Below are 130,837 nucleotides of genomic sequence, written 5' to 3'. Positions count from 1 at the left end.
TTAGATTCCATTCATAAACATTATGTTAACATGAACAATATTTATATAGCATTCATTCATGTCAGTTAATATTCCAAACTTAAACATTAAAACATTGTTTTATTGTGATTTTTTTCCAAGCACATTTACCAATTCCAAACCATATCAATCTTAATAACTACCATTATTTTTATTTAATCATTTATGAGTGCTATACAATAGTCCAGGAAAGCTGGAAGAGAAAAACAGGTCAAGAAGAACTGACAAAAAGAATTGCAAAATAATTAGGAAATAATGTGAAGATTAATTTTTAGTCAATTCTGCAAGACAGACTTTCAGGAAAGGAGGTGGAATAAAAATGAGCTCCTAAATCTTAATCCCAGATTCTGGAAGATATACTCCTCAAACCATCGAACAAGAGGAGGTGGTGCTGGTCCTTCACGAGTCACTCTAATCAGTTCATAAAGCCTATATATAAAGACTTAATATACAGTATTTCACAATACTTCATGGTATTCTAATTAAATCATTTTTTGGAATCTTAAGTCTCTCAGAGCCTGACAGCGAGTAATTCTGGAGACTCCAGGAAAGTGGCAGTTCTGTAAAATGTTGGCGCTGGAGACTAAATGCTCCCTGATAGTTTCACACCTAATTCACTTAACACACACACACACACACATTACCCACAGTGACAGAGGGACAGAGTGACATCAGATGTATGATAGTTTTTTAATTTTCTATCATCCATATAGTGTTGTATAGTCATGAAACTATTGTCATGAGACCAGTCATTCTGAGGAAATATGCCTCAGAATGAATTGTCTTCTATGTGTACATTTTTTTTTTGAAGTGTTTAGAAGCTGCACTTTAAAAGACATTTACTGGTTCCTTTTTTACTATTATTTCAAAAAATCACCACGACAAAACCATTCAAGCTATCCAAAATTCATTCACACCTGTTCTGTAAGATTAATTCTTTAAACAGTGGTAAAAGAGGATGTGATGCTGAACCTTCAAGAGTCACTCAAAACGTATCTGTCCATAAAGCCTATAAAGAATTATTCTTAATATACAGTTCACAATACTTCAGCTTGTTATTCTAATTAAGTGAGGGTCATTTTATCAGTAAAATTCCTAAAATACATATTATTTTATTTGAAAGATTTCTATAAATGATTTAAATCATACTAGTTTCTACAATAATTATTTAAAAGTAATCCTATAGCTCCCTCTGGCGGCCATTATAGGTACTAAGAATTGCAAGCTTGATTTATAAGTTATGATAGTTTTAATTTTATGCTGGCTCTTGAAAAAAATAAAGCTATGAAACTTACTGTGCTTCCTTCAAATGAGGACTTCTACTTATATAAAAAATTATGAAGAGTTAGAATGAAAATTTGTAAAGATATAGTAAAATAACTATTGTATTTTTTTATGTTACTTTAATACATCTCTATGGCAACACCATTTAAGCTATCCTAAACCCATTCACAATTTAACATCTCAGTATATTGGCATCATGTTGAAAAAGGAGTATGGAGTAGTATGAGGAGGAGTATGAATTCGTTTACAGGCTGATTTTATCATAAATCCACAATAAAATTTCTGAGTTCTGTATCAATCTGTGTTGTTGTTTGTTTATTTTTATCTTTTATTTTTCATAGGAAGATAACTTACCCTCTTTTTTAATAAATGTGCTTATAAACCAAGGACAAGCTATTTATAGCTGTATTTATAAACTGCTTACTACTGACTATTAATATTGGGACAAGGCTTTATAAAGCATGAACTGACTATTTACTAATGAGTGCAGTTATTATAAAGTGTTATCAATGCATTTGCTAATGTTAACAAATTAGACATTATTTTACAGTGTTATCAAATCCTTAAATGACTCATAAGCATTTGTGAAAGTTCTGCTTGCATTACAGCTTAGTATTGATCTGTGAGCTGAACAGATGTACTGTTACATCCATGAGATTTTGTTTTTATTGTAATACACAAACTATGAAATTATACAAAATGTATAAAAAGGTAAATAAATAAATACGTACACACATTAAAAAAAGCAGCCAAGACGAATGAGTTTCATTTTTTATATAGATTAAAATTGAAGACAGAAGCAGCTGGTATATGCGGTCACTTAATATTAAAATCCAGTAGATCCACTTCAGATTTATTTCTCAACAGTTTATGTTCACGTGGCTGTTTTCGTTTATAGTCGCCAAGCTATTATGTGTTTTGAAATAATCTTGTCCGTGATGTGTTCGTTCGTACGACGAAAGGCAGAAACCTGCAGCTCAAGAGATATATGTTATTCTGCCAGTCGCGCTTTCAAATAGTCTTGCACACTTAAACGGGTCACAAACACCTGCATTTAGCTCTTGTTGTGTTACAATGTGTTTATTGTGTGCATTTGTGGCAATATTTTATTTAAAAAAGCTCTTAAACAAGAATAAATTCGTTTGTTTTGAGCTCGACACTGTACGCGCTGATCGGAGGCGGTGATTTCAGATAGGCAGCCACAAATATTTCATTTAAACACAAACAGTTCAAAAACATCTGAATTTAGCTCTTGGTGTGTTCTAATTGGTTGATTGTGTGATATCGCTGTAATAATTTATTTTTAAAAGCTTTAAAACCGGAATAAATTCGTTTTTTCTGAGCTCTTTACTCCAGACGCTCGTGATCACAGCGGTGATTCATCGCTCCTATTTCTCACGTATCTCTGGCCAGAAATAATTTATCCATGAGCCCTGAACCGGTAATAATCAGATATGTTGGTTTAGCTTGTCAGTGTGAATTAAATCTAAGTATTTATTTGTATTTTTAACCGATTTAAAAGTGAAAGTAAAAGTTCGGGAATTGAACCTGTAGGGGCGCAATTTCTCTCAGACAATGGAAGTCTGAAGCACATACACTCAAACAGAGGGACAGAGTGAGATGAGATGTCTGACAGTTTTTTAATTTTCTGTTATCCATACAGTGTTGTAAAGTCGTTAAACTATGCATATTTCCTCAGAATGACTTTTTCATCTGTATGAAAAAATTCTTTGACGTGTTTGGAAGCTGCAATTTAAAAATACAATAATGATTCCCTTTGTAAGGTCATTTAAAAAAATCACCACGGCAAAACCATTCAAGCTATCCAAAATCCATTCACAATTTAAGTTCCTATCAGAAATACTGATGTGTGTTCAGAGTTTTGTGAAATTCTAAGTATGTTATTTGCCTCAAAATCACCTGAGAAGTATTCCAGTTTGACATGTTGCCACGCCAACAATTTTTTAGATATCAGTATCCCCCTTGCAGATTTATATCGGCTGTGTTTTAACATTATTCTGATGAAGTTTGAAGCAAATCGAGTAATAATAAGATGCTGAATTCAAATCATTTTGAAAATGACACACTTCCTTCTGCCAGTTGGTGGCGCTATAACTTTGACTCCTAATAGTCACATATATGCGATCGACATCATACAACGAATAATCTGATGAAGTTTGATTAAAATCAGGAAATGTATGTGGACGGTATTAGACACTTCCTGTTTCTCATTTCTCGCCATAATTTCAACGCCTCGCCACGAGCAAACCGTTCGAGATATCAAAAATCCCCTGGCAATTTTTCATCCCCAGTGTCTTGAGATCATTTTGACCGAGTTTGGCGGCAATCGAGAAAAAAACCTATGACAAGTATTTCAAATTCCAGAGCATGCGCTTTTTACATAACTCTAAATAGCTGACTTCCTGTTGGGTGGAGCCTATGACATGCAATACGAAAGTTGTTCAGCACGATGAGATCTATATGTGTACTGAGTTTCATATGAATATGTGCAAGTATGTGTGAGCTATACATCAACATTTCTGACTGTGTTCCAGGGGGCGCCGTAGAGCCCCTGTGCCACGCCCGGGTCCCAGCCTCTGCAGGCTCCTAAAGGCCACCAATTCCAAAGTGTGCGCAAATTTTCAAGAGTTTTTGAGTATGTTAAGGACCCCAAAAGCCCCACAACTTTGACGAAAAATTTTAATACTAAACCCTAAATAGCCAACTTCCTGTTGGGCGGAGCCTATGATATGCAATACAAAAGTTGTTTGGATTGATGAGATTTATATGTGTACCGAGTTTCATACGTCTACGAGCAAGAATGTATGATATATGGCCCTCCATATTCCAGGGGGCGCTGTAGAGCCCCTGTGCCACGCCCGTGTATCAGTCTCTGCCCGGCCGGCAGGTTCCAATCTGTGTGCCAATTTTCAAGACTTTTTAAGCACGTTAAGGGCCCCAAAAGCCCCCGAGACGTTGAAAAAAAAAAAAAATAATAATAATAATAATAATAATAAAAAATAATCCTAAGGAAAACAATAGGCCTCTCGCCCTTTGGGCTTGAGCCCTAATAATAAAAAATAATCCTAAGGAAAACAATAGGCCTCTCGCCCTTTGGGCTTGAGCCCTAATAATCCTTAGAAGAACAATAGGGCTCTTCGCCCCTTCGGGCTTGAGCCCTAATAAAAGAGGATACAAGAGGGTCCTCGCACCTCTGTGCTCTGGCCCTAATTATCCCAAATGAGACTGTGGAGCTTGTGGCTGTGCTGTGCAGTCAGTGAACCGCTTCCATCGGTGCTCACATCAAACATTTTTATGTGAGTATTATGAGTAGTACTTAATTTGATCCTGTTGGATCCAGTTCCAAAAAAATTTCAATGTAGATTGTACAATGTACAGTGCATTAGATTGTGAAAGTAGCAAGGCGCACATTTGGGTGTTTCCATTTTATTTGGAATTAGAATTTTTCTGTTTATTTGAATTTTGAATGTTAAACTATTATTTATGATGTAAACTAGGCTTGTAGGCTACTTAACACACATTCGCATATAGATGGAAACGATCATCCTTGTTAACAAAGACGAGTGATGAAAAATTGTTGTTAACGAATATTTTTTTCTATGACTAAGATGAAACGTTTGACGAGCTCAAAATAATATCTGATTATAACGTTATTTGAGGACTACCGAACGTTTTTATTTGAGGACTACAGGACTACCGGGTAGGTTAATAAAATGCAAAGTAGCGATCTGAAACAATGGCCTCAGCACCCGAAGGGGTAGTGATAAGGTAACCAGACATCCCGTTTTTCCCGGAAGTCACAAGTATGTGTGTATATATATATATATATATATATATATATATATATATATATATATATATATATATATAAAATCTGGCATTTACAGTGCATTAGATTGTGAAAGTAGCAAGGCGAACGTTTGGGTGTTTCCATTTGTTTGGAATTAGTATTTTATGGCGCATTTGTGTTATTACCATCTGTATAAGTGGCCATCAGCACATCCTTTCTGGACATGGATAGTAGTTCACACAGCTTCACACAGCTTCAATGGAGGGACTGAGAGCTTTCGGTCTAAATCTAAAATATCTTAAACTGTGTTCCGAAGATAAACAGAGTTCTTATGGGTTTGGAACATGAGGGCAAGTTATTAATGACATAATTTTAATATTTGGCTGAACTAACCCTTGAAGAGAACTAAATATATCCTGTTCGTACATTATAACATTATTATGCCAGCCGTTATTATTTCTAAATGTAACAAAATGCAACTTATAAATTAATTATATAATTAAAAAAAAAACATGCAGCAAACGAAAATAGGTGATTAATCCGTTAAAATGCAACCTATACACTGACTCATATATTTTTTCCTCTCACAAACTTAATTTATTTTTTTAGCGTGTTTAAAAAAAAAAAAAATTAAGAAAACATGCAGCAAATGAAAATTGCCAATTAATCCATTCAAATTTGTTACTCTGGGTTAACAGTAATTATAATTATTATATACCTCAGAGCAGAGCCTGCATATGGGCCTAATCTAGGCTATTCAGTTTTTTTTTTTTTTTCATTGCATCTGAAAATGACTGTGCAGCATATTCACTTCATGTGCTCTGGCACAGATCAGCCTCCCGCGATGCTCAACTGTGTTCTAACTAGTTCTAATTATATTGTTAACACAAGATAATTTTAGGCTATTAAACATGCACTGTGACATTTTACCCTTTTTAATTTATAAACTCCTTGAGGTTTTAAAGTTAGTTTAATAGTATTTAAATTAAAGTTTAAAAATAGGTTTATTAATAACTGCTTAAATTTAATAACTGCTTAAATTATTTCTGGATGAATTAGGAACATGTTATCATGTTTATTCTTGTAGAAAATAAGTGTTTATTTTATTTATTTAAGAAAATAAGGGAAAAACTAAGGGACGATCCAAATTTGCTTCACCTATTTATGTAGGCTACAATTATTCATAAATAAATAAATAAATCGGCCTGAGTAAATTTGACCATTATAGAATTGTGACTTTAAAGGTTAGTGATTTAGGAGGTGAAAATACTGTGAAATTACAAATGGAATTGGATTTTAGAGCATAACAACTGACGGTTTATGAAACGTTAGCCAATAAAGCGGTTTTTTTTAAACAATGGAACTTAAAGTTTTGAACTAAAATATCATTTCAACCATACAGCATGTGAATAAATAAAATGCATACTTTTCATAACATTTTATTATTCATAAAATGCATAACGTTTCTGGTGTCTGGATTTGTACTTCGATATAATGAGCTCCAAGTTTAAGAATAGCCCTAGACTAGTTTCTCTCTCTCTCTTTCTCTTTCTCTCTCTCACTCTCACTCACTCACTCACTCACTCACCCACTCTCTCTCTCTCTCTCTCTCTCTCTATTTAACTGCATTAGCTCAATGAATACGTCTTCCTTCAGGCAAAATTAATGTTTCCTGCCTTGCTAAATGTTGCTGTTATGATCAATAAGTTGTATTCGCCTCAATATGATTTAGTAAAGTCAAACCGCAGACGGTGAAGCTGCGTCAGTTAGCGGAGTAGCTGACGGAGGACTCCGCTTCGTCCTCCTTCGGACGCACCTGGAAAAAACGTGCGCGTCGCACCGCGTGCGAAACGCGACCGTGTCGCTTCTCCTATGAGCGCGCATACCGCGCGCCTACATTGGAAATAATGAACTTGAGCGCACAAAAGACGGATATGTGAACGGCCCTGAAGAACTTCGGTCTTCTGCAGTACTTCAAATATGCCGTGGAGAATCACAGAAAGTGACCGAATTCAAGAACATTGTTGCGGCATTTCTCAAGCAATGAATAAACACCACTAAGGTGGAGAATGCAATGAAAACTCCTCTTCTCGCATCTGCCCTAGACCCTCAACACAAACATCTCAGGTTTCTCGGTGAAAACATGAGAGAAGTAAGAAAAAACATTTTGAACATTATCAGAACGATTTCCTTGATGCGAGTGGTGCGTATGCAGCCGCGGTCACCAACGATGAAGAGGATCCAGCAATGCCCACTCGTCGGAAAAGGCTGAGCCAGTTCTTCAACGATGATTACAGAGAGTCCAGCCAAGTCGAGTGGTAACAGTTCTTGCTGGAGCCATGTATTCCACCAGATGAGGATCCCATTCAGTGGTGAAACGAAAACACGAAGCGCTTCACAAAACATATTCGCTTATTTGTGAGTCCCGACAACGTCTGTGCCGTCAGAGCGCGTTTTCTCCACTGCCTTTTAACTGTTAACAGACTAAGGAGCCGACTTTCCCCCCGATCATGAAAAGATTTGATGACAGTTTAAAAGTTTAAAAGTTAAGTGTAGGCTACGTTCTACAATAGCCTAATTGCTGCAGGCTGCTTTTTTTCCTTTGTTCACTTTTTTTTTTTTTTTTTGCTTTTAATGTGTACTTTTGTTTGTTTGCACGCATTGTCAAAGGTTTTCAGCTACAAAACACGATGTGTAATGTTCAAGCTTATTGTGTGTAAGCACAAATTGTGTGTAATGACGGAAACAATAAATGTTGCTGAAAAATCTCATTAAACTTAATTTAAATAAACGAATATTTGAATATTCGTTTCTTGTGAGCTCAAATATTCAAATGTGATATTTGCGGAAAACGCCCATCCCTAGTTTTTACTCACTTCAAGAGCCTCCATCACGAGTACAGTTCATGCCAACAGCCCGTAATTTAACTGCATATTCAGCAAGAATTCATGTTAAACATATTTATGGCTTGATCAGGTTAGTGGGATGTTAAAGGCTAAGGAGTTTGTCTGTTTCTTTTACTGATTATTTTCGGGTTAAAGCATGATTTAAACAGAAAAAGAACATTCACACGCAATCGCTCTAGCAATAATGCATTAAAACACATGTAATTTTACAGTGCTACTACATTATCAGTAGGCTACCTGATTTTGAAATCTTGTTCTTGTTTGAAATTCATCGATCTGTTTAGATAAAATATCTGACAAAAATGTAATGTTATTTTCCTCACAAACAAAATTTGCATAGCAGAAAACAGATATTAAAGGTTTAATGCTTACAATGTTATTAGTTTGGCATGTGATAGGGAAAAAATGCACTTTGAAACTCTCCTGTTATTTTTGTATTTTTATTAAATTTTGGGGGCTTTTGGGGTCCTTAACGTGCTCAAAAACTCTTGAAAATTTGCGCACACCTTGGAATCTGTGGCCTTTAGGAGACCGCAGAGGCTGGGACCCGGGCGTGCCACAGGGGCTCTACAGCGCCCCCTGGAACACAGTCAGAAATGTTGATGTATAGCTCACACATACTTGCACGTATTAATATGAAACTCAGTACACATATAGATCTCATTGTGCCGAACCTTTTGTATTGCATGTCATAGGCTCCGTCCAACAGGAAGTCAGCTATTTAGAGCTATGTAAAAAGTGCATGCTCTGGAATTTGATATACTTGTCATAGGTTTTTTTACCCGATTGCCACCAAACTCGGTCAACATGATCTCAAGACATTGGGGATGAAAAATTGCCAGGGGATTTTTGATATCTCGAACGGTTTGCTCGTGGCGAGGCGTTGAAATTATGGCGAGAAATGAGAAACAGGAAGTGTCTAATACCATCCACATACTTTTCCTGATTTTAATCAAACTTCATCAGATTATTTGTTGTATGATGTCGATTGCATATATGGGACTATTAGGAGTCAAAGTTATAGCGCCACCAACTGGCAGCAGGAAGTGTGTCATTTTCAAAATGCTTTGAATTCAGCATCTTATTTTTACTCAATATGCTTCAAACTTCATCAGAATAATGTTAAAACACAGCCGATATAAATCTGCTGGGGGGATATTGATATATAAAAATATTGTTGCCGTGGCAACATGTCAAACTGGAATACTTCTCAGGTGATTTTGAGGCATATAACAAACTTAGAATTTCACTAAACTCAGAACACTAATCAGTATTTTTGATAGCTAGACACTGCCAAAAGCTTATTAAGGGCGTACAAGAGGCTCTCTATTAGCGCCACCTTTTGACAAAAGTGGGAGGGTTAGTTTTAGCTACAGACACCAAACTTGGTACATATATTGATCTTATCAAAACGGACAACTTTCTAATTCACAGTCACCAGCTGCGACCAACAGGAAGTCAGCTATTTTGAATCTGGATTTTTGTAAAGCTACAGCTGTGAATTAATGCATACTGCTCAGAAGAGAAGTACACTATACACACCAAACTTTGTCTACATGTTGCAAAAACATTGAGGAACAGATTTTGGATAGCTTGAATGTAGGGCTGGGGTAAACGATTATTTTTTAAACGATTAATCTAGCGATTATTTTTTCGACGCATCCATTAATCTAACGATTAATTTTTCAGACCGATTCGATTTCGATTATCTCCCCAATAATTGACTACTAACAATTTATACATGTTGATTTACATATCTGAATGAAAAAAAACACGAATTCCTTAACATTGCAATATATGTTTATTGCTCTTAAAATTACAAAATAAAAGACTGACTAAGAATGCATTACTTTGCACTTGTATAGAGATACCATTCAATAAAACCTTGAAGCCTTGAAAACACATAGCTTACTGAAACAAGCTTACTGAACACATAGGGCCTAGCTTACTGAAAAAAAGTTCTTCTTTCAGATGAAAATAACAACAACTTGATGTCTAGCATTCAATAAAAAAGGTCACCCAAAATACTTGTTTAGAGAGCAATTGAAAGAATACAGTAACCAATGTAAACTTGAGGGCTTTAAGTGTATACAGAGAGTGCTTTTCCAAAAAAAAAAAAAAAAAAAAATTAACAGTGGGAGCCATCAGCCTGTAATGGAGAAAAAAAAATCTCTGAATGCTCCATGTGAAACTTTGGCGTTCCGCCCATTTTCTATCGTGTTTAATGATTTTGATTAATATGCACAAGGGAGAGAGAGAGCAAGAATCGCTCGTGTTGTTTAAGGCTGTGAGTGTGCGCGCGCAGCCGGGGCTCTCTCTCGTACGCGCCCTGTCAGGCGCAGCAGTCAATCTATTCTACGTCACTCACCGATCAAATAAGGCTTTGACAGCCGCCCAAAAAAAAAAAGATAAATGCAGAAAAACCCCTGGATTGGTTATATAATGTTAGACAGAATGTTGATCCGGCCATCGCGTATATTCAACGCACATAAAGTAGAGAAATATTTACTTTTTAATTTGAGAAATAAAAACAGGTCGACGAATTGATGCGCATATTTTGTGTCTACGTATTTTTTGCATCGACGTCAACGATGACCTCGACGAGTTGTCCCAGCCCTACTTGAATGGTTTTTGCCGTGGTGATTATTTGAAATGACCATAAAAAGGGAATCATTAATTGTATTTTTAAATTGCAGCTTCCAAACACGTCAAATAATTTTTTCATACAGATGAAAAAGACATTCCGAGGAAATATGCATAGTTTCATGACTTTCATGACTACCACACTGTAACATTACAGAACATTACAGAACAGAACATTAACATTCATTCAAAGATTTTCAATTGAATCTTTACACAAATTAAATATTACAAATAACAATGATTTTTGTAAAATAATTATTAATTATTAATTAATGATTTGTTATTATCATTATTGTCTTGTGATAATAATAATATGGGCTGCGAGAAAATAATGAATACAAAGATTAGTGCTGCTGAGTGCAGGCATATTTCAGCCCAGTAACACACCATTCAAGAAGGGTCTGGCTGCAGACTTGCACTTGCACTCTTTTAGAGTTGCACTCTAAGACACTTGTGCTTCTGCTGGCGACGTCACTTGCAGTGTTTATTTTATTTTTGTTTGAATCTTTCAACATTTTGCAACAGTAGCCAGGTGGTGAAGACAAGAAAAAAGAAACTAAATTACAATGTCACTTGCAATCGCTACTTGCACTCTCCGCTACCTGTGACGTCTCTTGCAATCAACACAAAAAATAATGCATGTTGCCAATGGAGACAAGACGCTGTGTTGGTGATTAAATGATTAAAACTAAATTAGTAGTCCTCCTGTAGAAAAAACAAACACTTAATATGTATTTAATAATGTATATAATGTATTAGGATAGGTTAAGTTAAATTAAAAGACCAAATTCGATATATAGTTATTATTTAATGTACTGCAAGGCAAGCAAATGGCTATGAACACAATGCGAACGTTTAATGGTCTAATAACAGACTAAGATGATAAAGACAATTCAGTAGGCATAGCCTATATGTCTTGTTGTTGACTCAACATATATAGGGCTTAGGGCTGGGTATTGTTCAAAATCTTTCGATCCGGTGCCAGTTTCGATACCTCAGTTTCGATACCGGTTTCTAACGATACTTTTTTCGATACCATATGTTTTAAAATCCATTTCTACATCAACACAAATACATTAAACACAAAACCTTTATTTCTCACCTTAATGAAAACAAATTCTGGTAACACTTCACGCTCAGGATAACATTATTAATACAACTGGTTGTGCTTTTTGGATAGGGGTGTGCCATTCAGGGGCAGACTGGGACCAAAAAGTGGCCCTGGACTTTCTGGCCCACAGCAGCCCACCACATCATAATGCAAACGCCCCTGTTTTGATGTCATTTATTAATTTAATATTTAAGTAAACAGTTTGGGGATTTTAACCAATAGGGCAACTGAAAAAAAAAGAAGAAAAAAGAACAGCAGCTGTTCATTTAGCGACTCCTAGTGAGCAATACATGCTCATCAAGACACAAACATTCTTCTAGAACTAACACTTTGCATTCAGTTAGCAGATCCATACGAATCATGCATGAAATAGAAGTTTATAAACTCAAACGACAGCTTTATGTGCTTTACATCTCAAGTCACACAACATTTGCAACGTTTCTGAAATGCTGCTCGCACTTGTTTCTAAATATTGCTGATTCAAGCGTTTTAAACAATTTGTGCGCGTTCGGAGCTTTCGCTCACTCATTGAAAGCATGCGCTGCGAGAAGCATTTCAGACAATGCGCGTACAGAGAATGAATTCATCTTTCGCGTATCGTAACTTCTGAATGAACACATACACACACAATTATATCAAAATAATTGTCTCTGCAAGTAGGCTATTCTCGTAAATACTAGTGTTTCTTGTGTTTCAAGATACACAATGGAGTAGACCAAACTAAACAGGGAGGGAGGGCAAAACACTCTTCCAAACAAATGCTTCATTAACACCGGCTTTGGTTGCAATACTCTTATCGCATATGTTGCACTTTGCTGACTCGGCATCCACTTTTATAAAGTGTAGCCACACTTTAGACCTCTTTGTCAATGTAAAACGGAATCGTTTTGAGAAAAAACAACTACAGTTGTGTTGTGTGACTGCGAGTATCTTCAGAAAAGCTCCCCGTCACGTCACGTTGTGGTGGACAGCCAATCACGGTGAATTTTGGTCCTTACATGCACATATGCTTCAAGCTCACACAGACACAACCGCTTGGCAAAAAAAAAAAAAAAATCTGGCCACTTGGCTTTTGGAACCGAACTTTGGCACCGAAAGATAAATAATTTTTCGATTCTCATAGTATCGAAGTTTTTCGTTCGATACCATAAAGGCATCGAAGTTCGGTACCCAGCCCTAATAGGGCTACAGACCAGCAAATATGAACGTGCATTATGAAATGCATTAAGTGATTTTAAAAGGATCAGCTCTGTACAGGCAAGCAGACGAGTACAGAACGCAGTGCGTTAAATTGTAACGTTACATTAAATGTTTTCCTCCTATAGAAAATCATTATAAATAAAACGCATAATATAGCTTAATGGACAAAGACAGTGATATAAACAAGTTGTAGACAGTTTATTCTAGATGGAAAAAATGCTTTACGCGAAGCTTTGCGCGTTGCGTTTATTCACCACCACAGCTTCTTGTCTCCATTGGCAACAAGCACGATTTGTGTCGATTGGAAGTGTCGCAGGTAGCAGAGTGCAAGTAGTGATTGCAAGTGACATTGTAATTTAGTTAATTTTTTCTTGTCTTCGCCACCTGGCTACTGTTATAAAATGTTGGGAAATTCAAACAAAAAGTAAAAAAAAAAAAAAAAATCTATAAAATAAAAAATAAAGACTGCAAGTGATGTCACTAGCAGAAGTTAAAGTGTCTTAGAGTGCAAGTCTGAGAATGCAAGTCTGAGAGTGCAAGTGCAAGTCTGCAGCCAGACCCTCTTGCACTATTCTTCAGAGCCAAAAAAAAACCCAGACCGAATTCAGTTCAGCTGGAGGGGGTTGGGTTTTTGGGGGTAGTTATGAATGACTTGTGGGGGTCGAGATAAAGGTGCTAATTGCTCTTTCATATGGACAGTGTCTTATGAGGCTTTCACTTACTGAACTAGTTTATAAAGGACTGTTGTTTTGGTTATAGACTAAAAAATGGTCTGCCCCCACGTAAGATTTTTCCAGTTTTAGTCATTTGTTTGTTATATTCAACTAATCAGAGGTTTATATAAAATTTACATAATCAAATCTTAGTATATTCCACGCTCAAGCACATGCATTAAGTTTGCAACAAAGCACACGCAGAAGTAGCCTAATAATTTTGAAAAATGAGACATTTTAATTATTTATTAATAAACAAATGTTTTCTTGTCGACTGCAGAATGAAATTTACAGTGCTGGCTCTCTGCTGCGAGAGAAATGCAACATTCACAGATTACACAATTCGTTTTCGTTTAAAAAAAAACATTTCAAGCTTTCTGTAGATATATTTTTTTATGTAAATTCATTATCAGGAAAAAATTAAAGTGATGAGACGGCGCCTCCCTGTCATTAATGCGCATTAATAATTTTTGCACAAACACTTGAATATGAGCGTTGTGGTTTTCACTCACTTCAAGAGCTCTCCATCACGAGTACAATTCGTGCCAACAGCCCATAATATAACTGCATATTCAACAAGAATTCATGTTAAACATATTTAGATATAGCTTGATCAGAAGGTTACAATGAATGCAAGAGTCGAGCGGGATGTTAAGAGTTTGTCTGTTTCTTTTACTGATTATTTTCGGGTTAAAGGATGATTTAAACAGATTCACACGCAATCGCTTTTGCAATAATGCTTTCAAACAAATGTAATCTTACAGTGCTACTACATTATCAGCATGCTATTTGATTTTGAAATCTTGAAGAAGTTAATCTATCTGTTTAGATAAAATAACTGACAAAAATGTACTGTTATTTTCATCACAAACAAAATCTTCACAGCAGAAAGCAGCAATTAAAGATTTAATGCTTACGATGTTATTATTTTGGCATGTGATGTAGGGAAAAAAGTTTACACAAAATAGCTTAAGCCACTTTGAAACTCTCCTGTTATTACTATTTTTTTATTATTATTATTTTATTTGCTACGTTCTAAACATAACATTTCAAACATTGGCCTACTGAAATACTTTATTCACAGAGTGAAGGCGGAGCGAGTTTTTGGTATCAGTGCTCGTGGAGGGGAAGTTGTTACTGCTCACAGACTCTGCTGCGAGTGAGAGAGATGTTTCACCTGACGAAATGAAGGTGACCGTGGCAGCACAAGCACAGCACATCCGCCAAAAATCAACCTGCAGCAATGCTCGTTGATCGACTCGCCAAGCTTTACTTTTGTAGGTCACATAGCAGTAAATAATTCCATAATATGACCATGCAGTCAATACAGATATTTAATAAAAACAATAAAACAAGCAGGGCTGTAATATAAAACAATAAAAAAACGCACGCCAGGTCTACACCGGACACAGTGAACTGATGCTCGTTCTGTTTATTATGAAATGTACTGATACTGGGTTCAGTTGATTTGACACTATAGTGTGATGTCATCAAGTTTAGACACACTTTTCGCTGTGGGGCACAGATGATAACTCTCACGTCCGTTGTAGACACAGACAGTGAATGCTCTATTTACAAATAAGTTCTATGAGAAAAAAAAAAAACGAAATCAGCGGCATAACAAGATGGAAATATAAACTAGAAAATATATTAACAGGTCCTCTGTCCGTGACACTGACTCACTGATGAGCTGCCACTGATGCAACTTAAAAGTCCGAAAAAGTGATTTTGTGCTTCTTTGGGATGGCACAATCAAGCAACGTTCACTTGCAGAACCCAAGCTTCTAGAGGGCACATAATCTGAAGTAACAAATTTAAGTAAATGGGTGCAGAGCCAGTGGTAGTTTTGTAGGCAAACATCAATGCCTTGAATTTTATGCAAGCAGCTATTGGAAGCCAGTGCAAATTGATAAACAGAGGTGTGACGTGTATTCTTTTTGGCTCATATTTCATATTTTCATATAAATCATATTTTTTGATGCAGGCTATATAGACCACAAACAAACTGAAATCTTTGTCAAAAACATGTTTATATCATGAATTTCAGGTTAGAAGAAAAAAAAAAAGAGGTACTGTTTTACTTGCATGTCAATGCAACCTACAAATGAGATACAATTTACTTTGCTTATTTGGGTTGTCACTTGTCAAAAAAATCCTGTTTGATTTGAGTGACAAGTGTTAATTGAATCAGTTGTAAAATTGATTTTGCATGTCTAGATGCATTTTATACAGCAAATAACACCAAATATAGATAAATCCACGGACAACAGGCAGGACGAATGTAAAAATTCAGTATATTGGTAAAGACCTATATTTCTGATGATTTATTGGCGTGAAGTTACGTGCACAATGACAAACAGGAGTGCAACATTCTCGAAAAACAATAAGCAGAGTGGACTGCCATAAAAATGCAAAACATTTACTGCAGGCTTCAACAGGGTTGTGTTTACGAAATGTCAACAACAACAAAAAATTGCATACGTAGGCGATTCTAGCCCGAATCTGTATCTGTATGCATGAGACTGTCTGAATACCAGCAGAATTCACGTTTCTGTTGTAAATAGAGAAACATTGTTCAGAAGTATCATTTGCTGTTATGCGCGTGTGTCCGAAGCTGCAGTTGCTGTGTGACGCGTGTTCCAAAAAAAACATGCAAAGTTTCGTTTTCGAAACTTGTGTTGGTTGGTTCAATCGATTCGTGCAATAGATTTTCGAAGTTTAAGACTAGACGGGAGAAGGGATGGGAAAAGATCTGGGCACAGTTTTTCCAGAAAGTCGTGCCAAGTCAAAGCGGTGTCGAGCTGTTTTAATTAATTTTTTAGATGTATTATGGTGCCCGAACCCGTATGACTTTAAACAGTGACATTTTGTTTACTGCAGCCACAGCCATCAGAACCGTTGACTCTGACAGTGAATGTGAGACGAAGTGATCGCACAGACCATAGTGTGACATCCATGTAAACATAAATGACGTCATGTTTTTTTGTTTTTTTTTTAAGAAAGAACGTAGTCTTCGTTTGTATGTAGGCCTAGGCAATTTATATATTTACAATACTTACTAAAATATTATGAATATTATTTTATTGCTTTTGTATTAGTTGTTTGAAGAGTAAAAAAAAAATAATAATTGGTCGGTCTTAACACAAATGTACAACCGGCAAGTCGGTCGGACTAAAAGCAAAAAAAAATAATAATAATTGAGTCGGTCCTAAATTGACAGGGTCAGTCGGGTTACGGCAAACAAGAATATTTTTGAGGATGGCCTAATATATCATTTTTTATATTCCTAGACTTATTTGTTGCAGTTTTTTATACAGTTATATGGTAAAACTAAAATACCTTTTTTTGTTTGCGGTGTAAGATTTTTGGCTGCATTTGAAGTTCTTTTTCGCTTAAGAAAATAAATATTACTGTCAAATTCATGTCAGATAATAAAAATACTGTTTAAATACAGTAGTTCACCATGTATTTGTTCATGTTTTATTAAGGTATAAGTCTGAAGCACACCATAAAATAATTCTAGCAGTTTACACAGGGCTAGTATTATATACAGCTGTATACAGGTACACACCCAGATATTGGATCAGTACTAGGTATCGGCCAATACCCTGAGCCCAGGTATCGGTATCGGGAAGAGAAAAAGGGTATCGGAACATCTCTAATATCTTGTGTAGTTGTGGTTTTATTCAATCACCAGCATGCACTCTAGTAATGAATTATGTCGCTCTTTGATCTTCAATGCGCGCATAAGAGACAACATGCACAACTAACACTAAATGTTGTGGGTAAATAATATTAAAGAGATAAAATAAATACATAGAAATGTATAAACAAGCAAACAAACTATTAATCCTTTAAACAAAATTAATTTATCCTACAAAGAAATTAGTTAAATTAAAAGGAATCTAGAACAATTGAAAAAAACTAGCCCGATTATTACTGTAAGTGTGGCCTTAGCCATCACAGTTAGTTGCGAAAGAACAACTACTTCTGCTTTGCTCTACTTCCTTAAGGAATTTACCCATTTCGTAATCCCCTAGTTTTGCCTATAAGCCTTTTGTGTTTCTGCTGTTCCAGCAAGTTTTGATTAGTTAAATTATCTGCTTCACATTTTTATAGTTAATGATTTTGAAACTGTTTTACTTCCAAAATTATGCTTTGGAGGTTTTGAAGGTATTATAAAAAACAAATAAAAATAATAATAGTTTTGTGGTCAATCATTGGACTGTTCGCTAATATTAGCAAAGTGTCTAAGAGTTAAAAAAAAAGTCTAATTATGCAGTAAAATGTAAATTAATGTACCTTAGCATTCTTCATACTACTATATATTATATTGTTGGATGAAATGGTTTTAACCACCAATGCAAAGGGCCTCTGAAGGACGGCTGTGCGATATAGACCAAAAAAAAAACTATCACAATTTTTTTTTATCAATTTTGCGATTTCGATTTTAATCATGATTTTGACACACACAGACATGCTTTACAGTCATAAATGCATTCAGTATAAATTTGGAACCTTTTTCCAAAAGAAAGCCAATGAGAGCTTTATCAAAAAGTTGTAACATGTCTCTAGAACAGACATAAGTCAAAATAATCACTAAGTTAAGATGTCAAACAAAATCTAGACATAGTCAAACAAACAAAGTCTAGACATATGGCAAAAAATAATAATAAAAAAATTAAATACAACCCGTGTTCAGGGATTTATTATTATTTTTTTTTTTGCCATGCATTGGTCATAGAGCTCACTGTAGTGCCTCAGGTGTTATATGTTTTGCCCAATATATTTATTGCCCAAGGTTCACACGTACTCCGTCAGAAAGCTATGTACGCGGTTCAGAAACAGCAACGAGAGCACATTATTGTAAGGCAAAAGCACATTAAAATCATGCGTGAGCGTGAATCTATCCGCTCGCATGCAGATTTTCTTTGCTCTTTTAACAAAATCAGTTGCGTGTGTGCAGATTAAAATTTTTTCACACCTTTCTATGTGGGCCGGGGCCACGGAAAATCGTGCTATAAAGCGATTTAGAAATCGCGCACACTCAAATCGTGATTTTATTTTGATTAATTGCACAGCCCTACTCTGAAGCCTGCTTTATTTCCTGTCCTGTTGCATGTTCAGTGTGTGGCCACAGTTTATTTATGGCATTCTTGATGCTTTGCATCAAGTCTTTGAGATTTCTGGTTTTCCTTTTCCTTGCACCAGACACTCATTTTCTTATCTTATTTAATTAAGTAAACTTCAACATGTTTGCTATTAAAAATTTGTATTAAGTTGATCTACAGTATTTTTTGAGTTTACACACACACACACACACACACACACACAAACCCTCCGTGGACTACAAATATCAAATCTTTCTGACTGGTTAAATTGAGCCACAGCCAAAAGTCAGTTTTAAAGGCTCCATGAACCATAATTTGCAAACGACTTTAGCAGAGCCTGGATAATCCTTCAAGATTGGTTAGCAGAAAAATATCATAATACTCCAGGATGCTGGGGAAGTCACCAGAGACTGTATTTTTTTTATAAATGTCATGATGCTGAATAAACTGCTTTTACGAGAACAGCTTATCACTTAGGGCATCCTCACACTAGGCACAGTTGCCTTGTACTGAGTCTGTGCTCATTTTGCCCCACCCATTCTGGGCAAACAACATTCTGGGCCGGAGCCTCACTTTGGAACTTTTTCATTAGAAGAAAACGGAGAGAAAAAGGGTAATAGATTTTTGCTAATAGATTCTCTCAGGGATTATTCACATATAATTTATAAACATAAAACATGATATATAATAATGATAATAATAATAATAATAATAATAATAATAATAATAATGAATACATATAGGTATTGCACTCCCAGAAGAGCTGATAGTTTGTTCTGTCCTTGAATCTTAAAAGAGATTAAGAGGTGACACAAAATGATGACAGAATTTTCATGTCTGCCTTTTACAGATGTGACCAGTGTCATGGAATATAATGAAAGACTTGCTCGTTTTCGTCAGGGTCATGTCAACCCATTTGACAGGAGAGAGATCGACAGCAGCACTGAGGGGAAGGATCCTCCCAAAGATGGTGTGTCAACTTTTATTAAATATATTAATATCTACTCCTCTCCTCAAGGTATAGGAAAATTATCACCCTTAAAAATAAAGGTTATTTATTGACATTGATGGTCCCATGAAGAACCTTTAACATCCATGTAAGCTTTTTATTGTACAAAAAGTTTCTTAAAATGTTTTGCACACTTTTTTTTTTTTTAAAGAACTATTCACTTAATTGTTATTTTGGGAACCTAAAATGGTTCTTCAATGGCATCAATGCAAAAATACCCTTTTAGAAAGTTTACTTTTAAGAGTGAAGTGTCACTATGCAACCACCTAGCCTACACCGAATACCAACTTATAGCAAACTAGATAGCAAAGTTGTGGCAAACAATCAACCATACTACCCTAACATTTTGGCAGTACCTTTTCATGGTTAAGCACCAATCATATTTTAGTGTACAGGGATGTGAGACTGTTAGAGAGAACAATAAACTGGAACTAGATGACAGAAGTGGTGACTGTTGTATCACTTCCTGGACTGAGAAGGAAATATGCACATTCACAAAAAGACACAGACAAAGTCTCCCTCTTCAGTTGGCACATTTGACATTCTTTAAAACAAGTGAATGTTACAACATGCTGTGCTGTGACGTCTATGCAGGTCAGTCCAAAAAGCATCTTATATATGCATAATATAACCATTTTGTTTTTATAATCTTAAATGCTGTGCTAACAAACTGGCAGAATGTACTTTATTTATTTACTTGAAAATAAATAGATGAATCCCATGCTTGGACCTTTTGTAGTGTTTTAATAGTACCCGCTTAATTGGTGTTTCTGCAGACTTTGATTCTTTCAGAGCAATTTCACGAGAGAACATGATATAATTGAAAGCTTTTATTCTGTTATTAAAAGTGTTTCCTGTAATAATTAGCGTTTTCGTTCATATTTTTTTTTTACTTTATTTATTTTTTATTACTTACTTTTTTGAGGTGTTGATGTTTTGAGGCAGATAACAGTTTCTAGTAGACCACACTTTTTAGGCTGATTTTAATCTTGTAGAACAAGCTGAAATTGATTGCGTTGTTTTTTTTTTCAGTTCTTAGTGTGTAATAGGGATGTCATAATTCTCAATATAAAATCAAACCGTTCTGTACAAAATCCATGGTTCAATAAGCACATGTGAATTGTGTTTTTTTGGTTTTGTGTTTAAATGATATCCGTGTGGATATTATTTGGAGATGTGTGAAGTCCCTTCATGCTTCAAACACTCCACCATCATCCCCATCCCAAAGAAATTCAAAATTACAGGATTAAATGACTACAGGCATGTGGCTTTAACGTCTGTGGTCATGAAGTCATTTAAAAAACTGGTGCTGGCCCACCTGAAGGAAATCACTGGACCCTTGCTGGATCCTCTTCAGTTTGCCTACAGAGCAAACAGGTCTGTGGACGATGCAGTAAACACTGAACTGCATTATGTTCTGCAACACCTAGACAGACTGGGGACTTATGTGAGGATCTTGTTTGAGTCAAGTCAAGTCAAGTCACCTTTATTTATATAGTGCTTTAAACAAAATACATTGCGTCAAAGCAACTGAACAACATTCATTAGGAAAACAGTGTGTCAATAAAGCAAAATGATAGTTAAAGGCAGTTCATAATTGAATTCAGTGATGTCATCTCTGTTCAGTTAAATAGTGTCTGTGCATTTATTTGCAATCAAGTCAACGATATTGCTGTAGATGAAGTGACCCCAACTAAGCAAGCCAGAGGTGACAGCGGCAAGGAACCGAAACTCAATCGGTGACAGAATGGAGAAAAAAACCTTGGGAGAAACCAGGCTCAGTTGGGGGGCCAGTTCCCCTCTGACCAGACGTAACCAGTAGTTCAATTCCAGGCTGCAGCAAAGTCAGATTGTACAGAAGAATCATCTGTTTCCTGTGGTCTTGTCCTGGTGCTCCTCTGAGACAAGGTCTTTACAGGGGATCTGTATCTGGGGCTCTTGTTGTCCGGGTCTCCGCTGTCTTTCAGGGCTGTAGAGGTCCTTTCTAGGTGCTGATCCACCATCTGGTCTGGATACGTACTGGATCCGGGTGACTGCAGTGACCCTTTGATCTGGTTACAGACTGGATCTGGTGGCTACGGTGACCTCGGAATAAGAGAGAAACAGACAAATATTAGCGTAGATGCCATTCTTCTAATGATGTAGCAAGTACATAGGGTGTTATGGGAAGTGTTTCCGTTTCCGGTTTACCTAATTAATGCAGCCTAAAAATCCTTTAACGGATTGGAATATTGAAAGCATATTAGTATGTTATGTGTAAGCCAGGTTAAAGAGATGGGTCTTTAATCTAGATTTAAACTGAAAGAGTGTGTCTGCCTCCCGGACAATGTTAGGTAGGTTATTCCAGAGTTTAGGCGCCGAATAGGAAAAGGATCTGCCGCCCGCAGTTGATTTTGATATTCTAGGTATTGTCAAATTACCGGAGTTTTGAGAACGTAGCGGACGTAGAGGATTATAATGTAAAAGGAGCTCATTCAAATACTGAGGTGCTAAACCATTCAGGGCTTTATAAGTGATAAGCAATATTTTAAAATCTATACGATGTTTGATAGGGAGCCAGTGCAGCGTTGACAGGACAGGGCTAATATGGTCATACTTCCTGGTTCTAGTAAGAACTCTTGTCTTGTCTAATCTAACCTTGAGGTCATAAATGCATGGATTAACATTTCTGCATTTGACATTGAGAGCATAGGCCATAATTTAGATATATTTTTGAGATGGAAAAATACAGTTTTACAAATTTTAGAAACGTGGCTTTCTAAGGAAAGAATGCGATCAAATAGCACACCTAGGTTCCTAACTGATGACGAAGAATTGACAGAGCAACCATCAAGTCTTAGACAGTGTTCTAGGTTATTACAAGCGGAGTTTTTAGGTCCCATAATTAACACCTCTGTTTTTTCAGAATTTAGCAGTAAGAAATTACTCGTCATCCAGTTTTTTATATCGACTTTTCAAATTGGTGTGTTCCACCGGGCCGCGAAGAAATATAGAGCTGAGTATCATCAGCATAACAGTGAAAGCTAACACCATGTTTCCTGATGATATCTCCCGAGGGTAACATATAAAGCGTGAAGAGTAGCGGCCCTAGTACTGAGCCTTGAGGTACTCCATACTGCAATTGCAATAGATATGATACATCTTCATTCACTACTACGAACTGATGGCGGTCATATAAGTACGATTTAAACCATGATAATGCACTTCAAACTGATGTCAACAAAGTGTTTAAGTCTATGCAAAAGATTGTTGTGGTCAATTGTGTCAAACGCAGCACTAAAATCCAATAAAACTATAATAGAGAGATACAACCACGGTCAGATGATAAGAGCAGATCATTTGTAACTCTAAGGAGAGCAGTCTCAGTACTATGATACGGTCTAAATCCTGACTGGAAATCCTCACATATACCATTTTTCTCTAAGGACGAATATAATTATGAGGATACCACCTTTTCTAGTATCTTGGACAGAAACGGGAGATTCGAGATTGGTCAATTATTAACTAGTTCTTTGGGGTCAAGTTGTGGTTTTTTGATGAGAGGCTTAATAACAGCCAGTTTGAAAGTTTTGGGGACATATCCTAATGACAATGAGGAATTAATAATAGTCAGAAGAGGATCTATGACTTCTGGAAGAACCTCTTTTAGGAGCTTAGATGGTAAAGGTTCTAACATACATCTTGTTGGTTTAGATGATTTAACAAGTTTCTACAATTCTTCCTCTCCTATAGTAGAGAATGAGTGGAACTGTTCCTCAGGGGGTCTATAGTTCACTGTCTGATGTGATACTGTAGCTGACGGCTGAATGGTTGCGATTTTATCTCTAATAGTATCAATTTTAGAAGTAAAGTAGTTCATAAAGTCATTACTGCTGTGGTGTTGGGAAATGTCAACACTTGTTGAGGCTTTATTTTTCATTAATTTAGACACTGTATTGAATAAATACCTGGGGTTATGTTTGTTTTCTTCTAAAAGAGGAGAAAAGTAATCGGATCTAACAGTTTTTAATGCTTTTCTGTAGGATAGGTTACTTTCCCACCAAGCAATACGAAATACCTCTAGTTTTGTTTTCTTCCAGCTGCTCTCCATTTTTCGGGCTGCTCTCTTTAGGGTGCGAGTATGCTCATTATACCATGGTGTCAAACTGTTTTCCTTAACCTTTCTTAAGTGTAAAGGAGCAACTTTATTTAAAGTGCTAGAAAAGAGAGAGTCCATAGTTTCTGTTACATCATTAAAGGGGGGGTGAAATGCTCGCTTTCACTCAATCTCCTGTTAATCTTGAGTACCTATAGAGTAGTACTGCATCCTTCATATCTCCAAAAAGTCTTTAGTTTTATTATATTTATAAGAGAAAAATAGTCTGTGCCGATTTTTTTCGGAAAAACATTAGCGTCTGGAGGCGTGACATGTGGGCGGAGCTAAAGAATCACGAGCGCGAGTAGGCTTTTGCGCTGAGAGCGTTTGGAAGTTGTGACATTACCATGAGGAAAAAACACATGACATTACCGTGAGTAAAAAAACATCATCCAAAACCAACCATGGCTAACAGTCAGATTCAGATGTATATTTATGATCCAGAATCAGATCCCGAGGCTGAAACTGAACGAGAGCAGCAGCAGCAATGACTACAGCAGGACGTCTCTATGTGGTATGTAATTAAACTGTATATATTTGCTTAGCGGTTTTGGAAAATGACTAAGTTCCACTTTATGTCGTCTTTTTTTTTTTTTAAGGTGAACAAGGTTTACTTGATGTGCTTACGCGCCGATAGCTAAGTTACAACACAGAGATATTTGAAGCAGTTTCACTCACCGCCTGCGGTTCCAACACACGATCGTGACCCTTTTTTGTTGGGATTGCATCAACCTTAAGAAATAAACGATAAGCAAATCCGGCGTCAAACTGGGCCTTGTTGGTAAAACAAGCATCTTCGAAATGCAGGGAACAAACAAAAACACTTGCACAACTCTGTCGATGCTCTGTAAAAATAAACTCGGTCCACTGGTCCCTTAATGTTTTTAGTTTTTTTTGGTAATCTGTGCAGCGTTGTCTTGCCCTTGCAACCAAAAACACACTTCTTATCTGACATTTTGTGACACTCTGATCAGTGAATGCCTCTGCTCTCAGTTATCTGCCCCACGGGAGGGAATCCAACTTTAACAGTATAAAAAACTCAGTATGCATGAAATAGCATTTCACCCCCCCTTTAAGTTGTTCTGAGGTTTTGTATATGCTAAGGAATTTGGATACATCAGGAAGATAACTTAAAAGCAATCTTTTGTGGTAGAAGTGATGGTTCTTCCATACTTGTAACAAGAACTAGAATTTACAATTTTGGTATATGACGTTTGCACAGAACTAAATAATGATTTGAGATATCATCACTTGGCTGAATAATTTCAACACTATCAACATCAATTCCATGTGACAGTATTAAATCTAGAGTATGATTTCGACAATGAGTAGGTCCTGAAACGTGTTGTCTAACACCAATAGAGTTCAGAATGTCTATAAATGCTCCCAATGCATCTTTTTCATTATCAACATGGATATTAAAATCACCAACTATTAAAACTTTATCTGCAGCCAGAACTAACTCGGATGTAAAATCACCAAACTCTTTAATAAAGTCTGTATGGTGCCCTGGTGGCCTGTATACAGTAGCCAGTACAAACATAACAGGGGTTTATCATTAACATTTGTTTCTCTGGATAATGTTAAATGAAGCACCATTACTTCAAACGAGTTATACTTGAATCCTGCCCTCTGAGAAATCCTGAAAACGTTGTTATAAATTGAAGCAACACCTCCACCTTTGTCTTTTAGACGCGGCTCATGTTTATAACAGTAATCTTGGGGGGTGAACTCATTTAAAATAATGTAATCATCAGCTTTTAGCCAGGTTTCTGTCAAACAGAGTGCATCTATATTATGATCAGTGATCATATTATTTACAAAAAGTTTTTTCGTAGAAAGGGATCTGATATTCAATAAGCCAAGCTTTATCATTTGTTTATCCATATTGCTTCTGTTTTTTATTTGTTGACATCAATTAAATTGTTAATCTTAACTTGGTTTGGACGTTTTTTGTATTTTCTAGTTCGGGGAACAGACACAGTCTCTATAGTGTGATATCTAGGTGAAAGAGTCTCTATGTGCTGAGAATTTACTGACCTCTGTGACGGGAGGCAGCTAGCAGACGGTCGGTTTAGCCAGTCTGTCTGCTTCCTGACCTGGGCCCCAGTTAGTCAAGTATAAACACTAAGACTATTTGCCATATTTCTAGAGAGAAGAGTGGCGCCACCCCAGGAGGGATGAAGACCATCTCTTTTCAACCGGTCAGGTCTGCCCCAAAAGCTTGTCCAATTGTCTATGAAACCTATGTTGTTCTGTGGGCACCACTTAGACATCCAGTCATTTAGTGATGACAATCTGCTATGCATCTCGTCACCACGGTAAGCAGGGAGGGGAGGGGAGGACTTTAACATTATCATTCCAAACCTCCTCCTGCCCAAACTAACTCAGCTCTCCATGCCCACCTCCATCTGTCAGTGGATCAACAGCTTCCTGACAGACAGGTAGCAGCTATTGAGGCTGGGAAAATACACATCCAGCACCCATAAAATCAGCACCGGAGCTCCCCAGGTCTGCGTTTTCTCCCCACTGCTCTTCTCCCTGTACACTAACGATTGGACGTCTAAGGACCCCTCTGTCAAGCTCCTGAAGTTTGCAGACAACACCACACTCATCAGCCTCATTCAGGATGGTGATGAGTCAGCTTACAGACAAGAGGTTAAAGAGCTGGCTGTCTGGTGCCCTCTCGACAACCTGGAGCTTAACACGCTCAAAACAGTGGAGATGATTGTGGACTTCAACAGAAACACCCCTGCTCTCCCCCCACTCACCATTATGAACAGCACTGTGACTGCAGTGGAGTCATTAGCCGCATTTCCACTATCGGCCCAGTGCGAGCCAGGGCTTAAAGCGGGCCGGGCGGGGCTCATAGCCCCGGGCCAGTAGCACCGAGGCCAGAATAGCGCAGGGTTTCCACAGTGGAGCTTGAAGCACCGCTGCACGTCACTAAAACACGCCCTTTACACACCTCTTAGAACAATGTCATGCAACCTCAAAATTTCACCAACAAAGAGAAGTTATCAGAAAACAAAAAAATAAGTCACTGGAACATGTGCGATCACAAAACGAACATGATAAAAGCGACCGTTTGTTTGCATGCTTTGTTATATATTCAAATTCAAAAACATGATGTTTTAACTATAGAATAAGTGATACATTGATCATATTGTTTTAATTTATCAGGACTCAAAATTATTCACACATAAATACACTTATTTCTATTTTATTTATTTATTTTTAACGCTCATGAAAATAGCCTGCTTATTCAGCCCAATTTGTTTCTGTTTATTAGCCACAGTAGCCGTCACATTTAGAATGAATGAAATAATCTCCATTTTTGTAAGCTCCCGAACAAAAAACATTATAAGGCTATATTCTTTTATGATAGGCAACATGAGATAAACAATCGAAACCAGGCTTGTGACAGATAATATTAAGTTACTTAATAAATACACGATTGTGATAGAGAATAATAAGCTGACGTCTGATTTCTTCAAGCGGTCATATTTTACCATGTTTACTATAGTAACATGTTTAGCGTGCATATCTTTTTCATCGCTTATAAATATTTCTGCCTTGTTTAGTGATTATAATCCACATCAGATCAAGTTATTTCAAACACTCGCTGCTGACTGAAAGAGTTTTGAGCTCGACTTATTTAAAAAAGTGTTTAATGCTGGTGTTAAAGCTGTTATCTTTCTGAAATGATCCTCAGCGCAGACTCTCTATTTTTATAAAAGCTCCCAAACAAAAATCATTATTATATTTTGATGATATGCAACGTGGAGCTAAACTCACGAAACGAGACGACAGATAAAATGTTACTTAATAAATACACAATTGTGATAGAGAATAAGAAGCTGACGTCCGATTTATCCAAGCGCTCATTTTTACCATGTTTACTATGGTAACGTTAATGTTTAGCGTGCATAGTCTTTTACATCGCTTATAAATATTTATGCCTTGTTTAGTGATTATAATCCACATCGGATCAAGTTATTTCAAACACTTGCTGCAAACTAATAGTGAGTTTTGAGCTCAACTGATTTTAAAAAGTATTTAATGCTGGCGTTAAAGCTGTTATCTTTCTGAAATGATCCGCGCTGACGCTCTCTAGACACGTAGAAACTCCGCCTTTGTTCATAACCCCTCCTCTAGCCCCAGCTGGCCCGCTTTGGCCCAAGGATTTCGTCGGGCCGAAAAACCCTGGCCGTTGGCCCCGAGGAAGCCCCGGCGAGGCACGATCAAGCCCCGGAAGTCAAGTATCCCAGAGTGCAGACTGGACGATGGGGCGGGGCGACACGTTGGGGCGGAGCGACACGTGTCGCCCCGCCCACCTCAGCGGTTATTGGTTTATGATTAATATGAGCTTATTGGTGTACAGATGAGTGACGATTTTACAGCTTATTGGTATAGAGAATTATGACGCTATTAGCAGGATTGGAATGCGGAAGTAGACACTCAGATGAATAAACTTTTAATATAAATTAAAAAGTGAATATAAATGTTGTGTTTTTGCATTTATTGTTGCATTTTCACAACATACCGTATAAATACAAAGAGTTTTGGATAACGACGAACAAAATAGAAATAAATGGTCTACTCCCTCAATGGCATTAGTGTAGACGCTACCTCGGCATTACTCGCTGGTTTGAAAATGACACGGCAATATTATGCAAAGTATGGTTATGTAGATAGTCATGGAGTACCTTGATTTATATATTCAAATTATATATATGTATGTGTGTGTGTGTGTGTAACAAATTGTCACCAGTCTCTGAACGTCACCAATAATATTCTGAATATTCCCTTAGCCCCTACGAAAATTTACCATGGTTCTGCTACAGTAACTATAGTAAAACTATGGTGTTTTTATAATTACAGCTCACAGTTATTAATATGCCAACAAATATTTTTACTACAATACATCCATGGTTACTTTTTGCAAGGAACGAACTATACAGGTTCTAAAGAACTTGCCCAAAAACACTTGTTACTTTCTGTTATTTGTTTTCTGAACTGCACTACTGAAAACCTCATTAATCCTCACAATCATGTCACAACTAAATTAAGAATCCATTATGAGCAATGCATAGCAAATGATGTTATCATCAAATATGAGAAACCTTAAAGAATGATAGACTGATGTAAATGACTGAAACCAGCCTTCTTTAACAGCCTTCTACTACAAAATTCAATTGGAGAATGAGCATTAAACGGGGAAATCTTACTGTCTAGCCAGGCAAACTGTGCCGCTTTCCGAAAAACTTCGGCGCACATCCCTAAACCATCTGCAAACCAGAGAAAGTGTCAAATATGCAGAGTCACCCGCCAACAAAATACCTTCACTGAGGATTTCCAGTGGAAGCTGTTGAATCAAAAACATACATAGGTTTATTTATACATGTATATAAAAGTTATTAAACATTATATAAACCCTGAATACAGACAACCTTGCTTTAAAACTCTCATTAAAAACTCTATAGATTGTTGTCACAACTGCATACTCATTCTTTTATAATAACACTAATAAAATGTTAATATATACAGTACTGTGCAGAAGTATTAGGCATGTTAGTATTTTCACATTGGAAAAAAAAAGACAATTATTTATATATTTTGCTGTTGTGTGTCAGTAGGATATATTAGTTTACATTTCCACACATTCATTTTGCCATTAATTGTAATAATCCAGTGAGATATTTGTATATATTTGTATGCGTGATCCACATGAAGATCTTTTACATTGAATATAAATATTTCTGTCTTATATGGTGAACAAAATCCACATTAGATCGCAAACAGAAGTTATTTAAAAAAACTCACTGAAAATGAATTAAGCTGAAATGTTTTTAAATGTCTTTGATGCTGATGTTAACTGATAGCTATATATTAAATAATCCACAGTGCTAATCCACAGTGCTGACCAATATAGTACTTGTACATAATACCAATTTCACATCTGAACAACTAAAATACCTCTGCATGTACACACATATGTAATTATTAGTTCTTAATGTATGTATGTGCACAAATAACCTGCTTTGCTGGACTCTGCCTGAAGACATGGTGAATGGTGAAGTTCTTCCCCTCAGTGGTTGAGCTCTAAAAGAACAAATGTCAAGAGGTAGGTATATTGCTAGGTATAGTACAGAGTAATGGTTCATGTAGCAACATTCAAACAGCTACATACATTTGCGGAGTAAAGCTGTCCAGGAGAACAGAACACCACCACCTCCTGATCATGTCATCCTGAAAAATAATAATAATAATATTATACACACAAAAATCATGCATGTCTGTTCAAATAACTTGACAAATGTGATGCCATACCTCTGTAAAATCGAACCTATGAACTAAAGCCATGTGCAGAGTGTACCACAAAGAACAATAAAAAGAGCAATTTATAACAGTTATTAACAATAATTATTCAAATTGAACGTACCATGGATAAATAAATGATCGAACATCGCATTTCATATTATAAGATATTTACACAACCACTCACCTCAAGCAATCAACGGAATAGCGTTATTACTCTGCTGCTGTAGTTGCCACCGTTCTGTTTGTTTCAACGCAAACTGCCCCCTGCTGGCTCGGAGCAAAATGTCAAAGGCGGGGAAAACAAATATGGGCGGGGCGACACGTGTCGCTCCGCCTCGAAGTGTCGCCCCGCCCCATCGTCCAGACTGCACTCTGGGGTTACTCCCGGAAGTGACAGTGGAAACGCGACTGGCCCTGGCACGCACTAGCACGCCCGGTCCTAGCTCGATAGTGGAAACAAGGCTATTCAGGTTCCTGGGCACCACTATCTCTCAGGACCTGAAGTGGGACATTTAAATTGACTTCATTGTGAAAAAGGCCCAGCAGAGGTTGTACTTACTTCGCCAGCTGCGGAAGTTTAACCTGCCCCAGGAGCTTCTGAAACAGTTCTACACCACCATCACTGAATCCATTCTCTGCAGTTCAGTAACTGTCTGGTTCAGCTCAGCTTCTAAATCTGACCTCAGAAGACTACAGAGGGTAGTCCGGACTGCTGAGCAAATCATTGGTAGAACCCACCCTTCTATTCCAGAACTGTACTTATCCAGAATTAGCAAAAGGGCCCTCACATCCAGCACACTCCCTCTTTGAACTGTTGTCGTCTGGTCGACGCTGCAGAGCACTGAGCACCAGAATGACCAGACACGGGAACAGTTTATTCCCTCAGGCAATCCATCTAATGAACACTTGATAATAACTGTGGAACACACTACACTATTTATATTTATATTCACATACACTTATTTATCTAACACATACTTAGTGTACACTTACATTTTTGCACACAGTATACCTGTAAATACATAACTGCTTATTGCAATATACCTACCATACAATTGTCAATTTGTATATTGTCATTCCTTACCTACTTGTTTGTATTTTTTATTCTTTTATTTTTTGTTCTGTTGCTGTCATTCTGTTGCACTCTGGAGCTTCTGTCAAGAAAACAAATTCCTCTTATGTGTAAACATACTTGGCAATAAAGCTCATTCTGATTCTGTGTTTTGTTTCTCTCAGAATTGTCTGTCTCTCTCTCTCTCTCTCTCTCTCTCTCTCTATGTGTGTGTGTGTCCGTGAGTTCACGTGCTAAGATGAGGAAAAGCCTCCCCCCTAACAGTTGAAAAAGCGACACACACTGAACATCTTCCTTTGTAATATATGCAATGATAAGCCTGTCTAAACTTGTTGTCAAACAAAAGAGAACATTATCACTTGTTTTTACTTCACAACATCAGTCGAGTGTTTGAAAAAAAAGAAAAAAACGTCCTTTTGTGATCTGATGTAGCTTCTTATTACAGAATGAGGCAGAAAATATATTCTACAACAAAATAAAAGCTATGTGATTAGAAATGGTGTACAAATATACCTGAGATGGCTTGAAGAACACAGATAGACCATATATTGTTGCAGGCAAGTGTTTATTTTCCTTACATTTCATCTTTCAAAATGTTTAATGTTATATCAGCTTTTTATTCAGTTACAACGATAGATGTCTTTATCCATTTTAGGGATTTCCTGGAACATCATCAGTGTTACTTCTATGATGCATATTAGAGTTGCTTTGATAGACTGTTTTGACGGTTTTACTGGTGTGAAGATGCAACACTGGTTTATGGCACTTCCCCACTTGCCAAGACGATGTCAGCAAAGTTTCAAGACATGCAAAAAGTGGCAATTTGAAAGATATCTTGGATTTTGAAAAGCCTGTTAACTTCTGCCATTTACCTTTAGTGATATTGGAAGTAAAAAAAAAAACATTTGTTTCTTATTTATTTCGTTCCACAGTATTTGATGATTTTTATTTATATAAACTGTGTTATATATATATAATAACACAAAAATAACTTGCACAAAGTTCAGGTAAACAAACTGATACCTGAACTTGGTGCAAGTTATTTGTTATTTTATATTAAGTATAAACTTGGTGTATTTTTTCATTAATTTTGGTAATAAAAGTTCTATGTACTACATTGTATTTTGCTGTTGCTTGAATTGACCATATGCACGATCACTTCCTGGTTTAAGATAAGCCAGCCCTGCTCAGTAATTTTGGTCTACTGTAATGTGCCGTTAGGAGAGCGCCCTTTGCTTGGTTTCTCTACATAATACATTCACAATTTGGAGAAAATATTTTTGTTTAAGAGGACCAAAGTCCACATATATCGTTTCAGGAATGACAAACACGAATGTTAAATAATAATAAATGTATAATATGATGTAATAAGTGTATCTGTTGAATCATGTTGCGAGTCATTGCTGACGAGCCGATGTCAAAATAGGGCTGTGCATTAAGGCCCACTCCAAATTCTATTTTATACCCCTTCCCCTACCCCTCCGCCTACCCATTCCCCATGTCCCTTAAAACAGAGTGTCCAGAGGTAGGGGAGAAAATATTCCCCTAACTGTGTGTTCACAATGCCGGCATCAAGAGTGTCCAAAATCGCTCTGTCCGCTCTGCTCATGACGGTGCAGAAAGATTCTCGAGCGCTCAGAAGTTCTGACATAGATCAAATGCTTATGTTGTATTTAAAGTGGCAGCAAAGCAAACAGGCTTGTTGATCATACACTGATCATGCCGGGCATACACTGTGTGATTTTCATCCGATTTCTAGCTGAATTCTGACTCGTGCGACTCTTTTTCGGGTTGGGACAATTTTCAGCATTGTTGTGCGTCATTTGTCGTGTAGTGTACAAGGGGAAACGAGACACGATTAACCTCTCCCGACCGACAACTCAACCATCGGACTGTACAGTGAGCGCATAATAATTGTGAGCTTTGGCTATACATCGCATGCGATCTGATCGTACAGTTGGTACCTTGCCGATATCGCACAGAAATCGCACAGTGTATGCCTGGCCTAACCCAAGGAGGGTAATGTTATAGGTTAACCTCATTAAATATTGTTGTGGACAAAGTATTAAGATCCTTTACCTAATAATGTATAAAGCACTGTAAAAAGTGAAAGTGAAAGTGAAAGTGAAGTGACATTCAGCCAAGTATGGTGACCCATACTCAGAATTTGTGCTCTGCATTTAACCCATCCGAAATGCACACACACACAGAGCAGTGAACACACACACACACACTGTGAGCACACACCCGGAGCAGTGGGCAGCCATTTATGCTGCGGCGCCCGGGGAGCAGTTGGGGGGTTCGATGCCTTGCTCAAGGGCACCTAAGTCATGGTATTGAAGGTGAAGAGAGAACTGTACATGCACTCCCCCCACCCACAATTCCATCCGGCCCGAGACTAGAACCCACAACCCTTCGATTGGGAGTCCAACCCTCTAACCATTAGGCCACAACTTCCCCATACTCTAATGCAAAATACTCTAATCCAAGTAAAAGTCTTGCATTGAAAATGCTACTTAAGAAATTATAATCAAGTATGAACATAACTTAATGTAAGTATAATCAGGGAAATTTGTTTAAAAGTAAACTGGGACTAGAGTGCTATTATTTATTAAATCATCAGATTATTAATCCTATAACGTTACTGCACATCAGCAACTCATTGTCCACGTATCACTTTTAATTAATTTTTTATGTCCCTGTATGCAAACAGGGACACATCATAGATTATTGCAAACCCGAAACAGCAATAATCAACCTGATCTCTATTGTGCCTGGGAACTAATGTGGTCGGAGCTGCATTCTCTGAAATCCTATAAAGACTTCTATGTTCCGATTGTTTGCTGCCCAACCGCGTCTTAGCTCATTACCATAAAGTTGTCTTGATTTCAACTCTCCTCGACGCTCTCAACGGCCAAGTCGTGTTGCCCCTCGCCGCTGCGAGGCCGGCTTACATTGAAAATTAATGACTTCCGCCCAATTTGACGCCGACAGTGTGCATGCACAGTAAGGATTGGGACATCACTACTATGCCGTCACACGTCATATCATTCGTCGTCTAGCTCTTACAATGCACACATATACTGGTGTGCATTAGAGCCTTTAATTATCATTCTGTATTAATCGGCAGCCATATCACCCTGGAGCCCAAGAACCTGTTGCCCACTGAAGCTATGCAGGGGCTGAGCCTGGTCAGTACCTGGATGGGAGACCTCTGAGAAAACTAGGTTGCTGCTGGAAGAGGTGCTAGTGAGGCCAGCAGGGGGTGCTCACCCTGTGGTCTGTGTGGGTCCTAGCACCCCAGTGTAGTGATGGGGACACTATACTGTCAACAAGCACCGTCCTTCGGATGAGACGTTAAACCGAAGTCCTGACTCTCCGTGGTCATTAAAAATCCCAGGATGTCTTTCGAAAAGAGTAGATGTGTGACCTCGGCATCCTGGCTCAATTCGCCCATTGGCCTCTGACCATCATGGCCTCCTAACAATCCCCAAATCTGCTGATTGGCTTCATCACTCTGTCTCCTATCCACCAGTAAGCTGGTGTGTGGTGGGCGTTCTGGCGCACTATGGCTGCCGTCGCATCATCCAGGTGGATGCTGCACACTGGTGGTGGATGAGGAGATACCCCCTCACTATGTAAGCGCTTTGAGTGTCTAGAAAAGCGCTATATAAAGGTAAGGAATTATTATTAATTATTATTAATAATGAGCTGCTTACTGACACACACACACATCGGAAATCGTGAAGCTCACACATCCAGGAGAAAATAAACTTGTCAACGTTGCCCTACGACTTTTATTAACCTGTTAATTGTCACCCGTCCCGTATACGGGACGCCTACGTTTACTATACTATATTACAATCAAATCTAATCTAATCCTGACCAACTATATATCGTTGGAAAGGTCTAAGACTCCCAAATATATATTGTACCAATATTTTTTGTTAAAAATTATGTAGGAAAAGTAATAGAATAATTTATGAGAAGAGTGCACCCTCAGAAATCTACATTACAAAGGAGTTTTGACCTTTGTTTAAAAAAAAAAGACTTCCTCGTTGCCTTTTTCTCTATCACATTTTAGAAATCATCAGAAGTTATATATCACTTGAAAACATAAATTCTCAAAATTCATCCTTTAAAACCCATTTTAAAATCAGACATTGCATTACCATGTAAATGGCACATCAAAATCATGTTACAAAATCATGTTACCGGGTCCTCCCAGTCGGGCACCACAACCACGCTGCTCCTCCTCATCGGCCGGTAGGGCTCACCGTTCCAACACCACAAGCTCCCTTTTAGCATCGGCTCGAGCCCTACCGACCGTGCGCCAACAACCACGTAGTCCACTACCTGCAGCCGGTAGGGCCTACTCTTCCAATGCCTAAGTCGCTCCCACCGGAGTACGCAGGCCCTTCTGGCCTGCCAACGAGACAACTTCTCAGAAAATCAAATCAGCCCCCGCCAGCACTCTATGCTATTCTTGGGGGGACGTTCTTTAAACTGGCAGCTGTCCTCTTGTACATTTGCTTTTTGGGGGGTACCCTAGGTTCGGGCCATTCCAGAGCTCAGTTAGTAAATTCTCTTTATATTTATGTATGTGTGTGTATATATATATATATATATATATATATATATATATATATATTAGTGGTGGGCATAGATTTTTTTTTTTTAATCTAGATTAATCTCACTGTGATCTTGAAATTAATCTAGATTAAAATGGCTCATTCGAATTATGCCGAAGGCATTCAGAATATTTGTGTTACCCAAATAAAATTGAAACAGTAAGTCTTTGAGAAGGGGTTTATCAAGCTAGGTGGTGCATTAGAAAAGGAGCTCATCTCCTTTTTCCAAAATACATCACAAAGTGCTTGAAAAAGCTGTAAACTAATTCCACATTGCACAAGGTGCAAACAACCTTACGCCTATTTCACACCAGTGTTAAAAATTTTTTCAAGTTTGTAGGTGTCAAGGTACAGAAACCAAATAATTAAATGTAAAATAGCACTGGATAGTCTTCAATGTAAAAATGAAATATACAATCAAACCTACATTTATTCAGACACCTTCAACATTTCTCACATTATTACAGTTTTGCTATATATATCAAAAATTATATCTGGTGTCTGAATAATTTTGGTTTGACTGTTAAAACTACAAAGTAAAGAGCAGTGAGTGATTTTCTTTCATTTTCTTGGATTAACATTACAGCAGCCAGTAGCTAAATTATGCGCGGTCACTTAAGGAGACAATGAACACATCCGATATAATACACATCCCATTTTTTTCCTCAACTGTTTACTTTCACTTAAGAAATAACTGACAGTTTTTTCGAGCATAATTTCCAAGGTGGATATTTTTATGGGTCCTCCATTGCCCGTCTGCAACTGGTTCAAAATGCTGCTGCTCGTCTTTTAACTGGCACAAGAAAGTATGAGCACATTTCACCTATTTTAGCTTTACTCCACTGGCTGCCTGTGCATTTTAGGATTCAATTTAAACTACTCTTATTTGCTTTTAAAGCCTTGAATGGCCTTGCCCCACCGTATCTCGCCAAGTTGCTGCACCCCTACATTCCCAGCCGCTCTCGCAGGTCAGCTGACCAGCTGCTCCTGACAGTGCCTAGAACTAGGCTAAAACTCAGAGGAGAAAGAGCTTTTGCTGTTGCAGCTCCAAAACTATGGAATGTATTGCCATTACACATCAGACAAGTCTCCTCACTGTCTCATTTTAAATCACTGCTCAAAACTCATCTCTTTACTCTGGCTTTTAATACCAGGTAATCGTGATTAATGTGATTTAAATGTGTTGTGTGTGCAGTGCATTTTATTTATTTATCTTAATTGATTTTATTTCTATAATTTCATGTTGTTTTTATCTTATTCTATTACTCTTATTTTATTGTGTTTATCTTTTTTATCCTATTGTGTTTTTTATTGTTGTGGTGTACAGCACTTTGGAAACCTTGTGTTATTTAAACTGTGCTATATAAATAAAGCGGATTGGATTGGATATTTTGACATATTTTGTATGTATTTGTCGGCACAAGAGCAAAAATAAGCAAATTCGATGTTCAAGTGTTTTGAGACGCCTTTCTCTTCGCAGAAGAGAGCTCGGTTCAGTGTCGCTGTCCGTGATACGCGGCTCTCTCTCTCTCTCTCTCTCTCTCTCTCTCTCGTGCGCACTGAACACCAGTAACCAGCTACTCCATTTAGCTTTTCCGCGTCTTGTGTTTGGATGCTTTAATGTTAAAATTGACAAGCGGTAAGGCGTAAAAACATGTGAAAAATTTAAGCTTTCGTGACGATGCGCAGCAGTGGCCCGTCAACTGTCCTGAGCATCTTTTTAGGCTGGCCTCAGTCAGTCGGTTATATATAATATCAAGGTGAAAGTCATCATAGCTTGCTTAGTATAGACCCAGCTCCCAACCCAACTTTGAGAATAGATTAACGGCGATATTTTTTTTATCGCACGATAAGAGTCTCGCGTTAACGCAGCACGTTAACGCCGATAACGGCCCACCACTAATATATATATATATATATATATATATATATATATATATATATATATAGAGAGAGAGAGAGAGAGAGAGAGAGAGAGAGAGAGAGAGAGAGAGAGAGAGAGAGAACTTTGTATTGTATTAGTGCATATTAAATAATGACGTTAATTATTACCAAGTTGTTCAACTCAAACACAATTAACCACCGTTTATGCATTCCTTACGTTAAAGGTGCACTTAGCAATATTTAAAAAAAAATTTGTCCACAGTGTCAGACCAAGTCCCAAAACACACTTGTAGCCAATCATCAGTAAGTAGACGTGTCTTGAAATGATAGAGAGCGAAAAGAGCACTCAATTTGAGTGCACAGGACAAATATTAGCAGATCAACTATAAATAGATAGATATGAAAAAAAAAAAGTATCAGAGTAACAAAACATTAAAAAGAAGGGTTATGATAAAGCAAGAGGTAGGACCCACATAAATATCGAAGCAGCTTTCCTGTGGTGGAGAGAACTCAAGTTGTGGTATGGCCTGGAAGCAGATGCCAAGGTTGTGTTGTTTCATCTTGATAGGTAAGTTTTACTTAGCTTAGTTTTACAAAACCTATTTGTGTTGGATTTAGTTTTTTGTTAAGTGGTGTCCGCAGAATAATAGGTTTCATAGACAATTGGACGAGCTTTTGGGGCAGACCTGACCTGTTGATAGAGATGGTCTTCATCCTTCCTAAGGTGGTGCCGCTGTTCTCTCTAGAAATATGGCACACAGTCTTACAGTTTATACTTGACTAACTGAGGCCCAGGTCAGGAAGCAGGCAGACTGGCTAAACCAACCGTCTGCTTGCCGCCTCACGTCACAGAAGACAGTTGATTATCAGACTCTTTCACCTAGATATCACACTATAGAGACTAGAAAATACTAAATACGCCCAAACCAATTTAAGAGTAACAATTTAACCCAGTCAGGAATAAGACCGTGTCATAGTACTGAGATAGCTCTCCTTAGAGTTACAAATGACTTGCTCTTATCATCTCTCTGTTAGTGCTATTGGATCTTAGTGCTGCGTTCGACACTATTGACCACAACATTCTTTTGCATAGACTAGAACACTTTCTTGGTGTTAATGGAAGTTCATTAGCATGGTTTAAATCTTAATTATATGATCACCATCAATTAATAGCAGTGAATGGAGAGGTATCATATCGCTCACAAGTGCAGTATGGAGTACCTCAAGGCTCAGTACTAGGGCCATTACTCTTCACGTTTTACATTTTACCCTTGGGAGATATCATCAGGAAACACGGTGTTAGCTTTCACTGTTATGCTGATGATACTCAGCTCTATATTTCTTTGTGTTCTATTGCAAAACACACCAATTTGAAAAACTAATGGAATGCATAGTCGATAATTTCTTACTGCTAAATTCTGAAGAAAAAAAAAACGGGGGTGTTAATTATAGGACCTAAAACTCTGCATGTAATAACCTAGAACACTGTCTAAGACTTGATGGCTGCTCTGTCAATTCTTTGTCATCAGATAGGAACATGGGTGTGCTATTTGATAGCAATCTTTCCTTAGAAAGCCACATTTCTAGCATTTGTATAACTGCATTTTTTTTTTCATCTCAAAAATATATATAAAATATGGCCTATGATCTCAATGTCAAATGCAGAAATGTTAATCCATCCATTTATGACTTCAAAGTTAGATTATTGTAATGCTTTATTAGGTGGTTATTCTGCACACTTAGTAAACATACTACAGTTAGTCCAAAATGCAGCAGCAAGAGTTCATACTAGAACCAGGAAGTATGAACATAATTAGCCCTGTCCTGTCAACACTGCACTGGCTCCCTATCAAACATCGTATAGATTGTAATATACTGTTTGTTATGTATAAAGCCCTGCATGGTTTAGCACCTCAGTATTTGAATGAGCTTTTGTTAGATTATAATCCTTCACATCTGCTGCATTCTCAAAACTCGGGAAATTTGACAATACCTAGAATACCAAAATCAACTGCGGGGGGCAGATCCTTTTTTCTTATTTGGCACCTAAACACCTACCTAACATTGTTCGGAAGGCAGACACACTCTTGCAGTTTAAATCTAGATTAAAGACCCATCTCTTTAACCTGTTTTACACATAACACACTAATGTGCTTCAATATCCAAATCCATTAAAGGATTGCATTAATTAGGTTAACCGGAACTGGAAATACTTCCCATAACACCTGATGTACTTGCTGCATCATTAGAAGAATGGCATCTACGCTAATATAAGTCTGTTTCTCTATTATTCTGATGTCACCGTAGCCACCAGATCTAGTCTGTATCCAAGTTAGAGGGTCACTGCAGTCACCCGGATCCAGTACGTTTTCAGACCAGATGGTGGATCAGTACCTAGAAAGGACCTCTACAGCCCTAAAAGACAGTGGAGACCAGGACATCTAGAGCCCCCAGATACAGATCCCCTGTAAAGACCTTGTCTTGATTGCAAATGATTGCACAGACTCTATTTAAACTGAACTAAGATGATGACATCACTGGATTCAATGATGAACTGCCTTTAACTGTCATTTTGCATTATTGACACTAAAAAAATGAGTTTTGTTTTATTAGCAAAGTCTCATGTGGTAAGTTGCTGGTTAGGTTTGAAACCCGCCACAGGTTGTCCGGTAAGAGACGTGGTCAAAGATGGATAATATGGGAATAACCCGTTTATTTGTCACCACAACAACAATAAAGGTTTCTGTGGTTTTTCTATAAAACACAAATGAAGAGTAAACATGAATACACATGATGAATATTCAGTGAAATTAACGATTAAACATGTTAATAAATTAAAGAAAACAAACTTGCTATACCATATACATAGAATTAAACAGTAAACAGATTTATCTGTTGCATATCCTATCAGAGGTGCTCTGTCTGGACATGCCCCGTGCTCATGCGCATTAAGTTGTTCACAGCTTTAGAATATCTCAATAATGAGCACTAATAAACAAACTACATCGAAACACAAGTGAAATGTAAATAGATAAAATTAACACAGGCAACTATGAATAAAGGTTATATGTAAATATATAGTGCAACATTGCGCTAAAGACATGTTAACAATATGTAAGCATTAGCATAACAATTACAGCATATCAGACAGCGAAAAGTAATAGACAGCCAAGTCAACCATATCACACACACACACGATTGTTTGAAAGATAAGATATATCACACTTACTTTACATTGACGCACAACCCGTAAAATGAGTGGAGCTATATCTAACATGCAATGTTAAAGTTTTGCATCTGCATCAGCGCTCCGATGGACTCACTCTCAACTTCACACTAAGCGCTGTGGGTGGGATATTTGCCTGCACGTGGATCAGCGAATGCTGATTGGCTGCCTGTGTGTCAATCAGTCTCGGTAAAAGAGAGAGAGAGATAGGATCAGAAGATTCATTATCCTTAACGCTATAATGGCCTTTTTAACAGCCGCCCCCAGATTCTGGGGACAGAATCTGTATAATTATGAAAAGGCCTCTAAGTTACAGAATGGTGTACAGTGTTACATTACTCAGGGATGCTAGGTAATCGTATAATACGTGCCACTGGGCGTGTGTATGTCTTTCTGCCCACCTTAATATTAACTGTCCTCACTCTGCCATCAGCCCCAGGGAATATTTCTGACACTCGTCCCACTGGCCAAAGCGCTCTGGGTAACTGTGGGTCAACGATCATCACTGTGTTGCCAACTTGATTGTCTGATGTGTCATTTTGCCACTTCTGACGAGTCTGAAGTCCAGGAAGGTAAAACTTCAAGAAGTGCTTCCAGAAGTGGTCAGCGAGGACTTGGCTGTGACGCCACCGCCGCCTGCTTATGATTTCTGACTCCGTGTATACCACTGGAGGTAGTGAGGAATCTGGCCGCCCCATCAAAAGGGAGTTTGGAGTGATGGGGTCTGGGTCTGCAATATCAGATGAAGTATAGCCCAAGGGTTTTGAGTTTAGAATTCCCTCAATTTCAACTAACACTGTTTGTAGCACTTCAAAGGTTACTGACTGAGCTCCAATGGTGGCTGTCAGTGCCTGCTTAAGAGAACAAATTTCTCGTTCCCAGCAACCTCCAAAGTGAGGAGCATTTGGGGGGTTGAAACGGAATTTAATCTTTTGTCTGGCTAACTGTGCCTGAAGTTCAGGGGCAAGAGCTGCAAAGGCTTCCCTGAGTTCCCTTTCTCCTCCTTTAAAATTGGTACCTTGATCTGAAATGAGTTGAAAGGGGGTTCCACGTCTGGCAGTGAAACGTCTGAGGGCCATGAGGAAAGAGTCAGCATCAAGGTTGGGTAGGACATCAATATACACTGCTCGAGTGGTTAGGCACTTAAAAATGATACCCCATTTCTTTTCAGTCCTCCTACCGACCTTGACAGCATAAGGACCGAAACAGTCCACACCTGTGGAGTAGAACGCAGGCCGGAATAAACGTAGTCTGGCTGGAGGTAGGTCTGCCATTTTGGGGATATCTGGATTCTTTCTCCATTTTTGGCACTCTACACAGCTTCTTTGAAAATGCTTTACAGCTTCCCTACCGCGGAGAATCCAGTACTTGCGTCGGAGTTCAGCAAACACTCTCTCATACCCTGGGTGGTGGAGTTTCGCATCATAACTTTGTATGATGAGCTGTGTAATTGGATGCTTAGCGTCAAGAACGATGGGATGTACTGTGTCTCGCTCAAGGTTGGCACTGTGACGTAGGCGACCTCCAACTCGAATCAGTTGGGTCTCACTGTCAATTTCAGGTGCTAATGCTTTTAAGCGACTGTTATGAGCGAGAGGTTTACCAGCTCTTAACTGTTCAATGTCTGAAGTGAAAGACTCCTGTTGTGATTGTTGTAGGAGAGTGACTTCAGCATCTTTGTAGGTACTGGCTGTCAGGCTGCCAGTGGCCGCCCCATGGGAAGCTGTGGACTCTATCAGCTCTTGGAATGTTTTATACTGATCAAGGTTAGTGACTGAGGTGCTGATAGTAAAGCATGTAAGTGTGTTTAACCTAGTCTGGCGCAACTCGTCTCCCTCTTCCTTCATTGGAGATGGTGTTTCAGGCCACAGACTCTGAGGGTGTTTTAAGAATGATGGTCCCTGGTACCAGTGGCTACCTGGACCAAGCTCATTCAATGTCTGTCCCCGTGTGATGTCATCAGCTGGGTTACTGGAAGAGGGCACAAATCTCCATGAGTGCTGATCCGTGATATCTTGGATCTCTGCCACCTGGGTGCCGACAAAGACTTTGAATCTACAAGACTCAGATTTGAGCCAGGTAAGTACGGTGGTTGAGTCAGTCCATAAGGTGATGTGATGAAAAGGCAAGGTTAACTCAGTGCTTACAACTTTGGCCAGTTGAGCACCAGTTAACGCCGCACAGAGCTCTAGGCGGGGAATGGACTGCTGCTTCTTTGGTGCCACTTTGGATCTTGCTGTAAGAAACGATACTTCCACATCTCCCTGCTGGTCTTCCGTCCTTAGGCCACTGAACCATATGCTCGTTCAGAGGCATCACAAAAGATGTGTATGTCCCGCTGACTTGTTTCTTTGTTTTTAGCTGGACTGGTATAAGATCTTGGGAAGGCAATGTACGGTAAAGAAGCTAACTCTGCTTCCCACTCTGTCCAAGTTTGTAATAGATCAGGGGGAAGGTTTGGATCATCCCAGTCCCTCTTTTTGTCCCACAAGCGTTGGACTATGAGCTTAGCCCTGGTGGTGTATGGAATCAGGTAACCCAGGGGATCATACTGACTAGCCAATGTTCTGTAGATATTACGCATAGTGATCTCAGCATTTTCTGTGGGACGATATCTGTAGGAAATGGTGTCTGTTTGTTGGTTCCAAATCAGTCCCAGGGCAGATTCTTGTGTGTCTGTTTTGCCGTGAGAGATCCAGAGATCAGCACTGGCTGATTTCAACTCTGTGGGCAGGTGGCTTATAGTTAACGGCTGGTTACTAGACCACTGTCTCAATTCAAAACCACCATCTGCCAATAGGGCCCAGATTCTGTCGACAAAGGTTTTGGCTTCTTCTGTCGAAGTGAAGCTCTGAAGACAGCTGTCGAAGTAAAAGGACTTCATGACAGAATGTCTGACATCTTCTCCAGGTTCACTGTGATCTGAGACATGCCTTTGAAGGGCATACACTGCGCAACAGGGACTGCAGGTGGTCCCAAAAGGAAGGACTTGCCACTCAAAAACTCTGGGTTGTTTTTGTACCTTGAGGTCTCGCCAGAGAAAACGTAACAATGGTCTGTCTTCTGGGAGCAACCGGACCTGGTGGAACATCCCACGTATGTCACTGCTGACTGCAATGGAGTGTTCCCGGAATCGGAGTAAAACGGCGAGTAAAGAAGGCCCCAGAACTGGTCCCGGGAGCAACAGGTCGTTCAGATTTTGGCCCTGATAATGGAAGGAGCAATTAAAAACTACTCTGTTTTTCCCATTGTGGTGGACCATATGGTGTGGGATGTACCATGAATGGGCAGAGTCCTTTTCATCATGCTGATCCAGCTTAACTACATAACCTGCTTGTTCCAGTTTATGAAGCTCTGCTGTGTATGCAGCTGATTGGTTTGGATTTTTAGCCAGTCTCTTTTCAGTAGCTCTCAGCTGTGAAATCACTGCCTCTTTGGGTGCTTTGAGCTGCGGCATTTTACCCATAAAAGAGGAGTGGCATATCTCTTGGTCCCATCTACCTCCACTCTGACTGTCTTGGTGTCAAGGAGCTTTATAGCCTCCTGGTCTTGTTTGGATCTGGTGCTGGTCTTTTCGCTGCGCCAAGGCAGCACATCCATTTCCCACAGTCTTTCAACGTTCTTGTAGAGATCTTTCTCAGAAGATGAAACTGAGGTGAAGAAACAGTGCTGTTCATTCATGTCACACTTGAGGGGTGGCACAGGCCCTTGTAATGTCCAGCCAAGGTGTGTCTTGATGGCAGCAGGCCCCCCTGGTGGTCCAAGACGAACTGGCTCCACTGGAGTAATGGGATGGGGGTAGTCGGAACCGATGAGCAGCACAGGATGGACTGTCTCTAAATGCCGTAGCGGCAGACCTCTCAGGTGTCGATATTTCTCCTTCAGAGCTTTTACTGGATGGGTATGTTCAGCCAGGCTTAGTTGCTGGGCCGTAAAAGCACCTTTAATGTGGAACACCTTCTTGGGCTGTGACAGTGGAGAGATAGAGAATGACACCACTGCCCCACTGAGGACTTGGAGCTCTTGCCTGACTGTGCGGAGCGGTAAGTCTTCCGGTTTACCTTTGAGGCTAAGCTGCTGAGCGGCACTGTGTAAAAGGATGGTTCTTTCTGACCCATCACCCTGGATGGCGTAGGCAGTCATCTGGTGTTCTCCATTCCTGAGTATTACTTTACTTATCTTGAGCAGGACTTTTCGGCTGGCAGGAGGCTTTCGAATGAGTAGAATCTCGTTCATGGTATTTAGTAGACAGGAATTGGTGTCGCAGGTGGAAGCAGCTTTTGGTGGCACAGTCTGTGAGCTCTCAGCACCTTTTACTGTAATGTCATGAAGACTTAGCAGATGTCGATTATTACACTGCTTGCAGCGAATTTTCAGACTGCATTCTGTTGCTTGATGGCTCCTGCCGCAGCGCCAACATCTGTTGTTCTCCCTGATCCACTGTCGCTTCTGCTCTGTAGTGAGTTGCTTGAAATTTGAACAGTTATTCAAGGAGTGCTTAGTGTGATCGCAATAGGGGCAGTAGGGTTTTGGAACAGCTTTCATGGTAGGAGCTGAGGTACGCATTTCAAGAGTTGTCTTCTCAGTGTTCAGCAGAATGTTTGTGTTTTTATTAAGAGGCTTGTGTTCTTTGATTACCTCTCTGGTTCGTGCAGTAGGCCATCTAAGCTGGCTGGTTACAAATCTAGATGTGTCCTCCTGTACTTGAATTTCGTACTCCAACCATTCAGAGAAGTCCAAGAGTGTTGGAATTGGAACACGGTGTGGATGAGCAAACCGGCGAAAACTTGATTTGAGATCATGTGGTAATTTTTCCAGCAGTCTGGAAACATGGGATCCACACTGCAATTCAAAGGTGCCCTTTCTTCCGATTTGCCCCAACATACCAACCAGTGAACGAACTTTGAGTGCAAACAGTCTGAAAGCTTTTATGTCACCGCTGTTGATGTTTGGGCTATCCATAAGTTCTGCTATTCGCTGTAATGCAAGCTGGTGTGGCTGACCGTACTGCAGGTCCAGAGCAGCCATCGTTTTTGTGAAGGGGGTTTGTGAATGGCTGTATGAATCAGCGATGAGTAATACCTCTTCTAGCTTGAGATGGTCTGTAAGAATCTGAAACTTAAACCTCTCTGTGGCATTAGCAGGGAGTATGTTCTCTAAGGCAATCTTCAAACGTGAAAACTCTCTTGGGTTTGGATGTACAAAGTCTGGTATGGTGGGAGTAGGGCCTTTGTACATGGACTCTGGTCCGAATTGAGGCACTTGTCTCGATGAGCTATAGGGCATTTGGTGACGCCAGGCAGAATCATAAGGGGTAGAGTCTGCCTGCTCCTTGTTGTATGGAGGATAATAACCACGTCCTTGGTGGTAGCTTTCTTCCTCCTCTGGGATCCCCTGACTGAATGGCTGAGGACTTGGCATGTTATAGGGAGAGTAAATTTTGTCTCCAGGAACTGCTGCCAAAGCTGAAGATTGTTTCTGACTTGAGAAGCGGTCTCCTCTGGAACGTGGTGCAGGCACAGGCTTAAGACTTCCCTCAGCTGACTGCATGTTTTTTCCTTGGCGCGGTGCAGGAATGTTTTTTTTTTAAGTTGAGGTTGAGCCACAGGTCGTAGTTGACTGGCCTGAATCTGAAGCTGCTGCATCTGCCACTTAAGTTGCGAGAGCTCTTGACCATACTGTTGATTTGTCTGCTTCAATGCATCCCTTTCCATCTGCATCACCTGTACAGTGTGAAGCATGTTCTCATTTGCATAACGTAGATTGCGATTTCGTTGCTTAAGCAAGGCGTTCTCAGACCTGCCTGGGTCATTATCGGACCACTCTTCTGAGCTGTGATACTCATCATCTGGAATCTGAGGAAGCTTAAATGCCATCGCGCCCTCCTCGTCTGACAGCTTGGAGGGTATCTGAGTGTATGGTGACACGGGTTCTGGATGCAACGTTGGTAAGACGAAGCCGGTAAGATCATAATCTCCATATCGGCTGGGAAGGGAAGTCTTCCTTCTGACACGCCCAGTTGGCTCATCATCTGCATGAGTTGACATCTTATAAGTCTGCAGCAAGTCTCATCCGGCTCGATGGACCATAAAAAAATGAGTTTTGTTTTATTAGCAAAGTCTCATGTGGTAAGTTGCTGGTTAGGTTTGAAACCCGCCACAGGGTGTCCGGTAAGAGACGTGGTCAAAGATGGATAATATGGGAATAACCCGTTTATTTGTCACCACAACAACAATAAGGGTTTCTGTGGTTTTTTCTATAAAACACAAATGAAGAGTAAACATGAATACACATGATGAATATTCAGTGAAATAAACGATTAAACATGTTAATAAATTAAAGAAAACAAACTTGCTATACCATATACATAGAATTAAACAGTAAACAGATTTATCTGTTGCATATCCTATCAGAGGTGCTCTGTCTGGACATGCCCCGTGCTCATGCGCATTAAGTTGTTCACAGCTTTAGAATATCTCAATAATGAGCACTAATAAACAAACTACATCGAAACACAAGTGAAATGTAAATAGATAAAATTAACACAGGCAACTATGAATAAAGGTTATATGTAAATATATAGTGCAACATTGCACTAAAGACATGTTAATAATATGTAAGCATTAGCATAACAATTACAGCATATCAGACAGTGAAAAGTAATAGACAGCCAAGTCAGCCATATCACACACACACGATTGTTTGAAAGATAAGATATATCACACTTACTTTACATTGACGCACAACCCGTAAAATGAGTGGAGCTATATCTAACATGCAATGTTAAAGTTTTGCGTCTGCATCAGCGCTCCGATGGACTCACTCTCAACTTCACACTAAGCGCTGTGGGCGGGATATTTGCCTGCACGTGGATCAGCGAATGCTGATTGGCTGCCTGTGTGTCAATCAGTCTCGGTAAAAGAGAGAGAGAGATATGATCAGAAGATTCATTATCCTTAAAGCTATAATGGCCTTTTTAACAGACACACTGTTTTACTAATTAATGTTGTTCAGTTGATTTGATACAATGTATTATGTTTAAAGCGCTGTATAAATAAAGGTGACTTGACTTGATTTATTTGAATATGCTTGTGTGTCATCTTCACTTGTTTCCACGATTGTCATTGCCATGGTAGTGTACATACGTTTTGGACAGATTTAAAAATAAGGGCGAGGTCCTGTTGGGGTATGGACGTGTTGGTTTTGATGCTTCCAAATATCAACACTTTTTGGCAGAAATCGCTTCGTGCACCTTAAATGATTACAAGAGGGCACACCATGTCACACAAATTAAGTAGCTAGTGTTGATGTAATGTTCAGTGAGAAACAAGAGTGCTTGGTCAAGGAAAGATCAGTGTGTGATCTGAATTTAATATTATTTGTCCACAGAGGTAAGGTCGGAGATCTTTTCCTCAGAATCCAAAACTCAAAGTTCAGACCGACCAATGGATCTGGGCTTGGCTGAAGACCATTTCTCTCGACCTGCGGTAAGCACTTAATCTGCAGTTGTACTGAAATGATAATGACAATAATGAATTCTCAGAATGTCTTGAATGATCAGAATGATCTGAGATTGCCTCACATGGCATATTCAGCCCACAACCTTCTGGTTAGATGTTCGCCACTTATCACAGTGTGTCAGTTTGTACTTCAGAAGGATATTTCTCAAAGATCATTGTAAATGTCAAACATTTGTTTTTTGTTTTTTTGTGATTTCTGTGCAGCTCAGTCCAAAGACCATCTGAGCCAATTTTGGACAAAATATGACAACAATTTACCTTTGCACCAGTTCAGCAGGAGAATGTAGATTATTGTACTTGTGTTAAAGGGTTAGTTCATCCAAAAATGAAAATTATGTCATTAATTTCTCACCCTTATGCTGTTCCAAACATGTAAGACCTCCTTTTATATTCGGAACACAGTTTAAGATATTTTAGATTTAGTCTGAGAGCTCTCAGTCCCTCCATTGAAACTGTGTGTACGGTATACTGTCCATGTCCAGAAAGGTAAGAAAAACATCATCAAAGTAGTCCACGTGACATCAGAGGGTCCGTTGGAATTTTTTGAAGCATCGAAAATACATTTTGGTCCAAAAATGGCAAAAACGACAACTTTATTCAGCATTGTCTTCTCTTCCGTGTCTGTTGGGAGAGAGAGTTCAAATCAAAGCAGTCTGGATATCCGGTTTGCAAACGAATCATTCAGTTCACCAAATCTGAAGATGAACACCGAGCCGAGCAAGATAACGAAAAATAGACTGACTCGTTCACGAGTGAAGAACCGGTTGCATCGGTTTTCGGATCACCAGTAGTTCTTTCGGACAGTTCGATTCAATAAACCGGTTGAAGAAAACTGTTCACCGGTTCTTTTGCGCTCGACGTAATGGCGTCATTTGCGACGATTGTCCTTGATTCAAGCCTTCGGTTTACCCGCGCTCATAACACTAGCACAGAATCAGTTCAGAATCAATCACCAAAAGAATCAGTTCAGTTCAGACGCCCTGTGTCGGTCTGCTTCACGCTGAATCACACATGCGCAGTATCATCAGCTCCTCGGTTCACGAATCGGACGCGTCTAACAGAAACGGTTCTTCACTCGTGAACGAGTCAGTCTATTGTTCGTTATCTGGCTCGGCTCAGTGTTCATCTTCAGTTCTCTCTTCACAGCAGTTCAGTCAGTGTACTGTTTGAGTGCATGCATTACTCCTGGATATTGGTTTGTTTGAACTCAGAGGGAGGGAGTGTCAGCCACATTAAAAAAGTGAACAGCTTAAGTCATTTGTGGATTAATGAGTATTAGAGATGCGAATCGTTTAAAACGATTCATTTCGATTTGGTGAACTGAATGATTCGGATATCCAGACTGCTTTGATTTGAACTCTCTCTCCCAACAGACACGGTAGAGAAGACAATGCTGAATAAAGTTGTCGTTTTTGCCATTTTTGGACCAAAATTTATTTTCGATGCTTCAAAAAATTCCAACGGACCCTCTGATGTCACGTGGACTACTTTGATGATGTTTTTCTTACCTTTCTGGACATGGACAGTATACCGTACACACAGTTTCAATGGAGGGACTGAGAGCTCTCAGACTAAATCTAAAATATCTTAAACTGTGTTCCGAATATAAAAGGAGGTCTTACATGTTTGGAACAGCATAAGGGTGAGTTATTAATGACCTAATTTTCATTTTTGGATGAACTAACCCTTTAAGTTGCCACTGTGGGCAGATTTTTCTGTGTTGCATGTGTTGCAGGATAGAATCCATATGATGCTCACTAAGTTTTGGTTGACAGTCTGTGGATGGTAAGTTCTTTCAATACCACTCTAGTGGTGAATGGATTGCAGAAGTTGCCCAGATTTGCCGGGATACTTGTGTGCTTCTTGCTGGGAGTATTTATTATGCTGCCCCAAACTTAAACATTTTTGATTGATGACATTGATTGACCCGCTCCCTTAGGGATTAACCTTATGACATATGTTATGACAGGTGATATGACATCTGTTCATAGGCATAATTTGTGGGTGGGACATGTCCCCACCACTTTTTGGCAGGGTCGATATTGTACCTTTGTGAAAGATCCATCATGAGCCTGAGCAGATCACAACAAAAAAATTAGTCCATCGACACAAAACAGGGAGCAAAGTGGTCTTCAATTGTGATAGGTTTATTAATTCTTGCTTACGCAAGATAAAAAGTGATCAAACCTAATTAGAGAGGAAAAAGACCAAAAAGTTTATTCCATGTGGATTACATCACAGGAGATCCACAAAGGACATAACTGGCCATGATCCTTTCAAACTGACAGAGGACAACATTACACACCACCTTCACCAGGATACAATAAGTAACAACCTCACTAGACAAAACATACACTGTATTTATAGGAGGTGGCCAGCACCATGAAACAAAACAAGGGAAAACTAAACAATACACATTTTCACAACAACAGGAACAACAACAAATTTGGAATGAACAGTACATTTAACTAAATTTTAGAGCCATGGATAAATTTTAGTTAATGAAAAAGGATTCTATTAGGCAAAAATCTAAGTTGGTACAGTCTAATTTCCTTTAGAATTCACATAAAACAGAACAACTTCCTGTTTGAATCTCTTTGTCACTAGGCTGGTCCATTCCCACAACACAACAGGTATTAAACATTTCAAGTCATTTTAATAACAAGAATGAATTTGCTATGTTTATATAAAAATCACATTTTAGCCAAAGACGAATTTTAACTGGTTTTAATGTTTTAACCTTAAACCAAACAACTAACTCAGTACAATGACAAATAAAGATTGTAAAACCAATATTGTAACGTCCTTTTATTTGATCAACTGCAAAGATGAATATATATAAGAATTGTGTGTTTTAAATCCAAACCATCACACATCCCCCCATCTAAGATCTCACACTGGTAAGCGGTACAGTTGTATTACTTTTCCCGGACACATGCTGGATGTTAAACTTATAAGGCTGCACAGAAAGGTACCAGCGGGTAATTCTAGCATTGGTATCCTGCATTCTGTCCATCCACTGCAATGGTTGATGATCAGTTTCAATGGTAAACTCTCTACGAAGAAGGTAGTACATGAAGGTGTCCAAGGCCCACTTTACTGCCAGACACTCCTTTTCAACGGTAGAATACCGTACCTCCCTTGGATACAGCTTTCTACTGACATATGCCACTGGATGTCTACTGTCTGACTCACCCTGAAGGAGCACTGCACCAATGCCATTATAAGAGGCATCAGTCTGCAACACAAATGGCTTTTCAAAATGAGGGCAATAAAGCACTGGCTCTTCACATACCTTTATATCCTGGAAAGCTTCCATTGCTTCTCCTGTCCAGTAAACCCGGTTAGGGCAAATTTTCCGAGTCAAATCAGTAAGGGGTGCCACAGGAGCAGAGAAGTTGGGTACAACTATTCTGTACCAACCCGCCATCCCTAAGAATGATCGGATCTGAGTTTTTGTCTCTGGAAGAGGGCAGTTTTGGATAGTCTCAATCTTTTGAAGCTGGGGTCTAATGACCCCATTACCGACTACATACCCAAGGTACTCTATTTCTTTTTTAGCTAGAGCACACTTGGAAGAGTTAATGGTGAGACCTGCCTCGTGGATGTGATTGAAGACCTCCTTCAGATGTTGGAGATGTTGCTCCCAGGATGAACTATACACAATAATGTCATCCAAGTATGCACCTGCGTAATCGCAAAGGCCAGAAAACACCAGATCCATAAGCCTCTGAAATGTAGCTGGAGCCCTATGTAACCCAAAAAAGCATAACAGAAAAATGGTAGAAACCCCAAGGAGTGTGGAATGCAGTCAGTTATTTTGCCTGGGCAGTCAAGGGGACTTACCAGAAACCTTTACAAAGGTCAATAGTGGTTATCCATTTAGCTTGGCCTAGGCGATCAATCAGTTCATCAATCCTGGGTGTTGGATAGGAATTGAATCTACAGACGGAATTAAGATAACGGAAATCCACACAAAAACGAAGACTTCCATCCTTCTTTGGAACCAACACCACAGAACTACACCAGTCACTTCGAGAGGGTTCAGTGATGTTCATACTCAATATTTGATCCACTTCCTCTTTTAGAGAGATCAAGAGTCTTTCAGGCCCACGATAACTCATTCGTCGAGGTAATGCTCCATCACAAAGTACTATGTAATGCTGTACCAAACTAGTTCCTCCAGGAATCTCTTTAAACACATTTGGGCTACAGAGACCTCGAACGTGTTGATGTAATGACAGATGTTGAAAGTCCAAAGTAAAATTAAAAGGACTGGGCAGATACTGTTCACAAACCTCCTCTTCATCTTCCACCCTGCAAAGCATTAGGACCTCCCTTGCAGTATCTGACCTCTCATGCCAAGCTTTTAACAAGCTGATATGCAGGACCCGTTTAGATCGGCTCTGCCCTGGTAAGGCAATATAATAATAATCGGTAGACCCCAACTTCTGAATCACCTCAAAGGTGCCATGCCATTTAGCCAGTAGCTTACTATTGTCACTAGGACGCATCACCAATACCTTAGCTCCTGTATGAAAACTTCAGGCTCTGACCTTTTTGTCAGGTTTGCTGACGACTTTGAGATTCAATCAAATTCTTGTGAGCAATTTGTGTCATACTCTCAAGCCTTTCCCTCATTTGAAGGACATAGGAAACAACACTCTGGGAGCCAGGGATCCTGTGACCACCCTTCCAGGTTTCCTTCACAAGAGCCAAGGGTCCTCGGTTGCCTGGCCATACAGCAGTTCAAAAGAGCAAAACCCCATGGACCTCTGAGGTACTTCCCTGTATGCAAATAAAAGATAAGGGAGCCACTGGTCCCAATCAAATCCAGTCTCATTAACAAATTTGCGTAACATTTGCTTAAGGGTCTGGTTGAATCTTTCAACCAGCCCATCTGTCTGTGGATGGTAGGGTTTAGTCCTTATGCCCAACAACTGATACATTTGCTTTAATAATTTAGACACGAAGTTGGTCCCCTGATCAGTTAGTATGGCCCTAGGGAAATCCACCCTAGCAAACAGCTGAAAAAGGCAAAGAGCTACATTCCTGGCTGTTACTTTCTTAAGGGGAAAATCCTCCGGATACCTAGTGGCATAATCATTGATGACCAACATGTAACAGATGCTGGTTTTACTACGCTCAAGGGGACCTACCACATCCATTCCCAGCTGTTAAAATGGTATGCTTATAACAGGTAAGGGTTCTAATGGAGATTTAGGATTTAGTGTATTGGCACGCTGGGCAACTTCTACAAAAGCCACCCACATATTTTCTCAGATTGCTGAGCTGTGGTCTTTTGTCTCCCTAAATAACCTGCCAATGGGACTGCATGGCCTAGCTGAAGCACCAACTCTCTTGCCTTTTGGGGCACAACCATCTTTGCCTCTTCACCCTGCCACCTATACAGCACTCCATCTTGTAAAAACAGCTTACTCTCATGGCTTTCTTGACTTTACTGACTAGGGTACCCTTGTGCCTCTCTGTACAATTGCCCAATCTCTATATTATCCTGTTGCAGTTGGCCTATATCTTGCAGGACCACAAAGTGTGATTTAAGCTGTTCAGAGAGGGTTTCTTCAATACTGTTAGCAACAAAGTTAAATTTTTCCTGTCTCTTTTGCCTCTTCGGCTTACAGGATTTCCCTGGTTGAGCATCCAAGTCAGAATCAAAAAAGACAATGCACTGACATACTGGGACTGCATGGCCTAGCTGAAGCACCAACTCTCTTGCCTTTTGGGGCACAACCATCTTTGCCTCTTCACCCTGCCACCTATACAGCACTCCATCTTGTAAAAACAGCTTACTCTCATGGCTTTCTTGACTTTACTGACTAGGGTACCCTTGTGCCTCTCTGTACAATTGCCCAATCTCTATATTATCCTGTTGCAGTTGGCCTATATCTTGCAGGACCACAAAGTGTGATTTAAGCTGTTCAGAGAGGGTTTCTTCAATACTGTTAGCAACAAAGTTAAATTTTTCCTGTCTCTTTTGCCTCTTCGGCTTACAGGATTTCCCTGGTTGAGCATCCAAGTCAGAATCAAAAAAGACAATGCACTGACATACTGGACATCTTCCTCTCTCTTCCTAGCCATAGACTATGTTTCAGCTATATTGCATTCACGCCTACCAGGTAACAAAGTCTTGACCTAAAAGCATTGGGTATGGAAGATCATTGTCCCTGCACTTCTACATGAACATCTGCTGTAGAATAACATTTCTCATCCCCATTAATGCAACTCATAGGTACCTTCGAAACAGAATTTCTGAAATTCTCTGAAACTAAATCTGTTCGAACGAACGACTGCATGCTACCAGTGTCCACTAAAGCCCATACTTCCTGACCATTAAGGACAAAATCTGCATAATGCAAGGGAACATCTCTCTGCTCAGTGGAGACAAGTCATAGCACACAACACAAATAAGCATTCATATAAGGATTGTTGGGACACCTAGGTTTAATATGACCCTCCTGTCCACATTGATGACACACAACAACCTTCCTGCTATTAAACTTCTGTTTAGGGCTTTGATTGACAGGACCACCCGATCACCCACAGACTTACCCTCACTTGTGGTCTTGGTCCCAGCCTGGGACATCTTCCCTTGACTTTTTGGTTCTTTTAATCCCTGCCACTGGTAATAAGTCCATGCTTGATTCTTTGGTTGAGCTGACAAGAAGACATCGGCTAAAGCTGCAGCATTGCAGTATAGCTATTTTGACTTTCTGGTAGTCAAGAGATTCAACAATCTCCATATGTACATAAGCACTCCTTGCTTTACCTGTCAGTAGTGGCACAAGTTTAACTTCCCAGTCGGTTGTCTGCCACCGACAAGCCACTGCTATTCTTTCAAATGTGGTGGGATAGTGCTCTATGTCATCTACCTCTGACAGCTGTTGCAGGTGTGGCTCCCTTTGTAAAGTCGAATGTCCTAGCCCGGAGTAGACATTCTGATGAGGAATTGGTGTTGTTGTTGGCTGTGTGCTACTAGAACTCTGCATGGAATCTTGAGAAGTTGGTTGGATGGAAGGAGAAGCAGGGCCCTGATGAGTACTACCGCTGAGTCCTGGGTTAGGTACAGGTGTAGTACGAACATGCACTTCTTGTTGAAGCTGGCTGAACTGATGGTGCAGGGCCTTCCATCGTCCTTCCTGACGAGTTACTTCTTGCTCCATTCGGCAGTCTCGTGCCTGTTACATGGTAATGTGTGCCTGGAACAGGTCTTTTAGCTCTTGGAGAGAAACATCTTGAGAAAGGTTACCCACCTCAGCACTGTCTTGTCCACCTGTGCCGCCATCAGAGACTTTCTTAGCTTGCCCCACTATAGTTCTCTTTGGCCCCATCTTCAGTTACGGGCCGAAGAAAAAAAAATCCATGTATACAGTCGCAGGACTATAAAGAAAAAAAAAACTCACTACTGCCCGTAGTGGCCTCCCACCGCTGCCACCAATTGTGAAAGATCCGTCATGAGCCTGAGCAGCTCACAACAAAAAAATTATTCCATAGCCACAAACAAGGGGAAACAAAACAATACACATTTTCACAACAACAGGAACAACAACAAATTTGGAATGAAGAATAAATTTAACTAAATTTAGAGCCATGGATAAATTTTAGTTAATGAAAAAGGATTCTATTAGACAAAAATCACACTGATCAAGACATCACATTTTCCTATATCCCTTCTTATACATTAAAGTTGGTATAGTCTAATTTCCTTTAGAATTCACATAAAACAGAACAACTTCATGTTTGAATCTCTTTGTCACTAGGCTGGTCCATTCCCACAACACAACAGGTATTAAACATTTCAAGTCATTTTAATTACAAGAATGAACTTTAACAATTTGTTATGTTTATATAAAAATCACATTTTAGCCAAAGAGGATTTTTAACTGGTTTTAATGTTTTAACATTAAACCAAATAACTAAGCCTGTATACTGATTCAGTACAATGACAAATAAAGACTGTAAACCAGACCAATATAGTAATGTCCTTTTATTTGATAAACTGCAAAGATAAATATATATAAGAATTGTCTGGTTTAAATCCAGGCCATCACACCCTTCCACTTTTTGAAAGTACTCGTATTTCGTGTAGTGTAATAACGATACGATTTTCAATTTTCGTAATGTCAGTATAGCATTTTATTTTAGAAATGGAGCGCTTCCTTGTGCTAAGTAGGCCTGCCCTCTACTAAAGATTTTTCTAGTCACATTATATTAGATTGATAATATAATAATTATACCGTGTTTTATATATATATATATATATATATATGCAGTTTATTTTATTAAGTTGGTGCGTTTATGTGACGGTTGGGTTTGGGAAAACACAAGGAGAGGGTAGGATCCAATTGCAAGTATGGGTATTATTTACAGAAGGGTAAAAATACAAAATAAACAGTCATGAGAGACAAACCAAACAAAAGAGGGAACCGGATGAAACTGATAGGAAACTCGGAGGAACAAGAAGGTAAAGGGAAAACTCGGGAGACGAGCACAACTCACACATAGGGTAAGGACTCCATACAGATGACAGAGAAAGACAGCTATACATAGGGAGACTAATGACAGAGGATTGTCAGCACCTGTGCGATTCTAATTGGAGTGCAATTACTGTGAAGACAGAACCAGACTAGAGGAATTAAAGTGTCTATGGTGAAGTGCCTAAGGAGAAGTGAGCTCACTAGGGAACACCCAGGAAAACAGAGACTGACAGCGTGACATTACCCCCTCCCCTACGGAGCAGCTCCCAGATGCTCCACCTGAAACCCCGGAAAACCCAAAATAAAAAGAGGTAGGAGGGAGGTGAAGCGGCGGCGGACTAGGGGGAGGGACGGAGGGTCAGAAAACAGGGACAGGAGAACCAGATAGAATGGACAGAGACAAACAACCAGGTGGAATGGAGAGACAAAGACAGGACAACCAGGTAAAATGGAAAAAACAGAGACGGAACAACCAGATGGGATGGAAAGGCAGAGACAGGAAAGTGTAACACAAAACAAGGAGTCCAGGAGGGTGGTGGACCGGCGGAGGGAAAAAGGGGAGGGACGGAGGGCCAGGTCCAAAGGAGGAAAATAGACAAACAAATGCAAACAAAAACATGGGTAGTTGAGGACATTAGGTAATGCCCAGCCGGGCGGAACAGAGGGCCATCACACCCATGTGGTCAAGGCAGAAGCCCCCCCAGGGTGGAGTGGAAGACCACCACGTCCTCACGGTCGAGGCCGGAGTCCCCCAGGGCGGAGCGGAAGACCACCACGTCCTCGCGGTCGAGGCCGGAGTCCCCCAGGGCGGAGCGGAAGACCACCACATTCCTGTGGCCGGCCCAATGGGAGGACGAAGATCACCGGTGACTTGCCTCAGTCCTCGAAGATCACCGGTGACTAGCCTTGTCTCTGGAGAGTTCATGGGAACCTGACTCGACTCTGGAAGGTCATCAGTGACTAGCCCTGACTCTGGAAGGTCATCGGTGACTAGCCCTGACTCTGGAAGGTCATCGGTGACTAGCCCTGACTCTGGAAGGTCATCGGTGACTAGCCCTGACTCTGGAGGGTCCACGAACACCTGACTCAACTCTGAACAGTCAATGAGCACCTGATTTGACTTAAGACTGCCTGTGGAGACATGAGACGCCTCTACTTCGGGCACTGCCTCTGGAACGGTCTCGGGCACCGCCTCGGTCACCGCATCGGGAACGGCATCGTGCACCGCCTCGGCCTCTCGAACAGCATCGAGCGCCTCCTCGGGAACAGCATCGGGCACCGCCTCGGGAACTGCATCGGGCACCGCCTCGGGAACTGCATCGGGCACCGCCTCGGGAACTGCATCGGGCACCGCCTCGGGAACAGCATCGGGCACTGCCTTGGGAACAGCATCGGGCACCGCCTCGGGAACTGCATCGGGCACCGCCTCGGTATCTCGAACAGCATCATGCACCGCCTCGGCATCTCGAACAGCATCGGGCACCGCCTCGGGAACGTCCTCCTGGACAGCAGCGGCCCGCTCGGGAACGTCCTCCTGGACGGCAGCGGCCTGCTCGGGAACGTCCTCCTGGACGGCAGCGGCCCGCTCGGGAACGTCCTCCTGGACGGCAGCGGCCCGCTCGGGAACGTTCTCCGGACCTTGAGGAACGGCAGATGCCTGTCTCCTCCTCCGTCCTTTATGATGGCGAGTCGGTGGCAACTTGTCAGGAGACTCAGGCGTTGAATCGGCCATCTTGTGCTGTGGTGCTAGGCTGGCGGCCATCATGGGTTGTGGCGCTGGACTGGCGACCATCTTGTACTGTGGCGCTGGACTGGTGGCCATCTTGTACTGTGGCACTGGACTGGCGGCCATCTTGTACTGTGACGCTGGACTGGCGGCCATCTTGTACTGTGACGCTGGACTGGCGGCCATCTGGTACTGTGGCGCTGGGTTAGCGGCCATCTTGTGCTGTGGCTCTGAGCGGGCGGTCATCTTGTGCTGTGACACTGGGCCGGCGGCCATCTTGTGCTGTGGTGATGGGTTGGCGGCCATTTTGTACTGTGGCACAGGACTGGTGGCCATCTTGTACTGTGGCGCTGGACTGGCGGCCATCTTGTACTGTGGCGCTGGACTGGCGGCCATCTTGTACTGTGGCGCTGGACTGGCGGCCATTTTGTGCAGCAGCACAGGACTGGCGGCCATCTTGTACTGTGGCGCTGGACTGGCGGCCATCTTGTACTGTAGCGCTGGGTTGGCGGCCATCTTGTGCTGTGGTGCTGGGTTGGCGGGCATTTTGTGCCGATGCACAGGACTGGCGGCCATCTGGTTCCACGGCGCTGGCTCGGCCGATCTGCGTTTCCCCTCTCCTCTCGGGACATACTGGGGAACTGGCAGCCCCCAACCGAATCCCGGGTCGACGGGCGCCCACAGTGGAGATCGCTGCCGGACCTCCTCCCGGCTGTTTGTTCCGGAGCGACCTCCCCTGGTTCCCCGGAACACCACTAGGCGAGAGCCCTCGAAGCCACCTTTCTCCCGCTTGCTGGCTGGGGAGAACATGGCAGCAGACATACCGCTGGATTCAATTTTTAATGGAGTCCTTCTGTGACGGTTGGGTTTGGGAAAACACAAGGAGAGGGTAGGATCCAATAGCAAGTATGGGTATTATTTAAAGAAGGGTAAAAATACAAAATAAACAGTCATGAGAGACAAACCAAACAAAAGAGGGAACCGGATGAAACGGATAGGAAACTCGGAGGAACAAGAAGGTAAAGGGAAAACTCGGGAGACGAGCACAACTCACACATATAGGGTAAGGACTCCATACAGATGACAGAGAAAGACAGCTATACATAGGGAGACTAATGACAGAGGATTTGCAGCACCTGTGCGATTCTAATTGGAGTGCAATTACTGTGAAGACAGAACCAGACTAGAGGAATTAAAGTGCCTATGGTGAAGTGCCTAAGGAGAAGTGAGCTCACTAGGGAACACCCAGGAAAACAGAGACTGACAGCGTGACAGTTTAACAGTTTCTGTAACTTATTACACAAAGAGCAAAGCTGTTTAGCTTTGTTAACTAGTTGTTATAGCTGTGCAAAAAACATTGAATGCAATTTTCATGTGCATCTCGTCAGTAAAAACGCTCCTGTGATTATAAGTACATCTCCAGCACGTGTGTTCAGATCAGGATTGCCAGGTTTTCAGAACAAATCTTCCCACTTGCTTCTCAAAACTAGTCCAAAACTAGCCCAATTGTGTTTCCAGGAGGGCAGTGTGCGATAAGCTGGTGTCGATTTACAACACAGGAAACACTGGCACTGGCACAATCAGAACTTGTTACGTATTTCTGAAGGAGGGGCCTTATAGAACAAGGAAGACATCAGCCCATTTTTATGACAGTGAATACAGCGGTATACAGATAGGTGAATTGTGTTGTTTTTTTACACGCGAAACATGAACAAGTTATATTTCACACTGTAAACACAATCAAAGCTTCAAAAAAGCACGAAAAACAGGACCTTTAATGGGTTCTGTGAGTCCAAAACGGAACAAGTCCTTAAAAACACTTCATCATAGAATAGTACCTGATATGACAACTCACAGAACCGGTGAACATACTCAATAGATAGGACTCTTTGACGAAGATATAATAGCTGGTTTACTGGGTCCATGATTAAGCTGGATAGATGAAACGCTGACATAAAGGTAGGAATAGATATCTGTGTAACGAGAGGCTGCTGGATCATGGTATGGCGAAATCTTCTGTTACGAGGAGTCAGAGATATTCGGATCCATTTGCAGAATTTATTATAGAATGGTCAAACAGGCAGTAATCAACCAACAGCGTCAAGTGTGTAAAGGGATATCCAGAATCAATAACAGTACCAGGCAGAGGTCGGGGCAGGCAGCAGAGAATCAAAGACAGTATAGACAATCCAAAATTAGACATGGAAAGAACAAACACTAGGGAAATGCTAGCCGGTGCTAAACAATACTTCACAATCATTGAGAGTCCGAACCCAGTTTATATAGGGGAGTGGTAATGGGGAACACCTGGTGGTGATTAGCCCTAAGCACGGGATTATGGGAAATGGAGTTGGGAATGGAAATGGACACCAAATGCAAATCCTGAGTGGAGTCCCCTCTACTGGAGTTCATGGGCACTCCAGCTGACGATCGTGACAGGGAGAACAATATTTTCTTCTGAACAGACATTCGCTGTGAAATTATTTAAGATTTTTTTCATATATAAATGTAGGCATGAATGACATGGTAGAATTCTGAAGTTTACTTGACTTAAACCGTCTTTTCCTCTCTTCTGAAGAAGCTGAGAAAATATTGTAAAATCGTATATAAATATGACCTAAGTAACTCACTGACGTTATATTAACCCTCTGGAGTCGTTTAACGCATATATGTGTAATGAGTAATTTTCTCATTGATAACCCCCGAAAAGAACTTAAATTACACATTCAGTTTTGATCGTACAGATAAGAGCAATACATCAATCAAATCTGTAAAAGGTCTACTTTTTTGGATACAGACATACTAACAACAAAAATAAAGATAACAAACAAGGTGTGCTGTCTGCAGCCTTTGCTGCGCTGATCCTCATTTAGAGCACCTCTTCCTCTCAGTAAAAGAGGCCTTTAAGACAATTTCTGAGGCTAAATCTACGTCCACGTATTTTTCAATATAAGCTCTTTTCTGAATATTTCCACCTTCTGTGAAATCTAAAAAAAAACTGGACTCAAACAATGAATGATGAATTTACATTTTAATGTTTACTTACCATAAACCGTCTTTCACTCACATTCACTTCCATCTGATGACACCAAGAAAATGGCTGCTTCTTGCACTGGTTTCATCTGACGTTAACATGACCTGCATGTTTTCTTTCATATCTCTTTCCCTTGGTTATAGCTTAAGACCAGTTTTCAACCCAGTGTCCTTACCAAAACAATCCAGCGGTTTTTTAGAGTTTGAGGGCACAAAGATTCACCTGTCTTTCCTGAGGAGGTTGATGTGGCATCAGGGAGCTGGGAAGGGCCACAGATTTGTCATTTAGTGTGGTACACCCTGAGCAGGCTCTGGTGATGGAATAAGAAGTGTTTACCCTCTTATAGAGCACGTCCCTGTGCTCGAGTGGGAGTCCAGCTTTTGCAGCTGATACTTCATTGTTCCCAAGAAGGGTGCATCCCATTATAGAGCTGCGCCAACACAACTGCTCAGTTAAAGATGCTGACGTTAAAATCAAATGCAAATCAGGTCTGAGGATCGGTTCATCGTCATAGATTTAAACTGTTGGGTCTGATGGCAGCAGTGTCAAAGGTGATATCTTTTGGCCTGCTGTACATGAGATCTCTGCAGTGGTGGCTCAGGACCGAAGTTTTTTCTTTGAGGGGCAACACATTTCACATGATCAGTGTCACGCAGTGCTGCCTTTGAATCTTAGCCATGTGAAATAAACCTTCATTCCTGTCTCATGGACCTGTGTTGGGTGCTTCATGTCTTGTGTAACATTGCATTTAGCCCTGCATTTATATTATTCTTTATGTCCTTTTTGGAACTTGAAACCTGGCTTTCTCTGTCTGAATTGAGATTCTTAGGTGAATTATCCCTTCATGCATTGAAACCTCTCATGAAAGTGAGTGATTCAGCAGGAGTTGCTTATCCTGTTGTTTGAAGCACTGAAGTGTGTGGATGTTTGCACAGGGTTCATTTGTGGCATCCGATGTAGAGCAGCTGAAACAGGCCATAGCAGAGTGCAAGAGACTGATCCTGGAACTGCCAGAACATTCAGAGAAACAGAAGGACACAGTCATCAAATTGGTCCACCTTCGGCTCAAACTACAGGAATTAAAGGTTTGCACTACCAGTCAAAATATGCAGACAATTATTGGTTTTAATAATTAACAATGAACAAAGTGAAAATAGTATGGTGGCTGAGAAAAACACACATACACATGCAGATAGTAAAAACACCTGCAAATTAAGAAAACATCATCATCCGTTTGACAATATATGTGCTGCAAATACTCACAACATGACCAAATACAGAATTTTTTTCTTTTTAACTGAACAGAGATGACATCACTGAATTCAATGATGAACTGCCTTTAACTGTCATTTTGCATTATTGACACACTGTTTTCCTAATGAATGTTGTTCAGTTGCTTTGATGCAATGTATTTTGTTAAAAGGGCTATATAAATAAAGGTGACTTGACTTGACTTGACAGAAATATCCTGCAAATACTCGGAACACAACCAAATACAGAAATCTGCTACAAATACTCAAAACACAAACAAACAAGGAAACACGCTGCAATTACAAACAACACAACCAAATTACAGGAATGCTCTGCAAATACACACAGACTACATGAGAAATGTTTAAGGGAGGCACAACTTATCAATGTAGTAGCAAATGTGTCATATTACACATTCATCTGATCTGATATCTGATCTTATGGCTGTTTGAGAGCAATAATAATAATAATAATAATAATTACATTTATATAGCACTTTTCTAAGCACTCAAAGCACTTTACATTGTCAGGGGGTATCTCCTCATCCACCACCAGTGTGCAGCATCCACCTGGTAAGGGTGTAATATTACTACTTATTAGTGGTCTTTGAACGCTTTAAGTAGCATAAGAAAAATGGCAAGATATGAGACTTATAATAAATTATAAATGAGAAATATTATCCATTGTAAAAGTGGATGCAACATGTTCATTGTGTTATATAACATCATATTCTTAAAAGCTATAACCAAAGATAAGTAAATATTATAATATATTAAAACTAGGGCTGCACGATATGGGAAAAAATGACATTGCGATATTTTATTTTTCGGCGATATATATTGCAATATGAAATCTAATCAAATTTTTACTTACAAATAAAAATGGGGTGAGCACACTTACATCAGAGTATTATTTAAATTAGAGTAAATTATTTGTAACTTTAGGAAATGATTTGAATTGTTAACATATTAACTAACATGAACTTACCACGAGCAATACTTTTGTTACTATATTTATTAATCTTTGTTTATCTTAGTTTATAAAACACAGCTGTTCATTGTTTGGTAATGTTACTTCACAGTGCATTAACTATGTTAACAAATACTGTACAACTTTTGATTTCAACAATGAAGGCTATAGCCTAAATGTTGAAATTAACAATGTTGTAGAAGTGCAGTTTAGTAATAGTAAATGTTAAATAATGCCTCGTTTCCACCGAAATTACCCGGAACATTTGTACCAGGAACTTTTTTCCCCAGGAACTTTTTCCCCCCAGACCTGTTGCTTTCTGCGTTTCCACCGCCATGCAAAATATCGGGAAGATTAGGCAAATAGACTGGTGATGTAGGTCTGCGAGCGTTTCTCAATACAACGTACGCTGATTTTGGATGTGCATCCTCGGTAGTTCAGGCTTTGTGCATTCGACTTGGGAGTGTGATGTCTGTGACGACGTAAATCGGGTAAATCTGCAAACATCAGCATATTTTATAACAGCAGTCAGCTCACCTTGGCTACTGCAATTTTCCTCTCTGTACATTTACAATAAAACGACATGGGATATCAAATACCACTGCCTCCTTTCATTTTCATTTAAGCATAATAACAGCTGCAGACATTTAATTAGTTCAGGGATATGTGTATATACAGCCATTACAATGAAAGGAAATATTATACTGTATACATTTGCCTTTTTTTTTTTCATTTTAACATAAAGATAAATTGAATACAAACCAAAGATAACCTGTTAGATTTACCCAAAACAAATTATATTTTATGTTCAACCACTAAAGAGACATCAGAGCCAGTGACACATATCAGAAGGTCTAGCTGAGGTGAGGCTGCTTTTGGCGGATACATGATAACTGAACTCCCACTGATCACATGGAGCTCACCGTCTCAGAGATCGGCGAAACACATTTTTAAATAGGTGCTGTCTTTATAAATTAACCACAGATTTCAGTTTTAAACAACTACATTCTCTCCTGAAATACTTATAAAATTACATTTCATGAAACAAATAACAGTCATATTTTGAAAATGATCAGAATAAATGGTGGTTGAACTCAACCAATGCGGCGTGAACACACCCAATCAGGATGTTTAGCACCCAAGTCCCGCCCCCGAAAGTTCCGGAACTTTGAAAAAGTACTAACTCGGCAGCAGAGACTTTCTGAGGGGCGTTTTTTTACCCGGAACTTTATTTAGTTCCTGGTTCCTGCGGTGGAAACACACCAAATACCAAGCCAAAGTCCCTAGTTCCTGGGTAAAGTTCCTGCGGTGGAAACGCGGCATAATGTAGTTAAATAGTTTAAGAAATATAACATTATTGTAAAGTGTTACATATTTTTTTAAATACACCAATTCAGACGTCTCGTGAGTTCAGTGTTGGACAGTTCAGTTGTTTAAACCATTCATTAAATTGAATCGGTTCAAAGGAATCATTAGTTCGCAAATCAGACGTGTACGGCACGTTGTGTAATTATCTCTGCAGTTTAGGATATCGCACAAGATTTGACAACACAGAAAACATTTCATCACTGGATAGTTTTTAATAATAATAATAATATTATTCGACACCATCATGTCAACTGATTGATTAATGTGTGCGAGGGAGAGAGAGCAAGACAGCGCTCGTGTTGTTTGAAGACTGTGAAGGTGAGCATGCGCGCGCGGCCGGGGCTCTCTCCCTCGCTCTCTCTCTCTCTCTCTCTCTGCTCGTTCTTATATGCGCCCTGTTAAACTGACATGACTTAAAAACATAAACTTTCACTCTATGATGGTAAAGCTGTGCAATTAACATTCGTTGTGGGCCGGGGAGCATCTGGCCCGTACGGTTAATGAATACGACAGCCTACATCACACATCCTGCGATGTGACTATCGTGGATTCGTACATCGCGATATCGATGCTTAAACAGCCCTAATTAAAACTGTTCTCATGAATATTCATGATGATACAACATATTATAAGGTTTTTTATAATGCATTATGCATTCATTATAATGCCTTAAGAATACCCTTATAATGTATTATAAATACAGGCTTCATAGAAAGTGTTACCAAACTATTTTTATTGTAATATCAGTTTGATTATGTTGATGTTACCCTTTCAGCAAAGGATAAATGGATTTGTAGCACAAAAAATCGCTTTCAGTAGCTCTGCTACTAAATTTATTTCAAGATGGCAATCCATATACAGCTATGATCAGCTGTTCCTTCATCTTGGCTGAGCTCTCAACGTTGGTATGGGAAAGGATCCTGTCACATGACCCGCGGTGCGCTTGCGGCAATCTGAAAAGTTGAGATGTTTTTAACTCGATGCATTGCGGACATGCCTGGAAAAAACTTCCATTCTTCCATTATGAGCGCACATACCGCGCGCCTACATTGCGCGCAAAAGACGCGATATGTGAACGGCCCCTATAAGCGTCTTTTGCAAGTACGTCTTGCTTATTCTACCATTCTTGAGCATACTAATACTCTAATGAGAGTTAGTTGACATTTAGTTGCAAAGTTGCTTATAGTCGAATGATTAAGGGGACAATCAAACATTAACATTAGCTCCACAGAAACATTCAAATAACACTCAACATCTAACCACTCACAAGCTGTAGTAAGATACTGTGCAGATCTGAATTAAACAATGTCAAGATATGATACAGTCTATTATACTGTAAATGAAGTAAATTTAACAGTGTTTGAGTGTTATAAATAATAATCATAATCGTAAACTTATAACCACAAATACATATTATGATGTATTATAATTGTTATGATTATTCATGAGCTGATATAGTATACTTTTTTTATTTTTTATAATGCATTATGCATTCATTATAATGCCTTAAATACCCTTAAAATGTATTATAAATACAGGCTTCATAGAAAGTGTGGCCACTTTTTTTGGCGTATAGTCTACCATTTTACAGTTTTACTACAAATATCATGTATAAACTATGGTTAGCGAAAACCATAGTTAATTTGTGGTTGTCACAGTTTAACTATAAGTAACCATGTTATTTTTGTTTTATTTGTATTAAATCCCTGGTACATTTTCATAAAGGTTCTGTTGTGGTGTGTGCCTCTTGCAGTTTGTTTCTGTATTTGGTAGCATTGTGCATATTTGCAGCACGTTTCTGTATTTGATTGTGTTGTTTTGAGTATTTTTTTTGCACGTTTCTGTATTTGGCTGTGTTGTGATTTTTTTTTTTTTTTTTTTTTTTACAGTACATGTGTTGTCAAACTGATGATGATGTTTTTCTAATTTGCTGGTGCTTTTTCTATTTGCATGTGTTTTCTTAAGTTTCAGCACACTGAGCTCTCTCTGTCACTGTAAAATAGGCTTTAAGCAAAAAGTACAATATTTTTAGTAACACATTTGTTGACTTCAGTCAAAGCTAAATATGGGCTAAATCTTTTATTGTCTTTCCCCTTTAAATGCATATGTTAATTAAAATGTGATGTACACATATACTTTTATAGATTTACAATGTAAGCATCATAATAAGTATTCAAATACATTGATATGGTACTATGCATATGTTAAAATGTTAAAAAAAAAATGTTTTAATTGATGAGAAACAAATGCAGTTATTTTTCTAAATATTTGGCTAGTGGTAAATCGTATTAAATAAATTGTGGAATTTTGTCTTTAACTGTTGTGTTGGATATAAACAGGACCCAGAGGAAGATGAGCCGAACCTGCAGGTTCTGTTAGAGCATCGATTCTCAAAGGAGAAGAGCAAGAGTGTCAAACAGATGTGTGACAAATGTAGCACTATCATATGGGGACTCATTCAGACCTGGTACACCTGCACAGGTCAGACCATCTCAACTGAACCCAATGCAACATTTTATTAAAAACAAATTTAAGTACTGTCATTTCAAACCATTACCCAAAGAAATATTATCATGCAGCTCATTACAATAAAACACTACTTTCATAAAAGTCCCCAGTCGCTGTCAAAAAAAAATACTAATAAAGCATGATAGAACGATAAAGTTAATAGAACTGATATAACTCCTTCAGTTGCTGGTCTCCATTGATTTTCATAGTATGGGAAAAACACTATGCCAATGCCTTTATGTCAAAGGGGATCAACTGAAGGTGAACTATCCCTTTAATGTTTGGTTTTAATATTCATATAAATTACTTTCCATTTCTGGTACCAGGTTGTTATTACCGCTGTCATAGCAAGTGTATGCATCTTATCAACAAACCATGTGTGAGGTCAAAGGTCAGCCATCAGTCTGAGTATGAACTCAGCATCTGTCCTGAAGTTGGTTTAGACAAACAGGACTACAGATGTGCTGAATGTCGGACACCCATCTCTCTACGTAAGTCTTCTTACAATCAGATATCACATCTTCTATTGCTTTTCCAACATTTATTTTTGTCCCTGATGATGACACAAATGTGAACAGATGTTTGTTTGTTTGTTTGTTTTTTATTTTGTTTGTTTCGTTTTTGTTAAATTATTTTTGGTCATAGTCAGAAGTTCTAGATTCAGGGTTGTGTAATTACTCTATAATGGGGAAAATGGTGAGTTAACTTTGATATTTAGAATTCCCTTGCATAGGAAGTTGTAAAACGTTGTCTTGTGTTGTGTAGGGGGTGTTCCTAATGAGGCACGGCAGTGTGATTATACAGGTCAGTATTACTGCAGCAGCTGCCACTGGAACGACACAGCCATTATTCCGTCTAGAGTCATACATAACTGGGAGTTTGAGCCCCGTCAGGTACAGTAACACTGAATCTATGAATCTAAATGGTTTATATAAAAGCCCTGATATATTCACAGCAAAGTTATTGTTTTTTTTTCATTTAGGGATATAATGTTAGCAAAAATCTCAATGCTGCCTACTCTTCTGTGTTAAGATAAATATGTAAATTGCTTTACAGTATTAAACATGAAAAAACACAGAGTTGTTTTCAGTTAGAATTGAAACTTCAATTTCTACTAATTTAGCTGCAAGCAGTGATGGCAGGCTCAAGCCATCAGTGCGAACGCCCTACCCCGGTGGCATCAGGAAAATGGTGCCTAGCGGGCATATGCATTTACAACCCTCTGGCAGTCAGGTTTTAAGGGATATGGCAGTTAAAGGGTTAATCCGAATCATCTAGACTTTAAAATAAGATTTATAAACATTAACTATGTTAACATGAACAATAATTATATAGCATTCATTCATGTCAGTTAATATTCCAAACTTAAACTTAAAAACATTGTTTTATTGTGATTTTTTTCCAAGCACATTTAAACCATATTCCAAACCATATTAATATTAATAACTACCATTATTTTTTTTATTTAATCATTTATGAGTAATATATAATTGTCCATGAAAGCTGGAAGAGTAAAACTCCTTATATTCAGGTGTGCAGAATTATAAGGCATGTTTTCTTTTACAGATGAAATGCGCTACAAAAAAGAGTTTTAACTCAAACTGAAAAGTCGAAAATTATGAAATCCTCATGAGAAATAGTTGCAAAAGAATTAGGAATTAATGTGACGATTAATTTTTAGTCATTTCTGCAAGACAGACTTTTCCCGATAGGAGATGGAATAAAAATGAGCTCTTAAATCTAATGCCAGATTCTGGAAGATACATTCCTCAAACCGTCGTACAAGAAGAGCAGGTGCTGGTCCTTCAAGAGTCACTCAGAACCTATCTGTTCACAAAGCCTTTATATAAAGTCTTAATTTATAGTATTTCACAATACTTCATGGTAACCGCTCTAGCGGTTAATAAACAGAACTGCTTGCGTCTTGCGGAAGAACATTGTAGCCGGAGCTACTTCTCTCTGTTTATGTCTATGAAGAATCACAAAGGTACTGGGTTACTCCACCGCGGTATCCCCGAAGCAATCTAAAATAGTCCGAATATAAACACTTTTTATAGGTGTACCCTAGTGATTCAGGACAAGCTAAAAACACGGTTTGGAAAATGGATTCATGGTGTACTCGCTTATTATGTTCATTTTTCTACATTTTGAACACAAACAAAGTTACGGACTGCAGCTCTGATTGATTGTTTTTTACTGGGAGCGCATTACTTTCTGCAAATGGCAATAGGACCACTGGGAGTCAGAGTAGCTTGATTTTTTCCACAGATTATCTGTCTCATATTCTACTGTCAGGACATAATGACAGGTTTAATAAATATGTAAAAAATATTTTTTTTTACAAAAGTTCCCTACAGCACCTTTAAATCATTTTTTTGGGATCTTTTAAGTCTCTCAGAACCTGACACCTTGTAATTCCGCAGACTCCAGGAAAGTTGCAGTTCTGGAAAATGATGGCACTGTAGACTAAATGCTCCCTGATAGTTTCAAACCTGATTCTTCACTTTAATTCTTAATTATTTTGCAGTTAATGTGTTCCTATTCTTCTCCACTTGTTTTTTTCTGACCCTTCTGACCCAGTAAGCATTTTGCTGTCTAGTGCTCATGTCTTTATTTTGCAATTACTGTACTGCTCTAATTTTCAATATGGGGATCAAATAATTTAGGATTTTTCAGTCTGAGTTTAACCTCTTTTTTCGCCCCATTTTATCAGTAAATGAAAAAATGCCTAACATTTCTTCACACCTAAAAATAAGTACAGAGTTTTTTTTTTCTCTTCCAGCCTTCATGGACAACTATGTATATATTACACTCGTTGGCTTCTCTAGTGCAGCTCAACCAAGTCTCATCCCATTCGTCAATATTTGTGATATCAAAAATCCCAGAAAATATTAGTTGTAGTCCAAACAATTTGTTCATTGTAGTTTTTAAAAAGTGTTTTTTGTTAAATAAAATTTCGCCTTTTGAATTTTACTTTGAGCTTTGTAACTTTGCAGAACTTGTTTATGCTGAAACAGCAACATTACAGACTAATTGTACTCCTTTAATAGGCATTATTAAGCAGTTCATAAATGCAGCTATAGATGTTATTGATATATAACGTGCAATCATTGTATTTTCATACTTTAAGGATCAATTTATCATTTATAAATTATACATTATTTACAAATCAGTTATTTAGGAGTTGTCAGTGGTTCATGAGATCATTAAGAAAGTGAAATTAAATGATGAACTATTTTAGTGTAAATATATAAATCGTATTATTCAGACACATGATAATAATAGGTCAGTTTGTTAATAACTGCTTTATTGACATATATTCCAGCTGTAATTCATGATAAAGTCAGGTAAGTGCATAAACATATGCAATTAAATATAATTGGACCGCATACAACTAGAATCCACCTTTACGAGCTTCTGAAAAACTGTGTGCTTCCCAATTACCAACACACACACACACACTTGTTGCTCAGGTGCTCTAATTAAACATAGCCACATCAGTGATGCCTGGGTCAATGTATAGACAACCCACACCCGCCCGATGTTTTCAACTAACCCACCCGCAACTCGGACCGCAAAAAAGAAAATATTGTACCCGACCCGCTTCCTGACCCGCATTTTTTTTAAGTAGTAAATGCGTCGCCCCTTTATATTAATTTAATTACTTAAAAAGACTGTAGCCTACAGCATAATAAGCGTTATGACCGCACACATAAGGCTTGCCACAAAGAACCAGTTAAAGTAATGATTATGAATGTGTTTAAATTAGCAAGGACTCATTTAATTGTTTAGTAATAAACTGGTGTTTTCTGTGTTGCTGCAAAGATGAAGTTGACGATGCGGACTCGCCATGAACACCACAGAGAAATGCACATTTCATATGGATTACATAATCAGAGTAGCCTATTTATTTTGGTTTGAATATTATAGTTTAAAAGTAGATATTTCAAGCGTTCTGCAATATATTACACAGACTAAAAGATTAAGACACTACCTGTCCCAAAATATCACCCAAAGTTTCTACAGCTTTTTCCTTAGCTATTTCAGAATCTGGAAAAATGTCTGGGGCTAACTTGTTACTGCAGTAGAGCCATATGAATGTGTGTGATGTGCGGCATGATAAATGCTCGTCACTTCTGCTGCCCAAACTTTGTCAGCCTGTGGGTCATTTGGTTTATTGTAAAACGATTGCACTGATTTGCATGTTTCTTGATGATGAGCTTTTTTCTGTGGTACTCACATGCACCATGTCGCTACACGTCGTATTCTCCACTATGTCCCATAGAAAAATTGCTTTTGCATAAAATGCAAAAAGCTCTCTCTGCTTCGCAATCTACAGGTCTTAACCAAGAGTATGTTGCGGTCCATTTGCTATTAAAAGTGCATCTTCTCTTTTTCGTGGCCACACTGGCCATGGCTGCTTAGCCTGACCGAACAGCGCGCGCTCGTCCAATTTGAGATTGTTGAGGAGGCGTTCGTGACCCGACCGACCTCGACCCGAATATCATTACAAATATTTTTGGATGACTTTTAACCGCGGGTTTAAATCATGTTGACCGAGTTTGGTGGCAATCAAGTAAAAAACCTATGACAAGTATATCAAATTCCAGAGCATGCTTTTTTTAAACAGCACTGAATAGCTGACTTCCTGTTGGGCGGAGCCTATGACATAGAGTGTGAAAGTTGTTCAGCTCAATGTGCAAGTGTCTGAGAGCTATGGTTCAAGATTTCTGACTGTGTTCCAGGGGGGCACTGTAGAGCCCCGTGCCACTCCCGGATCCCAGTCTCTGTGGTGCCCTGATGGCCGCAGATTGCAATATGTGTGCCAATTTTCAAGAGTTTTTGAGCATGTTAAGGCCCCCCAAAACCCCCGGAAGGCTTAAAAAAATTTTTAAAAAAAAAAAGAAGAAGAAGAATTAAAGCTGCAAGCAACGATGAACGGGCCCTTGCACCCGGGCTCACCACCACCCGGTGCCTTCAGGAGGAACCGTGAACATTGGGCCATATGCTTATAAAATAGTAAATATTTTTGCCACATTTCCTTCTGCCAACAGGTGGTGTTATGATTATAACTGAATATCACCATGTAATTTTAAAAATGTAACTTAAACATGACATCTCATGTTTAAGTTAGTATGAAATAAGTAATTCCTGTTGCCAGCAAGCGGCGCTATACTTATAATTGAATACTGGCCTTTAGTTGTGTTCAGGCCTGGACTCTTATAAAACATGTGAAGTTTGGGTCAGATTGAGAATTGTATGCATGAGTGACAACAACTTCCTGTTTCATATTATTAATAGCATCCTTTAGCACAGAGTAAGTGTTGTTAGAATGTTTGAAAATATTTCTAGCATGATTAGCACACAATGGCAAATTTTATTGTGTTGCAAATAGTGCATAAAATTGTTAAACATGACACTTCCTGTTGCCAGCAGTTGGCGCTATGACTATAACCGAATCTGGGCATGTTAAGGTATTCAGGACAGGACCCTTGTCAAACGTGTGAAGTTTGGGGCAGATCAGACGCCTGAGTTACAGCAACTTCCTTTTTCACTACATTATTAGCATGCTTTAGCACTTATCTAAGTGTTGCTAGCATGTACAAGTATGTATCTAGTATGTTGCCAGCCTATTTAACCCTTGTTTACACTTTTTAATATGTTCATTGGAGTCTGTAACAGTGTTAACCTTGTCACTTTCTGTTACCAGCAGGTGGCACTATGACTATAACTGAATTTTTTCATGGGTGTTTGTTCAGAACATAACACCTATCACACGTGTGATGTTTGGGGAAGATCGGACATTGCTTGCCTGAGTTACATCAACTTCCTTTTTCACTGCCTTAGTAGAACGCTTTAACACTTAGCTAAGTGTTGCTAGCATGTTTTATTATGTTTCTAGCATGTTGCCAGCCTATTTAAAACATTTTGACACTTTTTAATTTGTTCCTAGGAGTCCATAACAGTGTTAACCTTGTCACTTCCTGTTACCAGCAGGTGGCGCTATGACTATAACTGAATTTGGTCATGGGTGTTTGTTCAGGACAGAACACCTATCACATGTGTGAAGTTTGGGGAAGATCAGATATTGCATGCCTGAGTTAAAGCAACTTCCTGTTTCACGGCGAAACATCAAATTTTGTCAGGCCGCCAGGGACACACCCCTTGACGAAAACTCAAAACCTTCACAATTTAACATCACAAAGGTCTTATGATGACCCTCACCAAATTTTAAGATAATCAGATTAAAACTGTAAGAGGAGTTTGTCAAAGTACGAGGCATGGAAATGGCAAAAACTGCACAAAAATCATACAGGAAATTCAAAATAACTTACTTCCTGTTGGGTTTTGGATTTTGTACCAAGAGACTTTTTGTTACATGTGTGTACCAATTTTCATGAATATACGTGAAACACAGCTCGAGGCGCACTCCTTTGAAATTTAACAGGTGGCGCTATCGAGCTATTTTGCCACCCACTTCTGAAATCTATATCAGATGTACATTTTCGCCATTCCTTATGCGTGTGCAAAGTTTCGTGAGTTTTGGAGCATGTTTAGGCACTCAAAAATGCGATTCATTAAGGATAAGAAGAAGAAGAATAAACGGAGCAATTCCAATAGGGTCCTCGCACTGCAGTGTTCGGGCCCTAATAATCCTTAGAAAAACAATAGGCCTTTTGACCTTTGGGCTTGAGCCCTAAATATAGCTGCAAGCAGCGATGACAGGCTCAAGCCACCAATGCCATCGCCACCCCGGGGGCATCAGGTAAACTGTGCCCAGCGGGCACATGCATTCACAATAGCCCTCTGGTAGTCAGGTTTTAAGGGATACGCCAGTTAAAGGGTTAATCCAAATCATCTAGACTTTGAAATCACATTCACATAACAATATATATATATAACTTTAGTAACAGATTTTTCAGTCTGAGTTAAACCTCTTTTTTTTTGGGCTCATTTTATCAGCAAAGGTAAAAATGTGTAATAATTCTTCACACCTGAATATAAGGAGTTATGTTTTCTCTTCCAGCCTTCATGGTCAACTACATATATATCACACTTGTTGCTTGCTCTAGTGCAGCTCAACCAATTCTCATCCCATTCGTCCATATTTGTGATATCACAAATCCCGGACAATATTTGTTGTAGTCCAAACAATTTGTTCATTATAGTTTTTAAAAAGTGTTTTTTGTTAAATAAAATATCTCCTTTTGAATTGGATTTTCAGCTTAGTAACTTTGCAGAACTTTTTTTTATGGTGAAACAGCAACATTACAGAATAACTAAAGTTGATAAAGTGAATAATAATAATAATAGCACTCCTTTAATAGGCATTATTAAGCAGTTCATAAATACAGCTATAAAGTTCAATCATTGTATTTTCATACTTTAAGTATAATAACGTTATTTTCAAACCAGTTATTTAGGAGATGTCAGTGAAATTAAATGATTTATAGACTATTTTAGTGTAAATGTATAAATCTTATTATTTAGACACATGATAATAGTTGGTCAGTGTGTTAATAACTGCTTTATTAACATATATTCCTGCTGTAATTCATGATAAAGTCAGGTTTTTATAAAACATTTAGTAGTTTCCAGCTATCTATTTTTGTGAACTCATCTAAAGTGAGAAATATTTAATACATTTAAAGCATTCAAAAAGGAGATTTAAAGGAACATTCATCATATATAAATATATATATGATGAATATCAACACACATACCCAAATATCAACACACACACTTGTTACTCAGGTACTCTAATTAAACATAGCCACAGCACCACCCAGTGGACAACACCTTTACCATCCCCAAAATGGCTCCTACTATATATATATATTAGGGGTGTAACGGTTCACAAAATTCACGGTTCGGTTCGATACGATTCACTGGTGTCTCGGTTCGGTTCGGTACGGTTCGGTACGTTTTAGATACAGCAAAAAGAAAAAATAGGCAGATACATTTCCTTGATTTAAAAAAAATATATTTATTAAAACTAACAAAGTATGTTTTTTTTACATTGAACAATGATGGAGCTATTCTTTACCCATCTTCTATGGTGTTTTCTTAGTAGCATACTGTATAAAACAAAAACAGCTCCTTATAATTTTTTTTTTTTTAATTTTATATTATTGTTGTAGTAGTTATGAACAAATACAAAGATGTAACTTTTTATATGGAACTCTATAACTCTTTATATTGAGTGTGTTTTTACTCAATTGGTTCTCTATAGGGCTTTTGTTTTTTGGCACAAAGCAGGAATTACGGTCTGGCTGAAATTAGCTCGTGAAGGAATATTGTAACGGGGCTCAATTACATTAAGCATATTCTTAAAACCTGCGTTTTCCACTACAGAGCGCGCTCGCTCACTCAGTACGCGCGGCGCTGGACCCTGGGCTCAGCGTTGCCCTTCAGATACAACGCGATTTGGGCTGCACTATGCCAAGAGCAAAGTAGGTGGAGTTTTCAAAACTGCCCGTGCATACGTTCTATTTATAACAGTTGTTCTATCTAATAACGTGCAGGCCTGTTAATTGTATCGTACTGCTCATGAAATTCCGATACAGTACAGTACTAGTCCATTTTGATTTCCGTGCTTGCTCGGATGCCCCGATCGATTGGTAAAGTGCACCCAAACACCAGACCTGTTGGTTATTGGAGGATCTTATATTTCTGGTCTGTTAAACGCATTGGCCATTTTGCAACGAGCCTTCAGCGCGTACTGAGTGAGCGAGCGCCTGACTGAGTAGCCTATATAACATATGGTGTTTTTTTTTCTTCGGGGGTGTCAGGGGCGTTGCCTGTTACGTCGTTTGGGTTATTGAGCTACCTTGTTGAACGCATATCATTATATTTCACAATTTTTTATTTATTTTGCAAATATAATTAATTAGTCCAACGAACCGTTCGGTACATAATGCGTACCGCGTACCGAACCGAAAGCCTCGTACCGAACGGTTCAATACGAATACGCGTATCGTTACACCCCTAATATATATATATATATATATATATATATATATATATATATATATATATATATATATATATATTCAAGTGAACGATTTCCTTTTATTGCATATTGAAATAAATATTTCTGAGCTCTTTATCAATCTGTGTTGTGTTTATTTTTATTTTTCTTAGGAAGATAACTGACCCTTTTCTCTTCTTTTTGATATATGTCCTTATAAACCAAGAAAAAGTTATTTATAGCTGTATTTATAAGCTGCCTACTAATGATTATTAATGTTGGGCCAAGACTTTATAAAGCATGAACTGACTATTTACTAATGAGTTCAGTTATTATAAAGTGTTACCAATGCATTTACTAATGTTAACAAATTAGACATTATTTTACAGTGTTATCAAATCCTTAAATGATTTATAAGTGTTTTTTAATGATTTTATTGACCTACAAGCATTTGTGAAAGTTCTGCTTGCATTACAGCTTAGTCTTCATCTGTGAACTGAACAGATTTACTGTTATATCCATGAAATTATGTAAATTCAAATAAATATCATGTCATAGGATGCCATAGGTCAGTATCAAATAAGTTAGAAATTATTATTTGCAGCACAAATAAGGTTTTTTAGGATTTTTAAAAATCCCTAAAACTGTCAGAAAAGGATAAGGCCTAAGATATTTAAGATATAAGAGTGCCTAAATTTATTTTTGTTTTTATAGTTATAATACATATACTATGAAATGATACAAAATGTATAAAAAAGTACAACAGTTATTGTTTTCCAATGTTATTTATTTTATTTATTTATTTAAATTTTAAAAAAATTAGCCTACTGCAATCATTCTAAACAGCTTGAATAAAACCCGTTAATATTTATTATAGACCACTGTAACTGTCTATAATCTAACAAACAAGTTTATTATGAAAATAAAAGTGTGTACACCAGATAAATTGGATGATAAAGAAATTGCTAACAATAGTATAATAGAGCATGTTTTAGGTTTTTAGGCATTTAGATGCAGAAATGTACAAATCGAATGTGAAATAAAATATAATTGATTTAATTAAATATAGATTAATTCTTGTTAGAGCAAAATAATAAATAAATAAAAAAAGCAGCCAAGACGAATGAGTTTCCTTTTTTATAGATAGATTAAAATTGAAGACAGAAGCAGCTGGTAAATGCTGTCACTTTAATATTCAAATCCAGTAGATCCACTTCAGATTAATTTCTCAACAGTTTATGTTCACCTGGCTGTTTTCGTTTATATTCGCCAAGCTATTACGTATTTTGAAATAATCTTGTCCGTGATGTGTTCGTTCGTACGACGAAAGTCAGAATCCTGCAGCTCGAGAGATATATGTTATTCTGCCAGTCGCACTTTCAAATAGTCTTTCACACTTAAACGGGTCACAAACACCTGCATTTAGCTATTGTTGTTTTATAATTGGTGTATTGTGTGCATTTGTGGAAATATTTTATTTTAAAAAGCTCTTAAACAAGAATAAATTCGTTTGTTTTCAGCTCGTAACATTGTACACACTGATCGGAGGTGGTGATTTCAGATAGGCAGCCGCAAATATTTCATTTTCACACAACAGTCCAAAACATCTGAATTTAGCTCTTGGTGTGTTCTAATTGGTGAATTGTGTGATATCGCTGTAATATTTTATTTTTTAATAGCTGTAAAACAAGAATAAACTCGTTTTTTCTGAGCTCGTCATTCCACACGCTCTTGCCCAGAGCGGTGATTCATCTCTCGTATTTCTCAGGTATCACTGACCACACATCAATAATTAATGAGCCCTGACCCGGTAATAATCATATATGTTGGTTTAGCTTGTCAGTGTGAATTAAATCTAAGTATTTATTTGTATTTTTAATTGATTTAAAAGTGAAACTGAAAGAGAGTCTCCTCCCTTGTTCAGTCTGGGAATTGCACCTGTAGGGGCGCTATTTCTCTAAGACAATGGAAGTCTAAGCACATATACTCAAACAGATGGACAGTGAGATGAGATGTCTGACAGTTTTTTAATTTTCTGTTATCCATACAGTGTTGTAAAGTCGTGAAACTATGCATATTTCCTCAGAATTACTTTTTCATCTGTATGAAAACAATTATTTGACGTGTTTGGAAGCTGCAATTTAAGAATACAATACAATTACGGTCATTTCAAAAAATCACCACAGCATCATTCAAGCTATCCAAAATCCATTCGCAATTTAAGTTCCTCAATGTTTTTGCAACATGTAGACAAAGTTTGGTGTGTCAAGTGTACTTTTCCTCTGAGCAGTATGCATTAATTCACAGCTGAATTTTCCAAAAATCCATATTCAAATCAAAATACTTCCTGTTGGTCGTAGCTGATGACTGTGAATTAGAAACTTGTCCGCCTTGATAAGAACAATATATGTACCGAGTTGGGTGTCTGTAGCTAAAACTAACCCCCACATTTGTCAGAAGGTGGGGCTATAGAGTGCCTCTTCCACACCCTTTAAAAAGCTTTTGCCAGTATCTAGCTATCAGTAATACTGATGTGTGTTCTGAGATTCGTGAAATTCTAAGTATGTTATAGGCCTCAAAATCACCTCAGAAGTATTCCAGTTTGACATGTTGTCATGTCAACAATATTTTTAGATATCAATATCCCCCCAGCAGATTTATATTGGCTGTGTTTTAACATTATTCTGACGAACTTTGAAGCAAATAGAGTAAAAATAAGATGCTGAATTCAAAGCATTGTTAAAATGATACACTTCCTGCTGCCAGTTGCTGGCGCTATAACTTAGACTCCTTATAGTCACATATATGCGATCGACATCATACAACGAATAATCTGATGAAGTTTAATTAAAATCATAAAATGCATGTGGATGGTATTAGACACTTCCTGTTTCTCATTTCTTGCCATAATTTCAACGCCTCGCCACGAGCAAACCATTTGAGATATCAAAAATCCCCTGGGAATTTTTCATCCCCAATCTCTTGAGATCATGTTGACCGAGTTTTGTGGCAATCGGGTAAAAAACCTATGACAAGTATATAAAATTCCAGAGTATGCACTTTTTACATAACTCTAAATAGTTGACTTCCTGTTGGGCGGAGCCTATGACATGCAATACGCAAGTTGTTCGGCACAGTGAGATCTATATGTGTACTGAGTTTTATATTAATACGTGCAAGTATGTGTGAGCTATACATCAACATTCTTGACTGTGTTCCAGGGAGCGCTGTAGAGCTCCTGTGGCACGCCCGGGTTCCAGCCTCTGCGCCCTCCTAAAGGCCACAAATTCCAAGATGTGTGCAAATTTTCAAGAGATTTTAAGCATGTCAAGGACCCCAAAAGCCCCCAAAACTTTGACGACAAATATGAATATTAAACACTAAATAGCCAACTTCCTGTTGGGTGGAGCCTATGTTATGCAATACGAAAGTTGTTTTGATTGATGAGATCTATATGTGTACCGGGTTTCAATACGTCTACGAGCAAGTATGTATGATACATAGCCCTCCATATTCCAGGGGGCGCTGTAGAGCCACTGTGCCACGCCATGTATCAGTCTCTGCCCGGCCCTAATGGCCGCAGGTTCCAATGTGTGTGCAAATTTTCCACACTTTTTAATCATGTTAAGGGCCCCAAAAGCCCCCCAGACATTGGAAAATAATAATAAGAATAAGAATAAAAAATAATCCTAAGGAAAACAATAGGCCTCTCGCCCTTTGGGCTTGAGCCCTAATAATAATAATAATAACAAATAATCCTAAGGAGAACAATAGGGCTCTTGCCTTCCAGGCTTGAGCCCTAATAATAAGAAGAACAATCCTTAGGGGAACAATAGGGCTCTTTGCCCCTTCGGGCTTGAGCCCTAATAAGAATAGTCCCTAGGGGAACAATAGGGCTCTTCGCCCCTTCGGGCTTGAGCCCTAAAAAAAATTATCCTACGGAAAACAATAGGGCTTGAGCCCTACAGGCTTGAACCCTAATTAGGCAGCTCTCCGGTGTTTTATCACTGGATGTCTGACATCGATGGATTTCAGGTCAAAGAGGGCAGAGACACTGTGCACACCTACCTATGATATAACTGCCATGGATCAACAGAAGTTCAAAGGTGTTTATCAGCCAGAGCAAAACTTTACTCTGTGGATTATGTACTCTGTAGATTAATTTTCAGCTGTTATATTTGGACCAATCAGACACAACTATTTGTTATATTTAACAAATAATCCTTAACACCCCCTCACCCAAACAGCAAGCAAATTATGAGGGACTATGGACCCTTCCCCTGAAATGCATCGAACACCTCAGAAAGGCAGAACAGGCCTCTGCTTCCATGGCAACCAATGCTGATAACACTGGGTTTATTGCCCAAAGGAATGCGGGCAGAACAACTTTCAATTCATTTACCCATAGGAAAGACTCACAATGCAATATAAATGGATTCTCATCCACAGACAAACCTTTCTTTGAACTTCCTATCACATATCCTCAGTGTCACGGTTGGTAAACCGTGATCTCGGGGTGTTTGCACTTTGTGGTGAAATCTGTGTGTTTCGCGTCTGCACTGATTAGCTTGTGGGCGTCTCCATTTAATTGTCATCAGCAACAGCTGCCACTCATTACTCATCCACTATATATTGGCTTGTCTCACGTCTTGTGTTTGTGAGATCATTGTTATTTGTTTAATGTGGTTACCCTGTTCGTTTGGCTTTAGTGTTGTATGCATTTGAATGTACGTGTTTTCCCTTGAACCTCATCCACTCTCTGCATGTTCACTCAGCCACGGACACTTACCTTCGGCTCTATTCCCCGCAGTTCCTGTGCCATCCTCTCCTGCTGCCTACATGCCGTCATCATCTGGATTACTCACCTTCTATCTGCCATCATCAGGATTCCTCACCTCCTCACCACCACCACCACGGAGTGTCGTCTTCTCAGCATCTTTGTTGTTTGTGTATTTATACTCATCTCATACCATTAAAACTGTTAACTCGCATCTGCTTCCAGACTTTCCTTAATCCACCGTCACATAATGATCTCACCACCATGGAAGCAGCGAGCACCAATACCCTCACAGATTTCATGCACCACAGTGTCAAGAGAATGGATCAGCAGCAGGAGAGCATCTCGAACACCGGACGCGCTGTCCAAGTGCTGGTGGCACAGGTGTCCGAGCTCACCCAGCAGATCCATCAACTCACGTCTCCCACTGCGCCCATCGCACCGCCTGCGCCGTCCGTCCCCCGGGAGATTCCCCAGGACCACTTCCGGCCAGAGCAGCGACTTCCGGCGCCGGAGAACTATGCGGGTGAGCCAGCGTTTTGCAGAACTTTCCTAACAAAGTGTTCAATGCATTTCGCTCTACAGCCCAGCACCTTTGCTGCTGAGCAGTCTAAATTAGCGTTTACGCTCACATTATTGTCTGGCAAGGCTGTCTTATGGGGGACGACGGTGTGGGAAAATCAACACCCGTGTTGTGCCTCGTACCACGCCCTTTCTGAGGAAATGAGGAGAGTCTTCGTCCGGGCTGTGACCAGCAGGGAAGCTGCTCATCAACTCTCGGAACTCCGTCAAGGTTCTTCCTCAGTAACCGACTACTCCATCGAGTTCCGCACCCTGGTGGCCGCGTGCCAGTGGAACGAGGCGGCGCAGTGGGATAGATTCCTGCATGGGTTATCCGACCGTGTTCAGCAAGAGATCTACCTCCTCGAGCTGCCCCCCACTCTCAACGGACTCATCGAACTGGCTTTACGAGTTGATGCATGGATTAATCGCCTGGGCCGCCAGCCCAGTTCTTCAAGATCTACCATCTCTCCTGTAAGAGGGTGCTTGAGTTGAGAGAACACGATCGGTTCTGTCGACGACCACGAGCCAATGCAGGTGGGTAGAGCTCGGCTGTCCCGGAGGGAGAGGGAACAGCGGAGGTCCCAAGGACTGTGTTTGTACTGTGGAGGCTCTGCTCATAACACCTACTCATACCCGGTAAAAGAGCCGGCCCGATAGTAAATTTGAGGCTACTATCGGGTGGGATCTCCGCTGAGAAGTCCTCACCTACATCATCGACCCTCCTTCCGGTGAAACTGCGGTGGAAGAATCAACATCACGAATGACACGCCCTTCTGGACTCCGGTCAGCATTAAAGATTGCTGCTGTAACCCCAGTACCGAAAAAAGAAAATAATACTCTGGAGGATTTTAATAATTTTCGACCTATCCTCCAACCTTCCGTTCATGGCAAAAATACTTGAGCGTGTTGTTCCCTTTCATCTACGTAACCATCTCGCAATTAATAACCTGTTTGATCCTTTTCAATCAGGTTTTCGTAAATTCCACAGTACTGAAACGGCTTTGGTCAGAGTTACCAATGATTTGTTGATGGCTTCTGACTCTGGTGTAATTTCCATTCTCATCCTTCTTGATTTAAGAGCAGCTTTTGATACTGTTGATCATAGTCTATTACTCGCACGCCTTGAACAAGATTTTGGTGTGTCTGGGACAGCTTTGAAGTGGTTTAAATCCTATTTTACTGACCGTTCTCAGTTCGTTTCCATGGGCGGTTTCCGGTCTGAGATTAGCTCTGTTTTCACTGGGCTTCCTCAGGGCTCAGTCCTGGGCCCTCTGCTTTTTAATATATATCTGGCACCACTTGGACAGTTGTTGCGATCGCTCGGCCTCCATTATCACTTTTATGCTGATGATACACAGATCTATATACACTCAAAGTCTGGTGAACATCTTGATGTTGATTTTCTGTCCGGATGTGTTTCTGAGATAAAGGAATGGATGAGTACAACTTTTTTGTGTCTGAATAGTGGTAAAACTGAAGTTATGCTTATTGGTTCCCGTCATCAAATTTCAAAAGCTGGTTCCTTATCTTTGACTATTGATGGCTCTGTCTTGGCTACTCAAGCTAAAGTGAGGAATCTTGGAGTTATTTTTGATACCAGGCTTTCATTTGATTCTTTTGTCCAGACTACAGGTAAATCATCCTTTTTTCACCTCAGAAATATAGCTAGATTATGCCCTATGCTAAATTTCTCAGTAGCTGAGAAGCTGATGAAATCCTTTGTCATCTCTAGGATCGTTTCTGTAACGCCCTTCTAGCCGGAGTCTCTAAATCAACACTTAACAAACTACAATATGTACAAAACTCGGCCGCCAGGATATTGACTGGGTCCAGGGTATGCAATCACATCACTCCAGTTTTGGAGTCCTTACACTGGCTCCCAGTCCAATTCAGAGTAGATTTTAAAATTATGATGCTGACATATAAAGCATTGCATAGCTTGGCCGCTTATCATTTGTTGTTAACTTCCTATACCCCAACTCGGAGACTGCGTTCTTCACAATCCAACTTGTTGGTTGTTCCTCAAACACGCTTACAATCTATGGGTGACAGGGCCTTTTCTTCATATGCTCCTGTCCTTTGGAATTCTCTGGCTCCTGACCTTAGGGAAGCACAGGGCTAGAACATTTTTAAAGTAGACTTAAGACTTATTTTTTTAAATTAGCATGTGATTGTTGATGTTACTTTTATTGTTTGAGCTTTGTATTGCTTGTTTGTGTACAGCGCTTTGAGAAGTTGCCTTTAAAGGCACTTTATAAAATAAAGTTTATTATTATTATTATTATGCATGCTTATGATAGAACCACTCGTTCATGTAACATTACCTATACCATTTTTGGTCTCTATGAATTAGTCTTGGGATCTAATTGAGATTTTATATTATATGTTAATACTTATGCAACATATCACTGTTCTAAGTATAAATAGTAGACCCCATTGTAAAACGGTACTGATGGTTTTTAACTCGGGTGGTTCTGACTTATTTCCCATAACTGCATTATCTGGTTTATCTAATGGCTAATCCACTTTAGCTCCCCTTTGCATGTACATGTAAGAGTATTATGGACTATTATGGAGTTAGGCAATAATTGTAGCACAGTTATCTTTTGTGTTTTCTGTGATACTTTGACCAGATCCATTGTTGTCAAAATACCCAGCATCAGGGCTCTGCACAACACTTGTTCCTGCAACTTCTGTACTAATTTGTAAACTGTTAAAATCAGCCTACAATAACCCTTATCGTGTACACTAAGTAAATGTTTTTTTTTTAACCTGAACATTTTTAAAACTGTCACCTACAATGATCTTGTGCACAAACGAACTTAAACTTGGTGCCTGGATAGAAACCGTGGCTGATTCGCAAATGAGTTATTAGGCCCTGGCTGGTAGCATGCACTGCTTGACAAATGAAACATTTAAACATATTCATATGTCATTCAAAATTTTGCCAGCAACTCACAAACTCCTAGAGACTCATCTGTTATGGTAACATCAATGTTGTAGACAGTTGTCTGCAGAAAAGTGTAGAAATGGACCAGGGACTTATCATGAGACAAGTTGAACACGTAGTGGGATTTAAACAGTTCATCAAAAGCACCCAATGAGCTGGTGCCTTGGCAGAGGATGAGCTGTTTGTCAACGGCGATATAGAAGGTATCAATCGTCTTCTTGGTTTGTCCAACTGCAAGGATGTATGTTTGTTTACCCTCTCTTTCCTGCACATATTCATTGATGCTTCAGCATGACTAAAACAAGAAAAAAAATATTATAAATGTGTACACCTTCAAGTGAATCTGGTACTTGCTGGTCCATGTTAAATGTAATCGACTTTGTAAATGTTTGTAATTGGGACATACTGGTCAGTAATACCCATTCATTTGGAAGGAACTAGACTTGCTGCAATAGTCGGTGTTACAGGAACAGCTTTTTCCCTACAGCTGTCTCCTTGCTGAACTCTGCCCTCTGACACCCATCAACCCCCCCCCCCACACACACACCACCCACCACCCCTCCTCATCACTACATCTAACCGATTCATTTATTTATTTACAACAAGCAAAAAACAGTAAACTTGTTATTGCTTGCACTACTGTCTGTTCATCCAGAAATACTGAGTAATCAATTTGCACACTGAAATATTTTCTATGCAATTTCCATTGAAGTAGTATAAATGATGTTCATATGTTTATAGTTCTGCCTATGGTGTACATACACGGTTACATAATCCATCTGTATACATGCTGATAGTATTTAAAATCTGTAAATTATGTCCATAATAATTATCTGTATAGTTACTGTACATATTGTAGACCTTGTATATTATGTACTTACTGCTTATTGCACTTCTGGTTAGATGCTAACTGCATTTTGTTGCCTTGTACCTTAAATCTAATATTAGCAGCAGGAAAATGCCAAATTCCAAGCTTAGAGGCAGCAAAAGTCACCGCTTGATATACAGTCCGTCCAAAAACATATTCAAACAAAAAACAATCAAGTTTAACACATAGAAAAAGCGGCAACCACATTGCACCAGCGTCCTTTCCCATGTTTACACGTCATGTGGCACATCTGCCTTGTTTCCACTAAAATTACACAGAACAATTGTACCAGGAACCTTTTTTCACAGGAACTTTTCTCCCCCCAGTCCTGTTGATTCCTGCATTTCCAACGCAATCAAAAGTACTGTAAAGATTAGGCAAATAGCCTGGAGACGTAGGTCTGCCCGTGTTTCTCAATACAAAGTACGCAAATTTTGCACTTGCATCCGTGGTAGTTCGGACTTTGCGAGTTTGATTTAGGAGTGTCATCTCACACAGATGGGATGACCCAAGTCCGGTAATTCTGCAAACAGCAACGTACTTGATAACATCAGACAGCTCGCCTTTGCTACTGCAATTTTCCTCACTGTATATTTACAATTAGACTAGATATATGATATCAAACACCACTGCCTGATTTTGTTTTCATTTAAATATATTAATAGCCACAGAAATGTAGTTAAGGCAAATTTGTAGGTCTACAGTATATAGCCTACAGTACATTACAGTGAAACTAAATATTATATAAAAACAGTATTTCCTCTTTTTTATTTTCATTTTAACATATTAATAGATTAATTTAATAAAGACCAAAGATTAGAAGGACTAGCCGAGTCGAGACTGCTCTCATCGGTAAACATGAGAACTGAGCTCCCGCTGATCACGTGGAGCTGATCGTCTCCGAAATCGGCGAAACACATTTTAAAAAAGGTGCTGTCTCTATAAATAAACTACATTCTCGCCTGAAATACTTTTACAATTAAATTCCATGACACAATAGTAATATTTTAAAAATTGCCCGAAAAAAATGGTGGTTGAAATCACAATGCTGCGTGAATATATTGTGAATACATTTTTATTTATTTGTTTCCCCTCCATCCTAGTATATCCCTGCATCTTACTCAATCCTATTCCATTATTCTTTTTAGCACAATTGTTTATACACTTATTTATTTGCCTAATAAAAAAATTAAAAAAAAAATTCTGTGTCTTGTTCTCTCTGTGTACTGGAAGCTTATGTCACTAAAACAAGTTCCTTGTATGCATACTTGGCAATAAAGCTCTTTCTGATTCTGATTCTCAACTCAACCAATCAGCATGTTTAGTGCCCAAGTCCACCCCCAAAGGTTCTGGGCCCGGTTCCCCAAAACGTTCTTATGGCTAAGTAGTTCTTAACCTATTCCTTAACCTCTCTCTTAACCTTATGGCACGATTCCCGACACGTTCTTACGCTAAGTATATCCTCTGTAAGTCATACTTTCGTAAGGTTGGTCTGGACCATTCGTAAGCTCTCTCTTAGCGTTGTTTGAGCTCAAGACTCTGTACAGCAGTCTTTAGAAATCAGCGCAGCGAAATACAAGTCAAACTATGGTATGTTGACAATGTTGTGGCTCAACAATGATTTTATGTTATTTTTTAAGACTCATAATAAATTATGTTCACAATGGATACAGGCCTATTTATGAAGTTGACTTTATGTGGTATCAGAACTTATTTGGTGATAATTAGCCTAGACTTTTTTGTAATGTAATTAAAGCGAATTGACAATAAAAATTTTTGATAATTAAAATCTGGCAAACAATTTGGCTCTAAATGGCTAAGATCTATAAATGGGTAAGCATGGTGGTGTCCAGTAAGCGATCAACTATGGCAGCGATCCAACGTGTCCTTGTATTGAATCAAAGACGGAGCCAGAGGCGGAGCCGTTTAGTTCATGTCATTTGTTTTATTCGGCAAAACTTAAGCTCTTTTGACATTTTTCCTGACGTGGCTATATTAAAAAGAAAATTTGCCGAATTTTGCTTTAAGCCCTGAAGCCCAGCACTACTTTTTTTTTTTTTTTTTTTTTTTTTTTTTGCTACAGAGAGATTCATCGAGGTCCTGGGAGAGGGCTACAGCCTAATCAAGACCTCTGTGTGGAGGTGCGTCCACACTGGCACCAACGCCCTTCTGCGCCATGCCGGGGATTGCCTCCTGGTGGATGGCACACTCGTCCCTATCGCCAGTCCATCAGTGATTGATCAGACGTACATATCGCGAAAGGGATACGCGGCCATAAACGTGCAGCTTATAGTGGACCATTGGGGTGTGATATCTGACCTCATGGCAAAGTCCAGCAAAACTTCAACTTCCTCTGACGAGAGGCTTGGTACCCTTTTTTACGTTGCTTCCCCAGCATATTTTGTATCTAACTCTCTCTCTCTCTGTTCATTGTAGATAGCTTGCTTTTTATTAAAAACATAAACCAATTGCAATCAATACCACATTAAACATAAGTAACTGCAGCTGCTTGCCAATCAATTCTGATTGTAAAGTACCTTACCATTAATATAAAAGTGTATTATATAATTTTTATAATTCGTTAAACCCATGTCAAGAGGCGGCACAAGTGGCACAACGGGATAAGGAGGGTGGAAGATTAGCGAGATTAGCCATGTTCATTTTTACCACAAACAATGCGCTAACACTTTAATTCAGCACGTGCAGCACAGCAAAAATAGACTTGGTATGTAAACAATGGCTGCACTGCTGCAGACGCACCACTCCTGGAACGCACTGATGGACCGCAACCGCGTGCAGTGTAAACACTGGAATCCGTTAACATGGGTGCGTAAAATAATACGTAATGCATATGCACTGCAGATGGAGTATGTGTGAAACAGGTGTAACTTGGGACCATGTCAAGAAGCAGACAGACTGGCTAAATTGACCATCTGCTAGCTACCTCATGTCACAGAAGTCAGTTAATTCTCAACATGTAGAGACTCTTTCACTCTGACATTATTCTATAGAGACTGCAGTGTTTCCCACAGCCTTACACACTATTTGTGGCAGCACTCCCCCGCCCCAATATACATACACTAAGTAGACATCGAAAACGCCTCTTTTACAGCCGCACGTACCGCGTCGGCGGCGGTATAAAGTGCATTTGCAGCCTTTGACTGCTGAGTGGCGCTTTAACCACAAGTTATCAAACAAGCGCATCAAAGCACATTTTCACAAATAGACGTCAGTTTTGCCTCACTGATGTGTTACATTTGACTGCTTCAGTCACGGAAAATAAAAGAAAAACCCTATAGTTTAAATATTTAATATATTTAATATTTAATATTCACAGATGAAAGTTTGGTATTTATGAAGTTATGTGCATTTCTTTGAACGAATTCAAGCAGGATAAATGTCAAGCCTGTGCCTGAGTCTGTGTTTATATTTTCTAAGCTACATGGTATTAAACCATATTTTAGATTTGCAGTATTATTTATATTATATTAATTATGCGTTACATTATTCAAAAGAAATTGTGGTTTACTTTGCATCGGAGCATTAAAAGTGGTAGCCTATTTTAGGGGGGTAGGCTACATGGATTAATATGCAAAATGTCAATATTTTAATATATCATGCCTATATTTTAATTTCTATTTTAAATATAAATATATTTTTTCCTTTAATAAAACAACATGCATGTTTGTTATTCGTTACCTGTCCTTTATTTTGACATAACTTATTGGGAAAAAGACATTTGTCTGTAAACTGATTAAGAAATTTTTGAATGTTTAAATGTGAAGCACTGTATAATTTCGTTCCAGTTATTTAGGCCTAATTTGCCTAAAACAATAAACGAATAAAATTAAACCGGCACGATTAAATCTTTGAAACTCTAAAGAATTAATGAAACGTCCTCACGATTAAACTCAAGTTCTCTCATTATAATCAACAACATTCACACGATGTGAAAAAAAGCTTTAATAATTGACAACTTAAGTGATTTTAAAGGGAACCGTCTTTACTTGCTCTTAACGTAGGGTAATATCATATGGCCTAAAAAAAAAAACCCAGTTTTTTTTTATTATTATTTTAGAAAAAAAAAATCTGATTTATGATTTAAACCGATTTTTAAATCAATATTCAAATGACAAAGACATTTTACAAAACAAGTTTTAATATAGTTCTTTATCATTCATTTAGCAGTCAAATTTATAACTGCAACAAAATGATTAAAAAAAAAAAAACAGTACTGTTATACCTAAATGCTGGAAAGACCTTTATTTTTATTTTTTTATTATTTATTTTTTAATACTAGCCCATCATGCATCTAACCATCCACTTAGCTTTAAGAGCTGTTCAGATTAAAACTGGCAGCTCAGCAGTGAGTCAGTGTCATGGACGGAGGGCCTGTTAATATATTTTCTAATTTATATTTCCATCTCGTTATGCCACTGGTTTATATTTTTTATTTTTTTTTAGAACTTGTTTGTAAATAGAGCAGAAACTTTCTGTGTGTCTACACCGAAAAGTGTAGAAAATCTGAAATTTGTCATCTGTGCCACACAGCGAAAAGTGTGACATCACACTATAATGTCAAATCATCTGAACACAGTGTCAGTACATTTCATCATAAACAGAACGAGCATCAGTTCACTGATGGGGATCGTGTCGAGTGTATCCATCACTGGGTTCTGCTGTCTTTTGTTGGATCGTTCCACTTGTGTCTGGTGTAGATCTGGCATGCGTTTTTTATTGTTTTATTTTACAGCCCTGCTTGTTTTAATGTTTTTATTAAATATCTGTATTGACTGCATGGTCATATTATCGAATTATTTACTGCCATGCGACCTACAAAAGTAAAGCTTGGCGAGTCGATGAACCAGCATTGCTGCTGGTTGATTTTTGGCAGATGAGCTGTGCTTGTGTTCGCGCGGTCGTCTTCGTTTCATCGGGTGAAACATCTCTCTCACTCACAGCAGAGTCTGTGAGAAGCAACAACTTCCCCTGTGCTCGCACTGATACCAGAAACACGCTCCGCCTTCACTCCATGAATAAAGTATTTCAGTATGTTTGAAATGCTATGTTCATAACATAGCATTTAAAATAATAATAATAATTAAAAAAAATAACAGGAGAGTTTCAAAGTGGCTTAAACTATGTGTAAACTTTTTTCCCTATATCACACGCCAAACTAATAACATTGTAAGCATTACATCTTTAATTGCTGCTTTCTGCTGTGAAAATTTTGTTTGTGATGAAAATAACATCTTTGTCAGTTATTTTATCTAAACAGATCAATTAACTTCTTCAAGATTTCAAAATCAGATAGCATGCTGATAATGTAGTAGCACTGTAAATTACATTTTTTTTTAACGCATTATTGAAAAAGCGATTGAGTGTGAATCTGTTTAAATCATGCTTTAACCCGAAAATAATCAGTAAAAGAAACAGACAAACTCTTAACATCCCACTCGACTCTTGCAGTCATTAATACCTTCTGATCAAGCTAAATATGTTTAACATGAATTCTAGCTGAATATGCAGTTATATGGCTGTTGGCATGAATTGTACTCATGATGGAGCGCTCTTGGAGCGGGTGAAAACCACAATGCTCATATTCAAGTGTTTGTGCAAAAATTATTAATGTGCATTAATGACAGGGAGGCGCCATCTCATCACTTAAATTTTGACATGATAATGAATGTAGAATTTTTTAATTAACATAATATCGTGGTGTCTCCCATACATTAAACATATATCTACAGAAAGCTTGAAATGTTTTTAAATGAAAATGAATAGTGTAATGTGTGAATGTTGCATTTTTCTTGTCGGTGAGAGCCAGCACTGTGAATATAACCACCAACAAGTCCTATATAAACCGGTTCAGCAAGTGAAAGCCTCATAAGACACTCTCCATATGAAAGAGCAATTCACACCTTTATCTCGACCCCCACAAGCCATGCAAAGGCTAACTACCCAAAACCCAACCCACTCCAGCTGAACAGAATTCGGTCTGTGTTTTGGCTCTGAGGAACGGTGTGTTACTGGGCTGAAACATGCCTGCATTCAGCAGCACTGCTCTTTGTATTCATAATTTTCTCGCAGCCCATATTATTATTTTCACAAGACCATAATGATAATAACAAATCATCAATTAATAATTAGTCATTATTTTATGAAAATCATTGTTATTTGTGATCGTGGATGTTTGAGGAAGGCTTTAAAGCTGCAGTAGGTAACTTTTGTAAATATATATTTTTTACAAATTTGTTAAACCTGTCATTATGTCCTGACAGTCGAATATGAGACAGATAATCTGTGAAAAATCAAGCTCCTCTGGCTCCTCCCAGTGGTCCTATTTGCCATTTGCAGTTACGGACCGCTCCCGGTAAGAAATCAACCAATCAGAGCTGCGGTCCGTAACTTTGTTTGTGTTCAAAATGTAGAAAAATATATATAATAAGCGAGTACACCATGAATCCATTTTCCAAACCGTGTTTTTAGCTTTCCTGAATCACTAGGGTGCACCTATAATAAGTGTTTATGTTCGGACTATTTTAGATTTCTTCGGGGGTACCGCGGCGGAGTAACCCAGTACTTTTGTGATTCTTCATAGACATAAACAGAGAGAAGTAGTTCCGGCTACGATATTCTTCCGCAAGACGCAAGCAGTTTTGTTTATTAACTGCTAGAGTGTCAAAAGTTCCCTACCGCAGCTTTAAGACTAAGCGGAATCCTCTGTTCCCGCCTCACAGTGCGCGGGTCTCCGAGGCTTCACTGTCTGCGGTTTGACTTTACTGAATCAGATTGAGACCAATACAACTTATTGATCATGAGCCCAACATTTAGCAAGCAGGAAAACATTCATTCTAACGGAAGGAAGATGTAATTTCACAGTATTTTTACCACCTAAATGACTAATCTTTAAAGTCACAATTCTATAATGGTCAAAATTACTCAGGCCAATGGTATTTTTAAATGACATTATTTTATTAGGGCTCAAGCCCGAAGGGGCGAAGAGCCCTATTGTTCTTCTAAGGATTATTCTTCTTCTTATTATTTTTTTTATTTTTTATTAAACCTTCCGGGGGTTTTTGGGGGCCTTAACATGCTCAAAAACTCTTGAAAATTGGCACACACATTGGAATCTGCGGCCATCAGGACGCTGCAGAGGCTGGGACCCGGGCGTGGCACAGGGGCTCTACAGCGCCCCCTGGAACACAGTCAGAAATCTTGAACCATAGCTCACACACACTTTCATGTATTTATATGAAACTCAGTACACTTATAGATCTCATTGAGCCGAACAACTTTCACACTTTATGTCATAGGCTCCGCCCAACAGGAAGTCAGCTATTCAGGGCTGTTTAAAAAAAGCATGCTCTGGAATTTGAAATACTCCTCTGAGGTTTTCAACCCGTTCGCTATGAAACTCTGTGAACATGATCTCAAGACATTGGGGATGAAAAATTGCGAGGGGATTTTTGATATCTCGAACGGTTTGCCCGTGGCGAGGCGTGGAATTTATGGCTAGAAATAAGAAACAGGAAATGTCTAATAACATCCACATACCTTTCCTGAATTTGATCAAACTTCATTGGTTTGTTCGTTGTATAATACCGATCGTATATATGTGACTATTAAGAGTCAACATTATAGCGCCACCAACTGGCAGCAGGAAGTGTGTCATTTTCCAAATGCTTTGAATTCAGCATCTTATTTTTACTCTATTTACTTAAAACTTCATCAGAATAATGACAAAACACAGCCGATGTAAATCTGTTGTGGGGACATTGATATCTGATATAGTGTTACCATGGCAACGTTTCAAACTTGAATGTTCTGTTATGGTGAGTTTGAGGCAGACAGCAAGCTCAGATTTACATGAAACTCAAAACACATATCAGTATTAGTGATAGCTAGACAATGGCAAAAGCTTTTAAAAGGGTGTGAAGGAGGCACTCTATAGCGCCACCTTTTGTCAAAAGTGGGGGGGTTAGTTTTAGCTACAGACACCAAACTTGGTACATAAATTGTTCTTTTCAAGACGGACAACATTCTAATTCACAGTCATCAGCTACGACCAACAGGAAGTCGGCTATTTTGATTTGAATATTTAAATTGAGCTCTGATTTAATGCATACTCCTCACAGGAAATGTTCACTATACTCACCAAACTTTGTCTACATGTTGAAAAAACATTGAGGAACTTAAATTGCGAACGGATTTTGGTTAGCTTGAATGGTTTTGTCGTGGTGATTTTTTGAAATGACAGTAAAAAGGGAATCATTAATTGTCTTGTATTTTTAAATTGCAGCTTCCAAACACTTAAAAAAAAATTCATACAGAGATCAAATCATTCTGAGGACATATGCATAGTTTCATGACTTTACAACACTGTATGATTAAAAGAAAATTAAAAAACTGTCAGACATCTCAACTCACTCTGTCCCTCTGTTTGAGGAATGTATGTGTGCTGACTGAGTGTGTGTGTGTCTGTGAGTGGGGGATGGGCATGAGCTGAGTGGCAGACACAATGAGAGAGAGAAAGAGAGAGAGAGAGAAAGAGAGAGAGAGAGAGATACTTAATCATCTCTTTAATCACCAGAACATTTTTTTTATTTTAAATTGTTATTTTTTGTTGCTTTTGCTAACATTGCTGTTTTCATTACAGTTTAAGAAATCTCTTAGGCCTTATCCTTTTCTGACAGTTTCAGGAATTAAAAACAAAATTCTAAAAATACTTATTTGTGCTGCAAATAATAATTTCAATCTCATTTGATACTGACCTATTCCATCCTGTGACATGACATTTATCTTAATTTACATAATCTCATGGATGTAACAGTAAAACTGTTCAGCTCACAGATGAAGACTAAGCTGTAATGTAAGCAGAACTTTCACAAATGCTTATAAGTCATTAAAGGATTTTATAACACTGTAAAATAATGTCTAATTTGTTAACATTAGTAAATGCATTGGTAACACTTTATAATAACTGCACTCATTAGTAAATAGTCAGTTCATGCTTTATAAAGTCTTGTCCCAACTTAAATAGTCATTAATAAGCAGCTTATAAATACAGCTATAAATAGCTTGATCTTGGTTTATAAGCACATTTATTAAAAAGGAGAGTAAAGGGTCAGTTATCTTCCTATGAAAAATAAAAAAATGAAAATAAACAAACAACAACACAGATTGATACAGAACTCAGAAATTTTATTGTGGATTTATGATCAAATCAGCCTGTAAATGAATCATACTCCTCCAAGAAGACACAAGTAGTTCACACCAAACTTTTTCAACATGATGCCAATATACTGAAGATGTTAAATTGCGAATGGGTTTAGGATACCTTAAATGGTGTGGCCATACCGATTTATTAAAGTAACATAAAAAAAATACAATAGTTATTTTACTATATCTTTAACATTCTTCATTCCAACTCTTCATAATTTTTTTATATACGTAGAAGTAATCATTTGAAAGAAGCACAGTAAGTTTCATAGCTTTATCATTTTCAAGAGCCAGCATAAAATTAAAACTATCATAACTTATAAATCAAGCTTGCAATTCTTAGTACCAATATATGATTACTTTTAAATAATTATTGTAGAAACAAGTATGATTTAAATCATTTATAGAAATCTTTCAAAGAAAAATAATATGTATTTTACTGATAAAATGACCCTCACTTAATTAGAATAATATGCTGAAGTATTGTGAAATACTGTGTATTAAGAATAATTCTTTATAGGCTTTATGGACAGATAAGTTTGGAGTGACTCTTGAAGGATCAGCACCACATCCTCTTTTACCACTGTTTAAAGAATGTATCTTACAGAACAGGTGCGAATTAATTTTGGATAGCTTGAATGGTTTTGTCATGGTGATTTTTTGAAATAACAGTAAAAAAGGAACCAGTAAATGTCTTTTATTTTTTTAAGTGCAGCTTCTAAACACTTCAACAAAATGTACACATAGAAGACAAGTCATGCTGAGGAAATATGCATAGTTTCATGACTATACAACACTATATGGATGATAGAAAATTAAAAAACTACCATACATCTGATGTCACTCTGTCCCTCTGGGTAATGTGTGTGTGTGTGTGTGTGTGTGTTTGTGTGTTAAGTGTGTGTGCTGAGTTTGTGTGAATGTGTGGGAGAGGGGATGGGCTTGGTGTCAGAGAGAGAGAGAGAGATAGAGAGAGAGAGGGAGGGAGACTTAATCATCTCTTTAATCACCAGCAGAAAAAAAAGCAATTTGGTGTTGTTGTTGTTTTTTCATTATTACAGCTTAAGAAATATCTTAGGCCTCAACATCAACTGTTGCTAGCCTACTCCCAAAATTAATAGTCATTAGTAAGCATTTTATAAATACAGCTATAATTAAATTGTTCATGGTTTATATGCACATTTATTTTGAGGAGATTAAAGACTGTAATCTTCCTAAAAATAAAAATAAAAATAAACAAAATAAACAAACACAGAGCTCAGAAACATTTATTTCAAGATGCAATAAAAGAAAACTGTACACTATATATATATATATATATATATATATATATATATATATATATATATATAATTGCATAAGTTTATTTATTTTTTTTTATCAAGGGTACAGCTAATAATAATAATAAAAATAATAATAATAATAATAATGCATTTTATTTAAGGCGCCTTTCAAACCACTCAAGGTCACCGTACAACAAGTAACAACAGTAACAATATTAAAACAAAAAATAACAGCAAATAACAATGTCAATAAAAAAACACAATAGTATTAGAATAGCACAACATATTGTGGAATACTATATTAAGACTTTATATATAGGCTTTATGAACAGATAGGTTTTGAGAGATTCTTGAAGTACTAGCATCACCTCCTCTTGTACGACGGTTTGAGGAATATATCTTCCAGATAGTACCGCCGCTCCCTATATGCAGAATACGCAGTCTTCGTAGGGCACCAACTCCCAGAGGGGGCACCATCCCAGTTGCTCAAAAAAAAAAACAAAAAAAAACATGCGCCATTCTCCAATATGTGCTCGCGACCGCTCACACCTCATGTTTGCGGCTGAATGTTCGTAATTGATGGATAGACATCTATGCCTGGGTATAGCACATCAGCAATCCGGCACAGAGAAAAGAAAACTAAAGAAAAAAAAAACAGGCATAAAGTTGTCTTGACATTGGACATTCGAGAGTCTCAAATTTAGGGCCGGTCTCTAAAGTTACATGTGATATTGTTATACACTTTTCTAACGTCAGTAGCATTTGAAGAGAATGACTTACAGTCATAAAAACAACTGTAATTGTTCATCTAGGTGACAGCTATAATGCACAATTAATTTGAATGTTTGATATTTATTACAACAAACTGTAAGTCATATGTAAATTATGCTACTTTTTCACATGGGCTCAAATGCAAATTTGAAGCTCAATAGCATTTGAGAAGAAAGACTTGCAGTCACAAAACAATTGTAATGTGTTCATATAGGTGTCAGCTACAATGCACACCTTATACATTTTTTATAAATATAAAAATAAAGTATTACTAAAGTTATATATATATTGTTCTGTGTATGTGATTTCAAAGTCTAGATTGGTCGGATTAACCCTTTAACTGCCGCATCCCTTAAAACTTGGTTGTCAGAGGGTTACTGTAAATGCTTATGCCCGCTGGGCACAGTTTTCCCGATGCCACCGGGGTGGCGTTGCACTGATGGCTTGAGCCCGACATTGCTGCTTGCAGCTATATTTATTATTTATTTTTTTTTGAATAATTGTAGCCTACATAAATAGGTAAAGCAAAACAAATATTCGGATTGCCCCCACGTATTTTTTACAAGAATAAACATGATAACATATTATTAATTAATAAAAATAATTTAAGCAATTAAAACCTATTAAACTAACTTTAAATTCTCAAGGAGTTTATAAGTAAAAAAGAAATTTTAAATGATTATTATAATTTGATTTTTTTAAAATGAACAATTCCTGTTTAAAATTGGACAGCAACCTAGTGGTTCTCAACCTTTTTTTCCAGCGGGCCGCACTATGGTCTAAGTGCAAGTCGCATATAATTTACATATTACGTCAGCAATACAAACCAACCTGATTTATAATATTATAGCCTTACTATTATGATATATAATCTATTACATTCATTGAAAGAAACAATTCTACACCCCATAAATAAAACACCTGATGCTGTCCAGATTCATATGAAGGTGCCTTTTTTTTTTTTTTTTTTACGACCACTTTTTCAAATCATGCCCTCAATCTTTTTTGTGTGTTTTGTGTATTTTTTTTCTGGATCTGAGAGTTCTTTCTGGTCCTCATAAAAGTCACCAAGTTTAGTGCAATTCTGGTGAAGCTACGATTTAAAAAAAAAAATCTAAATGATCTGGTTAGAAATGACCGAAAATTGCACAAGGTATAAAGTGGTAAATATAGAAGTAATATGGCAAGGTAATTTATGTGTGCCAGACTTTAAGCTACCAGCTGGTGGCACTAAGATTATTACTGAATTTTGGAATGTAGGAGTCTTCAAGCCAGGACTTTTATCAAACATACAAAGTTTGGTGCAGATTGAACATGGTATGTTTGGTTTAGTGTAAACCATGATATATCCTGTGGCCAACAGTTAGCACTATGATTGTAACTGTATATTTGCCTTTAGATGTATTCAAACCACAAATCTTAACAAACATGTGTGTGCCAGACTTTAACTGAATTTTGGAATGTAGGAGTCTTCAAGCCAGGACTTTTATCAAACATACGAAGTCTAGTGCAGATTAAAAATTGCATGTTTAAGTTGTTCTAAAACAAGCTATTTCCTGTTGCCAGCAGGTGGTGCTATGATTATAACAGAATATTGGCCTTTAGATGTGTTCAGGCCAGGAGAACGTGTGATGTTTAGGGAAGATTGGAAATTGTGTAGTTACAACAACTTCCTTTTTCATGGTGAAACATGGAAATATGTCAGGCCACCAAGTACACACTCTTTAAAGAAAACTCAAGATCTTTGGAATTTACCATCGCAAAGGCCTTTGGAGTAGTGTAGTAGCTGTTTAGGATCATTGATGATCATTTGGGCTTTATGTCTCGGAGACCCTTTTAGCCTTTTGTCATTTGCATATAAATTACAGACCTCAGCAAACTACGCCCTTGCTCACAATACACGTAACACACACATAAAGACATTTTCTTTATACAGACTATAATTAATCAGTTACAAATATATCTGGTATATGCATAAGTTGTTTGTAGGTTTCCCTATTATATTAGCCTAGTTACCACTCGTTATTTGTATTAGTTTAGCAGTTTACATTCAGATATATGAAATGTATCTCTGGTTTTATATCTTCTAGATGTTTTTTTTTTTTTGCTCTTTATTTCTTTAACAATTATTTACACTATGTGATTGGGAAATGCATCATACTATTTGTACTATATTTTGGGTAAAACTGCACCAATCCTCCTGACCTGCAATAAACATGCAAATTGGCCATAAATGGAGACAAAGAAAACTTCTCACGTTCATTTAACATTAACATTATTTAATGTTAAATGTTAAAGTAAACTGCAGTTTATAATATTAAATTAAATTATCCAGGAGCATGGTTGGGAATGACTGCATTAAAGTAGCTAACTAATGTGCACCTATTGCCGCGTTTCCACCGAAATTACCCGGAACATTTGTACCAGGAACTTTTTTTCCCAGGAACTTTTTTCCCCCCAGACCTGTTGCTTTCTTTGTTTCCACCGTGGTGTAAAGTACCGGGAAGATTAGGCAAATAGACTGGTGATGTAGGTCTGCGCGCGTTTCTCAATACAAAGTACCGCTGATTTAAAAAAAAAGAAAAAAATTAAGCTGATTTTGGACGTGCACCCTCGGTAGTTAGTTCAGACTTTGTGCATTTGACTCGGGAGTGTGATGTCCGCGACGACGCAAGTCCGGTAAATCTATAAACAGCAGCATACTTGATAACTTCAGTCAGCTCGTCTTGGCTACTGCAATTCTCCTTACTGTATATTTACAATAAAACGAAATAGGATATCAAATACCACTGCCTCCTTTGGTTTTCATTTAAGCATAATAACAGCTGCAGAAATGTACTTAGTTCAGGGATATGTGTATATGCAGCCATTACAATGAAACGAAATATTATATAAATTTGCCTTTCTTATTTTCATTTTAACATAGATAAATTGAATACAGACTGTTAGATTTACCCCGCAGCTGAATTATATTTTGTTTAACCACTAAAGACATATCAGAGCCAGCGGCACATATCAGAAAGGTCTATCCAAGGTGAAGCTGCTCTCTGCGGATACATGAGGACTGAGCTCCCGCTGATCGAGTGGAGCTCACCGTCTATGAGATCGTCGAAACACATTTTTAAACAGGCGCTGTCTTTATAAATAAACCATAGATTTGAGTTTTAAACAACTACATTCTCGCCTGAAATACTTTTAAAATTACATTTCATGACACAATAACAGTAATATTTGAAAATGATCCGAATAAATGGTGGTTGAACTCAACCAATGCTGTGTGATCTCAGATCGCTTTGGCTACTGCAATTGTCCCCTCAGTATATTTACAATAAAATGAAATAGGATATAAAATACCACTGCCTCCTTTCGTTTTCATTTAAACATAATAACAGCTGCAGAAATGTACTTAGTTCAGGGATATGTGTAACGTTATATACAGCCATTACAATGAAACGAAATATTATATAGACTTGCCTTTTTTATTTTCATTTTAACATATAGATAAATTGAATACAGACCAAAGAAAACCGGTTAGATTTACCCCGCAGCTGAATTATATTTTATGTTAATCCACTAAAGAGACATCAGAGCCAGCGGCACATATCAGAAGGTCTATTCGAGGTGAGGCTGCTTCTGGTCGGATAGATGATCACTGAGCTCCCGCTGATCGTGTGGAGCTCACCTTCTCCGAGATCGGTGAAACACTTTTTTAAATAGGCGCTGTCTTTATAAATAAACAACAGATTTGAGTTTTAAACAACTACATTCTCGCCTGAAATACCTTTAAAATTACATTTCATGACACAATAACAGTAATATTTTGAAAATGTTGATCCGAATAAATGGTGGTTGAACTCAACCAATGCTGCGTGAACTCAACCAATCAGGATGTCTAGTGCCAAAATCCCGCCCCCGAAAGTTCCGGAACTTTGCAGGGACTTTCTGAGGGGCATTTTTTTACCCGGAACTTTATTTAGTTCCTGGTTCCTGCGGTGGAAACACACCAAGTACCAGGCCAAAGTCCCTAGTTCCTGGGTAAAGTTCCTGCGGTGGAAACGTGGCTTATAATGCAGTTCTGATCGTAAGAACACTGTGAGCCAGTAACTGATTGTAAAGTAAATGGGAGTTTGTAAATCCTTGATCAAGTTAAATGTGTATAACAGCGAATATTCCCTTTTGCTTATAATTTTTATTGTTTACTGGCAGTGAAGAAATCCTGACACACATCAATGTGCAGTTAAGTTGCACAAACTCTTAAGAAACTGTTGGGATCTGAGTCACATTGATCTTAACAAAGCTGCGGTAAATTGTCCATTATAACGAGAGTAATCTTACACTAAACACGTTCAGTTTTAAGTACGATTGGGTTTAAGGCCCAGCACCTTAGACTAACGCTAGAGGGCAGGCTCCACCTCTACCCTCCTGATCTCACCTTTTCTGGGCTCATCCACTCCACTTTGTGGGCATTATTAGAGGTCAACTTCTCTCTCCTTAAATCCATGCATTTCAATTAGTATTACTTTCTTATTTCCCTTCTGCTTCTTCTAGTCATTATTGTCATTCTCGCCATTCTAGTTACCTCCCATTTTAGTTCTTTATTCTAGTATTATTTTTGTTTTTACTTTATTTTTTTATTACTTTTTAATAATTTTCTTTGTTTTGTTCCTTTTTTTATTATTATGATCATGTTTCTTCCTCCTCTTCACTCTCATTTTAACACTCATTTTACCACTTATTTAAATTTAAATTTGTGTTTACCTATAGGTAGCACTCCTTCTAGTACTTGGTGAAGCAACAGTTGCCTCCATGATGGATCACAGCTGCCACGGGATCCAGACTGGAACATATTTTTATTCATATTTAAGAAATTTGAAATCATTTGACAATGGATTGAAAAAGTAAATGTGTAAAATAAACATACTTACTGTATACTTAAAGGGGGGGGGGGGGGTGAGATGCTCGTTTTCACTTAATATCCTGCTAATCTTGAGTACCTATAGAGTAGTACTGCATCCTTCGTAACTCCAAAAAGTCTTTAGTTTTATTATATTTATAAGAGAAATATAGTCTGTACTGATTTTTCCCGGAAAAACACGAGCGCCTGGAGGCGTGGCGTGTGGGCGGAGCTAAAGAATCACGAGCGCGAGTAGGCTTTTGCGTTGAGAGCGTTTGGAAGCTGTGACATTACCGTGAGGAAAAAAACATCATCCAAAACAAACCATGGCTAACAGTCAGATTCAGCCGTATAGACGGTTTCAACGGCAACAATATAAACAAACGTTACTGTGCGTGCCCGTATTGTGGACCTATCTTAACTTCCGGTAGACTTCCAAATAGAATAAATAACAACAGCCAAGTCCCTCTAGAGTAGACATTTTTTGATAACAAACAAAATATGTTTGCTGCGTAGATCAGGCGGACTTAATGAATATGCAAATTCATTACTTGCCAGCAGGAGATGTTTTAAAGCATAGACATAAAGCGCGAGAAATAGAGGTTTCTCAGTAACAGCTGTAAACAAAGCAGAGCTACGCTCACACGCTGCTTTATCAGGCATATAACATGCAAGTCTTCCTTCAGAAATACAGCGATATAAAAACACCTGTGCCTCGCTTTGATATTTAAACATATAAATGTAAGGAATTATTATTAATAAAAGTGCAGTACGTAACGTTACTCATGTTTATTCAACGAAGCCTTTTTGAAAATCGTTCAGTTTTAAAATTGTGGCGAGTCTCCAAAAATAAAATAAATGTATGGGAAACACACCCCGCAGCACAACCACCTGAGCCCAACTTCAGTCTACTCATCACCTTAACTGTAACTGCGTTTGTAGAAGGCAAGGCACTGCAGCCAACAGACCGGAAGTTAGGTCCAGGCACATGCGCCCGATGAAACAGTCTATATTTATGATCCAGAATCAGATCCAGAGGCTGAAATTTAACAAGAGCAGCATCAGCAACGACGTCTCTATGTGGTATGTATTGAAACTGTATATATTTGCTTAGCGGTTTTGGAAAATGACTAAGTTCCACTTTAGGTCGTCTTTTTTTTTTATTCTTTTTTTTAAGCTGTACATGTGGAAAGTGCAGTTTGATGACAACATCGCATGTTGTTTACTTGATGTGCTTACGCGCCGATAGCTAAGTTAACAACACAGAGATATTTGAAGCAGTTTTACTCACCGCCTGCGGTTCCAACACACGATCGTGACCCTTTTTCGTTGGGACTTCATTATCCTTAAGAAATAAACGATATGCAAATCCGGCGTCAAACTGGGCCTTGTTTGTAAAACAAGCATCTTGGAAATGCAGGGAACAAACGAAAACACTTGCACAACTCCGCTGATGCTCTGTAAAAATAAACTCCATCCACTGGTCCCTTAATGCTGTTTTTTTTTGGTAATCTGTGCAGGGTTGTCTTGCCCTGGCAACCAAAAACACACTTCTTTTGTGACAATTTGGTCTCTCGCTCTGATCAGTGAATGTCTCTCCTCCTCTGCTCTGCTATACGGGAGCGCGCGCTCTTCCGGGAGAAGTGTCCTTAGGACCCATATAAGGAAATTCCGCTCCATCTAACGTCACACAGACCCATACTCAAAAAAAACTTTTCGAAACTTGTGACAAACCAGAAGAGGTATTTTTGGAACAAAAATACTCCTTCAAACGTACAACTTAATTTTTGAAACTTTGTCCATGTTTAGCATGGGAATCCAACTCTTTAACAGTGTAAAACACTCAGTATGCATGAAATAGCATTTCACCCCCCCCCCCCCTTTTAGGATGATAAAGTATTTTTCACAAATAAATAAATATTTAATAAAAATATAATTAAAAAGGAGGTAAACACTGTAGCCAACAGGGCACTCAGTATTCTGGTAAGTTTGTGTGCATTGCAAATCATATTTTTCAGATAAACCCAGGGTAACACTCATTTTACATACAGCAGGCAGAGAAAATGGCATGGACAGTGGTCAAATGCATAAATCGCAGCATAATTTGAAGTCACGAATTTAAAGCATTAATTTCACACGGACCGACCGTCAAACAGAACAGGAAATCATGCTGGATAAAAATGCACACTTTACAAGATCTCACATCTAGATTTGACTTGTTTGCATGGTTTGTGATATTAAATGTTCATTAGCCATTTAAAGATTTGATTAAATTATATAAATGTCTATTTGCTTAATGCTGATGGAAAACAAGAAAGTATTATAATGTTTGCCTTTGTAATACTAATAATATAAACAATATAATCGTTACATTAATAATAATTATACATTAATTCCTTTGTTTAAACAGTTTATTAGGACCAAAGCTTACTTTTAAAGCTGAATTTTTAACATCAGTGCTGCAGTCACACACTGATTTTCAAAAAAAAAAAAAAAAAAGTATATTGTTATTAGTATCATTATTATTATTAATGTAAAAAAGAGTTGTGCATATTTTTTCAGGGTTTTTTTGTGGATAAATTGAAAGAACAGCATTGTTTGTTACATTTACATTTATTTGTTACATTTATATTATTTATATCAAGCTTTTGAATGGTATGGTGTATATTGTTATTAAAACTTCATAATGTTTCACTTGATTATACATTTAGTTAGGAATTATAGTTTGGAAAAAGTCTAACTTGTAAAATGTTTCACGTTATGGGAAACCTTATACAAGTATATAAATAAATAAAAAGAGACTTACTCATGTTTATGATCTCTGCTGAATAAAGTGCTTCATTGTTTTTTCTGAGGAAATCCCAAACGCAAATCCTGAGTTGATCCTCATCACATCTTCTTGGGGTGAATTATGTCTTATTCCTCTCATCACGAAGCAAACAGTAAAATAAAAACTTGAAGAACAGTCTCGCTGCTTTGTTTTCTGTATAGGCATTTACAAGCCGCGCGCAGCGTTCAGCACGTGGGCGCATTAGATATAATGAAGGGAGACGTGAAAATCTGGATATTGCGTTGTTTTCATATGGATTACTTTATCACAGAATATTTCTTTTTGGTAGAACTTGTTTAGTTTAAAAGTAGACATGTCAAACTTTCTATAGATATATCTCTCATGTATCTTTGTTGAGTATTCACTGAGATAGTTCACCGCAGACAAAGGCTGCAGAAAGCTCACCTTGTTTGTTATCTTTATTTCATAAATGCAGAAAGTCTTGTTTTTATTATGTCTGTATACAAAAAATATTATATTGATGTATAGCTCTTATCTGTACGATCAAAAGTGAAAGTATACGCGTGAATAATCTCCAGAGGGTTAAAGGCAGTTCATCATTGAATTCAGTGATGTCATCATCCAGCTCAGTACGATTTAAATACTATACTTCAAGAGAAACTCCCCACTTACCATCATAGACATCACTTTGGCAGCAGTGGAGTAATTCAGATTCCTGAGAACCACCATCTCTCAGGACCTGAAGTGGGATACTCACATCGACTGCACTGTTAAAAAGGTCCAACAAAAGTTTTACTTCCTTTGCCAGCTGAGGAAGTTTAACCTGCCACAGGAGCTGCTGAAACAATTGTATTCAGCCATCATTGAGTCTTTCCTGTGCACTTCAGTAACTGTCTGGTTTGGTTCAGCTACAAAATCAGACTTCAGAAGACAACAGAGAATGGTTCGGACTGCTGAAAGGATTATTGGTGCTCCCTTCAAGGACTGTATACATCCAGAGTGAGGAAAAGGCTTACATCCAGGTTATCGCCTTTTTAACTTTTGCCATCTGGCCACCACTTCAGAGCCACAAATACCAGGACAGTCTGATATAAGAGCAGTTTCTTCCCCCAGGCAGTACACCTCATGAACAGTTAAATGTTCCACACATTGTGCAATAAAAATGTGCAATAACCTGAAGTGCCATTTGATGTATTTACACAGACTGTTTAATTCAAAAATGAAGAAAAACGTCTGATTCCTGTCCCTGGCTGCTTGTTTTTGGTGCATCCCTTATTTACATTATCACCTGTAATATGCCACTAAACTGTTTTTTTTTTTTTTTTTTTTTGGATCTAACAGTTCTTTCTGGTCCTCAAATCTAATTGGCTTATAGGAGTATGATTTTCAAGTGATATCGAAACTTTTTTCCACAGTTAGATGGCGACTCAGCAGTAAATACTGCTGAATATTGAAAAGACTGAAACAGAGTTGTAAACAAGGAAGTTATTTTTACTTTCAGTAACACCAAAAAGACTTAGCCAACTAATTCACTGAGCAGCACTGTCATCCTTAACAGATGAAAGGATAGTGTGACAAAGATATTGCTTTCCCCAGCAGACATTTAAACTGATAATTTATTGTGAATATAAGATTGAGTTGAAGAATGAATACTGTATCAGATGCAAGTTATCATACTTGATATGAATGAGTAATATCACACGAGTAGCCATGCGATATGGCTGTATATCGGCATGATGTGATTGACTACGGCTGAATTAATGTTGTGTTGATATACATTCATATCGCATGGCTAATCATGTAATATTCCACATATATATCAAGTAGTTAATAGTGAGAATTGTCCCTTAACCTAAAATGTTACATATGAATATTTTTCAATTTGAAGGTGACTTATGACTTTGATTGTGGTGTGTGTATTGATGTGTTCAGGTGTGTCGTACATCAATGCGCTATCTTGCTTTGATGATAACCAGGCCTGTGCTCAAACTGAAGGAAATCAACCCTCTTCTCTTTAACTTTGTGGAGGAGCTGGTGGAAATCAGAGTAAGTTTTTTAATTGTGACAATGGACATCTTGTATTATTATTTGTAAAGCGGGTCATTATGAACATTTGCTGAAACAGCATCCAATAGTAAGCTATCTAATTATATTTCTTATCATTCTTGTACTTCAGAAATTACGTCAGGATATTTTGCTAATGAAGCCATATTTCATCACCTGTAAGGAGGCCATGGAGGCCCGACTCCTGTTGCATGTAAGTAATTAGGACACAATCTCAGTTAGGCCATGTCACAAAGGGTGCCCTATACCCTTTCATTTCTCCTTGGAGTTTATACTTTAGTGGCATTGGCCGTAAATTGGCTGTGCTGTGGAGCCTGCATCAGTTCTAACTCAGCAAAATTCTGCATCAGGGCCACAAAAGTGACCACAAAAGGGACACTCTACAGCCATCCTGGACACACTCCTGAATTAAATTTAGGACAGGGCCTTACATGCATACCTTGTATCTCATGCATACCTTTACTATACACAAATAGTGCTGTTTTTGACAAGTATAATACTTTTGAATTAACAACATTTTACAAGAGTAGTTTTAATATTAAGCTCTGTTGTCAACTTTCTTCAATAATATTGACAGAATCACTGTTTTACAGCTTATCAAATTAATCCAGCGGTAAAATGGGCTGAACTATCAACTCTGCAGTGGATATTAATATATGCAATTTCTTAGGCCTGTGTAGTGATAGGTACTTACATCACTGATGACAGTGTAATTTTAGATCATGTGTTCCTCAAAGGAAGGACTTAAAAAAAAAAAAAGGCTCATTTTTCAACTCCCCTAGAGTAGTTTTACTGTTTACGAATCCATTTAGCCGATCTTCGGGTCTGGTGGTAGCAGTTTTAGCTTAGCGTAGATCATTGAATCGGATTAGAACTAGAGTTGTTCCGATTCCGATACTAGTATCGGAAATATCTCCGATAACACAACAAATTCTGGCATCGGCATCGGCGAGTACATGAACCCATATACCGATCCGATACCATTTTCTTAAAAAAGACCTAGTTATGACCGCAAGCTTTGCCTAACCGCTGCACGGTTCTTCTTCGCTGCTCAAAATGCATTGAAAACACAGGAAGTTGTGCTGTGTTGCCACAAGCAAGCCCTGTTTAGAGCAGCGAAGAAGAAATGAAAACGCGTTAGCAGCCCTTATTTATATATGACTGGATCACTCATCACATTCTAAACTGCCAAAAGACAGTGAAGCCGCTACTATATTATAGATCAGTGGTTAGCAGTATGTCTCTGTAGTACCGGTAGTTACAGACTCTCGAGTATATTCAGTACCGGCAACTGCGTTCAGTCGCTTCCGTGTAAGTCAAAACGCAGGGCTCCAGACAGTAGCCGAATATATACTAGTGTCTGTGAATATTAAACTGCAAAATACTATTTAAATATTACTCCCGCAAAATCTACATCTCTGTGGGTGACTGGCACAGATGCGCGAGAGCTCGCTGTTTTGTAGTCTCTGCTGTGTGTCATGAGGACACGAACGCATAAACCGTCACTTCATGAGAATTTACCGTTTCATTTGAGAATACTGTCATATCATAAACACAGACACTCAAAGATCTTCATGGCAGCCCATTAAAATAAATGTTTGGTTTACATGAGTAAATTGACAATATATAAAGCTACTGTTGTAGCCTACAGTAATAATAATACATCTCTATAATAATAATAATTATGCCTAGATGGTTGCTTGTTTTTTACTTGTTTTTTACTTGTTAGAGATTATCTGATTAATAGATCTTTTTTTATATTCCTAGACTTATTTGTTGCAGTTTTTTTATACAGTTATATTGTAAAACTTAAATACCTTTTTTAGTTTGCGGTGTTAGATTTTTGGCTGCATTTGAAGTTCTTTTTTGCATAAGAAAATAAATAATACTGTCAAATTCATGTTAGATAATAAAAATACTGTAATAAATACAGTAGTTCACCATGTATTTGTTCATGTTTTATTGAGGGATCTGTCTGAAGCACACCATAAAAAAATTCTAGCAATTTACACAGGGCTAGTAGCATATACAGCTGTATATACAGATATACACCCAGGTATCGGATCAGTACTCGGTATCGGCCGATACCCTGAGCCCAGGTATCGGAATCGGTATCGGGAAGAGAAAAAGGGTATCGGAACATCTCTAATTAGAACGTAAGTAAATCGCTCAAAAATGACCAAAGAGTTTTTTCCTATTTAAAACTTGACTTTTCTGTCGATACATTGTGTACTAAGACCAACAGAAAATGATATGGCTGGGAACTACACTCTCGTTCTGGCATTATCATCAAGGATCATGCTGCGAAGAGACTTATTGTAGACATACAGACGTGGGATTGCCCAGAAAGGGGAATCACAACACATGGAGGCACCTAGTCCCAAACAGGGCTGACCCAAGGGGCATGTATGCAAGTGCTGGTGACATCAACAGTGCTGGAGGAACCCAGGGTTCTGAACTGAGGAACTCACCTGAGGGGAACAGCGCACGCATCCAGTCCGTGGAGTGGAATGGCGCAGCAAGCAGATTGACACCGAGCAGGTGCTTATTGGCCCGAAGGGGCGAGTACCCAGGAGGGCACAGGCTCTACACTGAGATGATTAAATCTAGCAAATGTGTTAGGTGTTGCCCAGCCCGCAGCTCTACAGATGTCTGTTAGCGAGGTGCCATTCGCCAGTGCCCAGGAGGAAGCTACACTCCTAGTTGAGTGAGCTCCCACCCCTAGGGGGCATGGCAAGTCTTGAGCCTGATAAGCCAGGACAGTAGCATCCATTATCCAGTTTGATAACCTCTGCTTGGAGACAGCCTTTCCCTTCTACTGGACTCCGTAGCAGACAAAGAGCTGGCCTGAGGTCCTAAGGCACTGAGTTTTGTCTACGTAAGTGCAGAGCGCACATACTGAACAGGGCAGCGCCAGGCCTGAGTCTGCCTTCTCCAGGGGCAGTTGTTGCAAGCTCACCACCTGATTTAGAAAGGACCTCTACTGCCCTGAAAGACAGCGGAGACCAGGACAACTAGAGCCCCAGATACAGATCCCCTGTAAAGACCTTGTCTCAGAGGAGCACCAGGACAAGACCACAGGAAACAGATGATTCTTCTGCACAATCTGACTTTGCTGCAGCCTGGAATTGAACTACTGGTTTCGTCTGGTCAGAGGAGAACTGGCCCCCCAACTGAGCCTGGTTTCTCCCAAGGTTTTTTTCTCCATTCTGTCACCGATGGAGTTTCGGTTCCTTGCCGCTGTCGCCTCTGGCTTGCTTAGTTGGGGTCACTTCATCTACAGCGATATCGTTGACTTGATTGCAAATTAAAACAGACACTATTTCAACTGAACAGAGATGACATCAATGAATTCAATGATGAACTGCCTTTAACTATCATTTTGCATTATTGAGACACTGTTTTCCAAATGAATGTTGTTCAGTGCTTTGGCGCAATGTATTTTGTTTAAAGCACTATATAAATAAAAAAAGGTGATCCATAAAAGGAGTGCTGGGAACTTTGAGCACATACCACAAGATCACAAGATAACGTGAGAGTTAGCCGGCCCTCCTCACCAAAGCCAAAGCTGTCAGGAGCGCAGTTTTCAAAGATAGAAACTTTAGCTCTGCCGATAGAACCACTGCGAGGTCCCAAGAGGGGACTTGCTAAGGGCGAGGTGGATTGAGTCTCCTTGCTCCTCTCAGGAACCTGATGATCAGATCGTGCTTCCCAAGAGACTTACCCTCAACAGGGTCATGGTGAGCAGAAATGGCGGCCACATAGACCTTGAGGGTGGAAGGAGACCGTCTTCGTTTCAACCCCTCCTGAAGAAAGGAAAGTACTGACCTGATCGAGCTTTTCAAGGTGTCCTCACGCCGTGAAGAACACAAAGTGATGAAGAGGTTCCACTTCAAAGCATAGGCTCTAGCTAAAGTGATGGTAACTACCACCTGCGGTGGCAAGGTACCTAAACCATCCATGACCCATCCAGAACCCACAGATGTAGGTTCCAAAGTACAGGACGTAGGTGCCATTCCCCGGGGCGGGACTGCTGCTGTGAGAGCTCGCTGGCTGCACGATTGAGCCTGCCCGGTATGTGAATGGCACAAAGCGACCTCAGATGCTTCTGACTCCACAAGGTGAAGGTTCGTAGGCAGGCCGGAGTGACTGTCACTCGGAGCATGCCCAGTTGCCATGCCCATCTTGGGAATCGGTCGTAAAGCCAGTTCTGAAGCGGTCTCATAAAGAGTATCCCGAGCGATATGACTGCCGCCGCGGATGCGATATGCCCCAGGAGCCTCTGAAACAGTTTCAGTGGAACCGCTCTCTTGCCCTCGAATTGTTACAGGCAATTCAGCAGTGACTGCGTGCTCTCATTTGTAAGCCGCGCGAACATGGCGACTGAGTCTATTTCCATACAGAGAAAAGAGATCCTCTGCTCAGGGGAGAGTTTGCTCTTTTCCCAGTTGACCTGAAGGCCCAGCCAGGCGAGGTGTCTAAGCACCAGATCCCTGTGCTGGCACAACCATGTTCATGAGTGAGCTAGAATCAGACAGTCGTCGAGATAGTTGAGGATACGGACACCTCGTTCCCTGAGAGGAGCCAGGGCTCTCTCCGTGACTTTCGTAAAGATGAGGGGAGACAGGGCCAACCCAAATGGGAGAACCTTGTACTAAAATGCCTGCCCCTCAAAAGCAAACCAAAGAAACGGTCTGTGTTGAGGAAGAATGGAGACATGAAAGTATGCGTCCTTCAGGTCGATTGCTGCAAACCAATCCATTGGACTTCTACCAATTCTGTACCTGCAAGCCTTGATTTAGGCCCTTCACAAGCTCAGATACATCATCAGTTACATCCTGCCCCAGGATGGGCATCATGATCCTTGACTATCTCGACGAATGTCTTATCATGGCCCAGTCACTAGGGTTGGGTACCGAAACCCGCACTGAAACAAATCAGAACACAGATTTCGGTGCCTCTTAAATGCCTGAGTGATCGATTTAAATATTTGTCCTGGTTCTCCGAAATGTAGCCTACACAAGAAGCAAGGGCGTTTCTAAGATTTTTAAGCGGGGCTATGGCATTAGCCATAAACTGTATACAAATTTGCGATCGCCTCAGTCAGTCAACTTAAATTTCATGAAAACAGCGGTAGACCGATCTTCTCCCCGTCTTTCAGCATGCTCTTCAGTCCGCAGACCGCGTGGAGCAGCGCGAGCAGACTCAAACAGAAACAGAGGACACAAGGTGTCATCTACTGTAAAGTTTCCACTGCGTTCACCGCTCATTACACTGCAGATGTTTCCTCCAATGAAATTCTAGCCCTTAACACATACAGTATGAATGCATACTTTAATTACACTTATTTAAATATACTTAATTTTAATTATATGTTCTTTATACATACACTACTGTTCAAAAGTCTTAGGCCAGTATTAGGCCAGTTATTTATATCTTTATTTATATCTTTTGCTGTAGTGTGTCAGTAGAAGATATCAGTTTACATTTCCAAACATTCATTTTGCCATTAATTTTAATAATCTTCTAGTGAGATTTTTGAATGCACAAGCAGTCTGACAACAGCCAGTGCTCCACACTGTGACTGAAGCCAACCAGGGTGGCACAGAGGACCACCACAGCTGAGTAGATGAGACCGAAGCCCACCAGGGCAGCGCAGAGGACTACCACAGCCAAGCAGATGAGACAGAAGCCCCCCAGGAAAGAGCAGAGAACCACCACAGTCGTGCGGATGAGCCAAATACCCACCAGGGTGGAGCAGAGGATTGCCACAGTGTGATCGATGGCATAGGAGAGCAAGTCTGGTCAGGTAAGGCTGAAATAGAGAACATGAACAGGTTAAGGGTGGCCTCTGTGCCCATGGTGAGATGGTAGATGGTCTCCATGGCCATGACACGATAGGACGAGTGCTCAGGAAGTTTGGCTGAGACATGACGATGCTCTGGAAGTTCAGCTGAGATGTGACGAGGCTCTGGAAATTCAGCTGAGAAGTGAAGAGACTCTGGTAGATCTGTGGTGATTTGACTGGGTTCAGGAAGATTAACTGTGGCTTTACTTCGTTCAGGAAGATCAACTGTGGCTTGACTTCGTTCAGGAAGATCATTGCTGACTTGACTTTGCCCATGAAGATCATTGGTGACTTGACTTTGCCCATGAAGATCATCAGTGACTTGACCTTGCTCAAGAAGATCAGAGTGACTTGACTTGACTCATGAGGTCAGTGGGGACCTGACTCGACTATGGAGGTTCAAAAGGGTCCTGACTCGACTCTGGAGGGTCAACGGGGACCTGACTCGACTCTTGATGGTCACCTGTGGCTGCCATCTGGTGCAGTGGCAATGTGCCGGCAGCCTTCTTGTGCAGTAGCGCTGGGCCGGCGGCCATCCTGTGCTGTGACTCTGGGTTGGCAACCCTCTTGTGCCAGGGCACTGGACTGGTGGCCATCCTGTCTGGAGACACAGGTCTAGAGTCGGCCATCGTGTCTGGAGAGACAGGTGTGGCTGGGGTATCCCACTGAGACCGATGGTGTAGGTACCTGGTGAACCCCCAAAAGTCCAGGATCTCCAGCCCATTCATCTCCCACTCAGGCACAGGGTCATCCAGGCAGGCGTTAAAGTCTTTATGTGCCTCATCATTGTACCCCAGTCCTACTGCCATAGTCCAAAATATTTGCACCAAACAAACCACCTCACTCCTCTCTTGACGGAGGGTGATTAGGTTTAGGAACCTCCCCATCCGCTCCTCCATACTGGCTGGGGAATGGATACGAAATCCCTCACTTCTTGATCTGGGCATGATGGAGTCCTTCTGTTACAAATGTTAAGTCAAGTCAAGTCACCTTTATTTATATAGCTCTTTAAATAAAATACATTGCGTCAAAGCAACTGAACAACATTCATTAGGAAAACAGTGTGTCAATAATGCAAAATGATAGTTAAAGGCAGTTCATCATTGAATTCAGTGATGTCATCTCTGTTCAGTTTAAATAGTGTCTGTGCATTTATTTGCAATCAAGTCAACTCCATCACCTTGGGAGAAACCAGGCTCAGTTGGGGGGCCAGTTCTCCTCTGACCAGTTGAAACCAGTAGTTCAATTCCAGGCTGCAGCAAAGTCAGATTGTGCAGAAGAATCATCTGTTTCCTGTGGTCTTGTCCTGGTGGTCCTCTGAGACAAGTTCTTAACAGGGGATCTGTCCTGGTCTCCGCTGTCTTTCAGGGCTGTAGAGGTCCTTTCTAGGTGCCAATCCACCATCTGGTCTGGATACGTACTGGATCCGGGTGACTGCAGTGACCCTCTGATCTGGATACAGACTGGATCTGGTGGCTACGGTGACCTCAGAATAAGAGAGAAACAGACTAATATTAGCATAGATGCCATTCTTCTAATGATGTAGCAAGTACATTGGGTGTTATGGGAAGTGTTCCCGGTTCCGGTTTACCTAATTAATGCAGCCTAAAAATCCTTTAACGGATTTGGATATTAAAAGCATTTTAGTATGTTATGTGTAAGCCAGGTTAAAGAGATGGGTCTTTAATCTAGATTTAAACTGCAAGAGTGTGTCTGCCTCCCGAACAATGTCAGGTAGGTTATTCCAGAGTTTAGGCGCCAAATAGGAAAAGGATCTGCCGTCCGCAGTTGATTTTGATATTCAAGGTATTATCAATTTGCCTGAGTTTTGAGAACGTAGCAGACGTAGAGGATTATTATTTAAAAGGAGCTCATTCAAATACTGAGGTGTTAAACCATACAGGGCTATAAGTAATAAGAAATATTTTAAAATCTATACGATGTTTGATAGGGAGCCAGTGCAGTGTTGAGAGGACTGGGCTAATATGGTCATACTTCCTGGTTCTAGTAAGAACTCTTGCTGCTGCATTTTGGACTAGCTGGAGTTTGTTTACTAAGCGTGCAGAACAACTACCCAATAAAGCATTACAATAATCTGACCTTGAGGTCATGAATGCATGGATTAACATTTCTGCATTTGACATTGAGAGCATAGGCCGTAATTTAGATATATTTTTGAGATGGAAAAATGCAGTTTTACAAATGCTACAAACATAGCTTTCTAAGGAAAGATTGCAATCAAATAGCACACCTAGGTTCCTAACAGATGATGAAGAATTGACAGAGCAACTATCAAGTCTTAGACAGTGTTCTAGGTTATTAGATGCAGAGTTTTTAGGTCCTATAATTAACACCTCTATTTTTTTTCCAGAATTTAGCAGTAAGAAATTACTCGTCATCCAGTTTTTTATATTGACTATGCATTCCATTAGTTTTTCAAATTGGTGTGTTTCACCAGGCTGCAAAGAAATATAGAGATGAGTATCATCAGCATAACAGTGAAAGCTAACACCATGTTTCCTGATGATATCTCCCAAGGGTAACATATAAACCGTGAAGAGTAGTGGCCATAGTACTGAGCCTTGAGGTACTCCATACTGCACTTGTGATCAATATGATCTTCATTCACTGCTACGAACTGATGGCGGTCATATAAGTACGATTTAAACCATGCTAATGCACTTACATTAATGCCAACAAAGTGTTCAAGTCTATGCAAAAGAATGTTGTGGTCAATTGTGTCAAATGCAGCACTAAGATCCAATAAAACTAATAGAGAGATACAACCAAGATCAGATGATAAGAGCAGATAATTTGTAACTATAAGGAGAGCAGTCTCAGTACTATGATACGGTCTAAAACCTGACTGAAAATCCTCACATATACCATGTTTCTCTAAGAAGGAATATAATTGTGAGGATACCACCTTTTCTAGTATCTTGGACAGAAAAGGGAGATTCGAGATTGGTCTATAATTAACTAGTTCTTTGGGGTCAAGTTGTGGTTTTTTGATGAGAGGCTTAATAACAGCCAGTTAGAAGGTTTTGGGGACATATCCTAATGACAATGAGGAATTAATAATAGTCAGAAGAGGATCTATGACTTCTGGAAGCACCTCTTTTAGGAGCTTAGATGGTATAGGGTCTAACATACATGTTGTTGATTTATATCATTTAAAAAGTTTATACAATTCTTCCTCCTATAGTAGAGAATGAGTGGAACTGTTCCTCAGGGGGTCTATAGTGAACTGTCTGATGCGATACTGTAGCTGACGGCTGAATGATTGCAATTTTATCTCTAATTGTATAGATTTTAGAAGTAAAGTAGTTCATGATGTCATTACTGCTGTGATTTTGGGAAATGTCAACACTTGTTGAGGCTTTATTTAGCCACTGTATTGAATAAATACCTGGGGTTATGTTTGTTTTCTTCTAAAATAGAAGAAAAGTAAACTTAACTATCAGTTTTTAATGCTTTTCTGTAGGATAGGTTACTTTCCCACCAAGCAATACGAAATACCTCTAGCTTGTTTTCCTCCAGCTGCGCTCCATTTTACGGGCTGATCTCTTTAGGGTGCGAGTATTCTCATCATACCATGGTGTCATACTGGTTTCCTTAACCTTCCTTAAGCGTAAAGGAGCAACTATATTTAAATTGCTAGAAAAGAGAGAGTCTGTCGTTTCTGTTACATCATCATTACATCAAGTTGTTATGAGGTTTTGGATATGCTAAGGAATTTGGATACATCAGGAAGATAACTTAAAAAGCAGTATTTTGTGGTAGAAGTGATGGTTCTTCCATACTTGTAACAAGAAGTAAAATTTAAAATTTTGGCTATATGAAGTTTTCACAAAACTAAATAATGATCTGAGATATCATCACTTGGCTGCATTATTTCAATACTATCAACATCAATTCCATGTGACAGTATTAAATCTAGAGTATGATTTCGACAATGAGTAGGTTCTGAAACGTGTTGTCTAACCCCAATAGAGTTCAGAATGTCTATAAATGCTGATCCCAATAAATCTTTTTCATTATCAACATGGATATTAAAATCACCAACTATTTAAACTTTATCTGCAGCCAAAACTAACTCGGATATAAAATCACAAAAACTCTTTAATAAAGTCTGTATGGTGCACTGGTGGCCTGTATACAGTAGCCAGTACAAACATAACAGGGAACTTATCATTAACATTTGTTACTCTGGATAATGTTATATGAAGCACCATTACTACAAACGAGTTATACTTGAAGCCTGCCCTCTGAGAAATCCTGAAAATGTTGTTATTAATTGAAGCAACACCTCCCTCTTTGCCTTTTAGACGCGGCTCATATTTATAACAGTAATCTTGGGGGGTGGACTCATTTAAAATAATGTAATCATCAGGTTTTAGCCAGGTTTCTGTCAAACAGAGCACATCTAGATTATGATCAGTGATCATATTATATTAAATTGTTCATCTTAACTTGGTTTGGAAGTTTTTTGTATTTTCTAGTTCGGGAACAGACAGAGTCTCTATAGTGTGATATCTAGGTGAAAGAGTCTCTATGAATGCACACACAAAACGAGAGATCCAGTTGCAGTGTTTAATGGGGAATCCAAAAATCTAATCCAAAAACAGGCAAGAGGTCAGTAACAACAAAAGCAGTCCAAAAACAAGAAACATGAAAAACCCTAGGGAACACGAGAAGCAGGGTGACATGAAACAAGGACTCCATGAAACAGATAGAAACTGTATTAGATTATATGGACAGGTGAAAAGGATGAAAATGGGGACAGCTGAGTGCAATTAACGGGTGTGCAATTAACAGTGATGAATGGGACAAAGGCTATGTGGGAAATATAGTGCCTGCAGTGGGGTGACTATTGGGAAGTGAGACCACTAGTGGACATCCAGGAAAACACAGACCAGACACTGTGACAACCTGTCACCTATTTATACCCATATGCACAGAGAGTGGCTCAGCATTCAAAATCCACTAGGCAAATTACTATTTTCTCTTAATCAGAGAGAATCTGGGCTCCCAAGACTCCTGTATTGTCACAACATAAGGTCTCCATTCTCTCCATCGAGGAATGAGGGTTACGTACATAACCAAGACATTTCTTTGTCTGTGTTGTATCTGTGATCTTGTGTACTGTATAAACTATTTGAATTTTTGAACTCTAAATATATTATCATTTAGGAAGGATCAGGTTAAAGATGGTGGATTTTAAAATAACAGATGGTTTAATTGTAATGTCACAGCTTCAAGATCGTCAGCACTTTGTGGAGAATGATGACATGTACAGCCTACAGGATCTGATTGACTTATCCAGCGGGCGTCTCAGCTGTTCCCTTACTGAAATTCACACAACTTTTGCCAAACATATTAAACTGGACTGTGAGGTAAGTTTGTAGGTATAGGACATACGTGTGTGTGTTTCTATATATATATATATATATATATATATATATATATATATATATATATATATATATATATATATATATATATATATTAGGGCTGTCAAATGATTAAAATTTTTAATCAAATTAATCAGAATTTTCAGTGGATTAATCATGATTAATCACTATTTGCAACTACACCTGAATCCTAACCATTTTTTTCTGAAATGCATACCAAAAGATAAATAACAGGACACAGATACATAATTTTTATGTATTGATTCATCAATATGTGGTTCTTTTTTTCTGAATTTCAAAAGTTTATTTACTTAGATCAAATTTACCTGAGCACTATATCAAACCATGCCATTTAACTACAGATAGTGTAAGAGTTTTAGGTGAACCAGTGGTTAAATATAGCCACATATCTATGAAATTATGCATAGAGAAACTCGAAAGAATGAACTCAGAAACACAAACATGCGCCACAATCACATAAGCAGCACTCTGGGCACTCTTGTTTTTGGGAGGTGTTCATTTGCTCTGCCACAATACTTTAGGATAGGTATTTTCAAGTTCTGAAAGGCTTCAAGTGCCAGTAAAACCAAGTAAAAATGCATATGCTTTTCAAAACAGCTGTAATTTTCGCTGCATTGCATGTAGGCGTTTTGCGCATGCGCAGTGTGAAACACAGGACGCTATAACACAGTGATCCTCAAATCTGGCTCGCGAGATCCACTTTCCTGCGAAGTTTAGCTCTAACCCTAATCAAACACGCATGAGTTTGCTAATCAGTGTCTTTAGGATCATTAGTAAATCACAGGCAGGTGTGTTTAATTGGAGTCTGCGCTAAACTCTGCATGAAACTTGCGAGCCAGATTTGAGGATCACTGCTATAACAGGAAGAAGAAGCTCCAGCGTATCAACTACCAAAGTCGTCTCTGTTTATCGAGCTTGGCATGAATGTATTTGAGAGTAAATGGGGTAAAACCTTAAGCTTCTTCGGTGTTTTCGTCGCGGCGCTCGCCGCTGTTTTTTACTATCTTGAGAATTCAGAGATCGACGAGACTTTCCTAACCTGAATAATTTGTCACACTGCGCATGCGTGAAATGCGTTAAAAAATTTGACGTAATTAACGACAACCAACTAATTAACGCCGTTAACGCGCTATTTTTGACAGCCCTAATATATATATATATATATATATATATATATATATATATATATATATATATATATATATATATATATATATATTAGTCCTAAAATATTTCTGTGACGAGTGGGGTGGGGCCGAGAGACGTGGGAACTGGAGCAAGGCCAGTGGCCTGATTGGGAAATGAGTGACCCCTGCTCTCGAGTCCCACGGAGGAGATGGAGGGATATAAAACTGGAGCGACGACAGTGACGGATGAGAGAGGACCAGGCCTGGGCTTTAGTTTGTGTTTTGATTTTGTCTGTGTGTGGCAGCCGGCTGTGAGGGGCTGCTGCGCTGTTTTGTCCACTGTAACGATAAAACATTCCTAATCATCTGGAAGAAGGAGGCAGAAACTGGCGGACAATCAAATAAAGACTTTAATAACAAAATAAACACAAAACAGCGCATCAGCCCCTCACGGCCGACTGCCGCTCACAAACAAGATCAAAACACAAACTAAAGCCCAGGCCTGGTCCTCTGTCGTCTGTCACTGTCGTCGCTCCGGTTTTATATCCCTTCATCTCCTCCGTGGGACTCGAGACCGATGGGTCGAGCAGGTGTCGCTCATTTCCCAATCACGCCACCAGCCTCGCTCCTGTTCCCATGTCTCTCGGCCCCGCCCTACTCGTCACAATTTCAGAACTAGAAATTGATCCTTTTCATTGGTTGTGTTGTATAAAACGGTCATACTTTATTTTAAGAACCAATTCTCACTATTAACAAACCATTAACTATGACTTTTACCTCAATAAACTCCTAATTTGCTGTTTATTAATAGTTAGCAAGGTAGTTGTTAAAGGGTACATAACATACACAGTTTCACCTAATCTCTTGTTAATCTTGAGTACCTATAGAGTAGTACTGCATCCTTCATATATCCAAAAAGTATTTCGTTTTATCATATTTATAAAAGAAAAATACAGCTTTCCAATTCTTTCCAGAAAAAGCCGAGCTCCCGGAGGTGAGTGGAGCTATAATACTGATGTTTTGTGTTGTTTCCATTAACATATGTTCACTTATGTGCTGATTTCCAACAAAATACAGAAATCTGATGCAGTTGTACTTACATGAATGGGATCTTTTATCACAGGGACGGCTCCATGTTTTAATAGCAAACGATGTGCAAATCCATCGTCGACCTGGGCCTTGTTTATAAAACATTCATCACTCAAATGACCAGAACACACAAATGCACTTGATACACTCCGTTGCTGCCACGGAAAAACAAAATGCATCCACTGTTCATGTAACGCTGGGTTCTTGGGGAAGCTGAACACGGTAAACTTTTCCTCGCATCCAAAAATGCACTTATTTGGAGGCATTCTCGAACAAATCCTATGCAGCACTGCCGACGATTTTGAAGCATGTTGAAATGCGCGGACTCGCTCTACTCTGGCCAATGTGTGTGCACGGGCACGCTTTTCTGGGAGTAATGCTCATATAAGGACTTCCGTTCTCGTCTATGTCATTAGATCCACGATCGAAAAAAAAAAACAGCCGAAACTTGTACCATGTTTGGCACAGAAATTCTCAGTCATTCTTCAAAAATCTTTTGCAAAACTTCGGCCATGTTTTGCATGAGAATCCATCTCTTTAAGACTGTGAACAACTCTGAATACACAAAACACCATTGTACCCCCCTCCCCCCTTTAAGTTTAGGTATTGAGTAGAATTAGGGTTGTAGAATATGATCATGCAGAATATCCACTTTATAGGTACTAATAAACAGCCAATATGTTATTAATAGGCATGCTAATAAGAACCTAGTTAATAATGAGAATTGGTCCCTATACTAAAGTGTTACCTGTAAAACAAACCACTCCAGCAATTTCAGCTCAGCTCTGAATTATGTCTAATGTAATCATGGTATGACCCCTTGAAAGTAAGTAGCCTCTAAGGTTAAATTAGTTTAGATATGTGTGAGTGTGCTACTATTCTAACATCTTTTTTTAGTCTCAAATCTCCCTGTCTTTGTTCCATCAGAAATGCCAGGCCAAAGGCTTCATGTGTGAATTGTGTAAAGAGGGTGACATTCTCTTCCCATTCGACAACCACACCTCCGTCTGTAATGACTGTTTTGCTGTTTTCCACAGGTTTGTTTCTGAACACATCAAATACAGTACATTGCCATTTACCATTAAAGTGACATGACGTGACATTCAGCCAAGTATGGTGACCCATACTCAGAATCCGTGCTCTGCATTTAACCCATCCAAAGTGCACACACACAGAGCAGTGAACACACACACACACTTTGAACACACACCCGGAGCAGTGGGCAGCCATTCATGCTGCGGCGCCCGGGGAGCAGTTGGGGGTTCAATGCCTTGCTCAAGGGCACCTAAGTCATGGTATTGAAGGTGGAGAGAGAACTGTGCATGCACTCCCCCCACCCACAATTCCTGTCAGCCCGAGACTCGAACTCATAACCCTTCGATTGGGATTCCAACTCTCTAACCATTAGGCCACGACTTAGCTACAGTATATGCATTGCTATGGGGCCTTGGAAAGGAAAGGTTTGGTTCATTAAATTTTGTTGTGACCATAACATGTGGCAATGTGATAATATATCTTGGCCACAAAATATAATTTTAATAAAATAATTTTGTCAAAATAAGCATAATAATCCTTACCATATACAGTATGAGAAAAACAGATCTGTATTAATAGAGCATTGTGTAATAAACAGAAAGAATCTGATTGATGAAACAATACGTTATTTTAAAATAGATGTGACATAAAAATATGGCATAAATGACACATAAATATGTCATAAATTAAAGGAATCTAAAGCAAATACTTTAAGACAGCGGTTCTCAATTCCAGAACTCACTACCCCCTGCTCTGCACATGTTGTATTTTTCTCTTATGGCTTCAGATGTTTGTTCTATTCTAACGTAAGTGCCCTGCAAAGTGGACATCACAGGATATCCCAAAAAGGTTTATGATGTCAATGTCTGAGGATATTGTGCAGCACAAATCTGTGATTATACATTCCAAAGTGTAGTTCAAGAGATTTCCCCTGCTCAGGGAGTAGGGAGCAATGAGCACTGTGTAGGGACCATGTCAGTCGGAACACAATTCATCCACGGAGCTCACTTCTAATGAGCTGATTATCTGAATCAGATGTATTAACATAGCAGGGACTCACGAGGACTGGAATTGAGAACCACTGCTTCAAAGGATTCTTTAAAGGATATTTCACCCAAAATTTTAAATTAATATCATTATTAACAATATATAAGATTTTGACTCCACAAAAGCATAAAAATACTATGATATTACTATGATAACTTAACATACTTATTTATCTGAAAAAAAAAAAAAAGCTACCGTCATTAATTCTCCTTTGAAAATGTGCGTTCCCGGCCAGAATGTTGGTCTTATTTTTGGATTATAAAACCTGCTCACTGCCAGTTTACCCAATTATATTCCAGCACCTCGATTTGCCAGTTGGCAGAAAACACAGTGTATTTCATTTTATGTATCAAGTGTGCTCGTTACTTTATGTGCCGTTAATTTGGCAACCTGCTTGTGCGTCAAATTTGAGGAGGAGGGGCCTGTGTAAAAAAAAAAAACCCTCCAATATTTTTAATTTGGACTGCAATACCTAGGTCAACCACACTAAAGTATCACAGAATGGTGACATGTGCCAAGTGTTCTGTGGATATACTGTATGATAGGGTTTGGTGAAAAACAATCAGAAATGTAACATTATTTAATGAATATCCTGACCTTGACCATTGGTCTCTGTGGACACGGGACATTATTTTAATATATGTATATATCCTTTTGTAGTCTGAAAAAAGAAGAGCATATAACATTAAAACAACACAAGGGTGAGTAAATGACTTAATTTAATTTTTTGGGTGAATTATCCCTATAGGGGTAGCACAAGGAGTCTCATTATACATACATAATATGTGTGACTGTAAATAAATCTTTATAAGAGGACAGCAGATACCTTCATATGTCTGTACCTTTTAATAGCAAATTACCTCAAGGTAGATATACAGTAAATGTATTTGACTTTTCCAACCTGCTCTCTTCACAGTTGCTTTGCCATGACAGAAGTTGACCTTAAAGAGAAAAGTCTGGGTCATATAAAAAAAAAAAAAAAAAAAAAACTTTTTCATAACAGCATGAAACTTGGTACGCTAGTATAGTTTGTGGCCCTGAACATATCCAGAAATCATAAAAACACCTTGTGGTTGCCATTTTACTTTCTGTCATAATTAAAATATGTATTTTGTGTCATAAAAGACAGAAAACACAACACAGAAAAGGTGATGTCTACTTCTATGTTTTTATGGTAAATGATTACAATGATTCCACATGCAACTACATAAACTGATCAGGTGAACAGTTAATGGTGAAATCAGCAATGTGAGAATAAAATCACAGTATCTGAGTATTTTATTTGATTTGATTTATATGACAATAAAAGTTAAAACAAGTACAATCAAGCCCAAAAGACCCCTTCATACACATTTTTCTTTTTTAAATGTCGAGGATATACACAATAAAGCCACAGGCTTATTTCCATTGTGGTCCTCTATATTAAAAAAAATGGACGAGCAGTTCATAATGGGAATGAAATCAAAACAACACACATCAACATATCACCTAAAAAACTTATAGAAGCATAGTTAAGAAAGCCATTTCTTAACTTCTCTTCTAAAAGGTCCCTCTTCTTGAACTTGTTTTAAGCAATCAGACAGTTCATTCCAAGCAACAGCGCTAGAATACAAAAAAATATTATTTCCAATTAAACTTAAAATATTATTTATCCTTGCCCTTGTAGAAAACCATGAACATCTCTTACGAAAACATAGTAGTCATACAAGTATTTGGAACATTTCTCTGTAATATTTTGTACACCATCATCAACTTAAGAAAAATTACCCTTTTAGCCACTTTTAAAAACCCTATTTAACTAAAATGATTATTATTCAACTGCATTTGTGGATGAAGCCTCAGAATAATTATACACAACTTGTTCTGAGCAGTCTGAAATTTACTTTTGATTTTCTTCTTATCACAGTATCACAGCATTTCAAATGGTCTATATTGTGGCATAAAGAAAAGTTTGTGCACATGTCTTACATGTTGTTTAATTATTATTTTATATTTATTTATTATTATTGTTCTTTTTTTAATACTCTGTTCAGCACTTTGGTCAGCTACGCTGTGTTTAAATGTGCTATATAAATAAAATTTACTTACTTACACGTGTGCTTTTGTGGCCCCAACTTAACTTCTGGTAAACTTCCAAATAGAATCAATCAATAATAATAAAAAAAATAAAATAAAAACTTTTTAATATATTATTTTATCATTAAAACAATAAAATATTGTTTTCAAGAGCACAATCACAAACAAAATAATTAAATCACGGTAGATGCAATTGATGCAGATTGAAATCTCAAGTATATTTCAAATTATTTTACAATCTCTTTCTAGGGCCATAGTAGTCTATTATGTTAGTGTGCGCAAGGGGTAAGTCAGAGCCCTAAACTCTGGTGGGGACACTCAGGTGAATGTCTTGATATTGATGCAAACCACAACTAGTAGCCAGTGCAGGGAGATAAAGAAAGGTGTGACGCGGGCCCTTATGGGCTCGGTGAAGTCCTGTCGTGCTGCTGTGTTCTTAATCTTTTGTAGAGGTTTGATTGTGTATGATAGCCTGGTAATACCAAACTCTGCAACTTTGCTTTGCTTCGTAGACAGAGTCTAGATGGGCATAATTGACAAGCGTTTACTGGGGTCGGGGTGCTTGTCTGAAGTTTAAAGTCATTGGTGTACCCTTAAGCCAATCACATAATGTTTGGTTATGACGCGTGTTATGTACCGGCTCAGCTGCCTCATACTTCCGCTGTAAACACAGGTATGTTGCTAAAACAAAACAATCAAGTGAGTTTTGTTGCCTCCTTAACCTGGTCCTGCATGAGAGCATCCAAGGGGGACACAATCACAATTATTGCCGAACTTTGGCCTCCCCAGTTACACGCTGATGATCGGTAACATGATCTGCATCACTCTTTTCCCAAAACCTGCCCTATCCCAACAGGTATTTGGGAAAAGTTTAATTTATCAACTGCAGAAGTACGAAGTCTGATGTAGTCAGGGTATGTGTATGATGGAAGTTTAGCCCAAAGAAAATTGTAATAGTCCAACCTAGAAATGACAAGGGCCTGGACAAGAAGTTGTGCAGCATGCTCTGTTTAGAAGGGTCTTTACAGTGTGGTCCTTGAAGGTCATCCGGTCATCAAATGATAATTTTTGTCTAACCTAGCTGGACATTGAAATCATACTGTACAGTTGGAGTGGCAGGAAAGATGAGAAGCTCAGTCTTTGCCAGGTTGAGCTGCAGGTGATGTTCCTTCATATCCATGCCAAGATGTTCTCCAGGCAGCCTGAGATCAATGCAGCTGCTGTTCAGTTGTCTAGTTGAAATGAAAGATAGAGCTGTGTGTCATCATAGCAATGGCAGGAGAAACCATGTACTTATGTGTGGCCCAGTGATGAAGTGTATATGGGGAATAGGAGGGGTCAAAAAACTGATTCCTGAAGAACCCCAGTGAGAAGCTGATGTTCTTTGGATACCTCTCCTCCCCAGGAAACCCTGAAAGACCTCCCTGTGAGATCAGATTTATACCAGTGGAGTGCAGATCCTGTGATGGCATACAGGAACGTCTGATGCGTTACAGTGTCAAAAGTTGCAAATAGATCCAGCAGAATGAAAACTGATTTGGAATCAGCTTTCAATATATGCAGGGCTATCGTGACTGACAGTCAGAGGTGGGAGTGGGCAATGTAACTGAAATTAGTCCAACATAAAAGCATGAAAAGTATTTAGGTAGAGCTGTTTCAATATACCTCAAACATCGAAGAAAACCCTGAAAAAGTATTAATCAATTTGCGTAAAATGGTTTCTATGCCACCAAATGGTATTCTTCAAACAGGCATCACCTTTATGGAACATGAACACATCACTGAAGGGATACTTCACCCCAAAATGAAAATTTTGTCATTAATCACTTACCCCCATGTAATTCCAAACCCCTAAAATCTTTGTTCTTTTTTTGGAACACAATTTAAGATATTTTGGATGAAAAACGGGAGGCTTGTGACTGTCCCATTGACTGTCAAGTAAATAACATTGTCAAGGTCCAGAAAAGTATGAAAAGCATCGTCAGAATAGTCAATCTGCCATCAGTAGTTCAACCGCAACGTTGTGAAGCGACGAGAATACTTTTTGTACCCAAAGAAAAGACTCTGTGTCTCTCCACTTCAGTGTAGCGCCATTTTGGAGAATATGAGTGTAATGATAAAAACTCCATAGTCGTCGGGAAGGAGGAGGCGGGAACCGGCGCACAATCAAAAAAAACACTTTAATTATTCAAAATAAACACAAAAACAGCGCAACAGCCCCTCACGGACGACTGGTGGGCATAAATAAAAACCAAAAACATAAACTAAAATCCCAGGCCTGGTCCTCTCTCGTCCTTCACTATAGTCACTCCAGTTTTATCAGTTTTATATCCTTCCATCTCCTACGTGGGACTCGATACCGGCGGTAGGGCGCAGGTGCAGCTCATCTCCAATCACTACACCTGGCCTCACTCCTCGTTCCCACGCCTCTCGGCCCCGCCCCACTCGCCACATACCCCCATCGCCCCTCGCAGGCCGGGGGGTACTCCCGAGATTGCGCTCTACCCCCCCCCCCCCTCTGGGGGGGACCGCTCACGGAGATCTGCGGGAACCAGGGGGTAAGACAGACGAGGCGAGAGAAAAGGAGATGGAAAGAGGAGCAACTGGGACGAGAGAGGGGAGAAAAAAAAAAATCCGGTTCCCAGACGCACTGCTGCTTGGCCCTCCACCAGCTGGGTGATCTCCTCCGCGGTGCCTGGCGGTGGCACTGGAAGGCCCTCGGCGGACGGTACGACACTCCTCAGCCGCCCGGTGGACGGCGATGGCTCCTCCGGTTTTGGGCAGCCAGCAGGAGACCCCTGTTCCCTGGCCCTCCGGATTCCTTCGTGGAGGCGGATAGTCCCTCTGCTCCCTCACGGATGGCAGCCGCCCCTCCATATCGTGGGCGGCCGGCAGCGAGCTCACCTGTCCCCGGCAACTTGCCCCAGCCCAACGCCTCGAGCGTCCATGGCGGCACACTCTTCGCCTGCTCGAGGGCACCACGGATTCACCACAGCGGCGATCTTCAGCAGAGTGTCCCTCCTTCTCCCGGGCTTCGGCACCACTGTAATGATAAAAACTCCATAGTCGTCGGGAAGAAGGAGGCGGGAACCGGCGCACAATCAAAAAAACAATTTAATTATTCAAAATAAACACAAAAACAGCGCACCAGCCCTTCACGAACGACTGGTGCGCATAAATAAAAACCAAAACATAAACTAAAATCCCAGGCCTGGTCCTCTCTCGTCCTTCACTATAGTCGCTCCAGTTTTATATCCTTCCATCTTCTACGTGGGACTCGATACCGGCGGTGGGGCACAGGTGCAGCTCATCTCCAATCACTACACCTGGCCTCACTCCTCGTTCCCACTCCTCTCGGCCCCGCCCCACTCGCCACAATGAGCTGAACTCAAACTGTGTCAGCCAACACTGCACTGATGCTCTGTTTTCTTTCAGATCAAAGCATAAATACACACAGAAAACGTATCCTTGTGGCGTGGCTGAAACAGAAGAGCATAAGCAGTTTGAGTTCAGCTCATATTGTCCAAAATGGTGCTACGGTGATGTGGGGAGACACAGAGAAGACAAAATGTTGAATGAAGTTATTTTTGTTTTCTTCATGTACAAAAAGTATTCTCGTCGTTTCATAAAGTTATGGTTGAACCACTGATGGCAGTTGGACTATTCTGATGTTGTCTTTTATAATTTTCTGGACCTTGACACTGTTATTTATTTGGCAGTATATGGGACAGTCTCAAGACAAACTAAGTTTTATGGGTTTGGAACGACATTGGGGTAAGTAATTAATGACAATTTTCATTTTGGGGTGGAGAATCCCTTTAAGTTAGATCCTTCCATTTTAACCAAAAAATCAAAACAACAAGAAAAAATATGAATAATTGAATCGCACAAACCTTGCACTTGTTTATAATATATATTATTAATCTGTGTGAGTGTGTGTGTGTGTGTGAGAGAGAGAGAGAGAGAGAGCTGCTGGTTAGCACGATTGCATTGCCCTCTGTGATTGATGTTAAAGCGTTGTTGAGAGAGAAGAAGAATGTATTGGAAACGTACTACTGCCTACCTGACTCTGTCTGAGAGGTAAGGAAAAATCCACTTGCTTGAGATGATTTACACACACACACACACACACACACACACACACACATATATATATATATATATATATATATATATATATATATATATATATATATATATATATATATGAAATATATTATTGTATTCTTGAAAACAGTATTTTATTGTTTTAAATGAATAAAATATTTAATTTTCAAAGGAAGAAAAACCATAATATGGACCACTGTAAATGCAGTGATACTGAAATACTCAGATACTGTGATTTTGTTCTCACATTTCTGATTTCACCATTCACATCAAAGCATAGGGGTAGACATCGTCTGTTGTGTGATATCATGTTTGGTAAAGGAGATATGACACAAAGTACATCATGTGGTTATGGCAGAAAGTAAAATGGTGGCCATAGCCACCATGAGGTGTTTTGCAATGGCTCCATTTCTGAAAATGTACAGGGCCACAAACTATACAAGGTTACCAGGTTTCATGCTTTTGTGAAAAAGTTGCACCTCAAATTTTGCACATATTACCTGGACTACTTGTGACAATGCTGAGAATTCAAGGATCTTGTAATGCAGCTGCTGAATGCACATAAAAAAATGCAGTAATGCAAAAAATCAAGCTTGTGTGACAAGAATTGCTTGCATCCAAGTACCTGTTCAGTCTTTCTAAGTTTAGCTTTTGTTTCTTCATTTGTTTCTTGTTATCGCTATCTATCTTAGGGATTGTTACTATGATAACTCGACCACATGTCCGCGCTGTGCAAGAATGCTGGAACGGCAACATGAGGAGTCCCAGAACCTGTAGATGAACCTGACAGATGGATGAATCGCAAATACTGTCAAAGATCTTCAGAGTCAGAACTTGTCTTATATTCAGTTTATTTGTTCTTGATGTTTTAACCATGCTTCTGTTAGCTTCTGAACTGACATTAATGAAGTGTGATCAGGATAGAAGGAAAACCTCACATTTTGAATATATAAATATAGAACTTCTGGTTACTGTTATATATCTTTAGTCCAAAGAGAAATCTTTGACAAACTTTAATAATGGCATGTTCCTCTTAAGAATGTGACCGTGAGATCAATTTAATTTCTTTCTATATGTAATCCTGGGTAGCATGCTTTTTAAGGGACCAGGAAAAAATACTACAAGGCTACACTATGTTCTGCTTTACATTTATAACCCCGTTATACACTGTGGTTTAATGCAGTAGATAATATGCTGATAAATGATTCTATGATAATTAATGATATAAAACAAATGCTGTGCAACTATTTCTGGTTTAAATTATTTCAAAATGGAATCTTCTGTAATGCAGTTACCTGGTGTAAAATTGTATCCTATTAAATGACATAATGCTATTTAATTTTCTCTGTAATAACTGTACAAGACAACATATAAAGTGTTATGAAGTCCAATATCAAGATATTTTCACACAAAGCATGAATTGAAATATATATATATATATATATATATATTAGGGGTGGGCATAGATTAATTTTCTTTAATCTAGATTAATCTAGATTAAAATGGCTCATTCAAATTCTACCGAAGGCATTCAGAATATGTGTGTTACCCAAATAAAATAGACAAACAGTAAGTCTTTGAGAAGTGGTTTATCAAGCTAGGTGGTACATTAGAAAAGGGCTCATCTCTTGTTTCCAAACTGCATCACAAAGTGCTTGAAAAAGCTGTTAACTAATTCCACATTGCACAAGGTGCTAACAACATTATGCCTGTTTCACACCAATGTTTAAGTTTTTTTCAAGTTTGTAGGTGTCAAGGTACAGAAACCAAATAATTAAATGTAAAATAGCACTGGATAGTCTTCAATGTAAAAATGAAATATACAATCAAGCCTACATTTATTCAGACACCTTCAAAATTTCTCACATTATTACAGTTTTTCTATATATATCAAAAATTATACCTGGTATCTGAATAATTTTTGGTTTGACTGTTAAAACTACAAAGTAATTCAGTCAAGAGCAGTGAC

The 130,837-nt window shown here is 38.9% G+C and overlaps 1 protein-coding gene across 5 annotated transcripts; it reads left to right on the top strand.

Moving 5' to 3' along the window:
- Positions 1–19,647: 19,647 nt before the first annotated feature.
- On the top strand, positions 19,648–130,202 carry def8 (differentially expressed in FDCP 8 homolog). Of its 5 annotated transcripts, XM_026287785.1 has the most exons (12): positions 19,963–20,400; positions 48,468–48,565; positions 62,789–62,938; positions 67,781–67,922; positions 68,276–68,440; positions 68,715–68,842; positions 106,973–107,086; positions 107,217–107,297; positions 118,208–118,348; positions 121,531–121,640; positions 123,346–123,386; positions 129,561–130,202. In XM_026287785.1, exons 1-12 carry the CDS (start codon positions 20,169–20,171, stop codon positions 129,647–129,649), a joined length of 1,491 nt encoding a protein of 496 aa, XP_026143570.1. In that variant the 5' UTR covers positions 19,963–20,168; the 3' UTR covers positions 129,650–130,202. The 5 variants fall into 5 exon arrangements, with proteins under 5 accessions (XP_026143572.1, XP_026143573.1, XP_026143574.1 ...); XM_026287787.1 differs by lacking the exons at positions 19,963–20,400; positions 123,346–123,386 and adding an exon at positions 19,648–19,767; XM_026287788.1 differs by lacking the exons at positions 19,963–20,400; positions 48,468–48,565 and adding an exon at positions 19,654–19,767.
- Positions 130,203–130,837: the final 635 nt, after the last annotated feature.

Source organism: Carassius auratus, chromosome 18 (genome assembly GCF_003368295.1).
Source record: "Carassius auratus strain Wakin chromosome 18, ASM336829v1, whole genome shotgun sequence".
Lineage (NCBI taxonomy): Eukaryota > Metazoa > Chordata > Actinopteri > Cypriniformes > Cyprinidae > Carassius > Carassius auratus.
The sequence above is the reverse complement of the archived record's forward strand: the minus strand, read 5'-3'. Positions and strand labels throughout refer to the sequence as shown.

Bases quoted from the DNA above. Each gene is read 5' to 3' on its own strand.
- def8 (XM_026287785.1), top strand. From the start codon at position 20,169: ATGGTTAAGCACCAATCATATTTTAGTGTACAGGGATGTGAGACTGTT. The intron at 62,939-67,780 runs GTTTGCACTACC...GGATATAAACAG, and splicing joins TCAAACTACAGGAATTAAAG to GACCCAGAGGAAGATGAGCC. The intron at 107,087-107,216 runs GTAAGTTTTTTA...CTTGTACTTCAG, and splicing joins AGGAGCTGGTGGAAATCAGA to AAATTACGTCAGGATATTTT.